We start from the raw sequence: 144,179 nt of genomic DNA on the forward strand, positions 1-144,179 counted from the left end.
GTCTTTTTGTGATGTTAACATTGATCATGGGTTCCGTGCTGTCAATATGATACATCCACTGTAAAATCCCCCAGGACATTTTCACCTACTCATTTCAGCAGCCATTAATGATCACTGCCAGATCCACTTTCAAATGCTCAGAATCACTGATTTTTTTTTCAAAGAACTGAGAGTATTCCATAATGGCATGTATGGTTTTTCATTTGAAATGAACTACTTGTTTCTTTCATTAATGTACTTTATTAAATAACATTTAACATGAAACTTGATAACTGACCTTTTTTTTTGCTCCCCTCCTTTTTAGTAATTTGAGATAATTTTGGAACCTTATCAAAGACATTTAAGGTGCTACCCTCTTTCACAAGAAAAGCCAAAACGTTGTTTTTGGAGCTGTTTCTATTGTGTGTGCGTATTTTTCCTCCATTGTCAAGTGTAATTTTAACCTCACACAAATGATCTGTTGATTTGAAATATCATGGGAAAACTTCGACCTAGAACATTTTCAAAGAGGTTACTGGAAACACAAGAAAGCTGAGGACACTTGGCAAGGTGGATATATTACATACTTTAAATCTCTATGCAAGTACATAGCTTTCTTCTTCCTCAGAATTTTCAATTTTCAATTTAGTTTCCCAATTTCCTGTAAACTAAATTTCAAGAACCCTAACAATATTCAAGGCCTGCCTTTATCTGGCCCCTTTGCCCCACTTCATCGGTTTTATACCCCACCATTTTTGTGCATTTCCCTTCTAGTCAAACTAGATAATTCACCATTCCCCATAGATCTCTTGTCCCCCCAGATGTAAAGTACTTGCCTTTGGATACACAGGAGCTTTACCTCTCTATTACTTAAGGTAAACACCTTCTTCTGTATAGATTCACATATATGCATGGTCTCTTATTAGACTTGCAGTGGACAGCTACTCTTTCTTGGCTAGCACCTTGTGCTCCTGCTTTTTAAAAGAAATGATCAGCTTAACTCCTTTTGGGGTAATCCCTCCCCCACATAGCCCTGTTAATCAGGGTGCCCTACACCAAACAGTAGATAGCTCCTCGTCCTGAGCCAGATGGATTTAAAGATACTTTCACCATAAAATTTTATTTACAAGCAAAGTCACTAAAAGATTAATAATGGTTAGAAATGATTATTTGGCAGCCAGATGAGTTTTTCAAGAATCAATAGCTAATATTCACGGAGTGCTTGTCAAAGAACCCTATGTGCTGTGTACAGAATCATATTTGCAAATGTGGCAGAACCATGTCTCTGTTTATTTTGTGGTATTTAGGGTATTTCTCATCTATTCTTCTTTCTCACTTACACTCAGGGGGTCATTTCTCTCCTCCTAGTTCATATTCACTCAGGAACCAAGATTCAAACATACCATAGACCTAGAGTGTCAGGTGAATTCTTATAGGCATATTTGGAGGGCTGTTTTCTCTGACCTCAAAAGAACAAATAAAACTGGACCTGGAAAAAGGAGAGACAGAGAGTAGAGTGGGAAGCCAAAATGGAGAAGGAAATGGTCAGAAGGAAGAAGGAAAAAAACCTTCAGAGATTCAGGGAACAGAGTGAAAGGTTTTCTGGTCTTTCACCTATGGATAACCTCTCACTCACTACTCCTGGACACTTGTGGGTTCTCCTGAAGAAAGGGATAAGGGAACTTGGATCCTTTATATGAAGATGGTGGTGTTAAAAAGGCAAACCAAACTCTTACTGTGAACACAATCAAACTGGAACTGAATAAAATCAATGGGAAATTTCCCTACAGATGAGGCAGTGGTAAAACCATGTTAATTTTATTTCTTCCTTTCCAGTTAGCTATACATTTCATATTTTTTTTATTTCAAACTGTAATGGCTTCAACTTTCAGTACACTGTGTAAGTAAAAATGTACTAATGATGTAATAACAGCCACCCTTGTTATGTTTCTAACTTTTAATATTTCCTCATTAAATACAATGTTGGCTATCAGTCTAAGATACCCATTTTCTTTTTTTTTTAAATTTTTTTATTATGTTACGTTAGTCACCATACATCATTAGTTTATGATGTAGTGATCCACGATTCATTGTTTTCGTATAACACACAGTGCTCTATGCAGTATGTGCCCTCCTTAATGCCCATCACCAGGCTAACCCATCCCCCCACCGCCCTCCCCTCTAGAACCCTCAGTTTGTTTCTCAGAGTCCATAGTCTCTCATGGTTCATCTCCCCCTCCGATTTCCCCCCCTTCATTTTTCCCTTCCTTCTCCTAATGTCCTCCAAGCTATTCCTTATGTTCCACAAATAAGTGAAACCATATGATAATTGACTTTCTCTGCTTGACTTATTTCACTTAGCATAATCTCCTCCAGTCCCATCCATGTTGATGTAAAAGTTGGGTATTCATCCTTTCTGATGGCTGAGTAATTGGACCACGTCTTCTTTATCCATTCATCCGTTGAAGAGCATCTCGGTTCTTTCCACAGTTTGGCTATTGTGGACATTGCTGCTATGAACATTGGGATACATATGGCCCTTCTTTTCACTACATCTGTGTCTTCGGGGTAAATACCCAGTAGTGCAATTGCCGGGTCATAGGGTAGCTCTATTTTTAATTTTTTGAGGCACCTCCATACTGTTTTCCAAAGTGGCTGTACCAACGTGTATTCCCACCAACAGTGTAGGAGGGTTCCCCTTTCTCCACAACCTCTCCAAGATTTGTTGTTTCTTGCCTTGTCAATTTTTGCCATTCTAACTGGTGTAAGGTGGTATCTCAATGTGGTTTTAATTTGAATTTCCCTGATGATTAATGATGATGAACATTTTTTCATGTGTCTGTTAGCCATTTGTATGTCTTCTTTGGAGAAGTGTCTGTTCATGTCTTCTGCCCATTTTTTGACTGGATTATTTGTTTTTTGGGTGTTGAGTTTGAGAAGTTCTTTATAGATCTTGGATACCAGCCCTTTCTCTGTAGTGTCATTTGCAAATGACATTCTGTGGGTTGCCTCTTTGTTTTGTTGACTGTTTCCTTTGCTGTACAGAAGCTTTTTATCTGGATGAAGTCCCAAAAGTTTATTTTTGCTTTTGTTTCACTAGCCTTTGGAGATGTATCTTGAAAGAAGTTGCTGTGGCCGATGTCTAAGAGGTTACTGCCGATGTTTTCCTCTAGGATTTTGATGGATTCCTGTCTCACACTGAGGGTGAGTTTCATTCTTCTGCATGTGGCTGTCCAATTTTCCCAGCACCATTTATTAAAGAGACTTTTTTCCATTGCATATTTTTTCCTGCTTTGTCAAAGATTATTTGACCATAGAGTTGAGGGTCCCTATCTGGGCTCTCTATTCTGTTACATTGGTCTATATATCTGTTTTTGTGCCAGTACCATGCTGTCTTGGTGATCACTGCTTCGTAATATAGCTTGAAATCGGGCAATGTGATGCCCCCAGCTTTGTTTTTCTTTTTCAACATTTCCTTGACAATTCAGGATCTTTTCTGATTCCATACAAATTTCAGGATTGTTTGTTCCAGCACTTTGAAAAATGTCATTGGAATTTTGATTGGGATGGCAGTGAAGGTATAGATTGCTTTGGGCAGCATAGACATTTTAATAATGTTTATTCTTCCAATCCATGAGCATGGAATGTTTTTCCATCTTTTTGTGTCTCCTTCAATTTCTTTCATGAGTGTTTTGTAGTACCTAGAGTATAGATACTTTACCTCTTTGGTTAGGTTTATTCCGAGGTATCTTATGGTTTTTGGTGCTATTGTAAATGGAATTGTTTTTCTAATTTCTGTTTCTACAGATGCATTGTTAGTATATAAGAAAGCAACTGATTTCTGTGCATTGATTTTGTATCCTGCCACATTACTGAATTGCTGTATGAGTTCTAGTAATTTGGGGGTGGAGTCTTTTCGGTTTTCACCATAAAGTATCATGTCATCTGCGAAAAGAGAGAGTTTGACTTCTTTGCCAATTTGAATACCTTTTATTTCTTTTTTTCTCTGATTGCTGTTGCTAGGACTTCTAGTACTATGTTAAACAATAGTGGCGAGAGTGGGCATCCTTGTGTTCCTGATCTTAAGGGAAAGGCTTTCAGCTTTTCCCCATTGAGGATGATATTTGCTGTGGGTTTTTCATAGATGGATTTTATGAACTTGAGGAATGTTCCCTCTATCTCTATACTCTGAAGAGTTTTAATAAGGAAAGGATGCTGTCTTTTGTCAAATGCTTTTTCTGCATCAATTTATAGGATCATATGGTCCTTCTCTCTCCTCTAATTAATGTGTTCTATCACATTGATTGATTTGCAAATGTTGAACCACACTTGCATCCCGTGGATAAATCCCACTTGGTCGTGGTGGATGATCCTTTTAATGTATTGTTGGATCCTATTAGCTAGGATTTTGTTGAGGATTTTGGAATCCATATTCATCAGGATTATCAGTCTGAAATTCTCCTTTTTGATGGGGTTTTTGCCTGGTTTGGGGATTAAGGTAATACTGGCCTCACAGAATGACTCTGGAAGCTTTCCTTCTATTTTTTGAAACAGCTTCAGGAGGATAGGTATTATTTCTTCTTTGAATGTTTGGTAGAATTCCCCAGGGAATCCATCTCCTTTTATAGATCCCCCCTTAATATTTCTTGCAGGGCCACCTTAGTGGTCACATATTCTTTCAGTTTCTGCCGGTCTTGGAAGCTCTGCATCTCTCCATCCATTCCAAATGACAGCCTTGCCGGATAAAGTATTCTTGGCTGCATGTTATCCTCATTTAGAACCCTGAATATGTCTTGCCAGGCCTTTCTGGCTTGCCAGGTCTCTGTGGATAGGTCTGATGTTATTCTGATGTTCCTCCCTCTGTACGTAAGGAATCTCTTCCCCCTAACTGCCCTTAGAATGGTTTCCTTGGTTCTAAGATTTGGGAGTTTTACTATGCTGGGGTGTTGGCCTGTTTTTCTTGATCTTGGGAGGGGTCCTCTCTGCCTCTAGGACACAAATGTTTGTTTCATTCCCCAGATTAGGGAAGTTCTCAGCTATGATTTGCTCAAACATATCTTCTAGTCCTCTCTCTCTCCCCACCCCCTCAGGGATTCCAATAATTCTGACATTGGAACATTTCATGGTGTCACTTATTTCTCTGATTCTATTTTCATGGATTCTGAGTTGTTTTTCCCTGGCCTCCTCTTTTCCCTTTTTATCTATTAATTGGTCTTCAAGGTCCCTAATTCGTTCTTCTGCCTCACTTACCCTAGCTGTTAGATTATCTAGATTAGATTGGACCTCATTGATAGCATTTTTAAGTTCTGCCAATTCAGTTTTCATTTCTGCCCTTAGAGACTCTATGTTGCCATTAATCGATTTCTCCATTCTAGCTATTGTCTTCACAATTGCTAGCCTGAATTCCATCTCCGACATCTTGGTTATATCTGTATCCATTTGTAAATCTGTGGCATAAGTCATAATCTCTGAGTCTTTCTATTTTGGGGGTTCCTCCTCCTAGTCATTCTGTTGAGGGATGGTTGAGGGAATGTACAGAGTCCAAATTATTGACCACAACCCAAGCAAGATGAACCTGTTTTCTAGGGACCTTAGGGTTGCTGGCCTCTTGTTTACCCACCCTGGGATGCGCACAGTGAAAACCGGTTTTTGGGGGCTTTTGTTCTCTGGCGGCATGCCCTGGTGGCTTTCCGCTTCTCTTCCGAGAGTCAGAGCAGAAGAGACTGTTTCCAACCCTCTGCCTCAGAGCAGAGAGATCGCAGTCTGTTCTTCAGTGAGCTCTCCAGGCCCACATTCTCTCTGTTTCTGTCTGTGCTGTTATGAACTGCAGTGTCCTGGGTTGTGCGCCCCTCAGCAGGGCTCCCAGTCCTCGCCTCCAGGTCGGGGCACATCTCTGCCCTTTGTGCTTCTAAAACTGCCAGCCACCCCCAGTTCGCACAGGAGACCCTGCCACTCCGGTTTCCGTCTCGGAGGCTGCCCTAAAGTCTTTTCCCCACCACTACCAGTCTGCAAGTCTGTGCCCTGTCCCCAGCGCAGGAGGCTATCGCTCACCAGTGGTGTAGGATTCCCACGGCCAGGCTCCCTCCCTCTTCCCTCGATGTCTGCCGATATGGGCAGATATTCCAATATCTGCCCTCGGAATCACAGCTCCCTGCGTCGTACCTTGAAACCAATGGAAACCAACCGCCTGCGATATTCTGTTTCTGGAGATCCAGATCTATCTTCTTACATCTCAGGCTGATTTCATGGGTGTTCAGAGTGGTCTGGTAGATATCCAGCTCAATTCTGGGGACTGGTCGGAATAGGGTCCCCTCCTCCGCCGCCATCTTTCCCCCCTCCTAAGATACCCATTTTCATGTTGAGGAATTATCTTGCTATTCCTACATTTTTAAGTGCTTTGCTTAGAAATGGATATATTGAGTATTCGAGTTTATTATTGGGATGAAAAAAGATTTTTTTTTTATTGGTCTCACTAGAGTGATGTTTTTAATCAAATTCAGTTCCTAAAATTTAATTAACCATGGTCATGCTGAACAACTTTAAAAAATACAGAGAATTTGGTTTGCAGGATTGACATTTTCAGATCCACATTTATAAATGATTTGGCTCCTCTCACCTCCCCATAATTTTTGTTAGGTTTAGTATGAAAATTAGCTAAGCTTCAGAAAAAAAATGGCAGCGTGAGGTAGTTGTTAACAACATGGCCATCTAAGTTCACTGTCAGTGAGTTCACTGAGTATCCTGGCTTCAACCACTTGCTGTGTGACCTTCAACAAGTCACCTGACCAACAAGGATTAGGGTGACAGAACAGAATGTAATTATTCTAAACCTTCTTAAGGTTAAAATGGCACAATTACCTAATGTTGAGAAGGGATGGAAAAGAAAAGGCAAGTTTGCTACTTCTTTATATTTTTGTAGCTTGGGTCAAAATATGTACTTTAAAGTTGATAAATATATTCATCTGTCTATTCTTAGATTTATTAATATAAAGATAAGCCCTAAGCTCATATTTAGCAGTTGAGGAAAGGATACTGAAAGAAAGAAGAAATGGATTAATTTAATCATTATTCCAAACAGACTGTCTAAAGCAGGGGTTGACACATAAGAATCAGTGGCTAAATCAGGCACACCTCCCGTTTTGGCAGATAAAGTTTAATGAAATACAGCCATTTGTTTACATATTATCTATGGCTGCTTTTATGCTACAACACTGAAGTCAAGTAACTGCCAGAGCTAAGCTGGAAAGCCTAGAATATTTACTGTCTCGCCTGTTGCAGAAAATGTTTGCTGACACCTGCTCTAAAGCAATAGAGTATCAAGTATAGTATATACAATTACAAGGATAAATATAGCTTCTATTAAAAAATACAAATATTTCATATTGTAAAAAAATTACTGACACACAAAAATTGCCTAAAAAGAATGACAATGTAACTGACAGCCGTCTTTTCAATAGAAACTAAGTCAGAGAACAATGATGTATTTTCACAGTAATGGAAGAAAATAATTAGCCAAGATTAGTTACCCTAGTAGACTGTCATTTGAGAATGAGATTAAAATAAAGACGTTATTTTGACAGGTAAAAACTAAGAAAGCATACCACCTAAAAGATCTTCAAGAATACAATGTTAATAAATATGTACTTAAGAAAATAGGCGGGGTGCCTGGGTGGCTCAGTCGTGAAGCGTCTGCCTTCGGCTCAGGTCATGATCCCAGGGTTCTGGGATCGAGCCCCGCATCGGGCTCCCTGCTCCGCGGGAGGCCTGCTTCTCCCTCTCCCACTCCCCCTGCTTGTGTTCCCTCTCTCGCTGTGTCTCTCTCTGTCAAATAAATAAATAAAATCTTTAAAAAAAAAAAAAGAAAAGAAAATAGGCAAATAATAGGAAAAATGAGGTCAGAGACAAAGAAAAATTGATGAACAAAGAAGTTGGTAAGCATGTGAGGAGGTCTACATAAACACTGTAAAAAACAATAATGATATTGTCTAATTTGGAGATAAAATTAAAAGGTAGAACTAAAATATTTGATGCAAATGCATGCAAGATAAAAAAGTGAACTAAGAGTCATGAAGCCTATGTGTTGTCAGGTAGGCTTACTCAATTTAGATTTAAATTTAGATTTAAACAATCACTTTAAAATTTAAAGGGTAATTGCCAAAAAAAATTCCCAAATAGCAGAGAAGGAAAGTGGGAAAAAAACATTTGAAATGCATCTGAAAAAAGGTAGAAAGAGGGAAAACCAATAGCATAGAAATCACAATGTATCAGAATCCATGGGATGTGGTTAAAAGAGAGTGCAAAGAAAACACTGTGTGTCTTACTTAGGCACACTGTTAACTATCTAATCTAGAAAAAAACGTGTAAAACACAGACATGCAAAATAAGACAAAAGACTTGCGAAACGTAATAAAAGAAACCTCATTTAAGATACAGTTGGAGGACAGAAGGGGGAGCTCTCATGCCCTACCACTTGTCGTCAACTGCAAACTCCAGTGGGAGACCTACCCTACCTTCCTCCACAGGAAGAAGCCTACTTTACTGCTCCATCAGGAGGAAGGAATGATTTCTCCTCAACCAGCAACTCAAGTCAGTGAGAAGCCATCACCACCCTGAATTCTCACTTCCTTCCAATGGACTTGGGTACAAGGCAGCCCCTCCCAATTTTCTCCTTTTCTCTATAAAGTAACATCCCCCTCCTTTGATCTCTGGACTTGCCTATGGCTTGCCATAGCTTGCGTATCCTGAATTGCCATTCTTCTGTTATTCCCAAATAAACCCATTTCACTGGGAAAATCACTGGCTGTTCTACTTTTAAAGGTTGATGGTGAACTACCCCAAACTTGCAGAAGTAATTTTAAAAGCCAAGAGATTATATTGTTTTGCTCTAAAATAAAATATATCATGAATGAAATAGTTACTTTCAAAATATATATATATTTTTAATATTTATTTATTATTTATTTATTTATAAATGTATTTAATTATATTTACAATTTATATATATAAATATAAATTGAGTTCAGGTGAAAATCTAAACAAATTAATACAGAAAAGATAGAGAAAGTTGTCAAAATGCACCAGGCTGAAATATTTTTTTCAGAGTTATTCTCCAGTAAGTCTTTGAAGGACAAGAGAGAAAAATCACATAGATCATTTTCATAAACGCTTAAAAGGTATTTGATAAAATTCAACATCCATTCTTGATTTACAAAAATACACCAAATGAGAGGAATAGATCTTAATACCATAAAACATATCTACCTACATCTACAAGTCAACTTCATACTTAAGACGAAGCACCAGAAGTATTACTATTAATGTCAGGAATAGACAGGAGGTCTGCTTTCAGTGCTGTGATATTATGTTATACTGGATGTAGTAGCCATTCTAATTAGGTAAAAGAAATGGAGTTACAAGGGACACCTGGGTGGCTCAGTTGCTTAAGTGTCTGCCTTCAGCTCAGGTCATGATCTCAGAGTCCTGGGATCAAGTCCTGCATGGGGCTCCTTGCTCAGCAGGGAGCCTGCTTCTCCCTCTCCCTCTGCCCCTCCCCCTGCTTGGGCACATGCACGCGCGCGCATGTGCGCGCCCTCTTTCTCTGTCAAATAAATAAATAAATAAATAAATAAATAAATAAATAAATAAAATCTTAAAAAAAAATAAAAACAATGAGAGTTTGATAACCTGTGTGGAGGAAACTGATGATATGCAGAAGTACACAGTCTTCACATATACGCACCATAACTAGTTAGAAGGTTCAAAGTACATCATTTATAACATGAATAAAATCAAATATTCTGTTTGGAAAAAAAATCAAAGTCAAAAGACAAATGATAAAATGAAAATTTTTGCAAATCATGATAGGCAAAGGGCTTATTGCTCTAACATATGAAGAGCCCCTACCAATCAGGAACAAAAATACTAAGAGCCCCAAATAAATATGACTGAAAAACAGGTCCCAGAAAAGAAAATTCAAACTGTGCTGATTGCTCTCATGTTAAATTAGTGACAGTGAACTTTGAATGGGCTCCTAACGCTGCCCAGGACTCATGCCAGTTTCTTACTTCAATTACTCTCATACTTTTTGTAGAAGATTAATTCATACCTTCTCCTCTATAATCAGACATTATCTTCTCTCCCATTCTTACTCTCCACTGCTAACTGCCCAAGTCCAAGCTGCCCTCTCTCTTACTTGGATTACTCTGATAGATTCCTAACTGGGAGCTGTAGCTATTCAATTATAGGAGTCATTAATAAGCTGAAGAAACTTGTATATGTCCATGATTATGTATTCAAACTGACATTTATTCAAATATTTATAGCATATGTATTCAAAAGGCAAATATTTACCTGGGCACCTATTATATACAAGTTTGGGACACAGCAGAGAAGGTAACAGAATCTTTGCACTCACAAAGCTTATATTCTACATGGAGAGGCTGATGGCTATATAAATACATACACATATATAAAATTATATATGTAATATATATAATATATAATATATAATAAATATATATAATTATATCTATCTATATATCTATATCTATATCTATTTATATATATATACATATGTATATATACATATACATATACATATGTGTATATATATATATACATATACATATACATATGTGTATATATATATATATATATACACCTCACATATATATATATATGTCAGGTGGTGAATGTCAAAGAAGAAAAATCAAGCAAGGAGGAAGGAATAACCGGTTGATGTTTTTGAAGGGAGGTCAGAGAAGCTCTCCCTGACAGGATGGCATGCAAATATCAATGTGGAGAACATTAATTCAAGCACTAAATAAAGTAAATTCTATGCGTTAATAGTGCAATTATAGTGCTTACAAAATCTTTAAAAATTTGTTAGGGCCTGGGGCGCCTGGGTGGCTCAGTCGTTAAGTGTCTGCCTTCAGCTCAGGTCATGATCCCAGGGTCCTGGAATTGAGCCCCACATCAGGCTCCCTGCTCAGTGGGAAGCCTGCTTCTCCCTCTCCCACTCCCTCTGCTTGTGTTCCCTCTCTAACTGTGTCTCTCTCTGTCAAATAAATAAAATCTTTAAAAATAAATAAAAATAAAAATTTGATAGGGCCTGAAAAACTTCTCCATTATCACAAGCAGTGCCAGTGATGATAAAAAAAAAAAAAAAATCAGAATTAGTCCACACCTATCTCAGACATAAAACAAATTGGTTGTTGTTGGTATATGTGAGGACTATGAACTTTTGTCCATAATAGGGAGAGTTAAGCCAAACACTGAATTTTTATACCATGCTTAGTTTAAAAATAAACACAAATAACCCTCCTTCCTTCACTTACCCTCTAAGTTTTGGCTGTCTTTATTAAAAAACATCCTTTTAATTTAATCCTGAAAACAACATGGAGAAGGACTTTCTTTCAAAACAAGTTTTCCCTTGAAGAGAAACACATGTTCAAAGTACAAACAACATTCCAGAGTCTGATTTAAGGCTACTTAATTTCTGCATGATGACGTCATATTTAGGCTACTGAACATGTTCGTGTACATATCATTTCTTCTACAATTCTAAAACTTAGGCCCATTCACGGAAGTGGACCTGTCATTCTATGCAATTCTGTGTGAGAAGCAAGGACTTCTCAGGTCAGAAAATAATTTCTCAGAGTAATCAAAATTAATACTCCAACATAATTTTTGAAAATAAAATTTACTAGCTAATTTTAAAATCTGTTTGTAAAGAAAAGACCTAAGAATAGCCAAGAAAATGTTGAGGGGAAAATAAAAAGACTTATGAGTAAACCAGGCTAGTGGGTATCTAAGGAAAACATAAAGCCATAATAAATTATTTATTTATTTATTTATTTATTTATTTATTTATTTATTTATGGTTAATTTAAATTCCAGTTAGTTAACATGCAGTATAATATTAGTTTCATGTGTAGAACTTAGTGATTCATCACTTACATACAATACCCAGTGCTCATCACAAGTGCCCTCCTTAACACCCATCACCTATTTCTCTCATTCCCCCCCTCACCACCTCCCCTCTGGTACCCATCGGTTTGTTATCTATAGTTAAGAGTCCCAGGGTCCTGGGATCGAGCCCTGCATTGGGCTCCTTGCTCAGCAGGGAGCCTGCTTCTCCCTCTCCCTCTGCCTGCCCCTCCCCCTGCTTGTGCTCTCTCCCTCTCTCTCTCTGGCAAATGAATAAATAAAATCTTTAAAAAAAAAAGTCTGTTTCTTGATTTGTGTATCTTTCTCTTTTTTCCCCACGATCATTTATTTTGTTTCTTAAATTCCACTTATGAGTGAAATCATATGCTATTTGTCTTTTTCTGACTGACTTACTGTGCTTAGCGTAATACTCTCTGCCTCCATCCATGTCATTACAAATGGCAGGATTTCATTCTTTTTTATGGCCAGTAATATTCTACCATGTATATACCACATCTTCTTTACCCATTCAATAGCTTGAATAATTCAGAGTATGATACTGGATCGGAGAAATAGAGGAAAAGAGAACCTAGGAACATTCCTGGGATTGTATAGTGACATTTCAAATCAGTAGACAAAGGATGACCCAACTACTCAAAAGTAGCATTAGGACAATATATACTGGAAAAAGAGAATAGTTAGATCACCACCACATATCATACATGTATTAAAATAACCTTAGCTCAGTAACTGATAACCAACCTAAATCTCAATGACTTAACCAAATACTTACTTGTTGCTCATGTAAAGCTCAACAGGTGGTGGGATCGGATTGAGGGGACCTGCTCCATGCAATCATGCAAGGACCCTGGCTGGCGGAAACTTTGTCTTCAAAAGCTATCTTGCAAGGGAGGCCAGGATGTCAACATCCTGCTGGAAAACAAGGGAAGAAATGTGGAAGATTGCCTGCAACATTTTGTGGGGAGGTGATCATCATGTAATCATTTTACCTACATTCCATTGGTCAGCGTTTGCCTAACTGCAAGAAGCTGGGAAATGTACGTTAGCCAGGTACCTGAGGGAAAGAAGAAATAGATGAAGTGAGCACTCCGCTAGTGTCTAATACAGTATGTCTTTCTGGTTACCAAGTATCCTACCGCAACCAGAGCACACTTCCTCGCTCCCCAAGTGAGACAACCCCAAATTCCATCCAGTTACTGCAACCAGCTTCAAGTCCAAGATCTCTGGATGATGACATGGTTCATACATGGATATAGCTCCTTGATATTCAGTGATATTTGCACAAACAACACAAGTTATAGAAATCTCCCTACTGCCACCTGGCCCAACATACATATGGTCAAGCAAGGATAAATTTGTACTAAAAACTGCATCTGGGAAAGGGTACACCAGAGGCATGCAGAAGCCACTGGTCTATTGTAGTTACGATAAACTTCTGGCAGGAATTATGAGGTCCTTTTAAACTGGCAGTAAGAATATATCCTTGATTTCAACTTTGCTATCTGGGAGGAACTACTTATTCAAAGTTCTTCATAGCTCTGGATCTACTCTTTAGCAGGTTTTTTGTCCAATAGCACATTTGAAATAAATGATGGGGACTGACCCTCCTCAGAGACCTTTAAAGTGTGCAACCCATTTCCTCCCTGAGCAAGTTTGGGAGCCCCCAAATACTTCTAATGACAGAGCATCGAAAGGCTGCTAAAGAAAAGACTTGCAATTTTTTTTTTGAATTATAAATAAGCAGACTATGTTTTTGAGAGTAAAGTATCTGTTCAGCTACATATGCCAGTAGCATCTCCCAAAGTTCCTTCCTAAATATAATTCTCAAGATTGACTTATTTTTTCCATCCTTTGCCCCCTGTCTTAAAGCAATAATATTTAGGAGGAAATACCACAATTTTATTCAGATCTGTGCTGGAGCCATAAGTCTTAATGGATCTTTGTGCATTAATCTCTTATCATTTGGGACTAGAAGCAATGGTTTTTATCCTTTTTACCTTTTTTTTTTTTTGTACTTGCAAGGTAACAAATTCTTGTCACATCACATCTCTTTTCTTCTATCACCTTGATAAATGCAGGTAGTAAAAGTCAACACTCACTACCAACATTACATTTTCTAGCCTCTCCTTAGAGCTATGGGGTCAAGGGCATGTGGTTCACATTCCAAGTAACTGCAAGTAATCTTTTAAAAAACTGTTTCATCACTGTTTTACACAAATCTCGTTTTCTAATACTGGGTATTAGTTTTCATCTTGATTGACTGCTGGACCAATGAATGCCATGTACTTTGGATTTATTTTTACAGCAGCATCCACTTTTCACCACCAATTTCTGAATCAGAATAACAGTACCTATCAAAAAATAATCCCTAATTTTCATTGTTTAACACAACAGGTATTTGTTTTGATAACTTAAATCCAATTGGCTTAAGTGGAGGAGTAAGTAGATGACTATGATTCTCATTTACTTAGGTTCCCAGGCTGATGGCTGTTGCTACATCGTAAAAGGGGGGGGGGGTGTCTTCTAATGTCTTGCTGGGAATTGACATCCAGCAGAGGGATTCAAGAAGAGTGGAGGGTAGAAGAGGATTTTATGGGCTAGGCCTGGAAGTGGTTGACACAATTTTGACCCACATTCCACTAAGCAATTCTTAAGTCACAGGACCCCAACCTAACTTCAAGAGATGCTGAGAAATACAGATTGATTGTGTACTAATTGATTTGATTAGGTATGCCAATCTGTCAGAATATATAGGGTTAAGTTCCAAACAGATTAAGAGCTAAATATAACATAAGCCTATAAAAAGTACTAGAGGAAAAAAGAGTAGAACTCTTTATGTATGTCAAGAACTTTGCAGGGTATGGAGGTTTCATGGGACTACACTGGGCACTCAGGAGATGGGGGACAGAGCAAAGAAAAAGCTTTCATTGATGGTACACACCTGAAAGGAGATGTTACTGCTTAGACACAAATACCCACGAGGACTCTTGTTCCCTACTGAAAAAAAGTCTATCACTGTAGGTCACCAAACACTGTCAAGAGGGCACAGGTAAAACCTTAGTGTGGCTTGGGGAAGAGTAAATGGAAAAAAACAAAACAAAACAAAAATTGGATCCCTGGGGAGGGTAAGGAAGCTATCCTGTGCCCAGACTGAGATAGATCTCCTGACTTGGGGCAGGGCAAGAAAGTCTTCCAAACAAGATTCATCAATTATGCAATGAAGAGTTTAGCTGCCACAAAGGCGAGTGGCAGAATCACAGGATCCACCCACAGTCCTTTCAGTATGAAAACCACAAAAGATTTTGAACATGAAGAACTCAAAGAATTCTTTCCATGAGTCCTTTTTTGAGGACTCTACTAGAGAATAAACCTCATCCAAACAAAAAATGACTGGGAAAGCTTTAACAATTTGGCTTTAATATATACTTCTTTGAAAATCAAAATGAAAACTAAGGTGCAGCAATGGTAGAATAATGTTAGATAGCATGCTCTATATTGTGTGTTCCATGTTTCAATGAAGTAAAAATAATGCAACTAAAAGTGGGAGGAGAATAAACTCAATGAAATGAGAGAAGTAGAATAAACTCATTAAATGGAATTTAGGTGAGGGGTGACTGTGTGGCTCAGTCGGTTGAGCATCCAACTCTTGGTTTCGGCTCAGGTCGTGATCTCATGGGTTGTGGGATGGAGCCCTGAGTTGGGCTCTGAGACCAGTGGGGAGTCTGCTTGAAGATTCTCTCCCTCTGCCCCTCCCCCAACTTGTGTGCACACACACTCTCTAATAAATAATCTTTTAAAAAATGTAAGTTAGGTGTAAGAGAATGTCATTAAAAATGGACAATATAGATTGCGAATAAAAAAATTAGGGACAATGGGCATTAAAAATGGTGTAACAACTAGAACAGAAATATTAACCTTCCTATGCACCAAATTTAATTTAAAAAAAAGACTGCATGGCAAATACAGTTTGAAGAGAAATAGTAAATATAATAAATACAATAATTACAGCATAAGATAATCTGATAGAACTGAAAGGAAACATATTCACCTTATCAATAAATGTGCAAGGGCTGACTCTGCCTATTAAATGGAAAGATTTTCAGCTTGGCTCATAAAGATCTAACCATATGCTCTATTCAAGAAACATACCTAAAACAGACTGATTCAGAAAGGTTAAAAAGAAAGGGATGGTCAAAGGTATTCCAGGCAAATGGGTACACTAAAAAAGCAGGGACAGCAATACTGATGTTAGATCAAGTAGAAAGGAAACAATAGTAGGGAAAGGTTTTCTGACTATAATTTCAAATTCATATACAAAAATGAAATAAAAGGAAAGAGAAAAAGAAACTGAAGCATCTGACTACATACAATAAGCGACAGAAAAACATGATAAAAAAGACAACTGACAAATTGGGGAAACAATATTTGTAATACACAAACAGATAAAGGGCTAGTATATGTAATATATAAATAAATCTTAAAAATTATGGGAAAAAGTCAAAAACAAAAACAAAAACAAAAACTACTCACTGGTGGAAAAATGGGCAAGACATGAAAAAATTCACAAAAATAGATATAAAAAAGGCACTTAATAATTTTTAATGAGTATTGTACTATACCCATAATAAGGAAAATGCATAGTAAAACTACCTCAAGGTAACATTTCTCACCTATCCAATGGACAGAATTAAAAATGTAGAACACCTTACTCTATTGGAGAGGTTGTGGTAAAACAGGACTCTCTCTCGTGTTGCTGGTGTTAAGCACAATCTTCATGGTGGAAAATTTGGCAGTAGTTAAAACTACAAATGCACTCACCTTCTGACTTAACGTTTCTACCCTAGGAACTTACCCCAAAGACCTAACTCCAATAATATGAAAACACATTTTCTTTGAAATATTTTTTGTAACTGCAAGATATGGAAAATAACTTGTATCCCCAGACACAGATGAGTGGCTGAATAAATTGACGGGTCTACCTAATGAGGTATTAGAAAGTTTTTTGTTGTTGTTGTTTCTTTGTTTTAAATAAGGAAAATCCTTATGGACATATGTGCAGTGATTCCAGGATATATTTTTAAATAATAAAAAAAAAAAGGTTTTTTTGTTTTTGTTTTTGAGAGAGAGAGAGACAGCCCGGTATGGGTGGGGTGCCAAGGGAGAGGGAGAAAGAATCTTAAGCAGGCTGTGGGCTGTGTGGAGCCTGATGCAGGGCTCCAATCCCATGACCCTGAGATCATGACCTGAGCTGAAATCAAGAGTCAGACACTTAACCAACTGAGCCACCCAGGAGCCTTGAAAAAAAGTAAAATTTATAAAATCACCTAGGAATGTTAATTTTTGCATTAAGAGCAGAAAATAAAGAAATAAAGATATATATATTATACATTTATTCACCTGTGCAAACAGAAACACAGAAAGCATATACCAGGGACTAATGAGATGGATTATCTACAGGGAGGGGTGGGAATGGGGTAAAAAGAAAAGAAACAATTGGGAGCAGGAAAGCAGGAGTTGCCACCTCTCAAAGTATATCATTTTGTGCAGCTCTGACTTATGGAACAATGTTCATGTTTCACACACATAAAGAAAAAACATAAATAAAATCACCAAGGATGGAGGAAAATTCCTCTAAGTAAAACACATCAGAAACGTGAATTGAAGTGCATTTCAGATGAAGTACTACATGGAAGGAAGGCAGTGAAAATGCACTAACCCAGGTCACTTTTTATTATTACTCTAAAAATTGAGATATAATTCACATACCATAACATTCACGCTTTTAAAGTACATAATTCAGTGGATTTTTGTATATTCACAAAGTTCTGCCACTAACACCACCATCCAATTCCAGAACACATTCATCAATCCAAAAAAGAAAGCCATCCATACCCATTAGTCACTCACTGTCGCTCCCTCCCCTAGACCTTAGCAATCACTAATTTACTAATTGGTCTCTATGGATTTACCTATTGTGGGTATTTCATATAAGTGGAACCATATTTTGTGTTTGGCTTCTTTCTTAACCTAATGCTTTCAAAGTTCATTCATGTCATAGTACATATCAGTACTTCATGCCTTTTTAGGGCTGAATAATATTCCATTGTATGTATATACCATTTTTGCTTATCCAGTCACCAACTGATGGATATTTGGCTTGTTTCTTCTTTTCGGCTATTATGCATATGCTACTATGAACATTCATGATCAAGTTTCTGTTGGAACGTTTTCAATTCTTTTAGGGTCTATAGCTACTAGTGAAAGTGCAGTTCATATGGGACTCTCACTATGCCTATGTTGGTACACTTGATGGTATCCCATGAGTCTTTGAGGATCTCTGTTCATTATCATTCATGTTTTTTTTTTTTCCTCCTGTTCCTAAAACTGGATAATCTCAATTGATCTACCTTTAGTTTCACCAAGTCTTTCTTCTACCTGCTGCAATCTGCTGTTGACCACTTATGTTTAATTTTTTCTATCAGTTATGGTACTTTTCAATTCCTAAATTTATTTTTGTCTCTTCTTTATAATTTCTATTTCATTATTGATATTCTCTATATGGTGAGGCACTGTTATCAGACTTTCTTTTAGTTTTTTAAACATTGTTTCCATTAGTTCTTTGCACATATTCTCAAAATAGCTTATTTAATGTCTTTGTTGAGTAAATCCAAAGTCTGGACCTCTTTGGGGACAATTTGTTTTTCTTCTTCCCTGTATATGGGGCATACTTTGTTTCTGCATATGTCTTAGGGTGTTTTATTTTAAACTGGTCATTTTAAGTAATATATTACAATGGTGAAAATCCAAAAATCAGATACTCTCCCCTCCCTAGGGCTTGTTATTGTTTTTTGTTGTTATTTAGTGGACTTTTTTGAACTTGTGAAGTCTATATTCTTTGTTGAGTGTGGCCATTAAAGTTTCTGCTTCATTAGTTTAGTGGTACACTACTAACTAGACAGATTTCCTTAAATGCTTGGAATACTACTGTGATTTTGCTGAGAGACTGTGTGTGTGTGTGTGTGTGTGTGTGTGTGTGTGTGTGTGCTGGGGCACACCTTCAACACAGCCAGGAAGTTGACAATTCCACCTGAGCCTTCATTTCCTGCCGCAGAACCTCAAGGTCAGCTAGAAGTGACAGTTTAGGGCCTTCTCAGCTCTTCCCTGAACATAGACACAGCGCTATGCAAGCACATGACTTGCTTAATTCCAAGAAATATGTCAGAACTCGTCAAAGTCCCTAGAGATACTGAATTCTCCAGATTTCCTTTTAAGCTTTTTCACAAATTTGTTTGCAACTGTTACTCATTGCCTCAAGCAACTGTGATGTTAAACAATTACCTCTGATTGTTTTTGAAAATATCAGGAAAAAGGCTTTCGCACTGAGCAAGTTCTCAGTCAAGTGGGGTCTTCCAGTGAACTACCATATTTGTCAAATAATGACAATTCTCAGTGAATATATCATTGAAGAAGCTCCAACCCTGTTCTGTTTCTCCTAGTGGCTGCCAGGCTGCTGGTTTTCACTGTGATTGTTGGCTGTTGGTTTTCAAAACTATCATGGATCTGAGGAGTGAAAGATGCAAATAGGGAAAGTTAAAATGTCACAAAGATTACTGTTCTATCAAGACTCATCCATTTTTCTTGAAAAATACTCCCTGGATTGTAATAAACCTGTGGTTAACTCCATAGTTTTAAAAAAGTTCATTCTGATAACACAGACAGTGTTCTCAGTGGTTTTTATGGGGAAAATAATTTCTGTACATCTTTACTCCATCATTTTTGCTGACATCATCCCAGGCAACTTTCAAACTTAGTTTTGAGAACATATGTCTTCAAGCAAAAGAAAAGAACTCTAAACTTATACTGAACTTCGGCTAGTAGACTTTTATTTTGCGGAGGCATCAGTTAGCAACTCTAAAACTGTATTCTAGGGTTTTGTGGATAATGGGAACCATCTTTCTTACTGTTAGATGGGAAAAGAACACAAGACACAGACTGAGTAGGCTCCCACTGGCCAAATTAAGGACAATTTGAACATGAAAATAAATAATGGATTTCTACTTCTGTAGTAACAGGAATCAGATTTGCCATTCTACATTAAAGAACTAGAACAATGGAAAAATAAAATATATGACTTAGGTTTTCAGACAATGCACAAAAAGCAGTACAGCATAGTAATACCTGAGAGTGAAAACAAACCAGTTGAGTGCTTTAGCTCATTGCATGAAGTTTCCAAACTATACTACACAGGGGGAAGGAATTCCAGATAACTCAGTGGCCTCCCTGAAGAGACAGAATTCAGGGTTTGCATAGGCTACTGTGACTAAAATTTGTGACGCAAAATACAAAAGAGGATGAGATGAACAAAAAGAAGTGCTCTGGAGATCTTTGGAAGGATCCCCTAAAACCTACGGCATAAGACTAATCTGTGCAATGTGTATGAGGAATCTACCAAGGCCAGGGAAAAAATTCACTAGAAAGGAGTTTGTGAAGCAACTTACACTTGGCCAGGTATAGTTTTTGTTCTCATCTCACCAGATGTAACAGAAAGATTTGCTAGTAGAAAAAGCATTAGGCAGAGTGCTTAGAATGGTAATGCCTCTGGAGCCAAATGAGCCCTAGGCCAGGCTTTCTCAATCTCAGCACTGTTGACACTTTGCACTTGGTAATTCTTTGTTGTATATAATGTAGAATGTTTAGTAGCATCCCTGGCCTATATCCATTAGATGTGACACAAAAATGTCTGTAGACATTGCCGAATGTTCCCTAAAGGTAAAACTGCCCCAAATGGAGAACCATTGCAGACAAGATCATTAAAATAGCTACTAATATTCCGTATGTTCAAGGAAGTAGAGGAAAAACCTGAACATGATAAGAAGACATATGTAATATTACAACAAAAACAACAGCAAAGAGAGACGGGGGAAAAGAGAAGAGGAGGAGGAAGAGGAGGGGAGGGGTAGAAGGATGAGAGCGAAGGATAAAGCAAATGCAATAAAGTGTTATCGATTGGAGAACCTGGGTGAAGGATACTGTGTGGTAAAGAACTTGGCTTTGCCCAAGAGAAGTGCCCTTGCCTTTGGTTTCTTGGAACCATCTATGTAATACCTGATAAAAGTATGTTTGTTTAGGGCAGCAGTTAGCTACACTAAAAAAGACAAACCATGTAACTGAGGATGGGGAATTTGGGGTCATGTGGTATCAGTCATCTGGAACAATCATTTGGGCAATCAACTGCTTATGTTTATATATTGCAGACACAACAAAAAATCTACACACCAAAGCTTCAGTGAGCTTCTGAGATTGGCAATACTCTATGCACATTGATGCCAGGATGGTAATGCGTCCTGAGGACAACAGAAGCTTTGTGTTAGAACCCTCACAGACATGGTCCTATGCATCTCTTCCTTTGACAGGTTTTAATTTGTACCCTTGCCCTGTAATAAACGATGACTTTCAGTAGGTTTCATGTGTGTATATAAATAGGTTTCAGTAAGTTCTGGGAGTTTTTCTAGCAAATTTTTGAACCTGAGGGTGTTTGGGGAACCCACCCCCAACCAACTCCATCTCCAAACCTGCAGCTGGTGTCAGAAGTGACAGTGGTCCTGTGGGGGCTCTTCCCTCTAACTCTGTAGCTGGACCCTAACTCCTTGTGGTAGGGTAAGAAGTCTTGGCCAGACTTGGTAGTCTGGAGGACACTGCTCTCAACCTCGCAGTTTGGCTAAATCTGGGGAGCCATGGAGACATTTTTCTTTCACTTCTCCTGTAATAATTTTTCATAATTAAAATTTCATTGAAATTAATTTTAATTTTGCATAATTGACATTATGTCAAAATAAAAATTTAAAAGACAAAAGTAGAAAAAACAAATTTTGCTTTCAACATAGCAAAAACAATTTTTTCTGTATAATCTCTTGAATTCCATTGCTTTAGTTATCTAAATTCTTAAGCTCTTGAAAATGATAGAAATGACTCTCCAGAGCTTATGAATTCCTGCAAACCAGGGGGCTTTCCCTGCCATTAACAGTAAGATGGAATTTAGTTATCTTTATTTAGTTAACCAAGAACCTTTAATTTCTTCCAGAGAAGTGGAAAGTGAAACATTTGAAAGGATTTTTAAAATCCCGTTTTCCTTTGAAATTAACAGTACTCCATAAAGAGTAGTTCCTTCGAGTCATCTCATCACTGCACTCAGTTATCTGGAAATGCTTCTTCAATTACACCTCCTTCAGAGTTTATCCTTTTGAATTCTAATCCACAATTCCACAAAAAAATGTTTCTATAAAAGTGCACGGTCAAGTAACTACATGTTATACATTCTTGATTTAAACAAGTATTTCTATGCAGTGAGATATATAACAAATTATTGGTTGTGGTGCTACATTTAAACATGTATGTTGCCTAAAAAACTGAGGTATAATTCAGAAATGAAAAACTGCCCTTGAATCTATTTTAAAACAGACAAAAAGTAGATCACAAATAATTACAAAATAATAAAAATTAATATTTATTTGTTAATTTATTATCTCTATACCCATATAAAAGTTACTATCTTAGTTTTGCTAAGAATAACTTTTAGCAAAGGTGATCTCTTTTAAATAACTATAATTTCCTAATATTTTCCATTATTATTTTAATGTATCTCTCAAAATTTATTTTCAAAGCAAGACACAGAGTTAAACCTGGTGATAAGCACAAATGAGGAAGTCTGAGACCGCTATTTCAAAATTTTTTCGCAGAGGGAACAGCGTGGGTATATTATTAAAAATCAATTTAAGTATGTACTTGATTTGTGGTAGGCTTATATAAACATAACTTTAATAATGGGCTGGTTCACAAAAAGAGGTACTATACTAATCAGTCATCAAATGTAATTTTTTTTCCCTGAAACACAGCAATTTTAGATTGCTGCTCTTTTCGCCTCTTGCTTGCTTCCCACGAAGGATGAAGAGGCAGCTGTGATTGCTGTTTTGTACTTTGAAGTCCTCTTTGTGCACTCTTATTAAACAGATTCTTGAGCTGAGGCTCATTTTGCTGAAAACCTGGGAGGAGAAAGCAAAAATAGTGAGAAATAACCACATACTTACATAGCATATAAGAGAAAGAGATTTCATTTTCTCACATCAGTATTTAAGGAAGGAATTTAGTTTTACTTAAACAAAATACATTACAGTTTAAAATCTAAGTCCAACAGGGAACAGTGTGAAATTGAAATACACACATCAACAGGCAATTCTGGGACACATGCTTTCTAATCTTTTATTTTTTTTCCTAATCTTTTAAACAGATGCAAATTGTTTGTCTCCTAACATACGTTGTGCTGTCTTATTTACATTGGCAGTGAGAAAGGAAAGAATGCAGACAACATGGAAGGCCAAAAAAATCCCAAAAGAGTATCTTATATTTTCAAAGGAATATCATTGGTTTAAGATAACTGTATATGGAGTCGATGTAGCCAGAAAACTCACATGTATTTATTAAGATATTGGATTCGACAACGTTGATGGGAGAGATGTATTTTTAAAGGGCTACTAATTGATTCTACTCCCTTCTATTACTGAACATAAAATTATTATAAAATAAATTACTGAATTTACTCAAATATAAGACAAGGTTCTTTTCCAATCATAAAATTATCCACCAGATAAGAGGGTGGCAAATTGTTTCTAGACCTTACGGCCTCTTATGTTATAAGATACTTTAAACTATGTTATTTTGAACAATAAAGTAGTGTTTGGGAGAGACACACCAGCCAGAAAACACATGAATCAATGCATGTTTATGGAATCGGGGGAAAAACAAAGGGAGACAAAAATTTAACATAGATTTTTTTTTTTTGAAGTAGTCCTAGAGATGTGCACCTTCTCCACTATGAGTTAGACATCATTCACTGTCAAAAGCCTTTTAAAGATCTTCTTAAAAACCAAATGTCATAATGTTACACAAACAAATACACACAGTTTGGGATAACATTTCCGAAATACTACTGTACAAAGAATGCAACACATCCTGAATCTTGTACAAATCACACGTGGTCTAAAAACCCAATATAATATTCAGGATGGCTCTAGTAATGAAGAACCAAGAATTTAAATGTTAAATGAAACTGTTACATAAAAAATTGATTTAAATAAGGCAGTATTTAAAATAATATATACTTTATATAATTATGGAAAGTAAATTGATATCTTTAAACAAACTGATATACTAAATACTATAAATATATAAGCTAAGCAAAAAACAAAAACCCTTTCATCACTTGGGTCTCCTCACAGGAAAAACGTGGGAGTGCCTCAAGTTTACAGTTCTCCTGCTTATGAATATAAGGTCAGTGAGGCAGACTGCCATGTGTCTGCCAGACCTAGTGGTCTTTTCCTGCTAGGTGCACAAGCTGGATGCATTGCCCACCCTGACTACAGTTAAATGAGGCATGTAACTGAGTTACAGCCAATGGCGTAAGAACAAAAGGCCTGACCATAAACATCTCACGCTCGATCCTTTCATCCTCTCTCTCTGCCCGCAGGGAGCACAGCGAACTCCCGGAGGCACAAGAAGGAAGAAGAGTACAAGCAGCGCAGAGACAGTGATGAATGAGCAATGAATCAGCATGACGTGGTAGTTACTTGTGACAGCAGGCAGTCTACTACGAATACCAGAGTGGTACTCGGAAGGAGGATACAGCCATACATGCTGTTGTTTTACAGCATACAAACCTGGCAGTGGCTTTGCAGTTTAGTGGTAGGTAGTAAGGAAATGGACACCTTAGTTTGCAAAGTACGCATGCTTCTTATGCTAAGGAAGCGGGTAAAACTGTGGCCAGTGGAGAACTTGGGAAGCAGGCTGTGGGCCTATGGAGTTTGCAGCACCAGGGTAAGTGGGTGGAAAGAATAAAAAAATTAGCGTGCTGATGGCTCTTTGGCAATGGACTACAAACAGGGAAAGAACTCGCCAGCTCACAGGCAGAAACTAAAGGGAACAGAGTGTCCAGATATTTGAGAACTTAGGTTTAGAAAAGCCTCTGGACTTCAAATGGTAAGACGTAAGACTGAGAAAGATTTTAAGCAGGAAAGGTCTATGGAGATTCAGCCCCGGAGCAGAGTTACGAGTCAAGAATGTTCTTCTCAACCAAACCTGAGAATCTTAACACAGCAGACACTGAATGATGGTGGGGGTGGGAAAAAATACCCTCAAACATAAAGAAGGCAAGTTTGAGAACTAGCTCTAGGGGAAGATTGTTGGTATGGTGACTAGCTCATGGATGGACTAAATGGAAACCCAGAAGTCAGAAATCCACTACATTTCTGAGAGACCTGTGTTGTGGAAGAAATCCTATGTCTGGGCTGAAAAACTCTCTCTTGAATGTTAAAGACTCTGAACTGTCTTCAGGCCATGTGTTTTTACCAGTCACTTGGGGCAACTCCCAAGGAAATTATACTAAATGTCCATTTCAGATGTGGCCATGGAACACAGACCTCCCCAGAACACAGAAAACATGAAGAACAATGGATAAAGAAGTTCCTCTAGATAAACATGTTATGTGCCTCCCAATTTTCCCTTAACTGACTGGGAGTTTGTATTATGGTTACCTTGTCCCTGACCTGCCACTAAATATTTGGTATGAGCTGGGGACAGGTAGTCTGTCTTTCAGTGACCAGGCCATCAAATTTTGAGCAGTCACATCCATGAGACCGGATGGAAAGAAAGGACTGCATCACTGGTGGATGATGCTGGGCTTTGAGCTTGGATGCAGGGACTGGGTGGGACTCTGAGCTGGCTTCTTTGGGAAGGAGATAAAGTGTGCTCTGTGTGGGGGAGGGACAGTGAAATGAGCACCTGGTGAGAGAAAGGATAGTCACTGGCAGACAGTTACATGTTTAAGAAATTCTACTTCCTTTTCCCTCTTAACCACAGTTAGATTGCATTTCTTAGCTCCCCTGTGGCTAGAGGGTGTCATATAATTGAATTCTGGCTAATGAAATGTGAGCAGAACTGATTCCTGCCACTTTCAGACCTGGCTCATGAAAACTTCCTGCAAAACTGTCCATGTACTCTTCCCTTCTGGAGGAGTATCTGGAAACTGCAGGAGGAAGGAACCAAAAGATGAAAGGTGCCTGATTCCTGAATTACTATATGAAACACAGCCCCTCTGCCACCTCACAGTGGACTGTGATGTGCATGAAAAATATATTTTTATTATTTTAAGCCAGTGAGAGTTTGGAATTATGTACAGAAGTCAGCCTACCCAAATATATGTAACTTGATTTGTTATGAATTAATGTGAAAATACTTTGATTTTACTCTGAACCTAGAAAGTGACATACTAGTTACTGAATGTTTAATGGCATGATGCCGACTAAGATATAACTTAAAGTTATACTTAAAATTTAAAGAATGTACTAGTTTATTCAGTTCAAGATAAATCAACTAGACCCAGTATTTCCTGGTAAGTTTTGCTTATATCTTTCATACTGGTAGCAGATAGGTAAAAACAAACAAACAATTAAAATTTAAAAATTATACTGATAATTGGAAAGATCTTGTCCCCTTCCTGTGGGTACGTATTTCATTCAGGCTATTAAGTAACCAGAACTTTTCATTCTTCTACTCTGGCAGAGCATTAGTCAATTTCATGTCAAGGTCAGGCAGCCATTAATACATACCTGGGGTTCTGCTTTTTGGAGCCTGTTCTCTGTAATTTCTAAAAGAAGAAAAAGACCATTAGGACTTAAAAAAGATAACTGACCTTAAGAAGATAACGTAAAAAAAAACTAGGGATAAAACTCACTCAAAGGACTATTGTACTCCCTCATCCCACCAGCAATCAATAAAAAAATGACAAAACCCCTAGTTTTAGCTGTATCAAAGTCTGTGAGACTCCAGTGATACTGCAGAAACATGGGAGCTTCCCTCTTTGCCCCCCACAGGGACTTCTGGTCATAAAATATTCTACCTTGGTTACTTGTGTCTACTCCTGAGGACTATCCAGATACAGAATTTCAGAAGTCTTCTTAAAGGGGGAATGAGTCACATATTACACAAAATCATTTTGTGGGAGATGGAAAGCATAAGAGTGTATTATTCTCAAGTGAGGAAAGAAAATGGAGCCTTCTGGAGCAAGTTTGGGAGATATAAAAAATATTTTAATTAATTTCAAGGTCTCAAGTATGGTTTGTGTCTTTTCCATACTCCTACTTCTTTGCAAAATGTTTACTTCATGTGTTTCTATTCTATTAAAAATTATCCCTGACTTATACATAAACAGAAAACAGTTTCCTGAAGAAGGTAGCTATTACTGAAGAAATTAGCTAACCATGATATTTACCCTAAAATGTGAAGTTATTCCCTCTCAGATTAGAATTACAAATGAAATGAAACTTATTGATGTATAACAGAAGAGCTGTGAAAGGTGGTGGTTAACAGCAGGGACAGAGACAGCAATATTATCCGATATAAAGGAGTCTGGAGGAACTCGGAGTTAGAGCAAACAGCTGTATATACTGAAATAGCAATGCACAAGAAAATGACTGATGTTTACAATAATGGCCCTCAGTTATCAAGAAAAGAAAAGAAAAAAACACCACCATTCTTTTCAGAAAGTTCTGTTTAAAGAGTAAGATATGAGACATTTTCAAAAGGTTTTCACGAAAAGCAAACTCAAAGTCTGGAAACTTTGACAATCGAAGGGATAAACTGAAATTAGCTAGACAAATTATTTGGCTACAGGATTGATGTGGCACTGCTGTATGTGTATTTGCATATATCATCCGAGTATAAAGTTTGAAAGGGCCAAGTCTAAACACAGGATGTGCTGTATAAACTACATGTACATATGGGAGAGATTCTCTTCTGTCATTGCTAGGATGTGCAGATATTTCATATCTTCAAAAAAATTAAGAACTAATAATTACTTCAGGATAGAAAAAAATACTCTTACCTTCTAGAGCTTTTAGATCCAGATAAAGAATGGAAAAACACTGACTCAAACTTCCTTGATTCTGTACTTGGCTTGTTTATGTCACTTCTTATACTCTGATGGGTTTCAAGTAGATCTTCCTCAGGTAACACTTTTTGGGGGGGCATTTGTTCCTTAACTGAAGAATGGCAAGTACTTTCCTTCTTTCGTGTCCGTCTGATTTTCCCAATGAAGAAGTCATCACCACTGTCACTATCCTCAGACATGGAGGACTGTTTGTAAAACCTTTCCTCTGTGCTATCATCAAAATACTCCTTTTCTTCTTGTAATTCTTCTCCATCACTGTTACCATCAAGGGAGCTACTGGACTCTTTCCCTTTTTTGATTTTACTTAAGGTTTTCATTTTTGGGTCAGCAGGTGTCTTCTGGGGCTCAGAAGAAACTACACCAGCCCTTTCAGAAGGCTTTGATGGAGAATTTGGAATGTCTACAGCATTGGGTCCATGTTCCACCTTGGTTCTTTTTTCTTTTGAATTTACTGGTTTCTTTGCCAATATTTTGGCTTCTTTCTCTTTTTGTTCACTGATAATAGTTCCTTCATGCTGTAACTTACTGGCATCATCATTTGAACACAAAGTGTCCTTGGAATGATTTTCTTCTGAAGCATTCTCTGATGATTTAACTTCAACATTTTGTCTTGCATCTTTAAAGGCTTTGACAGCAGCTACAACAGAAAAGCACAGGATGTGTTTCATCATTAAAACAAATATATAAAACATCACCACTTCAGTACAGTATTTCTTAAATTATTTGGAAACACTTAAGAGAACAACCACAATTATGTTAAGTATATATCATGGGTCACAAAAGAACTTCACTGACTTTAAAAACCAAACTTGGAAGAAATGGTCAGAGGTATTCAATTTAAAACTCTTAAAATTAACCATCCTTTCAGGCCCTGGAGCTATGAAAAATAGCAAAAACATCACTGAATACAAATAAATAAAATAAAATGGCAACTTTAATTTCTTTTGCAATAATGTATTGCTATGATTGTGGTGCACTATAAACTGTGTTTTCAGACATAAAAATAAATATATTCTAATCTGTGACAGTAACATTTAATTCTTTAAGCACAGTTTATAATACACACATAAATGAAAATTATGTGACTAAGTGGCAACATCAAAAGTAATACTATGAATTACACCAATATTTAGCAAATCGATTGTATTCAATATTACTATGAATATATTATATATAAACATAAGTGTATTCATATATTAGAATTTAGGAAAAAATACAGATTTAATTAGACATCAGATAACTTCCAAATTTTCAGGTACCTTCCCACATTTAAAAATATTTGAAGGAGATATTTTTAAAAGGTCCTCAAAACAAACAAAAAAAAACCCCAAAGAAATAAATGAATAGCCATTTATTCAAAATCTTATACATAAGTGCATTTAAGTACATGGCTTAAAAGTCATTTAATACATACCTTTCAGCACATCTATTTTTTTCTTCAGAAGAGGATGCATCGCTAGTCTGGCAACTGCTCTTTCAGTTGCAGTAGAATCAGGCTGCAAATTGAAACAACAAACACGGGAATAGGAACAATATAGTACTATTAAGAAGTGAATAAAAGAAAATGTATCATAATTTTTAAAAATGAGAGTTAGGAAACAGGAATTTGTTAGTATTCTCTAGATAAGTCACCTGGATAATCTATAATAAAGAAAAATAAAACTCAAGATGACAAAATACAACTGCCCCTGAAACAAATAAAATTATTATGTAATCAACTAACAAATCCCTTTGGGGACTTAATATTTTTCCAGAACTCTGGTAGGCATCCTGTGTGTTATTTAAAAAATGCAATATAGCTTCTGCTTTCAAAGAGGTTAAAAGATCTAGATCTAGATCTTTTTAAAGACTAAATTAATATGAATCAAATAACATGTTAGTGCTAAGCTGGGTGATACAATTTATAACTACTGTAATGTTTGAAATTCCAGTTAATAGAGATGTAAAAACTATCTGATGCTAGATATTTGTATTTTGAAAGTCTAGTATCTCTACTGTATTTTCAGAACCTTCTACCACTGCTTGTCTAAGAGCCAACATTTCATAAATATTTGATGATGACTGAGTTGGAACTGATTGTATATTTAATATACTTACGAATTTAGAAAATTCATGATTTGGGATAATTTCCTTAAATATCTTCTATGCGCTGACAACATCCAAATTTCTAACTCCTACTCTAACTTGAGCTCAAGACTCATATATGAACCTCCTACTTGACGTATTAAAAGAGAATTCTTTTTTTCTTTTTTTTAAAGTAGGCTCCATCCCCGGTGTGGAGCCCAACATGGGGCTTAAACTCATGCCCCAGAGATTGAAACCTGAGCTGAGATCAAGAGTTGGATGCTTTACCTACTGAGCCACCCACCAGGCACCCAGAGAATTCTTTGATATCCTTCTCAAACTTACTTCTTCAGTCTTTCCTGTCTTATTATACATAATTCCACTTTTGTTGGTTACTCAGGACTAAAACTTTAAGAATTCTTCTATCACATTTCTCCTTCCTTCACAGCTCACAATTAGTCCTTTAGCAAATCTTGTGGTTCTAAATGCAAAATATATTCAGGACCATTCACTTCTCACCACTCCTACTCTTAGTACTTTTGACCAATTCACCAACATGTCTCACCTGCAGCACCAATGTAATACACTCAAACCTGGTCACTTGCTTCCCCACCCCTGAGTTTCCACAGAGCATCACAGTGAGTTTTTAAAAAGGTAGCCAGATCACGCTATGCCACTATCTGTTCTTTAAGCTTTACTGCCTTCTGATGCTTAGGCTATTCCTTTGTAAGCTCTGCTTTTCCTGGAATACTGTACTCCCAAATGTATGCATGACTGACCATCTCTTATTATTCAAATATCTTATTATTCACATATCAAATGTTATCTGAACAACACTTCCCATAACTCTTCATTTACTTATCACTTAACATTGCATGCCAGCGTAGATATTTTCCCATCTGTGAGGCAGGGGCTCTGTTTTCCTCATTGCTATAGACCTAGGGCTTGGAACAGTAACTGGAAAGAGTCTTCATTCAATAAACATCCCATAAGGCAAATGGATACATTTCATTGTGTATCAAAATAGAGCTGTGAGCTTCAAATGTCTTTATTTTAAATTTTCTTTCACTGTTAATAGCCCACTATAAAGTTTTTCTCCCCCCTAGTAGAACAAACATGAGGACATTAGTAAATGCAAGATGATGGCTCTCTGAAGTCTACTGTGTTTGGAGGACTTATCTAGGCAATGTTACCCCTCTCTAAATTATATCTGTGGTCTAATTACCTTGTGTATTGAATTGAAGAACATCTCCCTAAAATTTATGTCCAACTACAAACTCAGAATGTGACCTTATTTGGAATCAGGGTCTTTGCAGATATAATTAAAAGGTGAATATGCTGGATTAGGGTGGTCCTCAATCTAATATGACCGATGTCCTCATAAGGGAGACATCTGGATAGAGGCACAGAGAGAGGGAAGAAGGCTGAGGCAGAGATTGCAGTTATCCTGCCATAGGCCAAGGAAGGCCACAGGCCATGGTTCACACAAGCTGGAAGAAGCAAGGAAGGGTTCTTCCCTAGAAACTTCCGAGGATCTTAGCACTACTGTCACCTTGATTTCAGATTTCTAGCCTCCTGAAACATGACAGGATACAATTTTGTTGTTTTAAAACATCTAGTTTGTGGTACTTTGCTACAGCAGCCTTAGGGTAACTATAAACTTTGATTCTCTTAGGCTCTTAGATATTGCCTCTGTTCAGTCTTGTCCAAGAAATGTAGTCCAGGGGTGCCTGGGTGGCTCAGTCGTTAAGTGTCTGCCTTTGGCTCAGGTCATGATCCTAGGGTCCTGGGATGGAGCCCCGCATTGGGCTCCCTGCTCAGCGGGAAGCCTGCTTTTCCCTCTCCCACTCCTCCTGCCTGTGTTCCCTCTCTCGCTGTCAAATTAAAAAAAAAAAAAAAAAAAGAGATGTAGTCCATTTGGAGACTATTCATTAAGTACAGTGTTAAGATAACCCATTGTTTCTATACCTTGTTGGGTTTCCTGAAGTCCAATACAGGACTTGTTGCCCATTTTATCTCCCTTGGAGATATATGAGAGAATCTGGGAAGAAAACCTAGTGCTGGTATCCTGAGTCACTCAGCAACAAGATGGGCTGCTGAACGTATAGGTCAAATATGTATGATTTAGTTTTATAGGGTGTATATTAAAAGCTGTAACACAGAACCCCCTGATGAGGGACATGATTTTTCATGCTGAAAAGGCCAACATGATATATGAAAATTGAGAGTCACATCAGAATACTAGAGTCTACATGCTTCCAGAGAGAGAACAAAGTTACCAAAAAAAAAAAAATCAGGAATCAAAATTGGAGGTCAAAGACAGCTGCATAAAAATCTTGTAGGAAAATGATTCCTAAATTAGATAAGAATAAAAATACTTCCCAACATGCAAGGTTTAAAAAAGTTTACATCTCTTGAACCTTTCTCCTTAGAAGGTACTAGCTCCACTAAAATGAAGAAGGATACAAAGAATGAGTAACGTATGGGATAGAAGAAACGGAGATACAGGCAGAAGGCATTCTCAGGATAGTGACAAGGAGAATTAGAATACCTGGTGTATTAAACACCTTTTTTTTTTTTTAGATTTTATTTATTTGAGAGAGAGAGCACGGGCGCATGAGTTGGGGGAGGGGCAAAAGGAGAGGGAGAAGCAGACTGCTCCCTGAGCTCGGAGCTCAACATGGGGCTTGATCCCAGGACCCTGAGATCATGACCTGAGCTGAAGTCAGACGCCACCAACTGAGCCACCCACGCATCCCTGGTGTATTAAACATCTTGAGAGGAGACTTCAGTAACTGAAGAGCAGTTTGGTATTACACTAGAGAGAAGACAGGAAACTAACAAGGAAAAATAAACTATAGGAAATAGAAATATTGTGCAGAAAAGGAAAAATAATAATCACTCACTACATGACTTGTAGTCAAAATAACAGAATCACTAAATGTTCATCTAATCTAAATTTGACCCAAGTGCCTTAGGAGGATGGAAGTGATAAGGAAGGTACATATATGACAGAGGGGCTGGCAGAGGAAAGAGATATAAATTCTTATAAACCACCATAGGAAGTCAATAGTTAATACTTAAAATATACTAATATTGACATACTGATGTGTGGGGTAAATCCCCTGAAAACCAACTGAAGTTGAAAGTCAGGAAGCACTAACGGAGAACTGTCATTTTCACAAACAAGTCTTGTAGAAGTACTTGATTCTCAAAACTGGTCGTTGGCAAATTGGCTCATGGGCCAGTTCTCACCTGCTGCCTGTTTTTTAAAATAAAGTTTCAGGAAACACAGTGAAATTCATTCATTTACATACTATCTATAGTTCTACTATGTCACCCGGCAGAGTTGAGTAGTTGTGACAGAGAATGTATGGCCTGCAAAGCCTAAAATATTTATTATATACAGAATTACTTTACAGAAAAAGTGTGACACCTGCTCTAATAATATGCAAGTAGAATCCTTGGTGGGGATAAACTAAAAAATTAGGAAAAAATAAAAAATAAAGTTTTAGCAGGTTCATGATGTTCTAAAGTTAAATTTAAAACAAAAACAGGCGCACCTGGGTGGCTCAGTCGGTTGAGCGTCCGACTCTTGGTTTTGGCTCAGGTCATGATACTGGGGTCATGAGATCGAGCCCCGTGTTGGGTTTGGTGCTTCACGTGGAGTCTGCTTGAGATTCCCTCCCACTCTCCCTCTACCCCTACCCTTCCTCACACGTGCTCTCTAAATAAATAAATAGTCTTTTAAAAAAAATAAAACGAAAACACTATCAGGACAGACTTTTGTTGCCAAATCAAAGCAACAAGTTAATAGCCTTAAATGCACTGACTGTTTTTCTTGAATGGTGACATACTTTGAGATTCTGGCTTAGTAGAGAAAATGTGGTATTCAGTGAAAAAGCAGGATGTTTTAATTGCCAGGACTTACTTATCTCAGTACACTTAAATGTAAAAACAATGACAACAGAACCAATTAGTTCTGAGAATATACACACCCCAAGAGCCTACCCTCCCTCCACATTACAAGGGAAAAGAAGAACCTCCAGCAGCAGCTGTTACTCTGTAACTGCTTCTTTCACTGTATTTCCACCCTGTAGCTACTAATAACTCACTTTAGAGATAATCCCTAATATATGAACATCTGTATTTGTAAAACAGATAAATTAGAAAATAACTGTTCTAATCAGGAGTTAATTTCACATGTTTTAGATAAGAAGTTATGGGAATCCCAAATATTTTGGCTAAATGTGTTCATATAAAATTTTTCAAAAACATACCTACTATTGTTCCAAACCCCTGCTTTGACAACTTGCTAAAAGCTCTGATGAGCCGTGTATTCTTTTTTCCAGAGCTAATTACATCCCACCATCTTAGTTATAACAAGGTTTAGAAGACCATTGATAATACTTGCATGTTGAGTGCTGACTTTAAGTAAAAACTATTTATTTAAGAATCATTTTATCATCGAGTTTACTTAGCAATGCCCTGGAAGATATCCTGAGTAACTGTGACTCAGTGATCTGACTTCAATAAATTCTATTGTTTTTTAAAAAAGGCCCTAGAATAGGATTTATAATTCTAAAATTATGTATTACTCTAATAAATGAAGACATTATTATCCTTGGATGTTACATGTCTTCCCCTATAACTGTGCTTTTATATTGCAACCTTCATGGAAGACTTACTTGAAGAGAATATCAGGTTAACTGATTTTTAAAAAGGTCACTGCATTGCCTAACACCAAGGGTGCCATCACAATGGGAGTGTGCAGGATAGAGCTTATGCATCCATATGTAACAGAATCAATGCTGTTCAAAGAACATAAAAGGCTTGAGTCTATAAGGTATACAGATATATATAATTAAGTAGTTACTAATCAGGTGTGATTACTTAATAATTTAATATGAAGAATTATATATACCACGGCTTTACTTCTGTAATTACATGCAATTTGTATCTTTTTAAAAAACAGTAAATGCCATCAGTAAATAAAAATTTTATTATTCTGTTCAAAGTGTTTTGTTGATAAGAGCCCTTACTTCCCCCCAAAGGTTTTTTTTTTTTTTTTTTAAGATTTTTTATTTATTTATTTGAGGGAGAGAGAGCAGAGTGAGCAAGAACACGAATGCGGGAAAAGGCAGAGGGAGATGGAGAAGCAATACCATCAAAAACGATAAAATGCTTAGGACTAAATACAACAAAGAAAGTGAGAGATCTGTACACTGAAAACTGTAAGACTTTAATGACAGAAATAGAAGAGGACACAAAAAATTAGAAAGATATCTTATGATTATGGATTGGAAAACCTGACATTGTTAAAATATCCATAGTACCCAAAGCTATGTATAAGTTCAATGTAATCCCTATCAAAATTACAATGGCATTTTTCACAGAAATAAAAAAAAAATTTCCTCAAATTTGTTGGAACTACAAAAGACCCCAAATAGCCACAGCAATCTTGAGAAAGAACAAAGCTGGAGGCATTATGCTTCCTAATTTCAAACTACAGTACGAAGCTATAGTAATAAGAACAGTATGGCACTGTCATTAAAACAGACACACACAGCAATGGAATAGAATTGAGAGCCCAGGAATAAACAAATGCATATACAGTGAACTGCTATTTGACAAGGGGGCCAAGAATACTTGAAGGGGAAAAGATAGTCTTTTCAATAAATGGTATTAGAAAAACTGGATATTCATATGTCAGAGAATGAAACTAGACACATATCTTAACACGATTCATAAAAATTAACTTGAATTGGACTAAAAAGACTTAAATGTGAGACCTGAAACCATAAAACTCCTAGAACACGTAGGGAAAAAAAATTCCTTGACATTGGTCTCGTCAATGTTTTTTTGGATGTGACACCAACAGCACAAGCAATAAAAGTAAAAGTAAACAAGTGGGGCTACATCAAACTACAAATTTATTGCAAAACAGAAGAAACAATCAACAAAGTGAATAGGCAATCTACAGAATCAGAGAAAATATTTGCAAACCGTATCTCAGATAAGGGGCTAATATCCACAATATGGAAGGAACTCATACAACTCAATATCAAATAAATAAAACAAAATAAATATAAAATCTGATTAAAAATGGACGGAGGACTTGAGCAGATATTTTTCAAAAGAAGAAATGGCCAACAGGTATATGAAAAGAAGCGCAACATTACTAATCACTGGGGAAATGTAAATCAAAACCACAATGAGATACCACCTCACACTAACTTGTTAGAATGGCTACTCTCAAAAAAACCAAGAGCTAACAAGTATTGGTGAGTATATGGAGAAAAGGGAGCCCTGGAGCACTGCTGGTGAGAATGCAGACTAGTACAGACACTAGGGAAAAAAGATGAGGTTCCTCAACAAATTATAACTAGAGCTACCATATGATCCAGCAGTCCCACTTCCAGATATACACCCGAAGCAAACGACATCTCAGAGAGATATTGTGTTCACTGCAGTATTATTCATGATAGCCAAGACATGGAAACAACCAAGAGTCCATTGACAAATGAAGTGAATAAAGAAAACATATATATGTACACACACACACACACACACACACACACACAGGAATATTATTTAACCATGAGAAAGAAGAAAATCTTTCCATCTGCAACATGGATGAATCTGGTAGGCATTACAATGACTGAAAGAAACAGACAGAGAAAGACAAATACTGCATAGTATGACTTATATGTGGAATCTAAAAAAACCAAACTCACAGAGGCAAGAGCAGAATGTTGGTTGCCAGAGACTGGGGTGGTAGAGGAAATGGGAAGATTTCGGTCAAAGGGTACAAATGTTCATTTAAAAGAAGAGTAAGTTCTAGAGATCTAATATTCAGTATGGTGATTACAGACAACAATACTTTATTATATACTTGAAAGCATCTAAAAGAGTACATCTTAAATGCACTCACCACAAAAAACTGTAATTATATATGGTGATGGATGTGATAATTAACCTTATTATGGTTATTTTTCATAATATATATGTGTATCAAACCAGCAGGTTGTATAACTTAAACTTACACAATGTTTGTTATATGTCAATTATATCTCAGTAAAGCTAAAAACAAAAAATACAAAAATTTTTACCAAAATATTTAACATTAATATATCAGCATTGTTAGGCAAAAAGCAAAGAAATAGCTTCTCAAATTCTCATTCATTTAGCTGGCAATCTATTTAACAATAATGTGGTCTTATAGATATGTGACAAACCTACTTTGCAGCATAATGATATTTGCAAATACACACTTCAGCATGTCCTTATTGCTTCTAATTTTTATAAACTGGAAATTTTGTTAAAGTTGGCTACCTAACACCATCACCAAATATTTTAGAGCACAACTATTGTTGTTATACTGAAATATGAAAAATGTCAGAGTCATTTAAGAATACTTAAACATCAACAGATAATACAGCATAGAAATGCCATAAAACTCTTGCTTGAGTATGTGAGGGTGCACAAAACACTTAATTTTTTGGCAAAATGAAACTGAACACTGAGGATAAGCCCTGTTATTTTTACATCTGCTACAATAAGGCCTTTGAAGAGGGTCAAAAAGGCATTACCAGAATGTTTGACCTGCAAGCGTTTATTAGAGAAATGAAAAAAATAAAACAAAACAAAAAACAAAAAAGCAAGAGCGAGAGATAGTAAGTGAACTGCCTGAAGTCAGGCAGCTAACGGCAAAGCAACACTAGTTAGAATGCAGAAACTCCTAGAAATTTAAGCCTCTTCCCTTTGCTAATCAGCAATTTTTGCAAATAGAATGCATTGTACAGATCTTCTTAGGATACATCTAGTCTTTCAAACTTATGTTTGATGTTTAATTGCTAGTTGTTTTTAGTTAATTTATATCTGTTCTTGATGGTCAGTTACTAATCTGCAAATCTGAGTAACTTACGATTTGGGGAGTAGAAAAAATATTCTAAAGGGGAAAAACTGTTAATGGCATATACATAAGTTGCATGCTTTACAAATACTAAGGAATTCAGTTTTCATTCTTCAAAGATAAAAAAAAGGGTACACATGTATTTCTTAAAATGTCTGATTTAAAGAAAGTCTTAGTTAAAAATATCATGTTTTATAAATGACAGCAATCATTTTATTTTTTATTTATTTAGTTTTTTAAAAGAGTTTATTTATTTATTTGAGAGAGAGCACGAGCAGGGGGAGAGGCAGAGGCAGAGGGAGAAGCAGACTCCCCGCTGAGTAGGGAGCCCGATGCGGAGCTCGATCCCAGGACCCTGGGATCAAGACCTGAGCCGAAGGCAGATGCTTAACCGACTGCACCGCTCAGGCGCCGCTGACAGCAATCATTTTAATAAACTTTATTTCTCCTAAGTAAACAATGTCAAATTTAACATTTTCAACCTGTTTCTTAACAAAGCAATTTGAAATCATTCAATGCATTTTTTTACTTCAAATTTTAACAAGAGGTAAAGGGAATACAGATCAATGATTTTATCCAATAATTAGACTAACAGTCTTGACTTCATTTCCAGATTACCTAGCTAGCTGGGAACAAAAGCTAGAACTGACAGTCAGGTTTCTGAATCTAGTCTAGTATTCTCAAGCGGTTTTCTTCTAAATTGTTTGAGATAACCTTCTCTCATTTTGTGACTCATCTCCAAGCCCCCCTCTCAAATCTTTTTGGAGAGAAATTAAATATAAGCATAAAAAAGAGGCTTGTAAAGTAAATGGGCAGAGGTCTGAAGCTCCGGCTGTGCTTTGGGTTTCGGCAGCCGTCAGCTGTGTCTACGGTTTGCTTATGTCTCTGGGCAGAGGGTAAGAACTCAAAGAATAAGCAGAGCAGAACCTGTCATGAGACCTTTCAAATTCTTTATTCCTCCTTATTTCACTACTGTCCATCTTCCTTCCTTCCTTTATCCCTCTTTGTATTCACTGATATTTATACTTATATAAACATGTCTAAATAAATGGGAAGGCATGGTCTTACACATAAGGACACAAACACCATCATTTGAGGCTCACAATCTTGCTCTAATTTTAACGGTTAAGACAAATGAACAACTAATTCATCAAAGACAGGAATGTGATAAACTTCACAGGAAAGATGAAAAATGTTACGGAGGTTTATAGAAGAAATCTGAGTAGTCATATATCTGAAATTTACATAAACTGATTTTGAAGCTTAAAAGACTAAGTTAATTCTCTATGAACAGTTTTTACACCTGCATGAAAAAAGTTTTCATAATATTAGAGGGTATGAAGGAACCACAGCTTTCCTTATTTAACGTTGACACAATATTTGCCATGGAAAATTCTCAGGAAACTGTGGTTTTCGCACACCTCCAGTTTCTTCCATTGCAAATAAATTAAGTAAAAAGGGGGAAAACACCTCATCTTTTTATGGAAAAATTTTATTTTGGCATATGGGTATTTTTTATGAACACAAGCATTTGGTGTTCAATTCTGAAAAGAATTTTGAGAATGTACATGTGAATACAAACAACAGTCTAAAGATGAAAAAGCTCTCTTACATGCAATGTTCCTTCCTGTGAAAAGCTGCCCACAGCAAACTGACTCTGAGTGACCTGGTAGAGGCAGAATGCTGGTAGCAGCAGTCTCAATATTTAGACTTAATTTCAATTCTAGGTTTCACCTAAAGATATATTAATGTGTGCATTTATTAAAAACATGTAGGGAGGTAATAAGAAACAGTCCATTCAGCGGGATCAGAAGAATTGTGACAACCTAAGGCTTAGAGTCCACACTGAAGGCAAGGGGAGACGTTTCTGCATCTGTTGAGCTCTTATAATCCCTGAGACACAATGATTCTAAAATGGAGTCTTACAAATAGGGGACCCAGGGGCACCTGGGTGGCTCAGTCGTTAAGCGTCTGCCTTCAGCTCGGGTCATGATCCCAGGGTCCTGGGATCGAGCCCTGCATCGGGCTCTCTGCTCCACGGGAAGCCTGCTTCCTCTCCCACTCCCCCTGCTTGTGTTTCCTCTCTCGCTGTGTGTCTCTCTGTCAAGTAAATGAATAAAATCTTTGAAAAAAACAAAACAAACAAACAAAAAACATATAGGGGACCCATTCCAGCCTTTTCTTCTAAACTTCTGTTTTGTAGGCAGAGACCAGGGTTTAGACCTTGGACCTGCTATCTGCTAATGACTTACCATAGGTATATTTTTGACCTTTCTGGGCCTATTTGTCCCAGTTATTATCTTCCCTGAGAAAGCTAACATGTATAAAGCACCTAATGAGTCGGCAACTGTTAACAGAGGTTAACAAATACTAATTTGCTTCCCCTTATATGGTAGTTGTTTAATATACCTGTCTTTTACTCCCTACTAGATTATATATTCCCCTGGAAAATACTGAGTCTCCTATTCCCTTCATATCTTCCACACTGCCTAGCTGATTGCTTTGCATGCAACACATGTTTTGAATTGAGAAGTTCCTGAAATCCTGGCACCAGCTGCCTGGAAATGTCAAAATTTTCATTCTTCAACTCCCTAGCTTTAAACTTTCATCATATACATATTAACTGCCTACTTAACCTTTCTAGCCCTTTTCTGCATTTGAAAAATGAAGACACTACTATTACCACACACACAACACCACATGTGTGCACATATGTGCAGATGAATGCTTTCTACATGAGATCATTGTTGTAAGATCAACTGAGATAAGAATGTATATGGAAGAACTGTGCAAGCTGTAAGATATTACATAAATTATTTTGCTCTGCTCTGATCTGATTGTCAGATAGCCTCAAACATACAGAGCTCTATGTAATAGACTTCGTTCCTGTGAGGTTATCTTCCACTGAGCTCATTTCCTACAACACGCTGAAGAACAATCAATCCGTTCTACAGAACAACACTGCTGTCTGCCTCATTTTTTAGAGGTTTAATTTATTAACAGGTTTTCAAACAGAAGAGCCTGAATCCAATGGAAGAATACAAAATAGGTGAAATCAAATAGCTTGGGAGGAATCTGAAATGATTTCTTAAGCAGGGCAGTTTCCCTTTGCTTTAAATCCCTCCAGGGTTCCATCAAGAACTTGGATTAAACAACTGTTTCTCCTTTCTCCCTCTCTCCACTTTCCCTTCCTTCCTTGCTTTTGTTTAGAGGAAGGTATAAACAAAGCAGAAACGTAATCAGGTTTCACTTGACCCTTGACAGTGAGATCCTAGGCTTTTTTTTTTTTTTTAAAGATTTTTATTTATTTATTTATTTGAAAAAGAGAAAGAGAGACAGCGTGGGCCAGTGAGAGTGACAGCAGGAGCAGTGGGAGAGGCAGAGGGAGAAGCAGGCTCCCTGCTCAGCGGGGCTGGATCCCAGAACCCTGGGATCATGACCTGAGCCAAAGGCAGCTGCTTAACCGGATGAGCTACCTAGGCGCTCCAAGATCCTAAACTTTTTATCTGAATTCGTATTAAAAATCTCATGACCATGGGGGCACCTGGGTGGCTCAGTCAGTTAAGCGTCCAACTCAATTTCGGCTCAGATCATGATCCCAGGGTTGTGAGATCTAGCCCTTCAGGCTCTGTGCTTAGTGGGGAGTCTGCTTGTCTCTCTTCTCCCCTCGTCCCCCACTGCCTCTCGGGCCCCTGCTCATGCACACGTACTCTTTCTCTAAAATAAATAAATTTAAAAAAATTTCATGACTACAAATCTTGTCATATGCAAATGAATTTACTAATACAAAATAACAATGATAAGCTAATATAGATGTTTGTTGTCTCCCTTTTTTGGAGAAGTGACACTTCACACACTGGAAAGTTGAAGGAAGGGTTGTAAATGGAAGAGGATACCCTAAAAAACTGATTTTATAAATATTACACATACACTAATATTAATCTTCCAAAGTGAAAACAATCTGGCAGAGAAGATGCTTTTTACTTTCACCATAAATTAAACATTAATCAATACTTTTAGAATTTAGCAACCAGAAAGCTCAAAAAACTTATTCTGGAAAAATGATTATTTTTTTTAAACTTTCAAGAGAAAACAAAAAAAAAATTCTGTAACATTTTTATTCAGTTACCATTATTCTATTTAACATGCCATTATTTTGTCTGAGATACAGACCAAACCACAGTTTAAAACTGTATTTTCTCCTCTCTTTATGAAAAAAATCCTAAGAAATAAGAATATTTACTGTAAAATTATTCTAGTACAAAATAAAAAGACTGTTGTAAAATCTTGTTCATGGATTTAGTGTTGCTTTTCTCATCAGGACAATGGCACCAACAAGTTTTCCCTCCCCTCAAACAAATAAAAACCTTTCATATTCTGGCTTTCTTAAAATGCTTTAAAATCTAACGTCTCATATCACTTGTAGAAAAGTCAGCCCTAGTCTCAAAGAATCAAAGCATTCTTTCCTGAGGCCTGGAATAGGCAAACTGACGTCTACAGTTGGAGATTCTACATAAGGCTCTGGGTAATCAGTAAAACAGGTAGGCAGAGAATCAGTAAGGACACAAATCACCTGAACACCACCAACAACTAACGTGACCTACTTGACATTTTTAGGATACTGATCCCAAGAGAAAACATACTGTTTTCAAGTGCATATGAAATATTACCAAGATAAGCCATTCTGGACCATAACAGAAATAAAAATCATAAAAAGGCTGCTCATGGATCATAAAGGAAACAATAATGAAAACATACCTAGAAGACCCTTTAACTGTTCAGAAATTAAACAATATACTTCTAACTAAACCACAGGTCAAAGATGAAGTTTCAAGGGAAATTTAGAACATTGTGAACTCAAAGAAAATGAGAATACAACCCATCAAATTTAAGGGTGCAGCTAAAGGAATGCTTACATAAGGCAACTTTGTAACACTAAATGCTTGTTAGAAAATAAGAAAGTTCTAAAATCAGTAACTGAAGCTTCCACATTAAGAAACTAGAAAAAGAGCAAAGTGGACATAAAGGCAAGAAACAAGAAATAATATACATTAGAGCAAATGCCAATGAAAGTGAGAACAGAAAAGCAACACAGAAACATCCATTAATCCAAAATCTGCTCTCAGGTTGGAACTGTCTTATGTAGACATTAGCAAATTGGGCGGAAATGAAAAAGGGGAAATAGTAGGAGCAGGAGAACTGGGTAGAAGTCCCAACTGTGCCATATAACAGTGTATGTATAGCTCTACTCAGTTCACTTCATTCTTTCTGACCTAGTTTCCTCATTTGTAAAAAGGGGGTAAAAATAATCTTTCACGAGTACTAAATATGGAGATTAAATGGTCATAAAAATTACCAGGAAAAAATAAAAATATTGTTTGTCCTGTTTAGTAAGATTAACAAACTGTTACTAACACATAAATGGCACATTAAGTTCAACATACCTTTAAGGACCTTGAAGGTGTGCTATCACAAGCAAAGCAAAATTCATAAATTACCATAAAAATATTTTTTTGGTGGCAGTAACGGAGCTCAAGTGGGGAAAAATCATCAGGCTTGTTGATAAGTTTTTTCTTCAAGGACAAAGGTGACAAGAGAAAGTAAGTCAACCATATAAAAAGGAACTTTTCTTAAAAGAAAGACAATCCACTGCAGATATACCTTTTTGCAGATTTTTTCAAAGTTGATATCATCACCGAGAGCAGATTTAGTTACTATATCAGGTTTCAATTCCTGTAAAAAAAAAAAAAAAAGGAATTTTAGTTATGAATCTAATTTTATTTACTTATTTTATTTTTGTGGGGGAGGGGCAGAGAGAGATGCAGGAGAGAATCTTAAGCAGGTTTCATGCCCAGCACAGACCTAAGTGGGGCTCTATCTCACAACCCTGAGGATCATGACCTCAGCCGAAATCAAGAGTAGGATGCTTAACCAACTGAGCCACCAAGGCGCCCAGTTATGAATCTAATTTTAGTGCACCATTCGTTATTATGAGGTACATTTCTTCCCATGTTTGTCTTTTAAGAAATCTGGTATTAAATAAGTTCTTAATTTTTGGATGAGAATAACTCCTATCACAGTATGAACTTATAATACTATGAAAAACTACAGCAAAATGAATTTAAGAGCTAATCCTCTTAAGACAGTTATACTCAGATTCCATGGAGGCCAGAAAATTTAATGTGCCATTAAATTTCCAGCTTAATAACAGTTCTTTAATTGAAATAAGATTAATATAACTCAAAATATTAATTTAAGACTTCTAAATTTCAAAGAAATTATTACTTATTTTAATTACATTTCAGGGCATTAGCAATTACATCATTTCACAGAGAAATGTAAAGATTTATAGAGAAATACTTAATTTTAATTAATGATTAAAAAAACTAAGCTACAAAATACTTTTATATTATACAAGAAATTAATCCAAATTTACTTTAGAAAATTAAAAACCAGAAAAGCAGAGAAAAAATAAGTAAAATTACTAACAATGTATACACGGTTACAATTTTACCATACACCCTTCTATATGTTTGAGAGAACTGAGTTTGATACACATTTCACTACAGAATGAGGACTTTAGATCATACAAAAATGAAATTTCTCTTAACAGTTATCAAGTTATTCTACTGTGCATGAAAAAATACAATGAACATTTGTGTATTTTTTTCATAATACTATTTGGAAGAAAGCTAAATAAAATCAGATAGCTGGTTTTGAAACAACACTGAGTGATAGTGAGTTAGATAAAGGTATGATATGGCAAAAACTGTACAGGAATTATTCCATGAAAATTATTTAAATTATATGTATTTTTAAGATTTATTTATTTTAGGGAGAGAGAGAGAGAGAGTCTGAAGCAGACTCCACACAGAGCATGGAGCCCACCATGGGGCTCGATCTAACAACACTGAGATCACGACCTGAGCCAAAACCAAGAGTTGGAGGCTTATCCGAACATGTCACCAAGGTGCCCCTAAAATATATTTTAAACAAAAATAGGTCCAGTGCACCTGGGTGGCTCGGTTGGTTGAGCACCAACTCTTGGTTTCGGCTCAGTCCATGATCTGGGGACATGAGATTGAGCCCTGCCTGAGGCTCCCCACTCAGTGGGGAGTCTGCTCTCTTTCTCCCTTGTCCCTCCCCACGCTCACACACGTGCACCCACGCGCATGCTCTCTCTCTCTCCCTCTCAAATAAATAAAACCTAAACACACACACACACACACACAAACCAGGACCATAGCATTTTGTAAACTAGCTTTATCATTTAATGACAGAGCAAATATCTATCCATTTTCTTTTCATTCTCTTACATCACTGTCCTTATTTATTTAGCCAACCTTTTATTATCAGACATTAGTATGTTTTCTGATTTTTTAAATCTTTTTATAAATAAGAATGGTGTAATTATCCTTGTACATACTGATTTGTGTAACTCCTGAAAAATTACCACAGATTCTGTATTAAAGAACCATACTATGCTTTGGAAAATGAGCAGAATGGAAAAAAAAGAAATACTGATAATGGTCTAATGTCAGAAAGATCAAAAGCACAGTTTCTGAAAATACTCAATTTTATTTTGTATACATGGATGCAATTAGGAAAAAATGTGTATGTAAAACAAATCTATGTAAGGAGAATAAAAATAATAGATTCTTTCTTTTAAGTCTGTATGTGTGTGTGTGTGTATAATGTCTTTAGGAACTGATGAGCTACTTTGAAAGATGGCCTCCCTGTCAGTTTAAAGTCAGTAAAACTATTTAAATTATAATTTAAAAAATCCAAATTTTTTTGTCGGCTGGCTATAGGTATCTTTTTCTACTCTGTAAGTAAAAAAATCATTCTAAAGAGTAAATCAGTTAAATGTTATTGCAAATATGAATATAAGACGTGCAGAAGATAATGCTGCTTAAATCTCAACCAATCCACATACTCCCTCCAAAAGAATAAATTCAACAAGGACTACATGAACCATGCCTTCATCATTATTAGGAGGTAGAGGATACAATAAACTTCAAAATATCTCCAAGTTGAGAAACTAACACCAAATTCAACATAGTACTCACTGCATTACAAGCTTGCACATACAGAGAGCCAGGGAGTAGAAGATTAAGATACTGGGGAAGTTGATACTAGAAAAAAAAGACGTCCAGATTGGATCAAAAAGCAAAACCTAAGTCTACGCTAAATATATGAGATACACAAAAAAACACAATGATTCAAAAAGGCTAAAAACAAAGGAATTCACCAAGATATACGAGGCAAATAGGAACAATTAGGAAGCAGGAGTTGAGATCATGTATCAGATGAAGAATAATTCAAGTAAAGAAAAAAAATGAAATGAGACACAGCAGAAACTACAAGATACGGAAAAATAGAAACACACTACTAATGGAAGACTTTCATACAACCCTCAGTTCAAGAAAGTTGAGAATAGGGGGAAAAGCATTAGAAAATCTTAACATAATTAATAAGGTGTATCTGTCATGGATTTATTTTGAACATTATATTCTAGTAATACAAATTATACCTTCTTCTCAAGCACACATGAACGTTAAAAAATTTATCACATATGAAGTCAAAGTAGGTATTAGTAAGTTCCATCAAGTAAAATACTAAAAACAACATTCCCTGATCACAATGAAAAAGTAGGAATTAAAGAAAACCAATGGAAAAAAAGGCTATTCTACCAGGAATTTAAAACAACAACAACAACAACAACAAAAACCTCAAATAACTCTTGGGAAAGGAAAAATATAAACAGCAATTTCAGGGTTTCTGAAAATTAATAAGGCAACACTGCATTTCACAATCTATGGGACACATTTAAAGAGGTTTTTATTTTTAAAACAACTATATAAATAAAAATAAGGTAACAGAAATAAATGAACAAATGCTCAACTAAAAGGAACCTAAATTATCTTTATTCGATTCTTCACTTATCAAATGGAAAGGAAGACTCAATTAAATCATGTGATTTTTCCAAGGTCCTATTGTTAGTTGGTGGTAAGACTGACCTTAATTACTGCTTCCACTAGATCATAATCTATTTTATTGCCACTTTGATATAATCCAAAAGATCTCCACCATATTTAAAGCATTCATGTAAAAACTAACACAGAAGTTAAACTCTACCTCATGGTTCCAATGTCATGTGACCAATGAACACAGTCAGAATCTTCTAGTTATAAGAACCTTCTAGTTTTAAATGAGGCTGATTTATAGAAGTTTAAAGTATTTACTGTACCTTTCAACACACACAAAAAATAGATATGTTTTTGAATAAATGTGAGGCACTAAGCAACCCCAGTACCTAATTCTGGCAACTTACGTGGTCTTTCAGAAATACTGTTGGGAAAATGTTATGAAGGTTCAAAATAAACAGAATACGCTTAACAGGGAAACTGAAGTTGATCTGAATTGAATGAGGTTGAGAATATTTAAAGAAACATGAGTGCCACTAAAAACGGCTGGGCATTTCTTGGGTAAATTATAAGCAAGAGCCGCTGTCAGAATCTGTGAAGGATGTGGGATTTTACCCTACTTGAAAGTTAGTAAGCAAGCCTGACATGGTTTTGTGGATGCCAGCAGAAGACACAAAGCTCTTGGGCCAGAGATAAAGAACGGTTTATTACTCAGCAACAGCAAGAGCCAGAGTACCTGCTCTTTATCTCATTCGTTGTTTCTGAAAAAACTCAAAAGCCCCAGACACACCGTAGACAATGAACTTAAATTAAATCCACACAATCAAAACTAAAGGAGCCTTTAAGGAATATAATACCTCTGAAAAATGGCCACTAAGTAGAGAATATATTCTTAGACTGAAGAAGGGAAAAGCATCTGTTTACATTCGTACCTTTGGGAGTATGACCAGCAAACACAAATTAGGGTTATGATAACCTCTACTTTTACAACATAACTATTATTTGCACACTCTGTACTAGGTTGAACGGCTTCCCAAGTATGTCCATGTCCCAATTCCCAGAGCCTGTGAGTATGTTACCTTACAGGGCCAAAGAGATCTTGCAGATTTACTTAAATTAAGGATTTTAAGATGTGGGTACTATCCTGGATTATCCAGATGGGCCTAAAGTAACTAAAAGTTCTGAGAGCAGCAGAGAATAGGAGTGAGATAGAGATTGGGTTGGAGGTGGGGGAGGGAGAAAGGAAATGAGCAAGAGAAGGAGGCTGAAACCTGAAGATGCTATGCTGGTGGACTTGAAGATAGAAGAAGGGGCCATGAATGGAGAAATGCAAGTGGCTTCTAAAAGCTGAGGGTGACAGGAGACTGACTTCTCTAGAGTCTCCAGAAGGTATACAGCCCTGCTAACACCCTGATTTTAAGACTTCTGACTGCTAGAACTCTAAGATAATATATCCTTGTTTTAAGCCATTAAATTTATGATAGTTTGTTACAGAAGCACTAGGAAGCTAACATAGTTTCTATCTCCTACTAATCTTCGTATTATTCATTACACTGTATTATTTGGACAAGCACTCTGTGCCATAAATAATGCCCAGAATAAAATATTCACCTTAATTACCAAAGTAAAATTTAGATGGAGATGAATGACTTAAACATTCCTTACGACAACACTCATTCTTGAGTATTTTGGAGCCAAGCTGTTTATTGCCTTTGTTTTAAATATAAGCACATGACAGCATAGGGGATGCTATCTCCTATGTTAACCTAGAATTTCTGTTTAGTGCTATCACAAGTAGACAATGAGAAGCTAATAAATAAAATGTCATTTTAGACAATGCAAAAACGGCAATAAATAGTGTATTATGAAGTTATTCCTCCCTCCCTGTATGTTTATTCATAAGAGATCAGGTATTGCCTTTCAGAATAAGACTCCTGATATATTGTCACAAGTGGATAGACAGCACCTCAAATGTTAGTATTCCCTTCAGAAGGCAAGAGGAAATTTAACCTATGGCCTTTTTGAATCCTTCTAAGAGTCCACTGTGGAGTCTACTTGGGAAGTTCATGCTAAACTTTCAGAATTCACAAACTGTCCCTTACTGCTCTAAATTCTAGATTTATGTACATTCTGACTCAGCATATCTAATATACTTTCAAGGGATAAGTTTTAAACAACATTTTCATTTCTCTTGGATTGAGTGAAAAACTAAACATTGGGTTATAATTTGGCCACACAATTTTAGTCATATTTTAAGAATAAATTACCCTGCAAATGGATTATGAAAACCAGTTGCTACACCAAAATTCATTAAGGTCCACTAGATCAGTAATTTAAACTGTCAGGGATATTGGGAATTGACTTTTTTTTTTTTTTAAATCTGAAGTAATTCACAATTTTCAAAGAATACTTGGGATGATGGGTAGTTCATAGGATTTTCAGCTGTCAATACATCTTTTATCTTTGTTATAAGTGAATGGTTCCCCACAAGAGTTCCAAAAGCAGGTAAAATTGCAAGGTTTGTGGATAAAACCCCACAGAGCCTTAATTTAGGTAAAAAGGAAAGAACTCTGAAAGACAAATGGTATTTAGAGGCTTGAACCATAAAGAGTTGCAACAATTTCAGTTTTCTGCCTCACTATTCAGAAGTGGAGGTACACTCTAACCAACCAGCTTGTTGGGAACAGTTTTGCTTCAAGTGCATGGGAAGGAAGCAAACCTGAACACGGCCAGGCAGTAAGCTATCTAGTCAAACCGAAATGGCCTGAGGTACAATATAAGACAGTCACAGAATAATTTATGCTTATATTAACCTTTGCCTTCCATTTTCTTGATATAAAAATGGAATGAAAAGCCTACAGTGTAGGTTCTTCAAGGGTAAGAAAGGTGTTTTATTCAATACTTTTGCCTATTAGATCCCAGTACAAAACATTTATTGAACAGAATTGGACCAGAATAAAGCAATTTAAAATGCCTATTTCTTAGTGAGAAGAGAAAATCTAAAAGAGATCAGTAAAGTCTCTTATCAAAACAAAAGTCAAATCCAGGATTTGCCAAAAAATATTTAGTTGCAAATGTGGGCTTTTTCTTTATGAAGCAAAGCTGAAGAGAAATTCTGGAAAGAATGGCAAGGAGGACTCCTAGGGTGTTGCAAAGTGAAGCATTTACTGCTCAAAAGTATGGTACATTACTATACTTTTTTTTTTAGAATGAGAGAAAGTAAAATATTACTACGTAAGGACTCACTGAAACATACATATTATGTTGTGAATGGGTGGGAACCACATTAGCTAATAAGCTAGGCAGGTGGCAACTAAAAGATAAGACTGTTCCTTCTGAGAAAAGATTTTAAGCCAAATAGAAAACTAAGATCCATTTCTAGACCCAACAACAGACTTTTTACATAGCAGCTATTTATTTATTCCAAGGACATTTTACAAGTACTTAGTTTTGAAAGGTTATCTGGTCCCCTCATGCACATGGTTAAGAAAATATCCATTAAAAATGTGAGAGAAAAGATACCAGTTCAGGGCTTGTATGATAATTTTGCATTAAGCCATTTCTAGTGTATGGGGTTAATTCTAAATAAAATGACTAACCATACAGAAACACTTAGTTTTCTTTTATACAAAATTAATTCTTAAGCCTTTTTCCAGATAAAAGTATTTCTCTTAAATTTTAGAAAGGTTTCTATTTTAAATTGAATATAACCATGTCAAATATTCAACAATTTCAAAAGTAGAACAAAATGCATTATTCCATATGGTAATTTGCAAATTTTATATCAAAGGCATACATTATGGACGTGGGAAAAAAATACCTAGATACATTTTAATTTAGGAAAAGAAATTTTTTAACATTTTAAAATCCAATAAATATGAGCAAACACATTAAGTGACCCCCCCCCCAAAGAAAAGATAAGTAGCAAAAACACAAAGCCATTCTCAACTCAAAACCATGGACCAAGGATAAAGGACCAAGGATAAACAATAGGAAAATGAAGATACCAGAGTTAAATTACAGATGCAAATATGGAATACTGCACTAAACAACTTTAAAAATGAGTGCAAAAGAGACTCATACTAAATTAGACAAATAAAACCTGAGCAATTTTACTCAATTGTAGAGAAATCCTATAAAGGGTTTTCATTTAAAAAAAAAAAAGTTTAAATTTATCACCAATGCAAGGGAAATAAAAAAAATCAGTAATTTACTAATCAAATGCTGACTAAGCTTCTGAAACTGGGCTTAAGTAGCTTCTTTTCCTTTGACTTCCTTACAAGAACTCAAGTCTGAAAATCTTAATCTTGGGATTTTATTCACTTGGGAGTTTTATTCATCAGTGAGCAGGGCTCTGTGTTGACTTGCGTAAGACACAAATTCTTTCACTGTTAGACATTCAATTCAGCTTTATTTTCTAGCGTCAGTATAATTTATTTCTTTTATTTAAGCTTTCAAATCATTAGAATTATCCAATCCATCTCAAAGATGAAATAAAGCATTAAATTTTTTACAATTATGAGAGGAGTTAGTAATCCATTCATTAAAACATTAGAATTATAAGAGACTTAAACTATTATGTAATTCTATACCCATGCAGGAAACGGTTAATTCAGCAGGCCTGGGTTGCTCAAACTCTGCACATAACTGAAAAAGGTGTATCTTCAGGACTGGCCATTGGCCAGCTTCTGGAGATGAGTTCTGAGCTCTTGGAACACAAGGTACCAATTTGATCAGATAGTTGATGCTAACAATGTGACTTATGGTGGCTATGTCTATGCTCTGGGAGGCTTAATTCTGAGTCACTGATGAGGACAGTCATGCAGGTAATTCACGACTATGTGACTGGCTCCGGATAAAAACCCTGGGCACCAAAGGCTCAAGTCAGCTTTCCTGGTTGGCAACACTTTGCAAGCGTTGTCACATATGATTGCTGGGGGTATGTCCATGTGACTATATTGGAAGAGGAAGGAAGATACAAGTGTATACCTGGTGTCTTCTGGACTTTCTTCTCATTTGCTATTTCCTTTTGCTGATTTTAATCTGTATCCTTGAACAGTAATAAAATAATACTGTGAGCATAAAAGCTTTTTTTTTTTCAGTATTGTGAATCCTTCCAGTGAATCAATGAGCCTAAGAGGAAATGTTAACCCAAGAAAGTGTAAGAGATCCATTCAAGGTATTATAACAGGGGTGGGCCCGGAATCCCCACATGGTGCTTTTTGCCATATCCTGCTGTCAGTGGTGATAAATCAGACATGGTTTTCATTCTTTCCTCATCACATTCAACTAAAGTTGTTCAAGTTTCTTACATTAAAAGTAGTCATCCACTAATAACAAGACTTATCAGAATATTCCAGTTCCCTTATTCCACATGATGCTGGATGCTACTGCTTTGCTTATATTCAAAATAGCGAATTTAATTGGAATGAGATAATCCCAATTTTGATTATTGGGCTATCTCCTTTTCTTTCTTCTTTCCAGAGGCTTTTGAGACTTGTACCTTCTGACTCATAACTAGATAACCACTGTACTGTTGTCTCTGATTCAGTGGGCAAAGTATGTTTGCAGTCAAACTGTTCTATATCACGCTTTGGGGAGGGAGACTGAGTCAAGACAAAAAGTAACTTGGACGCAGTAACCATGCTGACATTTTTAATTCCAAGAGGCTCTCATTAAGGTTGGGCTTTTAATTTCATAAAATAGGAAACATATTTGTATTTTCCAAAATGAGACTAAAATTGGAGTACGTTTAAGTTATAAGGGGCAAGACCAGATACAAAGAATTAAAGGGTGACAAGAGAAGGCTGAATTCTTAGAGATTCTTTTTTTTTTTTTTTTTGGTCTATTTGGAAATCAGGCAAGAAAGGCATTTCTCTGAAATACAGAATCTGAAATAACTCGTGAGAGAGTTACTGACATCCAAATCTTCATGCGTTTCCACAGATGGAAATCTCATTATGGTTACCCTTCAGTGACAACAAAAAACTTTGTTCCTAAATATTGTTCTACTGTTTCCTAAATACAGTTCTACCAGATGGAACTTCAATAAGGTATACTCTGTTATCATATTGCCAAGGGATTTTTTTTTCCAAATAAAGTATCTCTGTCTTCCTCCTTTGCCTATCGCTGTGTTCCCTATTGCAATTAACGGCATCTCCAGCCTCTGCCATTCAGAGGAGACAGCTCAGAGGCGTCTCCCACTGTGGGCCTCTTCGTCATGCTTCTGCTATGTTCCTATCCCCGTTCTGCTTCCTCTCCTGTACTGTTTGTTGAATTTGGTTCCCTCCTTTGGACTACCATTACCCTCCCCGTAGGTTCAGGATTCCATTATGGATTTAATCCCCACAGTAAGGAGGTCAACTAGGAAATACTTCCAGTTTTAAGATGAAGAAACAGACTAAAAAACATAAAAGTAGACAAAAGTACAAAAAAGGTATCAACCCGACTTGTAAACCTTTTAGGAAATGACACAAGTAGCTTTATTCTTCTTTGTTTTTTTTAATTACATTCTTCTACATCTTAAAATTTATCAACATACTGAACTTATTTTGACATTCAAGTTCTTAAACCTGAAATGAAAAATGAACTAACAACAAAGTCTCAAGCATTATCGTTAGAGGATAAAATAAACTAAAAAATTCACTAGCAACTATGATAAAGATTTATCTTCAATCTGACTTGAAAAATTTAATGGTTCTTTACTATATAATCTCTTCAAAAACCTATTTATAAGAGATGTGCATATTAATATTTGAAACATGTTACTGAGTGCTTTCCATTGTGCAGAACAGCAGGCACTGTGTAAAAAGACAAATAATCAAATAAAAAATTATTGATAGTACATACCTACCAATAATTATTTTAAATGTAAATAGACTAAATGTGCCAATGAACAGATAGAGGATTAATGAATGGATAAAAAAAATAAGACCACCCTATAAGCTGCATAGGAGAGACTCACTTCAGACCTAAAGACACATACAGATGGAATGAAGGGAAAGAAAAGGATAATCCATGAAAACAGAAACGAAAAAAAAGCTGGGGTAGCAAAACTTATATCGGATAAAACAGGCTTTAAAACACAGACCGGAGGCTTCAGGGTTTTCTACATATAGTATCATGGCAACAACAAACAGTGACAGTTTTACCTCTTCCTTTTCAATTTGGATGCCTTTCTCTCCTTTTCTTGTCTGTCACAGCTAGGACTTCTAGTACCATGTTGAATAAAAGTGGTGAGAGTGGGTATCCTTGTCTGGTTCCAGACTACTGAAATAAAATTAATATCTCAACAGAGGGAGTCAAATAAATATTTTAGTTTTCCAGCACATATAAAAGTTATGTTTATACTGTACTGTGATCTACTAGGGGTGCAAGAGGATTATGTCTAAAAAACAATGTACATAGCTTAATTTAGAAAAGTCATTGCTAAAAAATGCTAACCATTATCTAAGCTTTCAGCAAGTTGTAGTCACTGAACACAGATCACCATAACAAATATAATAATGAAAAAATCTGAAATCTTATAAGAATTTCAACATGTGGCATAGAGACATGAAGTGAGAAAATGCTACTAGAAAATGGTGCCAATAGGCTTGCTCAACACAGGTTTACCACAAAACCTTCAATTTGTAAAAAATGCAGTATCTGTGAAATGCAATAAAGAGAAGCACAATAAAACAAGGTATGCCTATATAAAAAATCTGTTGCATTTCTACACACTAATAACAACTATCATCAGAAAAATTAAGAAAACAATTCCATTTGTAATTGCACCAGAAAGAAGAATATAACTAAGAATAAATTTAACCAAAGAAGTGAAAGACCTTCTCTGAAAACTATGACACTGATGGAAAAAAATGGAAGATGGCACAAAGAAAAGGGAAGTTATAGCATGATCATGGATTGGAAGAATACTGTTAAAATGTCTATACTATCCAAAGCAATCCAAGATTCAATGTAATCCCTATCCAAATACGGATAGCATGTTTCACAGAACTAGAAAAAATAATTCTAAAATGTGTATGGAACCACAAAAGACCCCAAATAGCCAAAGCAATCTTGAGTAAAAACAAAAAGCAGAAGGTATCACAATCCCAGATTTCAAACAATACTACAAAGCTATAGTAATCAAAATAGTATGGTCTTGGCACAAAAATCGATACGCAAATCAATGGAAAAAGAATAGAGCCCAGAAATAAACCCATGCTTGTATGGTCAATTAATCTACAACAAAGGAGGTAAGAACGTACAATGGGCAAGAGAATCTCTTCCATAAATGATATTGGGAAAACTGGACAGCTACATGCAAAAGAATGAAAGTGGACCACTTCCCTACACCATAACAAAACCAAAACTCAAAATGCATTTAAGCCCTAAATGTAAGACCTAAAACCCTAAGACTCTTAGAATAAAATATGTGGGCAGTAAGCTCTTTGACACTGGTCTTAGCAATATTTTTTTGGATCTGCCTACAGGCAAGAAAAACAAAAGCAAAAATAAAGAAATGGGACTATAGTAAACTAAAAAGCTTTTGCTCAGCAAGGGAAATCATTAATAAAACAAAATGGCAACCTACAAATGGGAGAAGATACTCACAAATGATATATCTGATATCCAAAATATATAAAGAACTCCTAAAACTCAGTATAAAAAAAAAATCCGATTAAAGAACAGGCAGAAGACCCGAACAGACATTTATTCCAAAGATGACATACAGATGGCCAATAGGTACATAAAAAGATGCTCAAAATCATTAACCGTCAGGGAAATGACAATCAAACCACCATGAGATATTACCCAATACTTGTCAGACTGGTTATTATCAAAATAACAAAAAATAAGGAGTGTTGATAAGGATGTGGAGAAAAGGGAAACCTCGTGCACTCTTGGTGAAATATAAACTGGTGCAGCCACTGTGAAAAATAGTATGAATGTTCCTCAAAAAATTAAAAATAGAACTACCATATGATCCAGCAATTCCACTTCTAGGTATTTACACTCAGAAAATGAAAACACTAATTTGAAAAGTCACATGCACCCTATGTTCATCACAGCATTATTTACAATAACCAAGACCAAACAACCTAGGTGTCCATTGACAGATGAACGGATAAAGGAGATGTGGTGTACACACACACACACACACACACACACGTGTGTGTGTGTGTGCCCATGCACAATATTACTCAGCCATAAAAAAGAATGAGAGACTGCCATGTGTGACAACATGGATGGACCTATAGGGTATTATGCTAAGTGAAGTAAGTCAGACAGAGAAAGACAAATACCATATTAACTTCACTTATATGTGGAATCTAAAAAAACAAGTAAATGAACAAACAAAACAGAAATAGAATCATAAAAGGGCGCCTGGGTGGCTCAGTTGGTTAAGCGACTGCCTTCGGCTCAGGTCATAATCCTGGAGTCCCTGGATCGAGTCCCGCATCGGGCTCCCTGCTCGGCAGGGAGCCTGCTTCTCCCTCTGACCCTCCCCCCCTCTCATGTGCTCGCTCTCTCTCATTCTCTCTCTCTCAAATAAATAAATAAAAATCTTTAAAAAAAAAAAAAAAAAGAAATAGAATCATAAATACAGAGAATAAGCTGCTAGTTGCCAGAGGGAAGGAGGGTAGTGGAAGGATGAGTAAAATCAGTGAGGGACACTAAGAGGTATAAATTTCCAGTTCATACAATAAAGAAGTCACAGGGAAGAAAAGTTTAACATAGGAAATATAGCCAAAAAACTCATCGTAATTTTGTATGATGAGAGATGGTAACTAGATTTACCATGGTGATTATGTCATAATGTGTACAAATGTTGAATCTCTCTGTTGTATACCTGAAACTAATATAATGCACATCAACTATACTTCAATTACAAAAATAAAAGAAACCAAAAAGAGTAGTTTTTTTTTTTTTTTTTTTTAATTTGACAGAGAGATAGCACAAGCAGGCAGAGTGGCAGGCAGAGGGAGAGGGAGAAGCAGGCTCTCTGCTGAGCAGGGAGCCGTGCGTGGGGCTCGATCCCAGGACCTCAGGATCATGACCTGAGCCGAAGGCAGCCGCTTAACCGACTGAGCCACCCAGGCGCCCCAAGAGTAGAGTTTAATTTTCAAAATAATCCTCCCAATAACACAAAGGAAGATACAATGCAAAAGACTGTTAAAAATTCATTAGCTAAGTACTTAAATATTTGAAGATGAAGTAAGCAGGGCAACTTCTGTTTAGTACTGTACTTCTCAATGGTGGGAACAATAAAAAGAAACAAATTAATGTGGGACTTTTCTGAAATTTCACATACCTCCCATCCATTATGATCTATGTCCACAGGCATGAATCTTCATGCATTTACCCCCTGATTCCCCCAACAAAACCACTGTTTTAGAGGTTTGTGAAAGCTATGACAATGATTCACTCTAGTTTTCTAAGAGTATACATGAAGTGGTGGTGACTGCTGCTTAATCAGATAGAGCTAGAGGATCATAAAAACAGGAATCCATATTTACATGCAGGAAATATAATGCTGCCTGTAGTCTGCAGACAGAAATAGGGATGAAAGAGAAAGCTGCTCAGTATGAGAGACGCCAAGTGACAAAAAGGCTTTTAATACCCATGAGGAATTAGACCAGGTGTGCGAGACAATAGGAAGTTAATTTAGGTTCTTGAGCAAGAGAGTGATACAATAAAGCAAGTAGTTTTACTACTAGGAAATTTTACTAGTGTCAGGTTTTTGCTGGCAGCCAGTTAGAGAATTACTAAATGTCTACAAATAGTACTGTCTCACTTCAGTACCAAGTTGACTTTCATGTTTAAAATTACATCTTCATATTCTAAAAACTAAGCTGTGTACATCTTTCTACTATAAATTATTTTCATCAAAGCATATCTTGATGAAAATAATTACTGATATGAAAATGATTACAATCTCAGAAGGCAAACACTGAAAACAACTTGCATAATTCAGTATTTCTAAGTTTGCATTTCACCTCACAGGAAATTTCAAGTAATTTAGCCAAATGAAGCTCCAAAACCATCGCGTCATTATATAGCCCTATCTCTCACAGTAGAAATACCTTTCAGAAAATAAGACAAAACTACTTGCTTAACCCAACTGATTAAACTGGATTACATTTTTTCATGCCAAAAAAAAAAAAAAAAATCTACACTAGTCCTGGCACATAAAATTATTCACTTCTATGATGTCTAAAGAGGTAGCAGAGATAAGGTCCAGCATTTACCTCAACCTGAAGATTCTGAGAGCCCTTTTGCATTCTAGTAAGTCAGAGGAGACAGATTTCTTCATTCTAGAGACTCTCTTCTAAAAAAGTGGCTGGCCTTGGGGAGAAAAGTTTACTGTATCTGACGTAGAATCTAAACATTTGTTTAAAAGAACATATTGTGGCCAATTTATAAGAAGTAAATGAAATGCTTAAAACCACTTAATTTTTATGTTTTTTCAGGATAACATGTTGAGAACAAAAATAATTAGTGGAGGTGACAGGTACAGAGGTATTACGTTTATTACTGAGTATATCAAATAAAAAGAGGACAAAATTACAGCTCGGTCTGAACATACTATATTTGCATTTTTATTCCTAAAATATTTCATCTACATATATTTGCTAGTTTTCCCTGCTCAACCACAACCAGAAACAAAACCTCAAACTTAATGGACAATTACCTAAGCCTATAGCACATTTTTCCCCTCACAATGAATCAACTTGGGAATTCATCAAAAAGCCTCAGGGAAATTACACTAGGTGACTGAGCCAGTTTTTTCCTATAATTTTGGAATTATGACTAAGATATAGAGAGGTGCTAACAGGAATATAGGAATGTGCTGAGAGTGGTCTTTAACTAAAAAAAATAAAGGAAAATCTTCCAAAGTCCCAAGGAAGTCAAAATGTTTGTTATTCCTTCGAAGTATTTTCTCTAGAATCTTCAAGTTTCTGTAATCTTTTTTAAGGGCATATGATAATAAAATCCATATTCGTTTCTTGATAATACCTCCATGTGTTAACAGTTTAAAAAGCCTATATCAATTAATATTAGAATCACATTACATTCAAATGTGTTTAAAATAGTAATACCAAATTTGGCAAGAAATGAAAAATTTTTGAAACCTAATCACTGCTACTAATTCATGGTCCCAAGACAACTGTTTTGGTATTTAGTTTCCAAATAATATTTCTAAATGCTAAAATCACACACAAAATCTATATATAATAAGGCACTCTATCTTTTAGAAAGGCCCAACTATTCTAATTACTTCAAATTATGAACAGATCCTATTTTTCTCCCAAGAAGCAATGATGATATATTATTTCATCATTGTTTTCGCTTTTCTATTAATAGTGATCATTAAAATTATAATGCAAAAGCACATTTCTTTATAATACCTATTCTTGATAAAATTATACATTTAATACTTAAAGGGGTTAAGGTTAGTAAAGAACATGGACCACTGATTCAGATAGATTTGCACTAAATTCTGGTTTTATTTATCAAGGGTGTGTGACTTTAAGCAAAGCAATTATCCCTGAAGCCCCCAGTTTCCACGTCAGTAAAGCGGAGCTAATGAGGAACCTTGGAGAGCTCCCACGCAGATTAGGACAAATACGTGCAGGCTGCAGCAAAGCGCCCGGCACAGAGGAGGCGCTCAACAACCACTAACTAAGATTATTATTACGTTGTTTATGAGCAGCAGTGTTCTTACATCCGAGGTTGAACTTCCTTGTGCTAGAAATAATATGTAAGTCTGGGATGTGAGGTGGCTGCATTGTATCCTGCTATCTAACTGGAATACAATTAAAGAATAATAAGGAAATACTCAATTTGGTAATAACATTAATATTTTTTATTAAACTGGTCACCCTTCCCAGGAAACCTTCCTTGATTACTAGCTAAAAGCAATCTCTTGCTCTTTAAATTTTCAAAGCACCTATCATAACTTACCCTGTTTTTAAAACTGTGTGTACCAGCTTCTTTCTCTGATAGTGTCAGATTTTTACAGAGCAGGAACAATGAATCTTATGGCACACGACACAGGTTTAATAAACGTGCATGAAAAAATTAAGTCAGTAATTGCTTCCTATCTAGTTATCTTGCCTCTAATCTCTTTTCCCTCTAAATCAATCTTCCACAGTCCTTCAGATTTATCTTGCCAGAAAACAAATATGATTACTCAAAAACCTTTGACCATCCACATTTCCTAAAAGGCTTCCAACTCTAATTTCATTTACCATTTTGGTCACTATCGTCAACTATCTGTGATTCCATTCATACCATATTCCATCCAGGACATGAATTCACCGAGGAAATACTTGCTCAATGTCTGCTTTTTGCCAATTAGTGCACTAGCACTGGGTAATATCCTATTCTCAAAAAAGGTGACATATAAAGAAATAATCACAGTTCAATGTGCTAAATACTATAGAAGAAAAAGAGAACTGAGCACTCCTTCCCATCACACCATGTACTTTCAGACCTGTATGCTTTGTTCTTGGTGTGCTCTTTACGGAGACTGCCTTTTCCAAAGCAGAATCGTATCTATTCTTAGAGCTGCAACTCAGTATCCCCCATTCACTAAGGTCTTCCCTAAGTCCTGTAAGTAATTAAATTAACTGATCCCTTTCTGGGTTTCTACCACTCTGTGGTTATAATACTGGTACAGTATGTATCCTAAACAGATTCATATGCTTCTTGCTTGTTTCCCACAGAACAGTATGTTCCCTGACAGGAGAAATCTATTCATCTATACATATAGCAGTAGGTTCTAAATTAAAATGTATTTAACTAACCTGAGCATATAATAAAGAATTTATAATAGCTGTTCTGGAAATGCTTAATATTTTTTTTTTCATTTGTACCTTTTGCTTTTCTTTTCTGGTTGAAAAGTTAATGGATTTTAAGAAGAAAAATGATCACTGATAAACCGGGATGCTATCTTAGATTGTGATGAACAGAAGAATAATTTTTATTGGTTAACTAAACCAAAACCCACAAGTTCTATTTTAATATACTGAGTCTTAACAGAAATCGGCAAGATTTGTTATCACAAAATATCAATTCTTTGAGTAGCCTAAACACTAATACTAGTTATTCCAACACACAGTAAAGAACAGAAACCATACACTGTTTCCATTACAATAGGAATCTAACAATGTAGGACATGTGTTCAAGTTAATGAGTGTAAACGTTTCAATGTAATTTGTCTCCATTTAACCAAAATTCAGGTGACACCCAATTAAATAAAAAACAAAATCCTATTTTGCAAGACCAGTTATTTACTGTTGTTATTGCTGCTTTTCCCTAGGGCCTGTTCTCTCCCATTGTGGATTTCCAACAAACTATGTTGTAATATTTGCCTCTTTTCTCAAACACCACATTATTTTGCACTGGAATTATGATAATGGTATTGGTTGTCCAAATTTTTAAAATTAGTAGTTGAAAAGGGCTTTGGGTACTTTCACAGTTAGTAGGAATGTTCTGCCAAGGTTTAAGGTCAAATTTCCAGAATTACAAAACTTAAAAAATTAAATAAAAACAATACAAAAAGAAATAAAAAATATTTTTTAAAAGGCCATGTGATACTCCTTTTTTACTTCCTACCCCTCAATCCTGTTTACACGCTCACTTCTCTTTGAACTAGGCTGATCTTGACTGAAGCAATTCCAAAGTCAGTTTTTTAAAATTAGGTGTGTGTAATGACTCAGTAAATGCTAATCACATTTTCATCACTTGTGCCAACAAGGACCTCTAACTTATCCTTTGTTTTCACACAGAAACAAGCAGGTTCAAAGCGAGGATGGGTACCACTTTTATCTGCCACAAATGCTCTACTTAAAAGATAAAAATATTTTAAGGCTACCAGAGACTTGATATAATATCCTCATATCAACACAGCTTAATAATGCAATACTGTTAAGGACTTCAGGAATATGACTTATTCAGAATGCTGGCTTAAAGCCGCAGAAACCACATGCCAGGAAGAAAACTGAAATTCCTATGTGATGATCTGTTTCTAAATGCTGTTTCTTGAGTGTGAGGAGGGCAGTATATACTGATCTTTTAAAATACCGCTAGGCCTTCCTGTTTATCACTTCAAATGTCACAAGTTGAGTACAGAAGGCTATTAAATCAGGGTATCCTACTCTGCTTTAGAAGCAATAAGAGTTCTGCCTTTAAAAAAACTAAACTAGAAGGCAAATGGTCTAGGAGCAATGGCGAAGGTGAGTGTGAAATGAAGAGCCTATTCATCTTCGGTTGCTGACATTTAACATTAAAAACAATGACTGGTTTTAGACTCTTCTCAGTCAGTAACGGGTCAGTATTCTACTTATCTATGGAGATGCAGAGCAACCTTGACATTCTAAATAAGTCCAGTGAAAGTTAAAAAAAAAAAAATTGCTTAAAATTCACTCAGTCAGCTAGCTAGGCAACATCCACTATGTACCTGACACATTATTAGGTGCTGGGGACAGAGAACTGAGTAAAACTGCCAATTTTCTTAAGAAGGTTTAAGTAGTAGGAATGGCATGAAAGGAGACCGCTATATGATAGCAGAAATCGATACAAGGTCGGGGCTACAGAGGAGGTGGGGAAACAAGTCTGGGGTCAGAGTGGTGCTATGAGTTTCTGAAAGCAAGTAAACCTAAGAAGTAGGTGTGAAAGTAAAGAGTGAGTCTTTGTTCAGGTGATAGACATATATAAAAAGCTTGATCAATAGCAAGGAGGCAGGAAATAGACTGATATGTCTGAGGTTCAGTATAGTTGGCACAGAAAGTACGGGGTCGACGGAAGAGAGAGGAGGAGGAGGAGGAGGAGGAGAGGAGCCAGAGTACAGATCATACAGGGCCTTGTGTGCCATGCCAGAGAGACTCCTGATCAGATCCATGTTAGAAAGAATAAGCCCCTAAACTGGAAGTGGCTACATAATTAGAAGAGAGAATTAATAGATCTGGCAGAGACCAAGATTTGGGAGTAGCAGGTAGCTAAGGAAGAAGGGAATGCAAAGGGATTCCTAGATTTCTGGCTTAGGAAACTAGATGAATAGTGTCAAAACCAAAATCAGGAAGAGAAGAAAAGAACATCTGAAAAAGAGTCGTGATGAGTTAACAAAATGTTAGGGCCAATACTCAGACACTGGTATCTTTCGGAATATCTGCCCATTCACTGTCTCTTCTCTATCGTACAATACGCCCAGCGCCCCAGGTGGTAGACCGCTGATAGACATTATCCCAGAACAGGCTGAGGACTTCAGCCAGCATAGGTTCTTCCCTTGAACAGAAGGTGTGAGGATTCTGGAGTCGAGGCTGCCACTGTAAGGTGGCCCTGGACACATCTACAGAGTGAAAGCTCTCTGGAGAGTTGGAGAGAAAGAGAGGGACAAGAGGGGATGGGGTGGAAACTGAGGAAAAGTAGAGACAAGCACAAATTGAAGGGAAAAGGGGCAAGAAGGAGACACATACATGAACCAGCTAAGTTTCTGAGAGCTCTCTAGATCCCGACTACAGTCCCCAGCAAGGTTAAACTGAGTTCTTGCCCTTAGGCTTCTTAAGAAACCCCACAGTCCTAAGAAAAGGCCTCTGTAGCTTAGCTCAGTGAGTCGTGTCAAATGTTCAGTTTCAGATGCACGTGCAAACACCTAAGTGGAGCTAAATATAAGAGCGCACATCTTACGGGAAAGATTTGCCTCAGACAGAGATTCTCGTGTCCAGAATAGTGATAGTAGTTAAACTTGCAAGTGGCCAGGCTAGAGAGTATAGTGTGAGAAGCTAAAGAAAGAAATGAAGGGGGGACCACCAGCATAGGGGTCAGAGTTCATCCTATTCAAGGATACTGAGGAACAGGCAGGGAGGAGCTAAACTCAGCAGCTGGAAGTGAGAAGGTTGAGATCACAGTGGCTATACTATTAGGAACAAAGAAGCTACTCTAATAAGGAAAAGAAGACAGTGAGAGGCAGTTAAAGGAGGATGACGGGTATTCAGGCACAAACTAAACAAGTTTATCAGCTGAGGAACATCCACACATTAAGGAAGAGTCTGAAGCTATCAGTGAAATTAAGGCATAAGCAATAAAAGGGGCAAAAGAAAGGGACATGGCAAATGAAGAGGGATTGGCCCTGAATAGAAGGGGAAAGGAACACCCCCCCCAAGACCAGTAAGAACAAACTATCAGTCTAGGGTTAGCTTCTGAAGAAACAAAGACTTATAATAAACCTTAGAGAGTTTCACCATATGTCACTTTTTAAATACCAAAATACAAGGAAGATCATATCAAAAACTATTACCATCATTAAATGTTAGATACTAAAAGGGTACATGTCTAGAAAGGCCTTACTCTACCAAAAATACAAAATAAGTAATTGGCAATTTAGTAAAGTATTTAAGGAGTGTAAGTAGTATTATAATATGTAAAAACGTGTCAACTGTTGCTCTGTAATTAAAAGATAAATTAAACACATTAGACACTTTGCCAAGTGTCTGTGTCAAAGGGCATGTGACCTTTTATGCCCACCAACAGTGAATAAGACTGCCTGTCCATGTAGTGACGTCCTCTCCAACAAGAGGTATTTTTCAGGTTCACCTTAGTCCAAGAGCCACTGATTTTTATATTGCTCAGTCTATCCCCTTACCTATTGTATGAGCTATTTATTTAATAAAGTGTCCACTACAATAGATATTACCAATAACTACAGTAGAGAAAAGCAAACAGGGAGAGAAAAGAGAAGAGAAAATGTGATGGGACAAGTAGAAATAAAGGAGAAAAATTCAATAGTTACGCAGATGGCACCACTCTCCTGGGTGCCTGGATGCCTCCCTCCACTCTTCTGGAGAAGGGCATTACTAGTCTCCCTCCTGGTAAAAATACCATGCTGAGTTTTTACTGGGGATCTTTAAAGATAACCTAAAGGTTTCAAGAAATTATTTATTACTTGATTTCTTGAATGCACTAGAGAAAAGGATCCATTCACTTTCTTTCTTTTTTAAATTTTATTATGTTATGTTAATCACCATACATTATACCATTAGTTTTTGATGTAGTGTTCCATGATTCATTGTTTGCGTGTAACACCCAGTGCTCCATGCAGTACATGCCCTCTTTAATACCCATACTGGGCTAACCCATCCTCCCACCCCCCTCCCCTCTAGAACCCTCAGTTTGTCTTTCAGAGTCCACAGTCTCTCCTGGTTCATCTCCCCCTCTGATTCCCCCCCTTCATTTTTCCCTCCTACTATCTTTTTTTTTTTTTTTTTAAACATATAATGTATTATTTGTTTCAGAGGTACAGGTCTGTGATTCAACAGTCTTACACAATTCACAACGCTCACCATACCCTCCCCAATGTCTATCACTTTCTTTATCAGGAAGAAACTCCAGGAAAAGTAGGTGAAGGAGTTTAATGTACTTGTTAATAATATGGTGTTAACTGGTCCTCCTGGTAAACAGACTAATGGTTTTTGTTAGGAGGAAAGTCCTTACTTGAAAAAGGCTTAGGAGGCTGTCCCTTGTAAGGATGCTTACAGTAAACAAACCTAAAAATCTGTGGACTTATGAGGCATGGACCTCTGGAGAAAATCACTTAAAGCTATCCAACACTGGAAATAGAGTGGAGAAGTTTCAAAATCTAAATGTTCTCTGCTATGAGGTAGTAACTACACTTCCTCAAGTAGAGACCTAATCATTTACTCTGGGCCAGAAAGTGCCTGTCTGAGGTAGAAAGGAAGGACATGGGGAATCACGCAGAGTCCCAGATCTCTCTCCTCGCTTCACATGCCTTTGACTGCATACCTAAGCTGGACTGTAGGTAAGATCTCTAACATGTGTCTGATTGATTCTTTAGATTGGCTTACAGGCAAAAGATGAAACTGTCAAAAATATTATCTAAGACTAACTTATTTAATACTATTACTTTAGTACGATAAGTGAACTAAATGTTAATTTGATACAGCTAATTAACACAGTAGCCTTCCAGGAAAAATAAGGCATCTTTTACTCTATGGCATTCATAGGAGAAAACAACCAAAAGTATATGAAATTACAGAGAAATTTCTCAACAAATTTTTAAAAGCAATTTTTTAAAAGCAAATACAACCAGAAATGTCACAAAATGTTAATATATGAAAATATAGGATGATAAACCTATAATCCAGTGGGTATATGCAGCCCAGAACTCTTCTAAACATGTCCTGTGAAATAAGAATTTGCGTAATTTATAGAGTTGGGGTGAAATTCAAATGACAGGATATAAATATCATCATAATCTACACCATTTTACCTATTTGTGCTCCACTAATGCCAACCACTTAGAAACAGGCTGTGAAGGGGCATGGGAGCAGGCAATCCTAACAGCTGAAGCAAGTTCAAAGGTTGGTTTGAGTAGGAGAGCTAAGCACATCAAAAGAAGTGAAGGAGGACACAAAATCAGAAAGTTTTAAAATAGAGAAGTAAGGGTAGCAGGCAGAGCAAGGTCTCACAGAATCCACACATTCTCAGTGTACAGGAATACCTAACATACCGAAAAGTAACAGCCTCAATGGGGAACAAGTAAGAAAAAATAGAGAGAGAGGTAACTGAATATATTTAGCTGTGAGGAATTAAAGAATCTGAAAACATGTTGTGCATCTTTAGGCCTTTGTCCCCTACAGGACGTATCATGTTTATTATTATATTCTCTCATCCAATCTCTAGGAGAGTAGAATCTAGATATATTTCAGGAAGTTCCTGTCTTACCGAAGCAACACAATTAAGTAGCTACTTCCATTCACTTCATAATCCATTGGGAAGCCCACCACCTAATAGCTATTTGACCTTGGGCAAGCTGCTTGACTTCTCTAAGACTCAGTTTCATATTCTGTAAGATTGGGACAAGAATGATACCAACTTCATAAGATAGTGAATATAAAACACACAATGTACTACCTGGCACACAGTAAATGCATAGTAAAAGCCAGTCATTATCTTTAGTATTTAAGAAGGAATTTCTTGAACATTTTGAGTGGCTTCAGTGTATGTCTTAATTTTACCATCTCCTCCTCTAGCTAACTAACAGGAATCTGTAAAAGTTGATTAGCTGCTTTAATTTCCAAAGAAAAAAGAACTGTTTCGGAAGACAGTACTTATACTAACATCAAAGTTAAAAGCATGAATACTATTAGAAAAGGCAGCAAAGACTTGGTATTCATACATTATAGTCTATAAAATTAGAACCTATGATTTTATAGTATCATAAAGATCAGGGCATTTTTTTTCTTGGCCAGAAAACACAAACTCCCATTTCTAAAAATATCTCAGGTTTTCTTCTTGAGGAAGTCAGCTTGCAACAAAATACCCTATTATCATAGAAAGCAAGTATAGGACAATATGTCATGAACAAGTCTATAAAAATGTAGTGGTATATGAGCCAAAGAAAAAAATCATCTGGAAAAACAAGTAAGTAGAGGTTTTTCTCCAAATTTATTTAAGACTGTAAGTTTTCTGTTTTGTAACTACTTCTTTGATACTCCCAGATGATGAACACTTCCTTAAGAAATCACAAATGACCTTTCAATTTTAAAAAATCCTCTTTGCATTTGCTTCTTTTAGAAAAGTAGCTTAATTTTGTAAAAGAATCATGAGTGTGAAAATTTCAAATGTAAGAAAAGCGTACCGTCTTTCTAGTACACTTTTTATTCTGGTTTTTACATTTCAATGTAATCCAGTTTTTAAATAGCATTATGAAAGTCAGAGTATCCAATCTAGACCACTACTACCAAGAACTGGAAGAACATATATACTATTAAATTTACAAATGCAAGGAATATATAGGCTATGAATTTTAGCTTTCTATGAGGCAACAATCCCATAGTAGTCTTAAATAATCGTGGTAAACTAGGAAAACAAACAAGGTCACAACACTGCAATCTTGTAAACCTATAAACTTTAATTATCATTCAGCCTGATTTCCTGTTGCTGATAAGGATTAATAACAACAGAAAACGGGCACCTGGGTGGCTCAGTCGTTAGGCGTCTGCCTTCGGCTCGGGTCATGATCCCAGGGTCCTGGGATCGAGTCCCACATCGGGCTCCCTGCTCGGCAGGGAGCCTGCTTCTCCCTCTCCCATTCCCCCTGCTTGTGTTCCTGCTCTCGCTATCTCTCTCTCTGTCAAATAAATAAATAAAATCTTACAAAAAAAAATAAAAATAAAAATAACAGAAAACAACTCTCACATACAGATCAAATAAGGACTTTTCTTTCTAATTAAATTAAATTTACTATTGAGAGCTACAGAAAGGAAGATTAACAAATATATTTTAATCTCAAACTCTTCATACACTGCATATAGGCTTATTGTATACAAAATATCCTTTCCAGGGTAAAATAAAATCAGCAGTTACCCAGTAGTTCAAAGCATCTGAATAATTTAGGACTGCAAAAATGACTATTCAGAAGAAATTACAGGGAAAAATTTAGGTAAGGAATGTAATTTAGTAAGGACCTTGGTTAAGAGAAAGTGAAAGAGAAAAAGGGATAAATCATAATTTCCTATCTCAGTGCTACACTCAAAACAAAAATCTCTATAAAGATTTTATTTCTCGGAGGAATTTCATGGAAAAAAAGGTATGAAAAAGCCTACATCATGTGTGATCTATACTGATACAAACAATAATAAGGATTCACATACAGAATATTTTGACTGAATGACTAGATAAAAGGGGGATTAAAACTTTGAGAAAGAAAAGATACAGTGAATGGATTCTGTGAATTCTGCAGACCTGTGAACATAAAACAAATAAATACCCCACAAAAAACATAACTCACACAAAGAATCATGTCCCACCTCATTTCTACTCAGATTAACTGTGATAACTTTGTCCTATAAAACACTTTATCATCCCTTCCAACGGAAAAAATGGTGAGAAGCTTTGATGATCTAACTCAATTAAAATATTGTTAGAGAATTCTCTGGCTCTTTTATCTATCTCAAAACTTGGAAGTTATACCAAAATGTAATAGTTAAACATACATGCAAAATGACCCTGCAATTAAGGTAATTGCTGGTACCAAATGTTGTTTTTAAGTTCTGCAATAAAACAGTCTCCCAGACATTTAATAGTATGTCATTTGGTAAATGAAAGTTTCCACAAAGTAAGAGCAGTGAGAAGACCTAAAAATTATGCTAGTGAAGAGTCTGGCTGAAAGAAACAAAAATACGGATCATTTTGGTCCAGCACTAATTTTATTTCAAGTTACTACAGAGCTGAATAAAACGCTGACAGCACCACACAAAAATTTACTGAGCTGGCAACAGGCAGAGTGTGACGTCAGCCGCCAGCATCACCGTCCGCGTCACCAAACAGCACGGATGCTTCAGTTCTCCAACTTCACGTAGACTTCATGTGTGAAGTTAGAGTAAAAATAAGAATCTCAGGCGTAAGGCATTATTAAACATAGATGAGTTTAGCTTGGCATAGCTTCTATGTAAATTATTCTAGGACTTTAACAAATTCAGTAAAAAACATGGAAAAAATGCAAGCTTAAACATATTACAATTTTCTAAATGTGCTACATTCTTCACTAAACAGACCCATAAAATTAAGTCTCAGTCAACTGGCAATAATATTCAAATAACTAACACCACACACACAGCAGGCTGAGAGGAGACACGGAAACACACACACACACACACACACACACACATACATATACACACACCCACACAAGGCCTTACCTTCATAGCATGAATTTCTTCAAGCAATCGTTGTGCCCGTCTCTGGTTTTTTAACAGTGCATCTTCAGCACCCCTGTAAAAAATACATGAAAATATACAGCCAGGAAAAGCATGTATTTTAGACTCCAATCATAATGAAAAGTCTCTTCATTTCTTTTAGAAAAGCATAAAGTGTAAATAAAAAACACTGTCATCATGCACTGCCCAGAACATCCCCACTGCCCAACACAGACACCAATTCCATCAATAAACCCAAGTTTTTGGCACATATGAGCATTATCTGGCATTATATTAATGACTATTACTACTGAGAGACAGCTGGCCGCCTAATTCCTTAATGGGAAGGCCGAATAATCAACTGCTTAATGGCACATTGCCTTTAATGTAACATAACCTTCATAAGCTACAATTAAAGGTCAGATATAATTTTATTAAATAAAATTTTGTTCTCTGGAATTAAAGGAATACATAAAGAGAAATACTGATTACATCAGAGAGAAAGGTTATTTATGATAGAACAAGAAATTAATCAGAACAAAATACATGTGAAGACTAAATATTTATACTGAAAGTGTAAACACTATAACATGCTTATTCAAATACTAGTGATAAGGACATTACAAAATATTATTAAAAAATAGATGGAACATGTTTTGATAAACACTTCCACAAGGTAATGAAGATTTCCAATTATTTAGCAATTCAAGGAATAAACTGATATAAAATCTTCATAATTGATTGAAGTTATTACTAGACTTATTAAACTACACCAACATCTTAAAATAACTTCCAATAACATAAAACACATAAATAACTCTGAAGGACTTTCATTCTGAAAAGGCCAGAAGGAGAGCCCTGAAAAAACAGCAGAATTCATTGTGTATCCTAAGAAAATGTGGCCCAAACCATGTAAGGACATACTGACATAGCACAGTGTATCCCACTCAGATCCTCTCTCCATATAAAACAAAGTGTTGTATGAGTAAGATACTTAATTATTCCTCCTGGTCCCACCCTCAAATTTTGTAAATATTGAATAAAAACAATTTCTGACATTTTATTAGTCATAGGACCATGACTTCAAGAGACTAACTTTTTTGACTTCAGTCTGCCAACACTCCGGACAAGTTTTCGGATAACCAACACTCGGATTCTCTTCACTTCTTTTCTCATCTTCACAACCTTTGAGGAATAAAATCGAAATTAGAAAGGTTCTCTCTTAATTCGAGAAGAAACATACTTTGAGTCTTAATATTACAGATTAAGTCTAGTCACTTTAACCAAATTTTCAACCATATTCACAGTTCGATGAAATCAAACTTCTTTCATAAACAGTGAAGGAGTAAATCAACATTTTAAAAATGTGTCTGAGGACTTAAGAGAACCAAGCTATGATATTTTAGAAAGTCATAGCATTCTCGGTGATTAGTATTTTAATAGTGCACTTGTATTTTGTGCTTGGAACATAATAAACGGTGAGTTCCCTGAGATCAGAGAGCATCATATTTATCTCTGCACCCTTGCGATTTAAAACAGAGCTTTACCCATAATGGCAGGAATTTAATTTACTGAATGAGTGTTTATATTACCAAAAGCAAATGTGTGAAAGTGATAATATTTTACTTATTTATACAGCAACCCCTGCATTCGTTTCTGGTGATAAATTTCAAGTGTAACTTTAAAAGAAATGTGAAAAACACAAGGGTGCATGCGTACATGCACGCACACTGACAGATGCTTTAAATCATCCCATTAGACAACAGTGCTGAACTCTAAGAACAAAAAAACCAGAAAGACTGGCCAAGAAATGGAAATATTCTAATGATGAAGAACCACATGTTATAAAAGTACTTAGTACAATGGGATGCTGCTATCATTTTGAGTTTATATTTTTGCCTGTCATATATATATTTTATCCTTCCTCCTATAATGTCCTTCTCCCCCTTCTCCACTTTAATAACTATATAAAATTCAGGTCAGATATCATCTTTCCTGAGAAGTCTTCCAATGACTTCTTCAAATGCAGATAACCCCTCCAACCTTCACGTTCCCACTATACTTTGTAGGCGGCATCTATCTCACTGTACTGTCCCTAACTGCTCACGTGACCATCTTTTTCTATACTCTGGGCACTCCTAGAGGACAGGGGCCTTGTGATCCCTAAGTAATTTTTTCTAGAGTGTTGCTGGACTACCTGGAACATAAAATCCCTCAAAATCTCCTTGCCAAAATAGCAGTATCAACATCATCCTGTTTCTTCGAGGTTCCTGCATTTGGCTATAACACTGTCTCTTACCCTCAGTATATTCCACCCCCCTATTCAGTGAAGATAGTGGCAATCAGCTTACAATTTATCTCTGTCCTAACTTATCCCAGCATTCTGGGTGACACAGTTGTCTATGTAATATAACCTATCCATTATAATATCCTCCCTTGTTGATTTCCTTTCTTCATGACCTCTTCAGTCTCAGCACCCATGTCCAAGGTCACACTGTAGTCCTTATAACCATTAACACACTGAGATCACAATGCCTATTTCCTTGTTCAACTCCACCTACCACCACCATCTTTGACTTCACTGAGACCAACAGTTCACTGACCCCTATACTTTCCCTCAAATGATTAGTCCTGTTCTTTTCAATTTTCCTCCTTTTATTCAGTTTATGTACATGATCAACACTTGTCAATACCTTAAACTTTCTTATCCTTCCTGTTAACTATCCCTCTAGTTAATCCTGGATGAAAACATCATCCTGAGTTCTTTTCCTTTATTTTTTTCAAAGATTCATTTATTTATTTTAGAGAGGGGGAAGGTGCAGAAGGAAACGGGGGGAGAGGATCCTCAAGCAGACTCCGCGCGCTGAGTGCAGAGTGAGACAAGGGACTCAATCCCAGGATCCTGAGATCATGACCTGAGCTGAAACCAAGAATTGGCCACCCAACAAACTGAGCCACCCAGGCACCCCTAATCCTGAGTTATCATAGTCCCCCCAAGAGCTGGGAAATACTTGCGACATTCTATCTATATTAAATTCATCATAACTAACATGAAATGGGCTCCTACACTCTTAGCAAGCCTATTATATTTTTTTCGTCAATTCCTTCTACAATGACTATTTTAAAACTTTGCCTGCTTTCTAAAACACCTGACCTTCTTCTTCCTCTTTTCCAATTTTATGGAGAAAATGAACATCAGAGGGGAACCATCATCTTTCTACCACCATGAATGCAAATTTACTTTCATCACCTACCGTCCTCTATTAACAAATTCTCCTACACAATATCTGACATTCATCTTCTAGATGTATTTTGGATCTCATCTTTTCTGCCTTCTTAGAACCCTTACTACAGATTACTCCTTTACTCTAGCATTGTCAATCTCTTACATGGTTGTTTCTATTGATTTTTAATTGTGCTTGATTCATTTTCACTAGAGATAAGACAGACAAAACATTCTCACTATGAAGATCACTAGGAGTACCCTCTCTCTACAACTGCCTCAGAGTGAAGCTTTCAGAGAGGCTCAAACTCCCTAGCTCCATTTCTGCATACCACATAATCCCAGTTGGATTTCCATTCCTATTAGTCCACTAAAAGCTGTTACAAAAGACACCCATGATTTCTAGAAGTCCCTCAAATCCAACAGGAATTTTTCAACTTCACTTTACTTGCAATCTCAGCAGCATTTGACACTGTTGACCACTTTCTCCTTCTAGGAACACTTATTCATTGCTTTCCGGGACATAATACTCTCCAGGGTTTCCTCTGTCCTCTCTAGTCACTCTACCTTGGTCTTCTTTGAAGACTCATCCACCCCTAAGCAGTCGTAAGTTCAAGGGGCAGTCCTAAGCCAACTCTTCTGTTCACAATATATGTTTTAGACCTAAGTGAGCTTACCTGTGTATATTGTAATTTCCCACCTATATAAGATGACTCAATAATTTCTGCCTTCAGCTAAAATCTCTTTTAGCTCCAGACCTAAATGTGCAATGTCTACTTGATTATTTCCTTTTGAGCATGCTTAAAATAATCTACAATGCATACTTGAACTCATGTTCTTCACCCCCAAATGGATTCCTTTTTTGTTGTTTTAAATTTCAGGGAAAAGAACAATCCTTTTGTTCAATTATAAACCTAGGGCTCATTTTAAGTAGCTTTCTTTTCTAAATCCCTCACAGTGAATCTGTTACCAAGTTGTGTTAATTTTATCCCCTAATTATATCCCATATTATACCACTTTTCCCCCCTATCTTGACCTCCTAGCTCTCTTGGGTGAGTTACTGGTAATTGGTTTGTCTACATCCATTCTTCCCCCTCTCCAGTTATCCACAACTGAGTCAGAATATTTCTTTTTTAAGATTTTTTTATTCGACATAGAGAGACACACACAGACTGCGCACACGCAGCAGAGGGAGAAGGAGAAACAGACTCCCTGCTGAGCAGGGAGCCGAAAACAGGACTCGATCCCAGTACCCCAGGTTCATAACCTGAGCCAAAAGCAGACGCTTAACCGACTGAATCACCCAGGCACCCTAGGATACATTTTACTCGTAATCTGATTACAATCTGATGTGTCTTCTCAGATTATAAATTCCGTGAAGGTCAAGTGTCTGGTTTTACTCAACATTACATCTTAACACCTAACATAGTGATGGTATAGTGTGAGTTTTGAATAAACATTTGTTAAATAAATGACCCGAAAAGTTGTAATACTCACTTGTTCATTCACTGTTTCAAATGCCTAATATATTAACAAAATGCAGGGTAATCAGGTTTCTTTCCCACTAGATATACCAACCACTTTGGAATTTATTTTGAAGTTAGGTTTAGAAAAAAAAAAAATTCACACTTGCATAACAAGCCATTTACACTAGATTTTAAGTGAAAAAATTGTTACATTTCTTCTTTTTTAAACTTTCATTTATCTGACAGAGAGAGAGAGCGTGCACAAGCAGGGGGAGCAGCAGAGGGAGAGGGAGAAGCAAGATCTCCGCTGAGCAGGGAGCCAGACATGGGGCTCAATCCCAGGACCCTGAGAGCCTGACCTGAGCCGAAGGCAGATGCTTAACTGACTGAGCCACCCAAGCACCCCAAAATTGTTATATTTCATATGCAGCAAAATGGGAGTTTATGACACATTTTTTGAACGTCATTTATAAAACAAAATAATAGTGAGTGATAAATTATGCATTAAAATATATTAACAACTGTTTCTAATTGCTGTACCCCACAGGTGCATAAAATGATTATATGCTATTCACTAACTGCTGTTAACCCAACTTAACTAATAAATTGCAGTGAGCAGAGTTGGTCCTCAGTTACATTCCAATCATGGGAAAGCTAAATTCTAATTTTAAAATTCCAATTTAAGAAGGACTATGTTTGTCATTACTGCATTAGGGAATTCTAAAAGAAAAGGGAATGCTTTATGTATGTAGCTTCATGCCAAAACCAAAAAATCCTTTTCTAGCTTATTGACTTTTCCAGTATTTGTGTGCAGGCAGGAGGAAAATTTGATTAAGTTTAATATATTAGAAAAATAAGTACATTCATTTTATGTAACAATGGAAATATTATTTTATTTTTCTCACAATTGCCTACCCCAAGCACTTAGCTTTCTTCAAGCACTTTATTTTTGCAAAACTGACAAACAGGTACCAAGAGCCTTTCAGTTAAGATTCAAAATTCATTTGCGCTTAGGAATTAGGAAGTTGGTTGACAGAAAACCCACAAGTCAACAAACAGGCCTAAAACATTCAATACTGTCAGAAGGCCAATGCACTACTTAAGGGCAATGTGCTTTGGTTTTCCAACCAAAAGCAAATAGAACTACCATTGTTAGAAATGTGAAAAGAGTAGGATACTGTCTGGGAGGGAAAGAGAAGTAGAGGAAAGAGAAAACACAGGCATAATAATGGAATGAAATGCACTGACAAAGAAGAAACGAAATGAAAAAAAGTGAAAGGGAAGAGCTTGAAGAAAGACACTGAAGGACAAATCTGTAGGTCATCATCAGTAAGACCGCCAAACCCACACTGAGGGCTTCCAAGCAGCAAAAGAATGCATTTTGAAGAAAAAGACACACACACACACACAGAGGGACACACAGAGACATGAAGACACAAACACACACAATACACGTGCTGAAAGTGAGGGGTCAATGAGAACCTACGCATGCAGATGCCCTCTGTTGACCTGGTAAAATCTCAACCCAGTAATGTAACCTGGATCACCTCTTGGGTAGACAGTACAAAAATATGATCATAACTAAGTTAAGTGGAAAGCTAATATACCTGCTTGGGAAAAGACCATGTGGGCATAGGGGGAAGAGTCAAACACAGGAAAGGGAGCCACAAAGTGCAAAAGCTGGCGATATCTAATTCAAGGAGATTCCAAAGAAGTGTTCCTCAGTTCAGAGATGAGAAATCCAGTTTGTACTGGAGTAACTCAATTATGGGGACAAATGTATCATAGACCAACAATGAACTGAACAACTAAAACCCCTTTCTATGGTTTTACATTCCAAGTAGCCAATGTAGATCAGTAGATAATAAAAGAATGTTTTACAATGTGAGCATTACTGTCTTACATTAGATATATTTAATAAACTAGCTTCCTCATTTTTATAGTCTCTTCTAAGCTATCGTTAATGTGAATTTGCTTTTGAAAGAATGAGCTATACTTTTGGGGTGACAAGGATGGCAAGCTTCTGATCTATAAAGCTGAGAGAAAACTATGGTCCAAAGACAGAAGTAAATACTACTTTGAACTGTCACTTAGTTAACTATCCAGTCCACTAGACAGCCTCTTTTGGTAATTCACTGACTTGGCCATGCATTTAAATTAACTTCTAACAGAAACCCACAGGTATTAGAAAACAATTATTCCAAGGCTAATATTGTTCTAAGAGAGCTTAGAGTGCTAAGAAAACTCTGAGTGTACCTATGATTCTTAGCGTACATTAAAACTTCTAGTTACTTATTACTCATCTATCAGATTGTAATACCAAAAAAAAAAAAAAAAAGAATACGACAACATTCTGTTCATGAGGCTGTGACAAAATAGGCACTCTTCATATGCTGCTGATAGGAATACAAACTGACATATTCTTTCTGGAGGAAACTCTAGCAACATCTAACAAAAATCCTACTTCTAGGAATCCATCAAGAAGATACACCTCCAGGGCGCCTGGGTGGCTCAGTTGGTTGGGCGACTGCCTTCGGCTCAGGTCATGATCCTGGAGTCCCTGGATCGAGTCCCGCATCGGGCTCCCTGCTCGGCAGGGAGTCTGCTTCTCCCTCTGACCCTCCCCCCTCTCATGTGCTCTCTCTCATTCTCTCTCTCAAATAAATAAATAAAATCTTTAAAAAAAAAAAAGAAGATACACCTCCAACAATAGGAAAAGGCTATGCACAAGACTGTTCACTGCAGAGTTCCTATAAAATTCTGCATAAGAGATAAAATAATGCATATAAATAAAGCACAAGCAATGTGGTGTTCTAAATCAATGCAGGAGATATGCATGTATTATCATGAGTAAACCCCAAAATTGTGTGGTGAAAAGGGACTTTTAAAGATTTTTTTAAAGATTTTATTTATTTATTTGAGAGAGAGAGAGAGAGAGAGCATGCACGCATGCAGGAGAGGGTGTACAGAGGGACAAGCAGACTCCCTACTGAGTGTGGAGGCCGGCTCTGGGTTCGATCCCAGGACCCTGAGATCATGACCTGAGCCAAAGGCAGAAGCTTCATGGACTGAGCCACCCAGGTGCCCTGAAAAGTAACTTTTATAATGGTACCTGTGGTATAACACGCATTAACACAGTAACACATGCAAATTTAAAAATATACAACATAATACTATGGGCATATATAAGATAATGAATGCTGGTATATGTTACTAAATTACAAAAAGATGTGGATGAGAAAATTACACTGGAAGAGTTAAGAATTACTTCTGAGACAGAGAAGAAGGTAGGTGGAATTAAGCATTACAATATGGCAAAATATTGACACTTGCTAAATATAAGAAGTAGATTATAGGGACATTTGTTATATCATTTTCCATATGAACTACTTCATAGTTGACAAAAATTAATTATGGTATTAATTATTGTGGTATTAATTACAGAGGGATTCTAATTTGGTCATTTGGATGACAACTTACTGTTGAATTATATTTTTTTACTTCTGATGAGCAGCAATTTAAAAATTCTAGAATGCTTGGTGATTATCTACAACTTAATCATTACTGAGCATATACTGCCACCTAGCAAAATTTCCCAGAATAGTTTAACAACCAAACAGAAAACGGTTCTCTTATTATGGATAGACCCTGATTTACTACTTCGGGAAAAAAATATTAAAAAGTACTACGCACTCAATTATGAAATAGGAGCTATATAACTTCAAAAGCACATACAAATACAGTTCTTGACATTCTTATCTTTTATAATATGTGGAGGCAAATCACTTTGTTCTCTGGTGCTTTAGAGTCTACCTTTACTATCTTATAGGAAGTAGAAAGCAATTGTCTAATGGGCTTCTTGGTAATTTGCTATCAGGAATAAAATAATGTCTCTTTCATATAAAGGCCCTTGGCCCTCCTACGGAATTAAAGTACATGATCAGATTGGTTCATTTCCTAGTTCTGAATTTGCATTTCACTGCTGCCTAAAGAAACATGACTGGAGCATATCCAGCTCTCGTTTCACAAATTCTTTATTCACTAGATGCTAGGGCCGCTGTTGTTTCCAATTTGTGAGTCCTTTCTCTAGTTCTAATGGAGAGGGAGGGGAAAAAAAGTGTACAGTTAGGAGATTTCCCTCCCTCATGTGAACATAAAGTAACTCATGTTGAGCTATCTATACTTTAATCTGCCCAACACTATTTACTCATTATTACCTGTAAACAAGGTACTATGCTTGAGGCTGGGGAAGTTGCTATAAGTCAGTTAAATATTCTCACTTCGAAGTCCATGTAAAGTACTGGTCAAAATAAAAAATGCAATAAATGATCATAAGGTGAAGTAAAAAGTAATTTTTTTTTGAAGAAAAGTAAAGGTAAAATTAAAAAGGTAAGATTTTACATACTGAATAAACGTTATTTTAAGAACTTAGAATCAGGTAGTCATCTATAAATGTCAGCTTTTCTCCTTGGAAAATTTTTGAAAAGAATAAAAATATTAAGGGTAGAAGACACTGAAAGTTAGCATAATATAATAGGTGCCTGTGCAGGCAGGCTTTTTATTTTCACAAAAGACATTTTGGGAAATTAAATATGCTATAAATTAGATGGCCACAGAATTATTTAAAAGAAAAGTCATAATTAAAAATCATGCACAGATAACAAGTACCAATATCCTAAAGATAATAACAGAGATTTAGAAATGTTTGAGAATCTGATGAAACCTATGAACTTTTTTCCCCCAAGAGGCACACACACAAACACCAATTTACACAAAATTTCAGGTAGTTATAGGATCCCTGAATTCCTAAATCCCAGTTAAGGAGAGCTAATTTAAGTTATTAAGTATCATAAAAATGATGGCTCAAGTTTCTCACTGAACACATCAGTACTGAGGATATGATGGTGAGCAAAAGCTTACAGACAGGTGGAGGAAGAAATCTCTCACATTCACACACACCTAACACTCAGCAACTCTTCCAAGTGCTAAAAAGTAAATGGTGTTACAGAAGTTTATAGAAGAGGTAAAATGAAAGTCAAACCCTGTTTCCCTGAGAAATAGCAAGTAAAATAGAAATATGAAATGGACTGAGAGGAAAAGGGGTTTTGGGTAGAAGGAAGAACTTGTGCACAGGATGTTTAAGAGTGCTATGCTACCTAGTGGAGGAAGGCCAGTGAGGCTGAAGTGGGGGCAAGCAGTGGTATACTATAAGGGGGAGAGGAGACTGGCCTTGTTTAGACTGGTCTTTACCAAAAGCAACAGGAAACCATCAAAAAGGCTGTAAGCAAGGGAGTCATGAAATTAGATTTCTCTTTTGAAGAGAGCACTCCAGCTGCACTACAGAGATCAGACGAGACGGAGAAGAGAGTCAGGACAGTAGCTGGAAGGCTCGAAGGGCAGTTCTGGTGAGAGATGTAACCTGTACTAGGATGGGATGATGATGAAAAAGCAATGGACACATTAGTGAATGTGAATGCTTTTGCAGATATATTTCTTCCTTGGAGAAGCTGTTAATTCATTTCTTTTATCAACGTTCTAAGAGGCAGTTTTTCTTAATTACTATTTTACAGTAATGGTATTAGCCACTTATCTGTTATATTTTCTATACATTGTCTTCTAATTGGCTGTCTTTTTTAAATTTGGGGATGTTTCGCAGTTTTTATGTAGACAAATCTATATCTGTTTTCCCCTTTGTAGATATTTTTCTCCCATTTGTTTTAAATTATAACACCTTTCATCATCTCCACTTCCGCTGTCCTTTCCCCCACCTTCACATGAGAACGTGTAAGATTTACTTTAACATGGGATGTATACACTTCCTAATTTGATAAACTCATCTAGTCGCCCAGCAAACATTATCATAGAGCACATACGTTGTAGGTAGTAGACAAATACATAAAAACAAAGAAAGAGGTACACAAGTGTTTCAAGAGTAGAAAGTGGTCGCACAAAGAACAGACACTTAGCCTAGGCTGAGGTGAATTAGTGAGCAATTCCTAATTTTAACTGTTTTAAAGAGGCCTGGGAATTAGTTAAGTGAAAAAAGAAAACACCTTAAGTGAAGAGTGCTAAATGACTCTAAGGGCAATTTCAAAACTGAATAGGAAGCTCACTAGTATTTCAAAGAATTCCCAAGGATATCCAATTAAACTATTTTATATGTCCTAGGCGAACTAATGAGAAAAAGCCCACCAAATATTTTCTGGAAGTAGCACAAGCTTAACGTATGTTTACGAATATATGTTAGACATCTTCAGAATTTCCCCCTTCACTATATTCTGTACTCCACTGTCAAGTGAAATTCGGACTTAATAACCTGGCAGTAAGGCAGTAATATAATTTAGTTTCATTTCCTACTTAATCCCAGAAGTTCTCATCTCTGGAGAGTTATCTAGCCCTTTACCACCCAAGCAGGTTCCTACTACCATCTCTTACTGCCTCATACCAGTCTCTCTGCCTGGAATGCCTTCTGCCCCTTCACTGAATCAAAAATGCAATTCCAGTGTAAGATCCTTAAAGAGAATTCATTTTGCCTTCTTTGGCAACCTTTCTGCACTACTTGTTTTTCTGGGCATGATTCTGTACCATGGGTGGGTGCTGCCTACCCTTTTCTATCTTAGTTGCTTGAAAGCAGAAAGTATGTCTACACACAGCTGTACAACACGAACAGTCTATCTTGCTCACGGCAAACACTTAAACAGCCACTGAATAAAGAAGATAAAGAACTTCCTTTTCAGTAGCTGTGAGGTCCTCATTTGATTCTTGCTTTAACAGCTTACTTTAAATCTTCAGATGTCTTATAACTTCCTTAAATAGAAACAGAAACTAGAAAGGGGATAGCGGCAGAAATGGTAGCCTAGTGACACTGACATTTTATGTCAGCAGTGGTAAGTGCAAACACCTGATTTCAGATCGAATTTAAGAAAGAAGAGAAATTAGGGACGGCAAGTATAAACAGCTCTCTTTAAAAATTTTGCGTAAACGGAAGGAGAAAAATGGGACAACAGCTGGAGTAAGAAACGTGGTACTGGGCGTACAGCCTTATAAACGACACGATCGCACTGAAGATCAGCAATCTTAGTAAAAGCTATAGCTCTCCGCCCCTCCCCTTCACTTCCAGCATCCAATAAAAGGCAGGTAATACGTAGAGAGTTTATTAGCTGTCCGGCACTGTGCGAACACTTCCCATACTCCAATTAACTTTAAATCTCACAACCACCTTGCGAAGGAGGTACTATCCTGAGCGTCGTTCTACAGACGAGGACACTGAATATTAAGATTACATGATCTTCCCAACATCCCACAGATAAAAATTCATGGGGCCCGAGGGCCAGAAACAGGTCTTTCGCTTCAGCCACCTAGGAACCGTGAGGCGGTTACTGTGGCCAGGCTCCCAGTTCCGGGAAACCCGCCTGGGCCCATCCAGAAGCTGCCCCAGCCACACGCCCTGCCCTCGCCCCCAGGAGACCACGGGCCCGTCAGAAAGACCCAGAGAAGGCATTCTGGGGGTCCTGAAGGGCAGCCCCACAGGTTCCCCCGGTCTCTGCGCCTACCTCGTTATTAAGGTTTAGTGTCCCCGGCTGAGCCATGGTAAGTCTGAGAAGATCCGCGGCGGCCGGCACGTGAACTGTGGGAACCAAATCACCACTCCGTCGCCACGCCCCTCTACGGCAGCCTTTGCGGCCCAAAACTCGTCCGCCGTCCGCTCGAGCCGACGTTTGAGCAATAGGGAGATTGACTGTCTGAGGAGAAGAACGGAAGTGAGTGAGAACAACTTCCGGAGTGGAGTGCTACGCGCCGGAACTGCGCGTTTCTATGGAAACCAGGCACGGGCAGGTGGCCCAGGGGGCGCTCCGAAAGCTGTTGCCAAGTTTAGAAGTTTTTCAAGATGCTGATTTTATTGTATTCGTTTGTAGACGTGGCCCGGCTTTGTAAGGACCATGTTTTTGTGTCCCATTGGGGGTGACAGCCCTTTTACGAAAGGAACAGTTGAGTGACCAATTTTTGCTTTGAATTTTTATCTGGCGTTTGTGAAGATTCCTGTGCTTATAACAAACAGTCCTTATTAGATACAGCTTTTTCTCCCTAGGCTCACGTTATAGCTGAAGCACGAACATATTTTTTTCTGTACACTGTAATAAGGTTTAAATTTAGGCAATGACCGTTTAAATTTAAAGGAAAATCAAAAGGAAAAAGTTGAACGTTTAAAGCCAAATGTTTAAAGCACATTTGCAACTGCCTATGGCTGAAGTATTAGCCTGTAGGCAGCGGAGGCATTAGGGAGTAAATCTGAATTAGATAATCTTTTAATTAATAGTTAACACCTGGTAGTATTGATCATTAAAATGGATCAAAGTCTGGGGCAAAAGCTCTGCATGAATTGTCTCCGAAATATTCACAGGTGGGCGCCTGGGTGGCTCAGTTGGTTGAGCGACTGCCTTCGGCTCAGGTCATGATCCTGGAGTCCCTGGATCAAGTCCCACATCGGGCTCCCTGGTCGGCAGGGAGTCTGCTTCTCCCTCTGACCCTCCCCCCTCTCATGTGCTGTCTCTCTCATTCTCTCTCTCTCAAATAAATAAATAAAATCTTAAAAAAAAAAAAAGAAATATTCACAGGAATGTAAGGACATAGGAACTATTCTTACTTTACAGATGTGGAAACTGACTTCTGAGGAGCCAGGTGTCACATCCATAGTTGCCCAGCTGGGGCCAACCACTGCCACAGGACTGCGGGGCTGGTTACACAAATCTGCAGAGCCCAGTGCAAAGTGAAAATGCAAGATCCCTCATTCAAAAAGTAGGAAAAAGTTTTTTTTCTTTTCTTCCATAGTGTCTTTTGCCCTGTCATGTGTTTTTATTTGGTATTTAATGTGTCATTCTCTCAAGCACAGGGATATGGGTGGATCTAGTGCAGACCCTCACAGGTGCTTGGGACTTGCACCCCAGGACTTAGTTAGGATGGATGCATGTTTTGGAACAAGATGGCAGCAGTTGCTGGGCAGAGACAAGAAAGTGGGAAGGCACTTAACCCAAGTGGAGCATGTGGGAGGCAGAACCAAAGATGACCTGAGACTGAACCCTTGAAATATGTTTCATTGTCTCCCTGGACTTCGCCTACAAAACTCAGATTCACAGATAAAATGAAGAATTTCAGTACTGATTGAAAGAACATTTAAACTAGGCCGACTTATGAGCCTCTGTAGGCCGTGCCCAGAGCCCATGCTCCTAAGTCATGATTCTGTACTCAAATTACGTTAACTCAGACTTGCATTTGGGTTGGTATTCTTTTAGTTTAATGTGTGATTTGGGCACAAATGCATTCGTAGTTGACTTCCTATTTGAATAATGTTGCACAAAAGTGGTTTTGCCACTAACAAGCCATACACTGAATTGTAATTGTATTCTCATTCATTTACTTCTTCTTAAAGCTGAGCTCCTATACTGTAATGGCTTCTTCAACTAAGGTAGGTAGTAGACACTCCATACATAAATACACAGGAAAGGGCACCTTAAAGATAAGTGTAGAGCTTTATGAAAACATGTCTTCTCACTGGGGAGAAAAGTGTTGTTGTGATTCCATGATACTTCCGAAAATGTGTTCTTAGTATGAAGTTTGTCTGTGGCTCTTAAAGGCTCTGTAGTGTTTTCTCTGGACCACCCCTCTTGTCCAACACCTCATTTGTCCAGCCAGCATCATCTTCTCACGTCAGTCTTTGTTTTCTACCTTTTCTTAGCCCAGGCTCTCTCCTTGGCCTTTCCCCCTGCCAGCTCTGCTTTCTCAATGGCTACTTTTCAAGAGTAGGTTAAGTTCCATCTATTCTTTTAAAGGATCCATTCCATAGCTCCCAACAGAAGTTAATTTTTCTCATCAGCAGATCATTTTTATATTATTTATAATAGTTTAATTATAAATTTTTTTCTGTAAAGACTGTTCTTTTATAATGTAAGCTCGTGGAAAACCTAGATGCTCATTTTAAAAGTGAGTAGTAATTTTCCATTGTCCCTGATACATCACTTCCAAGTCAATCCATCTCCCCATTTTAATGCTACAATCTGAAAAACTTCCTTGATTCTTTGCGAAGATGATTCTACTAACCTGCTCTTATTATGCTATTCACATTTCCTCTAGTAATAACATTGTTTTAGTGTAAATCAGAAACTACAGGTTTCTCTCAAAAGCAACACATCAAACCACCTTTACCTTTTTTTCCCTTAAGGGTTGACCTGGATCAGTTAAATGATGTCAGATATATGAAACAACAAGTTTATTATCATTAAAAGCAACTAGTGTGAGACCTCTTTCCTCCTTATTACAGTGTTCTATTAGTCAAAGTAAGGATCCAACAGCATGTTGGATGGGGATCCAGTTTTCCAGTTTCGGGTTTCTCAAGAGTTTGTCAAATCCCACTATATTTGGCTACTCTGGTTGCCATAACAAAATACCACATACTGGGTGGCTCAAACAACAGAAATTATTTTCTTACAGTTCTAAAGGGTAGAAGTCCAAGATCAGGGTGCCATCAGGTTTGCTTCTGGTGAAGGTTCTCGTCCTGGCTTGCAGACACAGCCTTTTTGTTGTGTCCTCAGATGGCCTTTACAGTGTACACATCTGGAGAGAGACTTCTCTGGTCTTTCTCTCTCTGGGGTCTATTGATTTTCATTTAAAAATACTGATTCTGTTGGATTCGGGCTCTACCTTTATGACTTCATTGCATCTTAATTACCTCCCTAAGACTTGATCTCCAAATACCATCACATTGGGGATTTTAGCTTCAATATATGGATTGGGGGGAGGACACACAATTCAGGACACTTTCTTTGAGAAAAGAAAATTACCTCAAAAATAATCTTTTCGGGTGCCTGGGTGGCTCAGTCGGTTAAGTGTCTGCCTTCAGCTCAGGTCATGATTCCAGAGTCCCAGGATCCAGTCCCACATCGGGCTCTCTGCTCAGCAGGGAGTCTGCTTCTCCCTCTGACCCTCACCACTCTCATGCTTTCTCTTTTGCTCTCTCAAATAAATAAATAAATAAAATCTTAAAAAAATAATCTTTTCTTTATCTAACATGCCTGATGACTGCCATTTCTATTGTTAGGTATTAGATATCAATTGATAGTAGGACACTGTGCTAAGTGAAATAACCAGACACAGAAGGACAAATACTACATTAAACACTTACATGAATCTAAGGCAGTCAAATTCAGAGAAGGAAGGAGTAGAATGGTGGTTGCCAGGGGCTGGATTGAGGGAAAAATGGGGAAGTATTAGTCAAAGGGTGCAGAGTTTCAGTTACATGGATGAATAAGTCCTAGAGATCTACTGCACAGCATAGTGCTTATAGTTAACAGTATTTATACTTAAAATTTGCTGAGAGGATAGATCTTATGTTGAGTGTTTTTATCCTCAAAAAAAAAAAAAAAACCTGTAAGCAATAAAGAGGGCAGGAAAAAAATTGAGAAGTGATGGATATACTAATGGCATAGATTGGGGTTATAGTTTCCTGGTATATACTTTCCTCCAAAGTTATTTGGTTGAGTAAATTAATTGTGTATAGCTTTTTGTATATTATAACCTCAGTGAAGTGTTTTTACTTATTTTTTATTTTTTTTAAAGATTTTATTTATTTATTTGACAGAGAGAGACACAGCAAGAGAGGGAACACAAGCAGGGGGAGTGGGAAAGGGAGAAGCAGGCTTCCCGCTGAGCAGGGAGCCCGACACGGGGCTTGATCCCAGGACCCTGGGATCATGACCTGAGCTGAAGGCAGGCGCTTAACGACTGAGCCACCCAGGCGCCCCTCAGTGAATTGTTTTTAAAAGGAAAATCATGGGCTGGTACTAACAAGGTGATTGTAGTGCTATACCTTTCTCTTATTTGAATGAGTGGGTGAAAGAGAAGTTTTGGGGAATCCTGTCATTTTTTAAGCATGTGGTGCCATTTGAAATCTTTAGTACTTGAACAGTTATTGGTAATTCCCTCACAAGAGATTGCAGCACAAGTGAGTGTTTCAATACCGAGGACCACTGCCTTAAGTTTTTGGTTTTCTGGCTCTGCACTTTCAGTTCTTTATCCCTGGATGGCAGTGTTCTCCAAATTTCACATTACAATTGAAATTTGGAATGTTAAAGAAAGCAATCTAAGTAAATGGCTTATGGTAGCATCTTTCAAATTAGAAAATAGTTGGATCTATCAGATTTTGTATTTCTTTAATGCCTAAGATTAACCCCTCAGGTTTTAATTTTTGATTTGGAGTGAATTACTAAACAGTAATCAATCATCTAGGTGGACTACTAAATGGATTTATTTAAGATTCAATTATATATATATGTATGTGTATGTATGTATATAGGTATGTAACATACTGAAGAATGTAACTAGTTACTGTATAAAAGACAGGTAATTGGCAAGTCACTAGGCTAATATGTTTACTAAATTAATCCTCTAACAGATTATTTTTTTGCCTAAATTTCATTTGAATTTTTGTGGAGTGTTTTGAATAGATTTGTTATTATATCTCTAGGAAATCTAAAGAAAAATTTCTATTCTAGGAGTTTTAGACATTAAAAATTTGAAAAAGCTAGTCATGTTATATAGCCAAGTTTTACAAAATCTAAAGAAATGGAGCTGACAGTTAGCAATGTAGTATTTTGGCTAAGAGGTTTGGCTCTGGAGTCAGACTATCTGATAAATTTTATTTCCACCTCTTAATAACTATGCACCCTTGGGCAAATTATGTAAGCTCTCTGTGACAAGTTTTCTTTATAAAAATGGGAATGATAATCAACCTCAGGATTGTTGTGATGATTAAACAAAAACACAGTGTAGGTTCTTAATGAATATTTACCCCTCAATAATTTAAACTGCTATTATTTTCCATTACCTCATTTGATCTTGACAGTAACTTTGTGAGATAGGCATAGTACATAAGAGGGAGTCATGTCTTAGGAATAACAAATAGGCCTGAGGTCGTAGAAGTAGTAAGAGGGCAATCCAAGTCTCCTGACATAAAATCACTGGTGGCAGTTTTCTAACAACTTTATGATATGAAAGTATAAATTGCATTAATAATTTATGATTACCATGCTGTTCTTTCCCATTCACCTAATTATTTATTGATTGTTCAGTAATTAACGAATGAATGCACTTTATAAACTATAAATCCCTTCATATATATGATTTGTTTCTTTTAATTATTTGCCATTTAACCCAAGATAAGCTCAAGATTATGCAACAAAGCCTATAATAATTTAAGTCCAGAAAATGTTATTAAGGCCCAGTATGTTCATTTTCAATATATGGCTTTGATTCATTTTAATCAACATTTTTGAGCATCTACTTTGCAAAGTATTGTATTAATTTCAGTAGGAGAAATGATTAAGACATTGTCCTATCCATGTTCACCATAGACTTACAGAGTAATGACTTTAATAATTCTAACACCAAGGCCAATTGTCTTAAGTGCCATAGAAAGAATATCATAGGGGAGAGAGAGAACAATTTGATAAGACTTCCTAGAGGAGATAGGTTTTGAGTTCTATTCTGGAAGAAGGCTGATACTTACATAAGCAGTAGACAATCGGGAGAAAATTCTCAGCAAAGGAAATTTGTCCTATAAAAGCAAGGTAATAACAGACATTGTATTTCATAAAGTAATATAAAGGATTTTTCACACATTCTTGAAGTTTTTAAAAACATCGTTAGACATAGAAGTTAAAAGCTTTTAAATTTCTTTTTTTTTTAAAGATTTTATTTATTTGACAGAGAGAGACACAGCGAGAGAGGGAACACAAGCAGGGGGAGTGGGAGAGGGAGAAGCAGGCTTTCCGCTGAGCAGGGAGCCCGATGCGGGGCTCAATCCCAGGACCCTGGGACCATGACGTGAGCCGAAGGCAGGCACTTAATGACTGAGCCACCCAGGCACCCCAAAACTTTTAAATTTCTTAAATATATTTCCCACTGACACACCCCAAAAATGATAGTTCTCTTAAGTTACTGAAATTTTTAAAAAGTGAAGCAAAATCTTTTAAAGCAAAAATCAAACATTATGAATAAAAAAAAAACCCAAGACTAGAAGAAATGGGTCTCAAAATATCTGAGGATTTATGCATTTAAAGGAAATTTTGCTGCAGTTATATTTAAATAATAAGATGGAAATTTGGGACAGAATAAAGTGAATAATGTAAAAGCCCATTCAGAGAAAATATATTTAATATGATCATGACCATCAGGGAGCAAGGGATTTGTAGCAAATGTTTTGGGTCACTTGTCCATTGAGGCCAAGAGAGATAAGGTGTATAGCCTGAAGAGTTACATTGAGCTGCTCATTTAGCTTCTCTTTGAAGGAATTCAGAGCTGTTTTATTGGTAAGGATTAGGGTTAGAGAAAGAAGCTCTGTTATTTTCCCCAACTCATAGTCAAGATCTTGAAAATGCTATCTCTGCTTCACTTTTTAGCTATTCCTCAAGGCACTGCTCTTTGAATCCCTGTTACCACTCCACTGAAACTGTGTTTGTCAAGGTCACCAGTGACCTCCCAGGTACTCAACTACACTTTAGAATGTTCAGGGTATAAGATATCACCCCTTTCTTTTGCCAGGATTGACTCACCTGAATGTGTTGGCTGAGCCAGTGACCCCCTTCCACTTTTGTCTCCTCACATTTCTCATTGTCTGAGCTAGAAGCCTTGCCAGATATATTTACTCTGTAGTGTTGCTTCATACCAGACTTTTTCATACCTGACCTTAGCTGTATGGACACTATAGATTCAACAGAAAATTATCCAGCCCAAATGCTGATGGTGCTGGGGTTGAGAACTGCTCTATGTTCATGTCTGTAACCACCGCCTTAGAGTACAGGAAGTACCAAGCAAGGGCCATGTTATGGGAGAGGTCACCTCTGGATGCAAGAAAAGAGGGAGGGAGCAGGGATTTTTCTGTAGAGAATTTAAAATTAGTTACAATCCTGACAAAAGTCAACCTGCTTCCATTATCACCATGCATTAGAAATTCTAATTCTAAAATTCTAAAATTCTAAAGAAAAAAAAAAAGGTGATAAAATTCTCTTCACCAAACGAATATTTTATCATCTTAAGTTCCAAGTAATTACTTCAGTTTTACTACTCAGTTTTAAAAATATAGATGTAAGCTCCAAAATTAGCATTAACTTTAATAAACATTTTACATGAAGGTAAGTTGGAGAACTGCTAGTTATATAATTGGCCTGTGATACATATAGACTCAGAGACACCTCTTCAATAATAAGTTTGTGATTGTTTGGAATCAACTGAGCTCACTTTTCAACACAGTTGATTTGCAGCTCTGTGAGAGTACATATTCCTGCATTTAACAGCTATTCAAAATGAATCATGATAGCTCATGTGATTTTTGTAGTTAGCTTTTATTTTCTAGTGTGAAGTTTTAGATGAGGTTTATCAGATAAAAAATTTGCAGACAGCTAGAATCATCCTTGAACATTGTAGAACGAAACGCTAAGTTTTAAAATAATTTCTCAGAGGGAGACACATAGGAAATGTGGGAAGATATTAACTATGCAACATCAACAATGAAAAAAATAAGAAAATGGACATTCACATAGAAAAAAAAAAAATCAAATTTCAAAGAAGAATGCCAAAAGAAACAACACAGAAGATGCCAGTATTACGTTGCCACTAAAAACAAAACAAAAAAAAACCCCAAAGAACCAAAATAGGTATAGGCGAATGCCTCAATGGTTTTCACTAAGAATGGATGCTTGTTCTAAAGCAGTGGATTAAATAATGCCCATTTGGTTATCATTCAGCCATTTTCTCTGATTTTTAAAAATATTTATTTATTTGAGAGAGAGAGAGAGAAAGAAAGCGGGGGTAGGGGCAGAGGGAGAAGGAGAGAGAATCCCAAGCAGACTCTAAACTGAGCACGGAGCCTGAAGTGGGGCTTGATCCAGGACACTGAGATCACAACCTGAGCTGAAACCAAGAGTCAGATGCTTAACTGACTATGCCACCCAGGTGCCCCCATTTTCTCTGTTTTTTTGCAGAAGAAAAAAAATGTGTAGTCATAACCACTATTAGAGAAATTTATGATGAATTTTAATGTGAAAATATTCTACTGGAAATACTTTTGACTGAGATACTGGCATACATCCTGGAGAAACAAAGACATGGATAGTATTACAATTTCTCGAAATTATTGTGAATGGGAATCACGGCCATATATTTTCTAAGGTTTAAGATTTTTTTCAGTAGTCATGTATATATTGCTTCATATGAAAGAAACATGATTAAAATTAATTAGAAGCATTCTTGAGCTGTAAGTGAAGAGAAATTGACAAATCTGACTATGTTATCTAGTAAACATGAATATATAAAGATCAATTTTTATGAAGTTTTTGACAAATATGCAGTTCAGGCTTGAAAATACAAATAGTAATGTTATCATTGAATACCCTGACAGACCAATATTCTAGTAATAAGTTTTCCCCTTTGTAATACATTAATATAATTAAAAAGTATTATGGTTTCAGATGATGAATGAGTGTAATTCTGACATGAATATTGATTGGTATTTTAATTTACATTAATGAGTAGATGAAAGTGAAAACCATGAAGACATATGCTGAAACTTCACTTGTTCAGAAATGACAAGAGCACTTCTTTGCTGAATTGGATATGGTTTTTGAATACTGGAAGAACATTGTGTTATCCACAATGAATGGTTGTAGACACAGCAAACTTTTAATCTGCATTTTTTTCTCCTTCATTGTCATAAAGTTAGAGTCAGTCAATAAAACAATCAAGCCCTGATTTGTGGTATTTGCTGTTATTCACAGAGTTACTCCCACTGTTACCTATTTCAAGCTACTAAGGAGATATCACTGAGTGGGGGGGGATCATAAAAGATGTGCAATAACACACTGTTTTATGGAATCTACCATAAAGATCAGTAAGTCATAATCTCAGAAGCATACATGATAGTGAGGTGTGATAAAAAAAATTAGGAAGGGCATGTATTTTTTTATTTTTGAGTATCTGTTACTTTTGTTTCTCATAAAACTTGTTTAATGATAACTTTATATTAATTAACTGTTAACAGTGGCTATGTTTTACAACAGATTATATTCTTGGATTTTTTTTCTCCTTTTGGTGTATTTTTACTTATTGAGAGAGCTCATCTACCCTTAATGTTTCAACTTTCTTTTTTCTTTTTTTAAATTCAATTAGCCAACACATAGTACATCATTAGTTTCAGATGCAGTGTTCAACAATTCATCAATTGTGTATAACACCCAGTGCTCATCACATCTCTTTCCCTCCTTAATGTCCATCACCCAGTTACCCCATCCCCCACTCACCTCCCCTTCAGCAAACCTCAGTTTTTTTTTCCATGAGTTAAGAGTCTCTCATGGTTTGTCTCCCTCTCTGATTTCTTCCCATTCAGTTTTCCGTCCCTTCCCTTATGGTCTTCTGCACTGTTTTCTATGTTCCACATATGAGTGAAACCATACGATAATTGTCTTTCTCTGATTGACTTATTTCACTTAGCATAATACCCTCCAGTTCCATCCACATGGATGTAAATGGTAAGTATTCATCCTTTCTGATGGCTGAGTAATATTCCATTGTATATATAAACCATGTCTTCTTTATCCATTCATCTGTCGAAGGACATCTCGGCTCTTTCCACAGTTTGGCTATTGTGGACATTGCTGCTATGAACATTGGGGTGCAAGTGCCCCTTCGTTTCACTACGTCTGTATCTTTGGGGTAAATACCTAGTAGTGCAATTGCTGGATTGTAGGGTAGCTCTATTTTTAACTTCTTGAGGAACTTCCATACTCTTCTCCAGAGTGGCTGTACCAGCTTGCATCCCCACCAACAGTGTAAGAGGGTTCCCCTTTCTCTGCATCCTTGCCAACATCTCTTGTTTCCTGTCTTGTTAATTTTAGCCATTTTGACTGGTATAAGGTGGTATCTCATTGTGGTTTTGATTTGTATTTCCCTGATGTTGAGCATCTTTTCATGTGATGTTGAGCATCTTTTCATGTGTCTATTGGCCATTTGTATGTCTTTGCAGAAACGTCTGTTTATGTCTTCTGCCCAATTCTTGACTGGATTCTTTGTTTTTTGAGTGTTGAGTTTGATAAGTTCTTTGTAGATCTTGGATAATAGTCCTTTATCTGATATGTCATTTGCAAATATCTTCTCCCGTTCCATAGGTTGCCTTTTAGTTTTGTTGACTGTTTCCTTTGCCGTGCGGAAGCTTTTTATCTTGATGAAGTCCCAATAGTTCATTTTTGCTTTTTCAAGTTTCTTTTGAAACATTTCCCAAATTATATTCTGTGTCAAACTTCACAGTGATCGGTCTGGCTAGAAAAATGGTTCTATAATGAAATACATTTAGAAATTTTGTATGATTCATAATGTAAAGTAACATTTATAATATAAAGTAAATCCTATAATAATTCTAAAGTAAAAGACCCTCACAATCATGTTTAAACCAGTTTTCTCCAACTGCACTGGAGCACAAGTCATATCATGTTACATTTATTAAATCTACTGGAAACTGTATATACTAGTTTGGGAAATATTGGCATAAAGTTGGTAACTCCCAGTATACATATATGTATATTGACTGCTTCCTTTTATCTGAACTCCAAAACTGAATTTCCAACTGTCTCTTCCACACCTAGAGTTTCTTCAAGATTGTGTTGTTCAGTATTAGGCCCATCACTGTGTCAATGATCTCAAGTCAAAGGCCAATGAAGTACACTTAATGGTTTAAAAAGTTGGGAATATTGCTGGTTGCAATGAGGGAGAATGTGCAACATAGTGAAATGCAGGATGTCTCACTAGGAGGATGTTAGAAGTAACTTATTGCACTTGGGTTTAGTTTTAGTAATTTTGGAGAGGATCTAAGGAAGCAAGGACAAAGCTATAGATTTGGGTACTTTCGGAAAGCAGGGAAAATCTATAATTGGGTGGCTCAGTAAATTTGAGCTATGTAGAGGAAGGCCAACTAGAGTGAGGATAAACTGTAATTGGTAAATAAGTAGGAGCTGAGGGAGGGAACTATTTAGTGTTTTGTGGTTTTCACAGTAGTTATCTTTTTGTCTTAGTCATGGTCTCAGGGTTGCCTTGTTTGATGTTGACATTTGTTGAGATCATTAGTGTCCAAGAGCAGATCATAGTTTAGCTGTGAGAATCAGATGTCTTGTAGTAACACTTAGGCCAACCTGTGTGCTTCAGACAAGGTCTTCTACATCAGGAGCTACTTTTTTCTTCCTTTGATCTTTTTACAATATCTCTCTTTGTTTTGCCTTATTTACTGGCATAGCCTTAGCCACCCAAACAAGAAACATTTGGTTAACTATAATCTCTTATCTCTCTTATCCCTGACATTTTAGTGGATTATTAGTCACCAATATGTTATAAGTATCCATGAAATGTCTTTCAAATTCATTCCTGCGCCTTTAGTCTCACTATTAGATTGAGGCCCTCATTACCTTTTACCTGAACTCTTGGAATTGTCAGCAAACCTAGCTTCCTGATTCTAGTTTTAGCCAAGCATGTCACCATCTCACTATTATCATAGTCTTCTTTCTAAAATGTAAATAGGATTATGTAGTTCCTCTACTTTACAACCTTTAACGGCTCACTTTATTTAGACATTTTGTTATGCAAAGTGTAAGCACTTAGCCTGCTATTTAAGATCCTTGACAATGTGGTACAGCTTAATGTTACCATCTCTTCGTACCAGTCCTCACAGTCATCATATATGATCTGTGCCCTCAAATTTATTCCATAAACATTTGTTGAAAGTCTTTATTGTGTGCTTTTACCAGACTTGTTATTTTCCTTAAATAACTTTTAAAATCATATGGCTATTAGTGTGCTGGTTTAATATCTGACTCCTCAGTGTCAGCAGGTACCAGGGGTAGTTTGGCTCCTTATTTTATTCTCCAGCATCTAGCAGAATAGCCAGGCTATTAACATAGACTAGTCTGTGATTTTTATGCCCCAGGGTTACATAGTAGTGCAGGGTGGGATTGAATACCTGGCTACATTCACAATATTCTGCATAGAAAAAGAGTCAGGCTTTCTTAATATCCAAGACTTTTATTAATAGTAGAAGATGAACAGAAAGTTGGATTGGTGTGAGCATAAAGGCAGATTGAGCAGTGGATTAAATGAATCCTCATAAAAATGCAGAATTGAGCAAATACAGAATGAACCTAAGTTAAACTGGCTTTTTGACTCAGTGTTAACATAGATCTGAAAATGAGAATTCTAAATTGATGTTCTGAGACCTTTCCAAGATTGAGCAAGCTAAAATTGAATGAATAACTTACGATGCTGCCAAGACAATATTTAACTAGGTTTAAGATACATATAAATAAATAAGAATGCTTCTATATCTAGTACAGTTGACCCTTGAATAACATGGGGTGGCAGTGGGGGCACCAACCCCCACACATTCAAACTCCGCATATTCAATTGACTCCCCAGAAACTTACCTACTAATAACTTGTTGACCGGAAGGCTTACTAATAACATAAACAGTCAATTAACACATATTCGTATGTTATGTGTATTTTGTACTGTATTCTTAGAATAAAGTAAACTAGAGAAAAGAAAATGTTCAGAAAATTATAGGGAAGAGGAAGTACTTTATTTATTGAAAAAAAATCTGTGTGTAAGTAGACCCTCACAGTTCAAACCCATGCTGTTCAAGAGTCAGTTGTCCTAGTATTAAAATGTATTAGCTCAGTGGCCCTGCATAAGTCACTTCATTTCCCTGGACCTCAGGATCATCACCTGTAAAACTAGGGTAGTGGATGGATCCTCTAGATAGACTGTCTTAATTCCATAAGATAAAACTTACAGCAGGTACCCTTGCAAACCACACGCTTTGGAAGTCCACCTAACATTTCTTGCATGAAGTGATGGATGGGTTTCCACTTACCCTTATTTTGTTCTAATTAATCTAAAAGAAGTATCTGTCAAGGGTAACACCTTAATGTTCCCTACTTTTCATTTCTGTTTCTTTTATTTAAAAGAACAAATCTGGGGCGCCTGGAGCCAGACACAGGACTCAATCCCAGGACCCTGGGATCATGACCTGAGCCAAAGGCAGACACTTAACGGACTGAGCCACCCAGGTGTCCTGCCTTTATTAGTTAAAAATGAATTGGTTTGTTAGCATAATCAAAAAAATGACTAAGGAGTTTTCTGGAGTTTTTTGTTTGTTTTAATACTTTTTTAGAAAATAAGCACCGACTTTGGAAAAAAATATCTACCTCACTGGGTTCTTAATCCTACTCTGTTGACCAGTTGGTCAGAGAATTAGTAAGGGTAATTCATGTTACATAAGAAGGTACATATAAGCTACTCAGCTACTCTCTTCCTCTCTTTTCCTAGATGTATTTCAGACAAATTGAAATATTACTGCTCCTTAATAGTTTTCTTTTTTGCTAGGAGAAAAAGCAACAGGAATGAGAATCATAAGGAAAAAATAGGGTAGGCAAAGGGATATGGATTATCTTAAGGTGGAGATTCATAAATCAATCAGGTTGCTGGGGGAGGGTGCAGTTAGGCTACATTGTGATCAGACATACTGCTTTCCCAGAGTAAACTAGTATAGAAAGAGTCAAGAGAGGGAGAACCAGTTGTATTTTAAGATAGTGCAGAAGTTAAAAACAGGAAAACCAAGTTCTGTTACTAAGTTCCAGAAGTGATTATTGGGCTGAAAACTGGAGGCAAAGGAAAGAATGTTAGGGACTCTGTAGGCTGTAGGATGAAAGAGATCAAGATCAATGGTAAAGTCAAAGGGTCTATAAGATAATTGCTTTAAAAGAGTTGGAGAATCCAAAGGTCATTTTCATTGAGCCATTTACACAAGACTTGAGAGGAAAGATGTGGAAGGAAGAAATTCTTAAAATTGCCGAAGTACTTGGTCCTTAATTTATTCTGCAGTGACCTAATTTGTTTCAGATTTTGGGGAGGTGGTTGAGTATGTATGTTGGATTATATGTTGATTTTTTAAAAAGATTTTATTTATTTATTTGACAGAGAGAGTGAAAGAGCACAAGCAGGGGGAGCAGCAGAGGGAGAGGAAAAAGCAGGCCCCCTTCCGAGCAGGGAGCCTGATGCGGGACTCAATCCCAGGACCCTGGGATCATGACCTGAGCCGAAGGCAGATGCTTAACCATCTGAGCCACCCAGGCGCCAAGATTATATCTTGATTTGAATGCTATGTATATCTTTATCAGAATAGAACTCAGTTTTAAATGGAGTTGCTCCAGTTTTTGCTATTAGGATGATAAAAAGACCTAATTCTAATAGTGCTTAAATTAAGCAATCATGAATAACAACCTCTTGTCAGGAATCCTAGATAGATGGATAACAATTGCTTGTCAGCATCATCAGCCTGCCCTGTTAAAAACTACCTTCTTTATTTTCAATGTATAGATTCAGCAGCACTAATGCAGGGCTACAACCAGACTATAAATGTTAAAATTCTTACGGTTGCCTCAGTTTTGTTATATTGGCTATAGCTAAAAGAGGATTATATCTTACTTAGCATATGTCCAGTCATTAATATAAGAAATACTAGCAATCAAACAAATGTTTAAAGCTATAGTTTTAGATATGAATTTTACCTTATAAAGATTTTTGCAAGATGGTTCCACAGCAAGGAAATGACCTTTTAGTTTTGAGATAAATGTGTTTTTTTTTTTTTTTTCAGTTTTCAGGAAGTGAACTTTAAATTTTCATGTTATCACATTTAACATGAGAAAACCTCATAATAATATTTTTAAATGTAGAAATCAATTGCAATGTATGGTTGTTTGTTTGTTTGTTTGTTTATTTATTTATTTATTTAAGAAAGAGAGGGAGTGCACAGGAGTGGAGGTAGGGGAAGGGACAGAGGACAGGGAGAGAAACAATCTTAAGCAGGCTCCACACCCAGCAGGGAGCCTACAGGGGCTCAGTCTCATGATCCTGAGATTATAACCTGAGTTGAAATCAAGAGATGGATTCTTAACCCACTGAGCCACCCATAAGAAAAGTGATTTCTACATGGATCCGCTGATCAGAGATATTTTACGCTCTAAGTGTATTGGAATGTGATATAAAAAAATGCATGTATGAAATGATTCTGAACTTTAATTGAAGAAATGCAGTTTCCTATGGTCATGTATATTTTAATATATTTACTAGGGTTTAAGTCCATTTTTCATTGGCTTTGCATTGAGGTTTGCAGAATAGCACCAATCTGGCTATTTGGCCATAGCCAAAATATTGGGTCATCACTGCTCGTGGAATAAGGGAACCATGTGAATTTCTAGGTTGACGCAAGCAAAGATACTGGAATAACATTAAGTTTGTTTCATTCAACTCTACAGCTATTCTAAGTGAAGACATTGCTTCCCATTTTGTTGCCTCCATAACATATCAGGGCCCAATAGTAATAGGCTCATAATTAAAATGTTATGACTCATAAAAGTATTACTAAATCAAAAATATTGAGATCATATATCAGAATTACAGAATTACATTTTCTACCTATTTGCATATTTTAACTTTTTGAATATTAATTTTTTCAAGTGAGAATGTCTTATAATAAATATGTTAATCCTGTAAATCTCCCTTGATTTCTATGCTTCTTTCCTACTAATTTTCATTCTTTGATTGTAATGCTTGAACTAGCAATGGACACACAGGGAACGATCAGATTTTAGTTCAATATTTAAAATGGCTAAAAGTTATTTAGCAATCCTTATTTATTCTCTTTTTATTTTATCTAATTAGACTTATTCTCTGATTCTGTAACCCAAATGTGACTATACATATTCACATTTGTATTCGAGTTCATACTACAAAAGCAATTTATTATACTTTTCCTAATCGAAGCTTCTTAGCTTCCTCTAAATCCTCCCAGCTTCCATTACTTCCTGTATAGTGACTGGCTCCATGATTATCCCAGATACCTGAGTCTGTCACAGATATTTCTCATTATCTTGCTTTTTGCATCAATTGCTGTAGGCTTTTTTTTTTTTCCCCTAAAGCTTGGTCCTTTTTTCTAAAGACATCCCTATCCATGCTTCTCCATTCCTCATGCCACATTTCTAGCTCAGGCATTAATCATTTGTCACCTGCTCTTGGAATAATCCTCTTAGCTGGACTTTCTACTTCTAGAGTGACATTATCCAATTCAGGCCATATTGAGTCCAGAATAATCTTTGTGACAAAGTTATGTATTCTTCAGTGGTTCCCCAATGCTTACAGGATAACTATTAAACCCTTCCCATGGCCTGTAACACCCTGCCTCTGTCTACAGCTTCCGCTGTTAGGACTCTCACCTTTGCCCTTTATACACCTCAGATGTTCAACTGGTTGTACTCCCTGAAAAACATTCTTTTGTTACGTACCTCTGAATATCTACTCAGGCTATTCCCACTGCTTGGAAATCCCTTCCTTGCCTGTCTACATGATAAATATCTACTCTTTCTGCATGCTTTGACAAGATACCCACAAGTCTTTCTCCCGTTACATCATTCAAAGCTTAATCATCCCATTTGGTCTTCTGAGACCCATAACATTTTTTATTACTGCGTATTTTATTCCCCACTAGAAGATCTGGACTCTCATCCTCCTATAGCTTGTGTTTAACCTTATCTGACTCATTTTTTACTGATATTCCCAATTTCATTTTCTAAATTCTGCTAGTGCACTCTCTGGAACTTGTGATTTGTCTTTATCAAATGTCCTTCAGACTCTTCATTAAACATTTTCTTTACCTTAGTACTCTAACCAAGATTTGGTTCTACCCTTACTGTACTATTTTTTATGTAGCTTTCTCAAGTAGTGACTAATTTTTCTCCTGTGGTCCTTGTGCCCCTGAGCCTGAAATTGGAATAAATGCCCTTCTTATTTCTCTCTGTTGTATCCAGAACATTATCTCTCTCTCTTCTTCCTAAAAGCCTCTAGCCTCGAAGCTTCTGCCATCAGACTCTGTCACTCATTATTGGCCAGTTTCTCATTCCTTGAAGATTTATATACTGGGTAACTGGAACTTTTTCTGGTATAGCAAATTTAAAATTTTGATGATTTCAGTACCTATATAGACTTAGGTAGATGAATCTTCCAGCTCCCTGCCTTGGTTTCTCAATTCCTTGATTTTCATTTATTTATCCCATTTCTCACCTAAAACAGCCAACTCTCTCACGTTCTTACTACAAACTAGCCATAACTAACAACTTCCCTCTTTCCTCCATAATTTCGGTTGTAAGCATCCTGCTTTCTTTTCCTTTACAACATTTTATTATAAAAATTTCAAATATATAAAAAGGTTAAAATAGTTTTATAGTAAATACCTGTATATCTACTACTTAGATTATATCATGAACTTTTTACTATATTTGCTATACAGCATCTATTTATCTGTATATTCATCCCTCTATCCATTATTAATTTATCTTATTTTAGGTGCATTTTAATGTAAATGACAGACATCAGTAAACTTCCTCTTTAATACCTCATTATGAACACCATTAACTACAGTTTAATGTTTGTTACAATAATGGTAATTCTTTTTGACACACACAAATAATTGTTTGCATCCTGCTTTGCCACTGGACAGTGATCTCCTTGAGGGCACGCACAAGATCCACTTATATCTGTATCCTTGGTGGCTGGTACAGGAGCATTTTGTAGGTGGCAAATAAGAGCTAGTTGAGTTGAATGAATGAAGGTTTTGCCTCTCAGTAGTACTAATCTAGTCATTAAGATAATAGAATAAATCCCACTGGATCTCTCCAATCCAGAATTAAGTTACCTTAACAAATCAAGCAGGGAACATTGCCAGGATGTCAGGACACAGACTGAGTTTATAGACAAGTCAGGCTCTCCTTGAAATGCTTTTCTTACATTTCATTATGTTCTAAAGAAATGACAAAATTGAAATTTGGTGCATGAGCAAAAAGCATAATACTTAATTGCTTTCTTCAGAAAGGCATGCTTATCACTGCAGTCACATTTATTTTCTATTATGGCTAAGTAGAGGCTAATATTTTTATTATTAGTTTAGTATGCCTAGAATAATTATGATTATAGTCTCATAATATAGAATTATTTCCAGAGTGTGTTTTACCTTTAAGCTTGTTTAAGCAAACTAAATGGTATATAGCAGAAAGACACCATTAAGGAATAAAATGTTCATGTTGAATCTTGTTAGGTTACATGGATCAGTCACTTAATAAACTGGACACAACCTGACTTGGCTTTTAGACTTCTGTGTTGATTTTCCATGGTTGCCTCTAGTAGAAGTTATACTGATGTCATCATATTAATAAGAACATAAGGATTGTGTAATATACCATCCTCCCAGCAATGTAATTGGATAATTTATCCCTCCTGCTATGAGAATCAGTCAGCCTATTTACTGAACAGATGCAAAGGAAGAGAAATGTGTGAGATGCTCTGACAGAATGACACCATCCACAATGCTAAACAAGAAGCATGTGTCGTAAATGTGAACCTTACATAATAGAATAACACCTTTTAAGACACAAGTGTGATCATAAAACCATCTGCTTCATAATCAGTTTGCAGAGTACATCTGGTATTGCTATACTGGCTCATCAAATTGTTCCTAAATGCATTTTAAAAGCATAAAAGGAATACAGATAGTCTATAGGTTGAGAGATTAAATGTCCAGATGGCTTCCTTCAGTACTTTTCTAATTACATCATTGTATTTCTTAATTAAGCTGTCTTAGTAAGCATGTAACTATTACCATTAAAAACACGTATTGATTAAATGAGTGTTTGAAGGACTCAGGTAAGTGTGGTTTCAATTTAGTTGTGTAAGTTGAGTCTAATTTTATTTCTATTTAATTACTCCTTTCTATTAAAATAAAAGAAAATACAGAATCACAAGAGCTCTTATTTCAATGGTAATACCATACATGATGATACTGTTAGAGGAAATAGCAAAGCTTAAAATGCTTTTTAAATATAGAACACACAGTTGGTTCTGACTGAACAGATTTAAAAAGACAGTTAAAAACTGAGTCTAAACTCAGAAGAAGCCCTTAACTTTTATTGTCATTGACTTCAGGTAATTTGTTATCACATCTTCTGTAACAGTTACATTTGAGTTGGAAATAATTATTTTCTGGTTGATCAATATTTCACAGGCAAGTTCTTCTTTATGTTGGAGAAAAACCGCATAGAATTTATGCATTTTAGAAGGTTATTGTTATTTTAAAAACCATGTGGACTACTCTTTTCATCATAACCTTTAACTGTTTCCTTAGTTAGGATTTTAGGATTCACATTTGCATTTGTGTCTCTCTCCTGTCAATGTTTTTTGTTTTTTTTTAGGTTTTATTTTTTGGGGCGCCTGGGTGGCTCAGTTGGTTAAGTGTCCGACTCTTGATTTCGGCTCAGGTCATGATCTCAGGATGATGAGATGGAGCCCGGCATTGGGCTTGAGCTCAGCAGGGAGTCTGCTTGAGAGTCTCTCTCTCTCTCCTTCTGCCCCTCTCCCTTGCGCACATGTGTGTGCATGCATGCTCATGCACCCTCTCTGACTAAAATAAGTACATAAGTCTTTAAAAAAAACATATTTTAAGTCATCTCTACACCCAGTGTGGGGCTCGAACTCACAACCCTGAGATCAAGAGCCACATGCTCCACTGACTGAGCCAGCCAGACACCCTTCTCTTCTGTCAGTACTGTTATTTTCAGTACAATCCTCTTCCTTCTGCTGTCCTGGGGGAATAGGTTGGAGTGTTTCCAATAGAATGTTTTAAGAACTCTTAAAATCAACAGGGCGCCTGGGTGGCTCAGTTGGTTAAGCGACTGCCTTCGGCTCAGGTCATGATCCTGGAGTCCCGGGATCGAGTCCCGCATCGGGCTCCCTGCTCGGCAGGGAGTCTGCTTCTCCCTCTGACGCTCCTCCCTCTCATGTACTCGCTCTCTCTCATTCTCTCTGTCTCAAATAAATAAATAAAAAAAAAATCTTAAAAAAAAAAAAAAAAAAAGAACTCTTAAAATCAACATATTTAATTTCTTATCCAGTGTTGATGACAATGTGGGGGAAAAGCCAGTGCCCTTGATAGGTGTATAATACTCTAATACTCCAGTAATTTTTACAGAAATTTAGTGATATGCCTTAAAATGTGAATTGTTTATACCCCCGATTTAGCAATCTTATTTTGAAAACTATGCATACACTTCACAAATGTATATGGATATGTTTACATATCAATTGAGAATATTCATTGTACCCTCATTTGCAAATTGTGAAAACTTGGAAGCAAGAAAATTGTTGCCTAGTAAGGGACAAGTTAAACAAATTGTGTCCCATCTATGCCCTTCTTTTTGTCAAAAGGAATCCCAAACTATTAAATGTTATAAATGCCTAAAAAAAGAAACACAAAACAAATATAAAAACATTGTTCAAGTGTGTCTGTATGCTTTAAAAAAATCTAATTTGTTTTTTTACTTTGGGCTTGGATCATGGGAGACTTCTTTCTATGTTACATAGTTCTGTTAAATATTTTATAGGCAGCATACATTAGTCTTGTAAACTAACAAATAGTAAAGATAATGAACCATTTCAGTGGTTGCTATGGATACTTGGAATGATTTTAATTCCTTCAACTCCCTTATCCCCTACATGCAGTAATTGTTAACCCTTGCATTTCATACTACTTTTTGAAAATTTTCCCATATTTTGCTATTTTAAAATCCAACCCTTCCATAGCTGTTACCTTTTCATTGTCAATGCAATAGTCTACATAATGCACTATTTTTTCAGGATTATTATTCTTACTCTGTTTCCATTCTACATTTCTTTTTGAAAATTTATTTGGGATTCAGAATAATTTGTTTCCTGTGTAGAATCAGCAGACGTGATTTTGGTGGTCTTATTTTTAGGTACTTCTGCAACATAGTTATTCTTGCACATGCTAGGCTTTTCTTCCCCCTTGTCCTAGAATTATCTGCTATGAAAACTGAGGAGTTAATATGTCATACAATTAATTGCCAGTAGATTGATGTAATAGACTATCTCTGAGAAGACAGTTTTTTTTTTCTTTTTTTTTTTTTAAAGCGAATAGATCCTGAAAAGCTTGGAAATAAAAAAAAAAAAATGGTGCTGGATTTAAGTAGTATATGTACTTACCAAATTATTATCTCTTAGTAAATTTTAATTGAATTCACCTTCACTTTCCACAGACAGTAGTGACCTTTATACATCGGTGGCTTTACAAATGAGCATTCTATAGTTCTTTAAGGAAAAATATGGAGCAAATGCAATTAGAATTAGAGCTTTTAAAAGTCAGAATGGATTTTGGTGATAGAAGAATCCTGACTTTCACTTTCAGTTTTAGGTAATGTCTGAACTAATAGGTAAAGTGGTAAGTACAAAGTATAATTTCAGAAACTTTGAAGATAAACACTTGAAGTAGGAATAATTATAAAACCATCCCAAATCAGGTGATAGAGAAGAAAATGAGGAAAGAAAAATTGGCAGTATTAAAATTTCCTAATTGTTCATAGTGAGCAGCAGTGGTAGTCAAAGACAACTTTCTAAAGAAATATGGAACCAAATATGTTTTATAAAGTTGTACTTGTATTGGTAAGTGTATATCTAAAAGCAGATGATTAATCTTATAAATTATTAAAACCAAAAACCTAGTAACTTCCTATAGATTCCAAATTATTATGACAAAAACTTAAAATTGCTTGATTTCAAAGATAAAGCATTCCCAGAATTACTAAAGGATTACTCTAGCAAAATAAAAATGAATGAGCTAATAGTGAAATTCAAAAATTAATGGGGAGAAAATGAATTAGGAAACAGTGCCAACTCTAATCTTTAAAATGCTTAAAAACAATTTGAAATGAAAATTCCGAACTATATCAACATGGGAAATTGAAGGACAGAAGCAAGTAGAGAGAAGGAATAAGATAGATACAGCATATTACTGTTCTGTTGAAGTGGAGACCATATTGATGAATTCTAGATATTATTAGAAAAAAAAAAGTGTAAGGGGTAGCAATTTCCTAATGACTGGAAGAAAGAAGTAGAGTGCATATGTAAAACCAATAGAGGAAAAAAAAACAGACACAAGCCAAAAAAGAAAACCAAAAACCACCCACAAAAGAAGAAAAAACAAAAAGCATAGTAAAAATAAAAATACAAAATGATACAGTAAGAGATACAACAAACAGATCAGTAACCACAGTGAATGTGAATATGTTAAATGTACCTTTTAAAAAAAAATTGGGGCTGAAATTAATTTAAAAACCTGTAAATCTAGGTAAATCCAGATAATAGATGTTATATTTATGTTCATTACAGCGCTGAATAAGCAGAGGAACATGGGGGAGTGTTTCCACATAATAAGAACAATTCATCATGAAGAGCAAAAACATGTAATAGCACCTTTATGCACCTAACAAATTTGCTTGAAATTTATTAGACAATTTGAAAAATATAAAATCTACAAACATAGCAGGAAATTTTAATATCCATCACTCAGAAAAGACAGCTTAAAAGATTAAAAATAAATTAAGGTTATTGAAAATTATGGCCTCAATACCAGGGTTGATCTAATAGACTTGAACAAATTTCCTACTCCCAAAATATAGAATATACATTATTTTCAAACAAATAAAAATATTTTTCAAATTTTTTTATGTTTAATCTTGGAGTAAATCTCAACAAATGGCAAAAATTGTTTTCCTGCAGAGTACATTTCCTGATCCCAATATAATGTAATTAGATATCAATACTCAGGAAAGTACACAACTAGAAAATAAAAACACAACTCTAAATGATGTTTGTGTTCAAATGGAAATGCAGATGGCTATTATAAGATGTTCATAATTGAACAAGTATATGGGTACCACATATCCAAATTTGTGGGTATGGGTAAAGCAGTACACTCAAAAAATTTAGGACTTAAATATGTGGTAAAACTAATGAAATATTGAAAGCAAATGAAATGAACTTTAAGAGACTAAAAATAAAATATACCTCCATCTAATTCAGAAGAAATTAATTACTGAAATAGAAAAGAAGGCAGAAATATTAAAAATAAAATATAAATAAACAAAAATCCCAGAAGATTTTATCAGTGAATTTAATATTCTTTTGAAAGTGATAAGAACCTTTGGTAAATGTCATCAATAAGAAAGCACAAATGACTTCAGTTTGTTATTACTTGTAGTGCTACCAGATAGTAGTACAAAGTTGATGGCAGACTTTATGGAAAAAAAATTAGAACGTCTAGAGGAAATGACAATTTTCTTTTTCTTTTTCCTTTTTTTTTTTGAGAGAGAGAGAGCGCACAGGAGGGGAGGAGGGAAGAAGAGAGAGAGAGAATCTCAAGCAGGCTGCACGCCCAGCACAGAGCCCGACATGGGGCTCTGTCTCACAACCCTGAGGTCATGATCTGAGCTGAAGTCGAGTCAGACACTTAACCGATTGAGCCCCTCAGGTGCCCCCGACATGACAATTTTCTACGGCCATATAGAGAACCTAAGTTAACCAAGAAAAAATTAAAATGAGTAGACAAATGAGTTGTTAGATTGTATTGGCAAATTCATCAAATCTGAAAAAATATGAGGCCAACATGCAAAACGTAACTGATTTCTTTACAATTCTCAACAATAACCATTTAGAAAATGTTGAGTTGAAAAAGGAAATTGAAGTATTAGTTCAACAGTGTGATATTTATGTGACTGCTCTCTTCAATTAAAAGATCATTCTTTTTTTTATACTGCTACATATGTATGTAGGTAAATATAATACACAAGAAGTTATGTGGATGATTTCATGTCAATCTAACTGTAGTGTTTTTTCTGGCATAGGAAAGAGGACTAGGATGGTGGGTGGTGATCAAACTTTAAACATTATAGATAAGACTGTAAGTCTCATCGGTAAGATAAAAGCAGAGGTTTATCTGTAATTAAAAAAAAGTTACAAGATTTATCTCTTTTACTTTAACACTTAAATATTAAGTTAAAATGTAAAGATACAAAAAGCAAAAGAGTTAGTAAAAGTTAATAATACCCTGTTGTGAGGATATTTTACTGGGAGAATGTAATGAAATGCTGAGTCCTGTATTGCATTTTGCCTGTGGCAGTGTGGGGCTGCTCATATTATGAATCAAGATTGTCCTAGGTAAACTGAGATGTATGCTCACCATAATTATGTGAACATGCAGTTCCAAATGCCAGCATGTCATTCTAGTGGCAGGTCAGTAGGTATCAGTGATATTTTCCGGTCTAAATAAGTAGTTTTAAACTGCAGAACAATAGAAAAGTTTTGGAGAAAGAGTCATAGTATAGGGACAATGTGCTCTTCATTTTTATGACCATCCCCTTCTAGTACTTTTGCTCTTAAAAGTTGAAGTTTCAAGTTGAGAACTCTCAGCAAGTAATTGGAAGGGTGTACTTTTATTATGTGCTCACCCCCTCTGATGTTAGAAACTTGGTTTACTTTTATACAGTCTGTTTGAATCATATGCAGAAGAAGGTGATCTTTATGAATGAATCAAGGATCTTTTTCTGTGACCTCATGCCCAAACTCACCATTTCAGTTTTAAATTGTTCATTGAAAAAAATATTTGAGTTTCTACTGTGTTTAAGTCACTCACTCTTTTAGAGGTTTTGATGGAAGATATTGTCAGTACATTTAACTAAAATTCTTTAAGAATAGTGATTTAAAGAGGCTTTATTAAGAAGGTGATTTCTCAGCTGGTTAAGTTCATAGTTTCCCAAGAATATACTGTTTCTCATAATTCTAAATTCAAGTTCCTGGTTGGGACTTCATGGTAGTACAAATAGCCTAAAATAGAGTAAAGGAAAGAGAGAAAAGACTCAACATCTTTGTTAAAATCAACTTTTGATGCCTTTATCATCAAGCTAAAAGAGCTTGAATTCTAGTCTAGAGATTTTGTAGTCACATCAGTAACATATTCTATTGTTGTCAAAGTAATAAGCAATTGGAGTCCATAAGGGAATGGTAAAGAGCAGAAGGAGAGTAAAAGGATCTCATTAAGGTACTAAAATGTCCAGTAGCAATATTTCTTTGACATTTCATATGTATCCTTAGGAACTCATCAAATATCCTGTGAAGCTATCTGGCTCAAGGACATCTCTCCACTTTTTCAGAAAACAAAGGACAGTGATAAATTGCATGGGAAGACGATAATTTGACAGTCTTTTTCTGCTAAAGGTTAGTTGTGAAAGATTAACTACATGCTTTATTTATTCACTATGTATATCTTTCTCTCTTTTAGAAATGAAAGAATGTTAACTTGATATAGGATTAAGGAGTAGACAAATTAGAAAGGATTATTTCAGAATAAGCAGGTTATGTTAAATAGGTTTAATCACAGCAATAACAACCTTGTATTGCTAGTATTTTTATCTCCCAGGAAGATAATTGCTGCTGGGGTATTGGACACCACAAATGTGTCATATGCATACTTTTGGAATACTATGTAGAGGACAGAGGAATGAATTTAGATTGTATGTAGAGAGTAAAAAACAGAAAATTTGTCAAGCACCATCATTTTAAGTTCTAAGTTATGGTCACCTATGACCCTTTTACATTTCATGGATAAATCTGTATGAAGCTAATACCTGGATGTTTGGTTGAAGGGAATAAAAGATACAAGTAATATAACAATGGATACAAAACCGAAGAGGCCTTGTAAGGACCAGTAATCATGATAGTCCTGAACAGTATATTATAAACAACTGGATTTATTCAGTAAGAAACAAAAAAGAAACAAGAAAGTGAGAAGAAAAGTAGGGAGGGAGGGTGGAAGGGTGCAAGGGAAGGGGGGGAAAGGGAGGGGAGAGGAGGGGAAGAAAGGGCAGAGAAAAAAGGAAGGAAAGGAAGGAAGGAAGGAGCAGACTGAAAGACCATGTGAGAAGGAGGAATAAATATTTATCAGTAAGATATCATAGTGGTAAGAATGGACAGTTGATCCAAACCCTACTTTCATAAATTGAAGGCAGATAGAGAATTATTGTCTCCAGTCTGTCCTACGTGCCCCTCCTGTGGTGGAGATGGAGAGGGCTTTGTGATGGCTACTGCTGTGTGTACGTGTTGTGTGCCTCTAACAGTTAACCTTAGTGACCTGCCAATTCCTTTGCTGTGCTGAAGCTGTATACATTTTAGTCTTGATGGACATACATTTGGTTAATCTTACAAGCTGACTAGAGTGCCTGAGGCTCATCTCCCTAATTTGCCCCCCAGCTATTGTCTGTGGCAATTTTTATGACAAAGCCTTTTAAAGTATAGTTTGTTATTTTTGAATTACTTCCGTGAAATAATTTTCAGGCAGCACTCACCATTACCAGGAGCTGTAATTGTCCTATGAATTTCACTACATATCATCCTATAATTTTTCTGAATCTTTTTTGAAGTATCACTTATATAAATTATATAAATTTTATGTGTGAAATCATGTATGTCTTATTTGTTTCTGAATTACCATACTGTTGACCTTTGCTATCGAAACACTTGTGTCTAGAATACTCTAATATTGTCTATATTTAATTTGTATTTATAATTTGGCATTTTTTTCTAAAAATAGTAACTCATAGTGGAGGCTTATGTCCAAAATAGAAACAAAAGACATATATTTTATTTAAAGAACTTTGTTTTTAAGAATTAACTCTATTTAATTTCCCCTAAGTAATAAATAAAGCCATACATTCGCACAATTTGTGAGAGTGAGCAAAATTCAAAATTTTACCTAATCTGACTTATACAAATTCTCCGGTGTTCTCTTTTGTACCTGTTAAATGGAACCTGCTTTTCCTCACATTCTTATTGTAATGCAGTCAGGAATGGAATCTGCTTTACTCTTAGTTTTGCTTTATTTTACATGGTTCCTAATATTTCTAGCTCAAATAAATTTCTAGAAAGGCTTTTAAGAAGCTCTTACAAATCTTATTTTTTTTATGTTATGTTAATCACCATACATTTCATCATTAGTTTTTGATGTAGTGTTCCATGATTCATTGTTTGCATATAACACCCAGTGCTCCATGCAGTACGTGCCCTCTTTAATACCCATCACCAGGCTAACCCATCCCCCCACCCCCCTCCCCTCTAGAACCCTCAGTTTGTTTCTCAGAGTCCATAGTCTCTCATGGTTCGTCTCCTCCTCCGATTTCCCCCACTTCATTTTTCCCTTCCTGCTATCTTCTTCTTTTTTTTTTTTTTTTTAACATATAATGTATTATTTGTTTCAGAGGTACAAGTCTGTGATTCAACAGTCTTACACAATTCACAGCACTCACCATAGCACGTACCCTACCCAATGTCTATCACCCAGTCACCCCATCCCTCCCAGCCCCCACCCCTCCAGCAACCCTCAGTTTGTTTCCTGAGATTAAGAATATCTCATATCAGTGAGATCATATAATACATCTTTCTCTGACTGACTTATTTCGCTCAGCATAATATACTCTAGTTCCATCCATGTCGTTGCAAATGGCAAGATTTCATTCCTTTTGATGGCTGCATAATATTCCATTGTATATATATATACCACCTCTTCTTTATCCATTCATCTGTCGATGGACATCTTGGCTCTTTCCATAGTTTGGCTATTGTGGACATTGCTGCTATAAAACATCGGGGTGCACGTACCCCTTCGGATCCCCACATTTGTATCTTTGGTGTAAATACCCAGTAGTGCAATTGCTGGGTCATATGGTAGCTCTATTTTCAACTTTTTGAGGAACCTCCATACTGTTTTCCAGAGTGGCTGCACCAGCTTGCATTCCCACCAACAGTGTAGGAGGGTTCCCCTTTCTCCGCATCCTCGCCAACATCTGTCGTTTCCTGACTTGTTAATTTTAGCCATTCTGACTGGTGTTAGGTGGTATCTCATTGAGGTTTTTTTTTTTTTTTTTTTTTTTAAGATTTTATTTATTTGACAGAGAGAGCACAAGCAGAGGGAGAGAGAGGGAGAAGCAGGCTCCCTGCTGAGCAAGGAGCCCGATGTGGGACTCGATCCCAGGACCCTGGGATCATGACCTGGGCCGAAGGCAGCCGCTTAACCAACTGAGCCACCCAGGCGTCCCTCATTGAGGTTTTGATTTGGATTTCCCTGATGCCGAGCGATGTTGAGCACTTTTTCATGTGTCTGTTGACCATTTGGATGTCTTCTTTGGAAAAATGTCTGTTCATGTCTTCTGCCCATTTCTTGATTGGATCATTTGTTCTTTGGGGGTTGAGTTTGATAAGTTCTTTATAGATGTTGGATACTAGCCCTTTATCTGATATGTCATTTGCAAATATCTTATCCCATTCTGTTGGTTGTCTTTTGGTTTTGTTGAGTGTTTCTTTTGCTGTGCAAAAGCTTTTTATCTTGATAAAGTCCCAATACTTCATTTTTGCCCTTGCTTCCTTTGCCTTTGGTGATGTGTCTAGGAAGAAGTTGCTGTGGCTGAGGTCGAAGAGGTTGCTGCCTGTGTTCTCCATTAGGATTTTGAGGGACTCCTGTCTCACGTTTAGGTCTTTCAACCATTTTGAGTCTATTTTTGTGTGTGGTGTAAGGAAATGGTCCAGTTTCATTCTTCTGCATGTGGCCATTTTCCCCATACCATTTGTTGAAGAGACTATCTTTTTTCCTTGGACATTCTTTCCTGCTTTGTCGAAGATTAGTGGACCACAGAGTTGAGGGTCCATTTCTGGGCTCTCTATTCTGTTCCACTGATCTATGTGTCTGTTTTTGTGCCAGTACCATACTGTCTTGATGATTACAGCTTTGTAATAGAGCTTGAAGTCCAGAATTGTGATGCCGCCAGCTTTGCTTTCCTTTTTCAACATTCCTCTGGCTATTCGGGGTCTTTTCTGATTCCATACAGATTTTAGGATTATTTGTTCCGTTTCTTTGAAAAAAGTTGATGGTATTTTGATAGGGATTGCATTAAATGTGTAGATTGCTTTAGGTAGCATTGACATCTTCACAATATTTGTTCTTCCAATCCATGAGCATGGAACGTTTTTCCATTTCTTTGTGTCTTCCTCAATTTCTTTCATGAGTATTTTATAGTTTTCTGAGTACAGATCCTTTGCCTCTTTGGTTAGATTTATTCCTAGGTATCTTATGGTTTTGGGTGCAATTGTAAATGGGATCGACTCCTTAATTTCTCTTTCTTCTGTCTTGTTGTTGGTGTATAGGAATGCCACTGATTTCTGTGCATTGATTTTATATCCTGCCACTTTACTGAATTCCTGTATGAGTTCTAGCAGTTTTGGGGTGGGGTCTTTTGGGTTTTCCACAAAAAGTATCATATCATCTGCAAAGAGTGAGAGTTTGACTTCTTCTTTGCTGATTTGGATGCCTTTGATTTCTTTTTGTTGTCTGATTGCTGTGGCTAGGACTTCTAATACTGTGTTGAATAGCAGTGGTGATAGTGGACATCCTTGCCATGTTCCTGACCTTAGGGGAAAAGCTCTCAGTTTTTCCCCATTGAATATGATATTTGCTGTGGGTTTTTCATAGATGGCTTTTATGATATTGAGGTATGTACCCTCTATCCCTATATGCTGAAGAGTTTTGATCAAGAAAGGATGCTGTACTTTGTCAAATGCTTTTTCTGCATCTATTGAGAGGATCATATGGTTCTTGTTCTTTCTTTTGTTAATGTATTGTATCACATTGATTGATTTGCGGATGTTGAACCAACCTTGCAGCCGAGGGATAAATCCCAGTTGGTCGTGGTGAATAATCCTTTTAATGTGATGTTGGAGCCTATTGGCTAGTATTTTGGTGAGAATTTTTGCATCCATATTCATCAAGATTATTGGTCTATAATTCTCCTTTTTGATGGGGTCTTTGTCTGGTTTGGGGATCAAGGTAATGGTGGCCTCATAAAACGAGTTTGGAAGTTTTCCATCCATTTCTATTTTTTGGAACAGTTTCAGAAGAATAGGTATTAATTCTTCTTTAAATGTTTGGTAGAATTCTCCTGGGAAGCCATCTGGCCCTGGGCTTTTGTTTGTTGGGAGATTTTTGATGACTGCTTCAATTTCCTTAGTGGTTATAGGTCTGTTCAGGTGTTCTATTTCTTCCTGGTTCAGTTTTGGTAGTTGATACATCTCTAGGAATGCGTCCATTTCTTCCAGATTATCTAATTTGCTGGCATATAGTTGCTCATAGTATGTTCTTATAATTATTTGTATTTCTTTGGTATTGGTTGTGATCTCTCCTCTTTCATTCATGATTTTATTTATTTGGGTCTTTTCTATTTTCTTTTTGATAAGTCTGGCCAGAGGTTTATCAATCTTGTTAATTCTTTCAAAGAACCAGCTCCTAGTTTCGTTGATCTGTTCTACTGTTCTTTTGTTTCTATTTCATTGATTTCTGCTCTGATCTTTATTATTTCTCTTCTCCTGCTGGGTTTAGGCTTTATTTGCTGTTCTTTCTCCAGCTCCTTTAGGTGTAGGGTTAGGTTGTGTATTTGAGACCTTTCTTGTTTCTTGAGAAAGGCTTGTATTGCTACATACTTTCCTCTTAGGACTGCCTTTGCTGTATCCCAAAGATTTTGAACAGTTGTATTTTCATTTTCATTGGTTTCTATGAATTTTTTTAATTCTTCTTTAATTTCCTGGTTGACCCATTCATTCTTTAGTAGGATGCTCTTTAGCCTCCATGTATTTGAGTTCTTTCTGAGTTTCCTCTTGTGATTGAGTTCTAGTTTTAAAGCACTGTGGTCTGAAAATATGCAGGGAATGATCCCAATCTTTTGGTACTGGTTGAGACCTGATTTGTGACCTAGGATGTGATCTATTCTGGAGAATGTTCCATGGACACTAGAGAAGAATGTGTATTCTGTTGCTTTGGGATGGAGTGTTCTGAATATATCTGTGAAGTCCATTTGGTCCAGTGTGTCATTTAAAGTCCTTATTTCCTTGTTGATCTTTTGCTTGGATGATCTGTCCATTTCAGTGAGGGGGATGTTAAAGTCCCCCACTATTATTGTATTGTTGTCGATGTGTTTCTTTGCTTTTGTTATTAATTGGCTTATATAATCGGCTGCTCCCATGTTAGGGGCATAGATATTTACAATTGTTAGATCTTCTTGTTGGATAGACCCATTAAGTATGCTGTAGTGTCCTTCCTCATCTCTTATTATAGTCTTTGGTTTAAAATCTAATTTGTCTGATATAAGGAATACCACCCCAGCTTTCTTTTGATGTCCATTAGCATGGTAAATGGTTTTCCACCCCCTCACTTTCAATCTGGAGGTGTATTTGTGTCTAAAATGAGTCTCTTGCAGACAGCATATAGATGGGTCTTGTTTTTTTATCCAATCTGATAGCCTGTGTCTTTTGATGGGGACATTTAGCCCATTTACATTCAGGGTAACTACTGAAAGATATCAATTTAGTGCCATTGTATTGCCTGTAAGGTGATTGTTACTGTGTATTGTCTCTGTTCCTTTCTGGTCTATGTTACTTTTAGGCTCTTTCTTTGCTTAGAGGACCCCTTTCAATATTTCTTGTAGGGCTGGTTTGGTGTTTGCAAATTCTTTTAGTTTTTGTTTGTCCTGGAAGCTTTTTATCTCTCCTTCTATTTTCAGTGACAGCCTAGCTGGATGTAGTATTCTTGGCTGCATATTTTTCTTGTTTAGTGCTCTGAACATATCACGCCAGTCCTTTCTAGCCTGCCAGGTCTCTGTGGATAGGTCTGTTGCCAATCTAATGTTTCTACCATTGTAGGTTACAGATCTCTTCTCCCGAGCAGCTTTCAGGATTTTCTCTTTGTCTCTGAGACTTGTAAGTTTTACTATTAGATGTCGGGGTGTCGACCTATTTTTATTGATTTTCAGGGTGTTTCTCTATACCTCCTGGATTTTGATGCCTGTTTCCTCCCCCAAATTAGGGAGGTTCTCTCCTATAATTTGCTCCGATATACCTTCTGCCCTCCACTCTCTTTCTTCTTCTGGGATCCCAATTATTCTAATGTTGTTTCATTTTATGGTATCACTTATCTCTCGAATTGTCCCCTCGTGATCCAGTAGTTGTTTATCTCTCTTTTTCTCAGCTTCTTTATTCTCCATCATTTGGTCTTCTATATCACTAATTCTGTCTTCTGCCTCATTTATCCTAGCAGTTAGAGCCTCCATTTTTGATTGCACCTCATTAATAGCCTTTTTGATTTTGTCTTGGTTATATTTTAGTTCTTTTATTTCTCCAGAAAGGGATTCTCTAGTATCTTCTATTATTTTTTCAAGCTAAGCTAGTATCTTTAAAATCATCATTCTGAACTCTAGTTCCGACATCTTACTAATGTCTGTATTGATTAGGTCCCCGGCAGTCGGTACTGCCTCTTGTTCTTTTTGTTGAGGTGATTTTTTCCGTCTTGTCATTTTGACCAGAGGAGAATAGATGAATGAGAGAACAAAATGCTAACAGGGTTACAACGACCCCAGAAAAATATACACTAAACAAATCAGAAGAGACCTGAAACCAGGGGAAAAGAAAGGGAAAGAAAGAAAAAAGAAAAGAAAAAGATCAACAAAACAAAACAAAACAAAACAGAAAAAGAATAAAATATGATCAAATATGATAAGGCTGGTGCATAGATCAGTGCCACACACTAGATTTTGGGTGTATTTTGGTCTGTTAGAAGAAAGTGTCTCCGAAAATTTTAAAGAAAGAAGAACTTATATATGTATAAAAATAAGGGTTAATACGATGAAGGGATGGAATATGACTGTAAAGAGAAAATTATTAAAGATTTTATAAAAGGACTTGATAAGATAAGAAGTTTGTTGTAAAAAGAAAGAAGAGGAATTAAAAAAAAAGGGAGAGAATGAGATCAGGCAGAAGACTAGAACAAAGCCATACACTGGAGATTTAGGGTATATTTTGGTCTGTTAGAAGAAACTGTATCCGAAAATTTTAAAGAGAGAACAACTTATATATATATACATATATATATATACCAAAATAAGGGTAACTACTATGACGGGATAGAATATGACTCTAAAAATGAAAAATAAAAAAGATTTTTTAAAAAAGGGATTGATAAGATGTTGGTTGAAAAAGGGAAAAGAAAAATTAAAAAAAAAGAAAAAAAGAAAATTAAAAAAATTAACTTTGGAAGACTCTTTAGTCTTGGAAAAAGTCATGAATTCTATGTACTTTATTCCCCTAGTGCTGGAGTTCTCCCATTCTCATTGATCAGTAAACTTGGTCTTGGCTGGCTGTTCTTGGTGATCTTCTGGGTGAGGGGCCTGTTGCCGTGGTTCTCAAATGTCTTCTCGGAGGCAGAATTGCCCCGCCCTTGCCGGATCCAGCTAAGTAATCTGCTCAGGTTTATTCTCGTAGCTTTTGTTCCCTGCAAGCTTTCTGTACAGCTTTGGAGGATGAGAGTGAAAATGGTGGCCTCCCAATCTCTGACCCGGCGGAGCGGAGAACTTGGGGGCCCCTCTCCTCAGTGCGCCCCCAGAGAAAAGCAGTCAATCACTCCCATCTCCCTGGCCAGACTGCACTCCGTGCTCACCCAGCCTGTGACCGAGCATTTCTATCTCTGGCACACGATCCCGTGTGGAGTCTCCAAACCCAGCAGATTCCTGTGGTGCACTCCCACGCTGCTCCTCCCGGGGGAGGAAGGGGAGTCTCCCCGGATCTGCCTATTGTTGGGTCCTTGCTGGAAGAGCAGTGGCCCGACTGTGCCGTGGATCACGGTTTATGGCAACCCCGAGCTGAGAGCCCACTCCTCTGCTCCGTCTCTGCAGCCGGCTCCCCCGCTCCGATACCTGGGAGCTCTGCCACACTCAGGCAGCCCCGGTCTTTCTGTGACCCCGAGGGTCCTCAGACCACACTGTCCCGCAAGGTTTCCACCCCCCGCTTAGCCACTGGAGTGACGTACCTCAGCGGAGCCGACTTCTAAAAGTTCTGATTTTGTGCTCCGCTGCTCTATCACTTGCCAGTAGTGGCTGACAGAGGCCCCGTCCCCCGCTGTCTATCTTCCCGAATATCGACTGGGATTCACTCCTTCGCACATCCTACCTTCCAGAAAGTGGTCGCTTTTCTGTTCAGAGAGTTGTTGCTCTTCTTTTCTTCGATCTCCTGTTGAGTTCGTAGGTGTTCAGAATGGTTTGATCCCTATCTAGCTGAATTCCTGGGACCAGATGAAATTTAGGTCTCCTTCTCCTCCGCCATCTTGCTCTGCCCCCAGAAGCTCTTACAAATCTTTTCAGGCCCTTGGAGAGTAAAGCACATATCTGAGTGGGAGAAAAATCTATAAATATTATACATTATTTAAAATGCAGCACATTTTATTTCTTGGCTTGGTTTGTAAAAGTTAATGCTTGTAATGCCACATTGAATAAAACATTAGCTTTGAGATATGCCTGAAGATATTATCTACTAATATGGAACCAAATTATTCTCTTTTTTAACTTCAATAACAACTGTGGGTTAGTTATAATAATTTAGGTTGTCCTAATTTTGATGCTTCTTTTGAGACGATAGCCAACTTTAAGTTATTGCTAAATTATATTACTGTTTTTCAAACTTAAGTAATTCTTACAGAATTTTCATATGTTTTTCATTGTTCTTATACCATCTCACCAATATTTACTTCATATTTTCTGTTAAAATAACTTGTAAAGAAGTAAAACCCATATACTATTTTACCTAGTCCTTAAACTAGTATCATAATTTTGATGTATTGGTAACATGTTTCGGTGTGTATTTAATAGATACATTACATTAACATTAAAAATGTGTACTAACTGAACCCTATCAATTACTCAGTTGTAAGTGTCCCACATTTTGGGAGCAACTCCATTATATTATGCATTTTTATGTTATGAGAGACTGAGGTTCTTTGGTCATATCTCTAACTTCTGACTATAGCACCATATAGGTGTACAGTCTTGGTGTCTGGCAATTGTGGGGGTATAAAACCTGGTGAAAGGATCACCCATTTGGAATCATGAGTTTCAGTGTATGGAAGTCTTAGACAAATATAGATGAACTACTTTAAATTTCTGTTTTTAAAAAATGCTATTTTATTTTTATTTTTATTTATTTTTTAAAAGATTTTATTTACTTATTTGACAGAGAGAGAGAGAGCGAGAGAGGGAACACAAGCGGGGGGAGTGGGAGGGGGAGAAGCAGGCTTTCTGCCAAGTAGGAGCCCGATGCAGGGCTCGATCCCAGGACCCTGGGATCATTACCTGAGCCGAAGGCAGACGCTTAACGACTGAGCCACCCAGGCGCCCCTAAAAAATGCTATTTTAGATTAAAATATAAATTAAGAAACTATGATCTGGAGAAATGGGGAATGTTCCCACAAAATGAATATTATCTGTGAAGAAATCCTGAATGCAAAATCTTACCTGCTGCTTAATTATTTGTGGGCAGAAATAAGAATCAGAAAAAAAGGAGACAGAGCTTCTCATGATGAGAAAAATGGCCATCTAGGATTTTGATAAGTAAATAATAGACTCTCATGGGGTTTTCATGAAAGCCTTATTTTCATGGTGCTTCTTAATTTTCCATTTCTGTGGAGGTGGGAAGAGTTGGGTATGTGTAGATACTGTACAAATAACCAAGGTTGTATTATCGGATAGTTCTAAATAAGTAGCTGGATAGAACTTGAAAGTCCTCAGGAGGATCATTGAAAATGCTTTTGATGTAAAGCAGTCTAAAGAAAATCAGTAAATTAGAGAATTGAGGGAAGCCCATGGGCAATGTTGTGTATGATTTAAGAGATTTAGAGTGTATTGAACATCATGAAACTTAGAGATTACTCCGCTGAACCATGTAATGTTTGAAACTTGTTAAAGTTTTTGCTGAGATTTGACCTGAGGAGTAGGAGATTGTCTTTTCTGCTCTAGATAATCTATTAGTGTCTATAATTTAGAAATTAATGTTTAATAATTACTATGCACATAGGTTTTAATAAAGCATCTATTTCTATAGAATAAGCTGAGATTGAATAGAAAAACTTGCTCTGCTCTTTGGCATGGGGTGTTTATGAATTTGATGTAAATTGCTAATAGTAATACTCTGAAAAGATCAAGATTTAAGAGTAGTTTTGCTCAATAAAGCAATTGTCTTTCTGTGTTTTAGGAATTTCATTTTCCTGTTTATAGTCTACTTATGATAAAATAAGATGAATATTTTGTGAGCAACAGTAGTCATTAAAATGAGATTTTGAGTGGTATGATCATGTTCTTTATTTAAGCAGTCTAAATTTGCAGCTAAGAGTGTGAGTTCAGGAAGCTGATCTCGGAGGGGTTCAGGGTCTCCCACTAAGCAAATCAAGAAACCCTTTCTAAGCCTCAGTTTTCTCATCTGTAAAATGAAGATAGTAGGAGCACCTGTTGAATTTGGTTCTCGTAGGGCTTAAATGAGAAAATTTCCATAAAGTTCTTGGCATAGTGCTAGGTAGAGTAAGCACTCCACAAAAAGCTATTATTTTAAATGAAAATATAATGATAAATAGTGAAAATGAAGTAAACCAAAACCAATGGCATGATTTAAGAGTATATAAAATTTGTATAATTAAAGAGAGATTCCTGGTAAGATGATCATTACCATATTGAAAAAATTCGTTAGCAGAGGGTCTAAACCACTCAATTATCATGCAAACAGGCTCTCCTTGTGGGGAACCAAGAGGATAGCTGTCAGAGCTGTGAAAGCCAAATGGTGACAATGCAAATTTTGTGACTTCTCAACATCCTTTGTTGGTTGTTGAAAGAGGTAAAAATGAGCTTTTTATTTTTAAATTGATGGCTACAAGTTTCTTTAGATGACAACCCAGTGGCGTTTTGAGCTGCAGTGGTCAATTAAATTCTACTATAAAGTAATGATTGATGTGGTTTGAAGTGATGGGGTTTGGAGCCAGTGGCCACGAAAGAATTCTTGAGACGTCTTGGGTGCAAAAAGTGGTTTTATTAAAGCACGGGGACAGAACCTGTGGGCAGAACTAGCTGCACTGGAGTCACGAGGAGTGGCTGATTATATAGTTTCAAGCTGGGAGAGGGTTAGGGATAGCATAAGTCTCTAAAAAATTTTGGAGGCAACGTTTCAAGGACCTTGAGGCGGCCAGCTATTGTTAGGAAAAGGTCATTTATTATTACTGTAATAAAATCTTAGTCATGAGACCCTTTAGATGTATATTGGTGGCTCATCTGCTTGGGAGATGATTGCCAACATATATCTTGGGGGTTTACAGATCAAGGAAATTTCCAAAAAATTTTTTTTAAAGACTTATTTATTTATTTGTGAGGGGAGGGCAGAGGGAGAGGGAGAGAGAGAGAATCTCAAGCAGACTTCCTGCTGAGCAGAGCCAGATGGGGGCTCAATCTCACAACCCTGAGATCACCACCCTGAGCTGAAATCAAGTCAGACACTTAATGGACTTAGCCAACCAGGCACCCCCAAAGGAATTTGTATATGTTAAACTAGACTTACAGGAACTTGGGAGTCAGGATAATGTTAAGCTAAGATCACCTCTTGCTCTCAGCTAAGTATTAACATCGAGACAGCTGAGTTCCTAGAGGAATGTCACTCTGTCAATTTCAAGGACTTGTCGATGGACTGTAAGTAGTAAGGAAATTTAATTTTTTTCTTTTGCCTTTTTTTCCCACATCAGTGAGACTCATTGTATCCCTACTTGTTCATGCTTGACCTTTTCTTTTTGCATAATATGTACAGATTTGCTGCCTTTATTATTTTTTTTAAAGATTTTATTTTTTTATTTATTTGACAGAGAGAGAGATAGCGAGAGCAGGAACACAAGCAGGGGGAGGGGGAGAGGGAGAAGCAGGCTTCCCGCCGAGCAGGGAGCCCGATGTGGGACTTGATCCCAGGACCCTGGGATCATGACCTGAGCCGAAGGCAGACGCTTAATGACTGAGCCACCCAGTTGCCCCAGATTTGCTGACTTTATACCTCTCCTAAAATTGATGGTTGCCCCAAGTGTCCCAAATGTTAGAGTAAAATATTATTTAATCCCTAAATCAATTCATTTTTCTGATATATTTTAAGAAAGAAATATGAAAACAACTGCAAATATGGACAGTGTACACGGTGAAGGAATAGATGGTGATTGAAAACTTCTTTGCATCAACTGCCTTTCAGAGGTTTTTCAGATGTATCTATATTATTATTCAGTTCTTCCAAAGAAACTGCAAAGATTTTAAGAAATGAGCTTTTGATTGTGTGTGTTCTCCCTTTTTTTTCTCCTTATGCATTGCTCTTTTGGTAATTTATAAACAATCTACTGAACTTTTAGAACAGTGATCTTCATAATATTCACTGATCACTATGGAAGAAATTTAGACTCTCAAATTTTCATCTTTTCTTTTTCTCCATTTATAACAATTAAAAATAATTGTGAAAAATAAAGTAGCATCTTGTTGACGCATTCTGGTTTCCAGATATGTGTGTTTTTGATGTATTAGAAACAGTGCAACTTGGGCTTAGACCATGAAGGATTTGTAGTTGTAAAATACGAATGATAAAAACAAACATACATCAATGTGAATGGTATGCCTTGTTTGTTATGGTAAAATTTCAACCACTAACAAATATTTGAAACCTTCTTAGTGATTTCTTTTTAGGCTTAAAATAAGATGTACTTGATTTCACTACATTGATAGTAAAGAAGACTTGAAATTCTATTAAAATATGTTTTAAAATGAAAAGTTTAGGGGTGCCTGGGTGGCTCAGTCAGTGACTCACCTGACTCTTGATTTTGGCTCAAGTATGATCTCAGGGGCATGAGATCGAGCCCCACATTGTTCTGAAGGCTCAGCATGAAGTCTGCTTGTTATTCTCTCCCTCTTCCTCTCCCTCATGCTTATGCATGTGCATTCTCCCTCTCTCTCTCTAAAATAAATAAATAAATAAATAAATAAATAAATAAATAAATAAATCTTAAAAAAATAAAATAAATGAAAAGTTTAGTGACATTAACATCGGCATTTTTCTATTATGTAACATTAAACACCATTTTATCAATAAAACAATGAAAATTTATATATAATAATATATCTATCATGAGAAACAATGTGCCTCCTTATCTCCTTTTTAGCATATATATATATAATATGTATATATGTATGTATATATGTATATATCTCTCATGAGAAAAAATACCTCCTAAACTGCTTTTAAATTATATTCTTGTACATTATTCATTTATTATTCAAAACTCAGTTATGAAAACTGCTGTGACGATGATGTTCATTTTTTCCTTTAACCTCTGCTATCATTGAAAGAATGCATTTATAGTGAATTGACTACAAATAGCATAATTGTGTTTATATAAATGCCTGCATTGCAATTAAGCTGATCTAAGCGTCATAAAAACATTAGATCCTGCCTGTAGTCCTTTCTTAGCAGGAAAGGATGTAGTTAGATTTCTTTCCTTCACTTACATTTTATATTTTAATGAGACCAAACATTATTCCAGAGGTTTTTATATCTGTAGAATATTTACCAAATATGCCATTTGGTTATGAAAAACACCAGTATTAGAATAGAATCTATTTTATTCATCTATTGTTAATCCACTTGTTGAGCTTCTAATTCTCACAGGACTGTATTAAGTAATAAGAGTAGCATTAGGAAAAAGATACAACCTATACTCTCAAAGAGTTCTTAGTCCAAGAGAAGAGATGGATAGATCAACAAGAGCTGGAATGAAACAAAGTGATAAGCGTTATGGGAGAGACATGCTCAGGATGCTGTATGAGCACAGGCAGGGGACACTAGAGCAGTTTGGGAAACTTCTAGGAAGAGGTGTTGATTGAGTGTACTAATAAATAAAGAGGCAGCCAATCAACAGGAGGCAAGAACATTTCTAACATTTACAAAAGTATGAAGGTAAAAGAGAGCATGATATGCTTGAAGAAAAAGTTCCCTCTCAAAGTATAGATGTGGATAGATGGATAGGCATGGCAGCTGAGGTTCTGAGAGAATAAATAACTTGATCAAGGTCATAGAGCTAGTTAATGGCAGAGAAAGGATTATTATAAAGTTTTTAATTTTTAATTAAAAAAATTTTAATTCTAGTGTAGTTATCAAACAATGTTATATTAGTTTCAGGGGTACAATACATTGATTCAACAATTCCATTTATTACTCAGTGCTTATTGAGATAAGTATACTCTTAATCCCCTGTTTTACCCATCTTCCACCTGCCTCTCCTCTGGTAACCATCTGTTTGTTCTCTGTAATTAAGAGTCTATTTTTGGCTTTGTCTCTCTTTTTCTTCCCCTTTGTTCATTTGTTTTGTTTCTTAAATCCCACATATGTGTGAAGTCATATGGCATTTGTCTTTCTCTTACTGCCTTATTTCACTTAGCATTATACTCTCTAGATCCAACCATATTGTGGCAAATGGCAAGGTTTCATTCTTTTTTATGTCTAAATAACATTCCACTGTGGTGTGTGTGTGTGTGTGTATGTGTGTGTGTACCACATCTTTATGTGTTCATCTGTCTATGGACACTTGGGCTGCTTCTATAATTTGGCTATTGTAAATAATGCTGCAATAACCTTAAGGGTGCATATATCCCTTTGAATCAGTACTTTTACATTCTTTTGGTAAATACCCAGTAGTGCAGTTACTGGATCATATGGTAGTTCTATTTTAAATTTTTTCAGGAACCTCTATTCTGTCTTCCACAGTGGCTACTCCAGTTTGCATTCTCACCAGCAGTACAGAGAGTTCCTTTTTCTCCACATCCTCACCAGCACTTGTCGTTTTCTTGAGTTTTTAATTTTAGCCATCCTGACGGGTGTGAAGTGATTTGCATGTCCCTGATAATGTCTGATGGTGAGCATCTTTTCATGTGTCTGTTGACCATCTGTATGTCTTCTTCGGAGAAATGTCTGTTCATGTCTTCTGCCCATTTTTAATTAGATTATTTGTTTTGTTTTTTTGGGTTTTTTTTGGTATTGAGTTATGTAAATTCTTTATATATTTTGGATACTAAACCTTTCTTGCATATGTCATTTGCAAGTATCTTCTCCCATTCAGTAGGTTGTCTTTTAATTTTGGTGTGTTTTTTTATTGTTGTTTTGTTTTGTTTTGCTATGCAGAAACTTTTTATTTTGATGTGGGTCCAATTGTTTCTTTTGCTTTTGTTTCCCTTGCCTCAGGAGACATATGTAGAAAGATGTTACAGCTGATGTCTGGGAGATTACTGCCTGTGTTCTCTTCTGGGAGTTTTATGGTTTCAGGTCTAACATTTAGGTCCTTAATCCATTTCAAGTTTATTTTGGTGTATGTTATAAGAAAGTGGTCCAGTTTCATTCTTTTGCATGTAGCTGTCTGGTTTTCCTAACACCACTTGTTGAAGAGACTGTCTTTTTTGCCTTGCATATTCTTGCCTCATTTGTTGAAGATTAATTGACCATATAATTGTGTTTTGTTTTGTTTTGTTTTGACAAATATCTCAGGCAAGGAGTTTTATTTCAATTTATACTTGTGGATTTCAAATCCTACATCTCCAAGAAGTATAGTGAATTCCCTGAGTTCAGAAGTCCAGTATGCTTCCCACATCTTTGTTCAGTTTTGGAGACCACTTCCTTTAAACTCTTCTTACCAACATCCATTTTTAAGTGAGATATAATCTGTATAAGACGAAGCCTTAACTGCTGAGTGTCTAATGAAAATGACCCATTTGGATTGGAAAGGTGAAATAAGGATGGACTAGAAGTAAAGGTAAGTCTAACTGGTTTTTGAAGCCTGAGAAAGAACAAGCTAGGTCACAGAGGTTTTGCATATGTTTAAGTGATTTCTGTATAATGCACTTCAGCAGAAAGGACTTAGAATATATTAATAAAGTTGCTGATAATGGCAGTACTCCTGACAGAGTGTGTGCTACCAATTAAATTAAGTGTTCTGTGGTTCTCACTTTAGACTTCAACAGACCTAGTGTATTGTTAAGAGAATTGGGAAGAGAGGCACGTGTATTGTTAAGAGGATTGGGAAAAGGGGCGCCTGGGTGGCTCAGTCGTTAAGCATCTGCCTTCGGCTCAGGTCATGGTCCCAGGGTCCTGGGATCGAGCCTCGCATTGGGCTCCCTGATCTGCGGGAAGCCTGCTTCTCCCTCTCCCACTCCCCCTGCTTGTGTTCCCTCTCTTGCTGTGTCTCTCTCTGTCAAATAAATAAATAAAATCTTAAAAAAAAAGAGAAAGAATTGGGAAGAACTGGTGCTGCTGTATAACATACTTGATAGTCTTAGTGAGGAAATTTGGTAAGTAATACAGATAGTTTGGCAGAACATTAGGTGTGAACTAGAGTAGAGCATAAAAAGGGTCTTCATATTCAAGTCATATTAATTTATATCATGAATATTCTACAGTGGTATATCTAATTTTAATATAAATTAATATACTAAAGAAACCATTTTTGAGTTACACCTATATACCAGGCACTTTTAGGACTATGGAGATACAAAGATAAAAACCATTTTCTGACTTAAAGGAGCTTACTGTGGAGTGAGGGATGTTTTGTAGTAATTATTACCTTTCTTAAAGATCATTCTCCAATGACTGCAAAACTTACCTGTGCCTCTCTTTACAATAAATTGTATGAATTTTAAAAACTTTTTGTTTATTGACATATGAAATATGTTCAAACATATTTATTGACTACCTCCTATGCATGGCAAGTGTTTTATAAGATGTTAGAAATACTACATGAATGAGATTCAGTTCTTGCTTTCAAGAAATGTTTAGTCATATGAGATACATTATTGAGCCAAATGCATGCCAATTTTAAAATTTATTAATAAGTGAATCTAAAGCTAGTCAGAGAAAGGAGGAAAATATTATGCACAGTCTTGCTCTTCTCTTCTTTATCTTTTTTTACACTCTTGAGTGCTGTTTTGATTTTCTTTTTTGATGTTTGTGTGAATGTGGATTAGTTTGGTTTAGATTAGTGCCTCAATTAGGATTCTTGGTGGTGACCAATAGAAACTGAATTTGATGAACTTAAAAAAAAGAAAAGGAATTTATAGGAAGGATAATGCATTATTCATAATATAAGATGGTGAGTTCAACAACAAGCATTCAGGGAAGAAGAGAAACCCACTATAGTTACAGTGACCTCAGTAGTGAGGACTCATAGTCATGTGCCTTGTAAGTAACTCAGTTCTATCAGTTTTCTACCTTTATATATCTCCACCCCATAGTCACATTCCTGGGAGAGAGAATCTGATTGTTCTGATGTGAGTCATGTGCCCATATCTTCGATAAGGGACAAAGCAGCAGCATGATTTATACTTCTGCTAGAACCACGTGGAACAGAAGAGTGGTTTTCCAAGGGATGAATGGGTTGCTATAACTAAAGGCAGGATAAAAGATGATGGGCAGGTAAGAGCAGTGTTTCTCACAGTTGAGAAGTGCATGGCTCCTTTTAAAGGAAAACAAAAAATGATCACATCCCTCAATGTAGTTTAAACTTATTTTTCTTTATCTTTATTTTCAATAGTTTCAAGTGTTGAAGATTTTTTGTTTATTGATGAATATACTACTCCTTTATATAAGGTTGTTGAATGGGGAAGAGTTGAAAAATGGTGATTAATTTTTGTTTTTTAGTTTAAAACAACCTAAAAATTACATGTGATAGTGCAGTACACTGTGTTTACTCCTCCCTAATGGTGCTGTCAATTCATGGCTGGTGGTAGAGAGTGGGTCCTCATAATTTCCGTACAATCTTCCCCCCATAATCTCCAAAATAATCTCATCAGTCAATGCAAACAAAATGAAAAGAGAACATAAAATTTTATTTAAAAACATTGCTTTACTCTGACAGATGATGTTGTTTGCTAAAACTGAATCATTGCTCAAAATATAAATATGAAACCAGCTGCTACAAGGCAGGTTCTTTTAAGTTTGGCATGCCTTTATCACCATATGCTCAGGATTAACTCTAAAGTCCTTTCACTTGTCTTCATTGAAACAGTTTTATAATAGTTGTTTCGAGAGTGTTCAGTGATATCCATCTAACCTCTGTGTGGTGTGAAAATATTATTGATATATTTAGTTCACTCTGTGCTTTTGTCATTAGCCTCAACAAGTCAGTGAACTATTGGGTTTCAATATGACAGGAAAGACAGATGCAACAGGTACTGAGATGATGAAGCTACACTCAAGTAGAGGCAGATATCCAGAATGTGCTTATGTATAAAATTTTAGATTGTTGTTAAAATAAACACATGAAATTTAAAAAAAAATCCTCGATAGAACTCACATACCCTAATTGCGAAACACTGCTTTGTATATCCTATTGGCCTGGTTGTAGAGCCAGATGAAGGATGGCAAGAGCAGAAAGATAATCAGCATGGGTAAGACATGGGCTACATCTCTGTCAGCTTTTCTCTCTCCCTCACCTGGGCTCAGCAGTCATTAGTGAATGCAAACAGCCCTGATTAAGTTTCCTTCTTCTCTTACAGAGGTTTTTATTAGGGGGCTTAGAATGGGAGAAACCATGTATTTTACAAGATGATTTGTTATATGATATTTATTGACACAGATGGGGAATGCACCACTTCTCCAAATAAAATAATTAGACTTTCATTCATTTGTAAGAGAAGATAGTTATCTGCCCTAGATCCTGTTTCATACTTGGATGGTACTCAAACTACTGTTGCTAATAAAAATTATTTTAAATTTGAACTTGTATAAATTAGAATTTTGACCCAAAGTCATAGAGCACCCATTTCCTCATTAGTAAATATACTACCCCCTTTGCAAGACTGTTGATTGTGGAAGAATGAGAAATGGTTACATCTGAAGGAAATGAAATCAGTATCCTGAGGAAATATCTGCACAGCCGTGTTCATTGCAGCATTATTCATAGTAGTCAAGATAATTGATACAACCTAAATGAATGGATAAAGAATGTTACATGTACACACACACGCACACACACACACACACACACACACACTGGAATATTAGTAAGCCATAAAAAGGAGGGAAATTCTTCCATCATTTGTGACAACATGGATGAACCTGGGAGGCATTATGCTAAGTTAAATAAGCTAGACAGAGAAAGATAAATACTACATGGTATCACCTATATGTGTAATCTAAAAAACAAAAACAAAAAACCCCTGCTGATTTCATAGAAACAGAGAATAGAATGGTGGTTTCCAGGAGCTGTAGGGACAGTGAAATGGGAGGATGTAGGTCAAAGGGTACAAACTTCCAGTTACAAGAACAGGTTCCAAAGATCTAATGTACAGCATGGTAGCTGGTTAATAACACAGTATTGTATACTTGAAAGTTGCTGAGAAAAGATCTTAAGCATTCTCACCGAAAAAAAAAGAGGTATGTGAGGTGATGGATGTGTTAATTATCTTGATCTTGGTAATCATTCCACAATGCATCTGTATATCAAATCATCACACTGTCCACTTTAATATATACATTTGTCAATTATTCCTCAATTAAATTGGGGAAGAGAAAGAAAAGTGATTGCCTAATTTTTCTTTCTGAGGCAACATGAAAAATTGTCTGTTAACTACAGTAATACTAGGTTTCTCTTTATCTGGCCAGTGGTGCCATCAGTTGTTGGTGGGGGAATACATTGCCCATAATCTACATTAGCTTCCATCCAGGCCACTCCAAAGGGACATAGAGTTTAAATAAAAATAGCACACTTAGTATGAAATTGCACCTTAAAAACAAGTTCTCTAGCTATATAACATAGCTATAACTATATTGCTGTATTTCTATATAGAAATTCTGGAGCTGCTGTGGAAATGCTAGAGCTGCTGACACATTGTTGACTCTCAAGAAAACCTGGTTGAATGGATTTGACATGTGGAGACCCACAGTTGTAGCAAATATTTCATGTTGCTAAAACAATTGGCCTTTTAGCAGGCTGGTAAATTTCCATGCGAAGAAGTCTAGTACACATATATGGGAAAAAGAGAGTTCAATAGATTTAAAAGGAATTTGTACTCTACAAATGTGAAATAAACTCTGTTTGTAGTATAAACATGATAAACATAAAAATGAATCTATTTAAAGTGATTAGAGGTTCAAGGTTTAAGACCTTCTTTTTAATGAAATGGCAGAAAATGTAAACTTCATTTATTTTCATTTAGACAAGATTTTATACTGATCTGAAGTCAGAGCTAATAATCCCAGTCCTCCAAAGGTCAGTTTTCACATGTAGGTTTTATATTTATACAAAAGCATTCATTTAATGATTTTTCCAATCACTAGATTAAACATTTACCAAACACTAACTGCACAGATTTGTGCAAGGTGGTTTCAGGGAGAAAGGTGAATAAAGCATGAAGGCTGCAGATAAGATGCATACACACATCATCATGACACATTACTGCACTGCACAGTCTGTTGGAGAGCAATTCTAGTATAAGGAACAGAAAAATTGCATATGGGGGTAAGAAGGGGGGGGTGATTGCTACATCCCCAGGTGCTGGCAATAGAATTAAAAACAGATACCACTCTTTGCCTTCATGGCACTTGCTGTCTTGTAACAGAAACAATTGCACAAGTAATTATGCAAAGATTTAATTAATCATGCATGCTGTAAGAACAACAAAGGAGAAACAGATGTCAGGAGTACATGAAACTGAGGTCCTAACCTGTTCTGGGTTTTCAACCGAAACTTTCCTGAGGAGATAGAATTTGAACAGAGACCTGAAGGAGGCTAGGTGAAATTGGCAAGGAAATTGCTTCTGACATCGTTGAGGAGGCTGATCATAGAAAAGGAAGCATCTTGGGCAGTGGATAGAGTGGACTTGGCAAGAGAAGTAGGGGTTCGCAGGACAGATCCAAGAGAGCCATCTGAATGTTTGGCTCACGGGATGGCTTGAAGGGGAGCAATGGGGAAAAGTATGGGAGAGGTTGGGGTCAGATCAGAGTATGGACTTAAATGTCTCTTAAATACTTACTGAGGTATTGGCCTTTTTTGGGAGGCTTTCAGGAAATGTTCAAGCCATTTGAGAGGGTATATGACCAAAAGCAGGACATGGGAAGATTACTCTCTCAGGAACCTGAACAGGGCATTTGTGCAGGGAGGAATCAAAGCTGGAGAAGGTGTAATGGAAGCTGTTACTGGACTTGAGAGCAGTCTGAAGGATGGTAACTCCAGTGGGAAGATGGAAGGAGGGCTAGGCTTAGGTAGAAGGGTGATTAGCAAAAGTGACTTCAAGGCTTTGAATTTGGGTGGTTCTTTGGTGCTAGTGTCAGAATTAGAGGACATACCAGAAAAGAGCAAATTTTTACTTGGACATGAATGTGATTTATGACTTCAGCTAGTAAATGCTTATTTTTAAAGGAAATAGTAACATCTAATAGGTAGATGGGATAGATAAATTTGTGTGACACATTTTCTTTAATACAAATACAGAAAAAAAAACTTGTTTTTTCTGTAAATGTGCTTATTTGAATGTAATATGAATTTTCTTAGTCTAGAAATCACATTCATTTTTTAACTTTTTTCCTTTTTCTCCCCTTGTTTCTCAATACTGTTAACACTGTATGGTTTGATGAGGTAGGGAAGAAACACATAGAAAGGCTGTTTATGTTGTAATTCCTGCCACTTAGCCAGCATTCTAATGGCTGTCTTCTGGGGAGAGGCTTGGCAGCTGGTTCTGTAGTGTGAGTCACAGCCAGGCTGGAGCCAGGTAAGTTGACTATCCCTTCAATGAGGCATTTTCATGCACATTTGCAGTGGCTTCTTTATTCTCTTTCCAGAAGCTTGATTTGTAACCCCAATCAATTTCTGAGTGTTTATCTAATTGATTTAAAAAGAAGAAAAGATCAACTAATCCCATTCCTGCCTAGAATAACCAGCTAGGTTGAAATAATTCCAGTTCTTTAAAAAAATTTTTTTTGCATTTATACAACTTACAAAGAATGTCTCGCTGGTCCCACAATTGCTTTTTATTTGTTCATTCTTAGCGGTCTTATTCTGCTTACTCTGCAGTATGGACAGAGTCAACATCTTCACTCAATCTGCGTTCACATTTTATCTTTAATAGTAGAAGTTGCTTAGTGAATTGCCTCTTAGCTATTGGATGGGAGAATGCTTTGCCGGACAGTTCTAGAGGCCTTGTCCTAAAGCTGGTCCTAAAAATAGATCTGATTCTGATCTTTTGGGGATGGGAAGAATGTTTAAAGGGGAGGAAATTTGGATATTTTCTCATTTCCAGCATACCTTTGTGCCCCCTAGAAGAATAAATGACCCTAGTTTTACCTTGGAGCAGCTTCTAGAGCTCACTTGGGGTGGATGTGTGGGGCCAAATAATCAAAGATGCTCTCTTGGGTACTTAGGAGTGCATCTTCATTTTTTTTATTTTTCAAATTTAACTATAATTGTTACACAATGTTATACTAGTTTCAGGTGTACAACATAGTGATTTGACAAATTTATACGTTATGCTGTGCTTACCACAAGTATGGTTACCAACTGTCCCATTACAATGCTGCTATAATATCTTTGACGATGTTCCCTGTGCTGTGCCTTTTATTCCCATGACCTATCTGTTGCATAACTGAAAGGCTCCATCTCCCACTCCCCTTTACTCATTTTGCCCACCTGCTGGCACCATCAGTTTGTTCTGTGTGTTTGTTAGTCTGATTTTGCCTTTTGTTTGTTTAATCATTCTTTCTAAGATTCCACACATGAGTGAAGTCATATGGTATTTGTCTTTCTCAGTCTGGCTTATTCCACTTCGCATAATACCCTCTAGGTGCATCCATGTTGTTTCCTATGGCAGGATCTCATCCTTTTTATGACTGTGTAATACCCCACACCTTCCTTATCCATTTGTGCATTGATACATACTCAGATGAATTCTCCCAGACATCTAAAGAAGACTTAATGCCTATGTCCTCAAACTATTCCAAGAAACAGAAGAGGAAGGAAAGCTTCCAAATAAATTCTATGAGACTAACATTACCCTGAAACCAAAACTAGAAAAAGACACCACAAAGAAAGAAAGCTATAGGCCAATATCCCTGATGAACACTGATGCAAAAATTCTCAAGAAAATATTAACAAACCACATTCAACAATACATTAGAAGGATCATTCACCATGATCAAGTGAGATTTATTTCAGAGATGCAAGGATGGTTCAATATTTACAAATCAAACATCACATCAATAAAATGAAGGATGGAAATCATTTCATCTTAACAGATGCAAAAAAAGCATTCAGCAAAAATCAACATCCATTGACGATAAAAATTCTCATCAAAGTGTGGTTAGAGAGAATATACCTCAACATAATAGGGCCATATATGACAGATCCACAGCTAACATCATACTCAACGGTGAAAAACCCAGCTTTTCCTCTAAGATCAGGAACAAGACAAGGAATGCATCTTTTGAATTTTTCACAGAAAAAATACAACTGTTGTAATTAATTGAAGTTTTTGGGTCAGTTTTATACTCATAATAAACCTGCTTTTAAATTGAGATTTCCATTCTTTCATCTGTTGACAGCAGTGGAAAGACTTAAACCAGCTGAATAAGATAAAGCATGCATTTTTATCTTTCCATTTTGAAGATGACACAGATGAAATCATGTATAATTTGAAAAGAATAGGAAAAGGTTAAAAAGAAAAATTGTTTAATCCTTACTGTGCATGAACTTGAACCTATATCTCTCCTCTTCCCTCTGTAGCATTTATTTACTTTCTCTGTAAACTCAGTGTAATGATCATACACCAACAGTGATTGAAGACACACCTTTATGAAAATTTACTTTAAAGGCAACATTTGAAAGACATAGAGTTTTCCTTCCATAAAAATGCTTCAAACACTATGGATGATAAAATTTTAAAAGGACAGGCTCAAAATATGAAATCTTAAGAAGAATTAAGAAGAATTTCCACAGACGAAATCTCCTGAAAGATCCTTTGGCAAAAAGCATATTAGCATTAAGTGATTTTCAGAGATCTAGAGTTGAATTGGGACTTGGGTAAAAATAAAATGATGTGTTCAGTTATGTAGGGATAATGAAGGTAAGTATAAACTCCATATATTTCCAAGCACTGGATTTTGGCTTATTTTTCTCTGTGCATTCTGGTAAAGGAATGGATTTTATTTTATTATTGAATATTCCATAAGAAAATGGATTTCTCTAAAATGTAGGCAGATCTTGATGAAAGAATATGCTCAATTTGGTTTACTATATAGTGATGATGTAAAGCTCTGCAGCGTTGTCAGTATTTCATTTTATCAAAATACACTTTCTCTCTGATGGCTTATAATCTTAAGCACTTTAAAAATATGTAATCCAGGGTGAAAGACTGAAAATTGCTAGATTTAAACTTTTGTTTGCATTGTATATATCCTGAGGGAAACTGCACAGAGAAGGGTGTTTGTAGCGTGTCCTATAATGTCATGATTGTGCTATCATGGCCAGAGTATTTCATAAATACTTCCTTGTATGATCAGAAAGATCAAAATAGAAAATCTCCTTGAAAACTGGTTTAAAATTTCCTTATCTCATTTTAAAAATGGTATACTCTAGTAAAATTCAGATAAAAAGATACAGAAAGGTTTTTATTTTTACACATTTCATTCCTTTCCCTGGTGCATCTTAGCCCTGAGATCGTTTTTCTCCTCTGCAATCAGAAAATGGCCTGGCAAGTGTTCTTTATGAAGACAGATTTCACTAGGTCTTGCCAGGAAATAGATTAAAAATAATGTTATTTTTTGAAAGAGTATGTGGTCACAACTAAATAACAATTAAGGTTATAGAATAAAATATCCACAGGTATATAAAGTGCTAATAAATGTAAGAAATCATTCATTACTTTGAAAGTTTACTGACTTTTCATAATCTCTCTCAAAAAGTAAGCCTTAGTCTGAAGAGATGTGGTCTTCCCGCTGTGTGCACATAATTAGCAGTAATGGGAATTAGACAAGCACATGTAGTGCAAGCTCATCCTTGCTTTATTTGTCAAGTAGGGATATAAAATGAAATGTGCTGTTAATGCTTCAGTGCATTATGGACATATGGCAGGCTTTTAGCAAAGCGGCATCCTGGGAGGATATTTGCTTATTTTTCCTACATGGCATTGAGACTCACAGCACCCTCTCCTAATGTCTAAGAGAGGGTACTAAGAAAAACAAGTGGGTGAATTTATGACCTAACAGAGGATCCCCATTCATCATAAATTAAGTCTATTAATGAACCTTCATACTTAAAGGTTATTTAATGCATTTTCAATCCATGATGTTCTTACACTCAGTTGTAAATTTTTGTAGAAAAGACTAATCTCAAAAATAAAAACTCCTGTGTCAGAAAGATTGGGAATTGTTAGATGGAGAAGAACATGTGACTAAAATTTTTTGAGAATCTTCCATGAGTTCAACAGTGTTGTAATTTTATATTGTTTAATCTTTACCATACACTTTTGAGGTAGGAATTATTCCCAGTTCATAAATGAGGAAGCAAGGTGGTTTTATACCTTGCCAGTAATCACAAAACTAGTGAATGGCAAAGTTTTGACTGAACTCCAAATCTGTGGGACTCACTCTCAGTATTGCTCACAGCTCTTCATTCACCGTTTCCTTCTGCATTCCCTGGCCTGGAGGGATGAAGTTAGAAGTCTATTAACTCTACACCATGATTCTCCCATCTTGTTACAAAATACTCTTCATGTGAAAAATCACACCCCCTGATTATATAGTTGTTAATAGACTTCCACATTAATCCAAAATCCAATGAGAATTTTGGATCTGAATATTCTATTATTCTGAGTGATTTCAGTGTCTGTGTGCATAATGCATACAACTTCTACACTTCAGGTATTTCCATGTTCCTCAACATCAGTATCTCTTACATTCTCTACACTTCAACAAACTAATACCCTTGGACATTATTATCATCCAGAACTTCTCTATCTCTGAAATGTTAAATGTTAATAGAACCATGGCAGAGATGCTAGTTATCTTTCTCAGCATCATTTCTCCCTTCACCTTAAGGATAGAACCCATGATTTGTGGTAAGCATGACTATCTAGAAAAAAATACTTTACTTTCCAGCTTCATTTACAGTGAGTCTTAGCCAGATGACTAAGTTCTGGTCAATAAGATGTATGCAAAACTTTGAGTAAACCAGTCCTTAAAGGGCGTTGGGGAAGGGAATTACCCTGTCTCCTCCTTCTAGTTGGCTTGACAGCAAATTGATTCCTGGAACTCCAGCTGCCTTTTTGGACCACGAGAATTAAAGTATAAGTTTAAAATAACTGAAGGACAAGATAAAAGGAGACTGGTTCCCTGATTCTGTGGAGTGCTCTACCAGACCTGGACTATTTGTTTCTAGATATCTTTTAAATGAGAGAAAGGAAAACTTCTATTTTGTTTCAGCTAGTATTATTTCCTGAAATTCCACCAAACCCAAACCTGGTGTGTTTACTCTCAGATTTGTTATCGAGGTATTCATTATTTCACATTTTAACAGCTCTCTTCTTATGTTCATTCCTTTGCTAGCCAGCCCAGCAGCCAAGGTTAGACACATGAACAACTCTTCCACCAGTACTGTAGCTACTAGTTATAAGAAAAGTCAAAGACTACCATCCCAGCCTTAATCTATCAATCAGATTGCATGGATTTTCTAGAGTATACCATATATTTGCACATATTTTTCCTTGGTCTAGAATGTCAGGTTGCCCTTGACTCTGTGGAAAATCCTGGTCTCTTAAATATCATATCTTTGATTATATCTTTCTTGAATAATAACATGCTAACTCAGAGTCATTTTCAGGAAGATTCCATAATTGAACCTATTGCAGGACACTCAGTTGTTTACATTATAAGGTTTAGTGATTTTCAAAATTTATTTTTTCCTGGGTTTTTTATTTTCAAACAGTCTGACATTCCTAAGGTATTTGTTGAATAGACTGGGAATTTAACTCATGCTAATGGACAAGAAGTATATATATCTTCCAGGATTCTTGGAAGGAGGATTGCAGTGGTAGGATGATGTTAAGGGATCTTTCAAATACAATGTTCAATATTTTCATTTTAATCTGACATTTTGTTCCTTAATCTCTAAGGAATTGAAACATTTCTAGTAGCCTACTGAGATATGACTGCCAACTTCAAAAGTGCATATGTCCACCCTTTATTTCAATTTTATTATTTATAATGTCAGGTTATTCCTATTTAGTTGGAAGGAAAAATAGTTCATTTGTTTTTATTTGTTACTTTTGTGTAACATTAGAATATACAGCATAGTATTCATGAAGACAAGATTCTCATTAAAAGTATTTATCTTCAAATATTTATGAAACTTCTGGTTTAAACAACAGTGGAACAAGATTGGAGCAGTCTTTGCAAACTATGTTCAAATCTCTACAGCTTTGCTGTATGATTCTATATCAGAATATGTAGTGCATTAACAAATGGTGTAAATAAGGAAATTCTGCCTGGGTTTTCAAGTTGTTTACAGAACCTTAGAAAATTTGGCAATGATTAAATTTCTGAATGTTCAACCAAATGTAGTAGGCAGTAGATTCATTTTATAATATTTTCTATTTCAGTTGTTTCTCTTGTTTTTCCTCTCTCGGGGATTATTAATAGCTGGTTATGCCTACTACAGACTACAGAAGATTTTTTAGATAAGATGTGATATCATTAGTTTTTACTAAAAATTAGTGAATACAGAGTATTTTAATACCTAGAAATATTAGCATTGAAAAAATATGCTTTGGATCACAGTTTTACAGGTGAGAAATATGAAGACAAAAGGAGGTTATTGAGTTGCTTGAGGTCACATTTATTGCTAGTCAAAGGTGGCTATGAAATCCAGATCTTTTTGATTCCTTATACTACCTCATGCTAATCAAAATCCTATAAAAGAAAATTAAATGGCTCTGTGGATGAGTATTGAGGAGGATGACCACGAAGGAATAGATAATATTGGGAAGCACTGAGACTTAGACAAAACCAATGAAGATATGAAAAAAAAATCTTGGGGCACCTGGGTGGCTCAGTCAGTTAAGCATCTGCCTTTGGCTCAGGTCATGATCCCAGGGTGCTGGGATTGAGCCCCACATCGGGCTCCCTGCTTAGCAGGGAGTCTGCTTCTCCCCCTCCTTCCCGCTTGTGCTCTCTCTCACTATGTCTGTCTCTCTCAAATAAATAAATAAAATATTTTAAAAAAAGAAAAAATATTTTACTAATATGTGTAAGTTGCCATTTTTTGCTTTAGAAATAATTTCACATAAACTAGTTTTTAATCTCATTTATTCTTTTTAAATAAACTTTTATCTTAGAATAGTTTTTGATTTACAGAAAAATTGCAAAGATAGTACCGAGAATTTCCATAGTCCCAACATGCAGTTTCCCCTATTATTATCATATTACATTAGTATGGAACATTTGTAACAATTAATGAACCAATATTGATATATTATCAATAATTAAAAGTCCATACTTTATTCAGGTTTTCTTAATTTTTATCTAACATCTTTCTGCTGATTCAGGATAACACATTACATTGTCATATATTCTTAAGCTCTTTTTGACTGACAATTTCTTAGACTTTTTTTGGTTTTGATGACCTTGACAGTTTTGAGGTGTACTGGTCAGGCATTTTATTGAGGGTCCATGATTGGTATTTCTTTGATGTTTTTCTCATTAACCTGGGCTTGTGGATTTTTGATGGAAAATCACAAAGGTAAAGTGCAGTTCTCATCAGATCTTATTAAGGGTACATACTATCAACATAATTTATCACTATTGATGTTAACCTTGATCATCTAACTGAGGTAGTGTTTCTCAGGTGTCTTCAATGTGAAGTTCGTCTCCCACCTCCACTCCTTCTCATGCTGAACTTTTTTAAATTTAAATTTATTTAGCCAACTTATAGTACATCATTAGTTTCAGATGTAGTGTTCAGTAATTTATCAGTTGCATATAACACCCAGTGCTCATCACATCACGTGCCCTCCTTAATGCCCATCTGCCAATTACCCCATCCCCCTACTCACCTGCCCTCCAGCAACCCTCAGTTTGTTTCCTGTAGTTAAAGAGTCTCTCATGGTTTTTCTTCCTCTCTGATGACTTCCCACTCAGTTTTCCCTCTGTTCCCCTATGCATACTGAACTTTTTGGAAGCAAATCATAATGTACAGCTCACACTGAAGGATTGGGGAAATATATTCTATCTCCTTGAGGGCAGAGTATCTACACAAATTATTTGGAATTTTTTGTATAGATGTTTGTTTATTCTGTCCTACTTATTTTTAAAAATAATGTATTTATATCAATATGAATCCAAGAATATTTATTTTTGCATTTGATTATAATACGATACTACTTTGTTTATTTTATTGTTTGAATACTTTAACTTTGGCCATTGGGAGCTCTTTTACTTGGTTCTGATATCCCTTTGACATATCCCTGTCATATGGGTTTTCTTGAGTACTTCCTTACACAGCTATATTGTATACCCCCACAACATGTGAAGTGACTTTAAAGTGATTAAACTAATTTCCACATGGTCAATACTTATGAATGTAATTACTTCATAGCCATAATACTATGAAGTAATTGTGTTCATTCATATTGGCTGCAAAGTTAATTCAAGTAGGAGCTGAATTAATTAGATCCAAGTCTAAATGAGATTCAAAAAACATTTTATTTTAAAGATTTTTTTCATTCATTTGACACAGAGAGAGAGACAGCTAGAGAGGGAACACAAGCAGGGGGAGTGGGAGAGGGAGAAACAGGCTCCTGGCCGAGCAAGGAGCTCTATGCGGGGCTCGATCCCAGGACCCTGGGATCACTACCCAAGCCGAAGGCAGACACCCAATGACTGAGCCACCCAGGTGCCCCGAGATTCAAAAAATTTTGAAAATAATTTCAAAAGCATTATAATCTTTATAAAATAATTTTCTTAAATTTTATGTATATAACATATTCAGTAAAGTATACAAATCATGAGCATATAGTTCAAAGGATATTTACAAGTGAACATATCTATTTACCCCTCAGATCAGGCAAAAGAAAGTGAACACCCCAGAAGGTCTTGTCCTCATTCCTGTACCTCTTAAAGGTAAAAACTGCCTTGACTTATAGCACATTGATTAGTTTTTCCTGATTTATATTTGTTTTTCTGATTTCATTTTTTTTTAAAAGATTTTATTTATTCATTTGAGACAGAGAGATACAGAGAGAGAGAGAGCATGAGCAGGGGAGAGACAGAGGGAGAGGGAGAAGCAGGCTCCCCGCCGAGCCAGGAGCCAGACATGGGGCTCGTGGATCATGACCTGAGCCAAAGGCAGATGCTTAACCATCTGAGCCACCCAGGTGCCCCCCTGATTTCATTCATATAAATGAAATGGCGTAGTGTGATTATTTTAAGTGTAGCTTCTTTTGCTTAACATTGTGAGATTCCTTTGTTATTGCATGTAGGAATGGTTTATTTTCATTGCTGTAAGGTATTCCCTTAAATAACCAATTATTTATTCATTTAAATTTTGATTATATTTTCTATTATTTCCAGGTGTTTGTTCTTACTAACAGCATTGTCATATGTACAGCCTGTGTGGCTCTTGGTACACACACATACACATGCACACACACACACAAACACAAATCTTTGGGTGTATACCTAAGAGTGGAATTGCTGAGTCATGGGATGTGTATATTTTCTGTTTTTGTCTATATCACCAAAGAATTTTCTGAAGTGATTGTCACCGACACTTGATATTTATGTACTTGGATATGTAATGATAAATCACTGTGGTTATAATTTCCATTTGCCTGAGGAGTAATGAGGCTGAGCATCTTTTCTTGGATATCATATTTTGTGAAGTGTCTGTTCATGTCTTTGCCCATTAAAAATGAGTTGTCCTTTTCCAATTGATTATTATAATTTTTTTTCATAGCTTGTACATGAATCTGTCATTTTTGGGTTCTAGGGAAGCAGGCAGGAGGTTTATTTAGGAGTAACACCTTGTAAAGGCATAGCATTAACTATCGACCTCACCAAGAATATAGCCTGGGCTGTTACTTCCTTGGTCAGTGTCATCCTGAAAGTAAAGTGACCTTGGCTCAAAAGCTGGAGGTGTTAATACCTGGAAGCTGTCAGCTAACCACACTCTTAGTAATTGGATGAGCCCTTTCTTGAAGAGGATACACATCTTTGCATATGTTACAGAATCCTTCTGCAGTTATATATATTGTAAATATCTTCTCAGTGGCTTGTATTTTCACACTTTTAATGGGATTTGATGAACATAGATTTTCTAAAAAGATTCTCCTTACTATATTAATTGTCTTTCTCCTCTTAATCTTATTAATTTTTTGACATACATGGGTATTAAATTAGGATGATCATGTAATTTTTTTCTCTTTAGAATGTTAATGTTATGAAATACATGGATTTTTGAATGTTAAAATATTAAACTTGCATTCCTGAAATAAATGCAACATTGTCAGGATTTTTTTTCTATTTTTAATCCTGCTATGTTCAGTTTTTCCTGTAAATTTATTTCCTTAATGTGCTCTTCAGTGATGCTATCAAAAGTATCCTCTCGTAAACCTAAGTGGTCTCATATTCTGTTCTGAAAGTGATTGTATGAGATAGGCCTAATTTCTTCTTAAATGTCTCTTAGAATTAGTAATGTCTTTTGTGCTTGAAATTTTCTTTGTGGAAAGTGTTCAATTATCTGATACAGGACTATTCAGATTTTCTATTTTTTCTTTTCTTTTTTCTTTTTTTAGTTTTCTTTTTCCTTTTTAAAAATTTTTATTGTTATGTTAATCACCATACATTACATCATTAGTTTTTGATGTAGTGTTCCATGATTCATTGTTTGTGTATAACACCCAGTGCTCCATGCAGAACGTGCCCTCTTTAATACCCATCACCAGGCTAACCCATCCTCTCACCCCCCTCCCCTCTAGAAACCTCAGTTTGTTTTTCGGAGTCCATCATCTCTCATGGTTTGTCTCCCCCTCTGATTTCTCCCCCTTCATTCTTCCCCTCCTGCTATCTTCTTCTTCTTTTTTTTTTTTTTTTTTAACATATATTGTATTATTTGTTTCAGAGAAACAGGTCTGTGATTCAACAGTCTTGCACAATTCACAGCGCTCACCATAGCACATACCCTCCCCAATGTCTATCACCCAGCCACCCCATTCCTCCCATCCCCCCACCACTCCAGCAACCCTCGGTTTGTTTCCTGAGATTAAGAATTCCTCATATCAGTGAGGTCATATGATACATGTCTTTCTCTGACTGACTTATTTCGCTCAGCATAACACCCTCCAGTTCCATCCACATTGTTGCAAATGGCAAGATCTCATTCCTTTTGATGGCTGCATAATATTCCATTATATATATATATATATATATATATCACATCTTTATCCATTCATCTGTCAATGGGCATCTTGGCTCTTTCCACAGTTTAGCTATTGTGGACATTGCTGCTATAAACATCGGGGTGCACGTACCCCTTTGGTTCCCTACCTTTGTGTCTTTGGGGTAAATACCCAGTAGTGCAATTGCTGGATTGTATGGTAGCTCTATTTTCAACTTTTTGAAGAACCTCCATGCTGTTTTCCAGAGTGGCTGCACCAGCTTGCATTCCCACCAACAGTGCAGGAGGGTTCCCCTTTCTCCGCATCCCCGCCAACATCTGTCATTTCCTGACTTGTTAATTTTAGCCATTCTGACTAGTGTGAGGTGATATCTCATTGAGGTTTGATCTGGATTTCCCTGATGCCGAGCGAGGTTGATTTTCTATTTTTTCTTAAGCCAATATTTGTAAGTTTTGTTTCTATGAATGCATTCATTTCATTTAAATAATCATATTTTTTGACATAAAATTCTTTGTTTTGATCCTCTAATTATCTAATAATGGCCCTTTGAAATTTTCAGATTTGGTGAATGTTCTTTCCTAGTTTCCAAAGCATGTTTTCACATTTTACATTTTCTAGGTCAGACTTTAGTTGAAGGGAAGTCAGATGCTCAACTACTTCACAGAGCCCAGCTGCTCCTCTTATACTATAAAAGCCCATATCAAAAATTTTGGAAGTTGTGATTTATGGTTTTTAAAAATTTAAATGGAATTCAGTCTGTCAATCAGTCCAACAAATTGTGCGTATGTGTGTGTTTGTGCCTGCACACGTAAGAAGAAAGAGGAAAAAGAGAGTATGAAGGCTCTGACAGACTAATCCATTGGAGAGTGAACATTGGATAGATTATGGTGCTTTCCGCAAAAGGTTTTCATAATTATAATATACTTCAACAACTCTTAACCTGAACAGTTGTGTGAACAATATAAATAGATTGATACTGTTAAGAATCATGCAGGTGTTGGTTCCAGCCTTTTATGTAAGTGCTTCTCAGAGTATACCTTCCAAACTACCAGCAACTCAAAGACTTATTAAAGCAAATTCTTGGCTCCATTCCCACATCTGTTGAACCTGAATTTCTCAGGGTAAAACCCAGAAAACTATCCTTGTAACCAGCTCTCTAGAGGTGTCTTAGCCTCTGAAGCTTGAGAACTACTTCTCCTATCTTTAGAAATAGATGAGTATTTCAGCACCAGTGCAGATATCTGTACAGCTAAGATTGTAAGAGTGAGACCTTTTCAGACATATCATTGCTCTAATTTAAAATTGAAATTGCTTATCTAAACCCAAAATGGTTGATTCAGATGACTGAAGCCTCTTTTTGTATCTTTCTTTATTCAGATAAAGGAGGAGATGAGTTAGCTAGGTGTGCTAAACTCAGCTGTAATGAACCAAACCTGGATGTGATATATGTCCAGATGTTCGAAAGGAAGCAATTATCATTTATCATTTCCCAGTCTCTACTGAAACATTGCCCGTTTGGAATGGGGGAATATGATCACACATAAACATTTGGCATATCCCCTTTTTAATAACTAACTAGGGCTTCCTTTTATATATTGGTGCTCAGTGAGTTGTTTACCAGTGTTTCAATATTTTAAACTCAATAATGTACCTGATAATAGGAGAGCACAACCATTCTTTCTGATTGTTTTTGATATTAAAAAAAACCCCAGTTGTATAAGTAGGTATTAGGATTTCTGATGGTAGTTTCTGATGATGAAGAACCCACACCCATTAACTGGGTGCTGTATGATATTAATAAGCTTCTCTTTCTTCCTATGTCACCACATATCTGGGTTCCCTCTCAACTGTCCTATGTCCTATGTCCTGTACATTCTTCTGGACAAAACACTGTAATAAATCCATTCTATCTGTGTGTACTGGTAATTTGCTTAGTCTATAAACCACCTGGCTTTAACTATCTTTGAAGCATTGAATGGTATGAAGATGAGAGAGAAAGTCTTTACTCCTGGATTGAGCAGAGTTTATACATGAGGATAAGTTAGCTAGGCAGTATGGTTAGATGAATATGAATGCCTTGACCTGCAGTTTACAGCATGCTCTAAAGTAATTTTTTTTTTTTTTTTTTTTTTTACATTTGGTCTAGTAATCCTTTCATTTGGTCTCTGAGTTGGGAAAAAACCTAGAAGTAATTTAACAAAAATAATTTAATTCAACCATTCATGGAAAAAACTTTTAAGCGCTAGATTTAAAACCCACTCAGGGAAAAAAAGCTTTTAAGCACTAGATTGTGGCCATTCATATTACAAATGGATACTGAATATCCTTACTCATATAACTGCAATGGAGAACTGTAGAAAGTCTTTGCCTTCAAGAGGTTGTATGAGAAATTTATGCCTTAATCACTTTTGATTTCATAAAGTAATAAAGTTATATTTGGAAGTTTTAGATATCTCATTGAGATTATTGACTAAAAATATGTTATTGATATCATGACAAAATCAGATGATCCACTTTAAAAATATAGGAAATGACAAAGAATACTTGACACATTTTCATTAAAATATTTGAATTTTATTAAAAACATATTCTTGTAGGGGTCCCTGGGTTGCTCAGTTGGTTAAGTGTCTGCCTTCGGCTCAGGTCATGATCCTGGGGTCCTGGGATCGAGCCCCACGTTGGGTTCCCCACTGAGCGGGGAGCCTGCTTCTCCCTCTGCTCTTCCCCCCCTGCTCGTACGCACTCTCTGTCTCTCTCTCTCTGTCTCTCTTTCACATGCTCCCTGCTCTCTCTCTGTCAAATAAATAAATAAAATCTTTTAAAAAACATATTCTTGTAGGCAGTTTCTTTTTATTATTTTTCATGTGCATTGACTTTTATATTAAAATAGCATCTAAGAGAAGAAATCATATTTTTTCCTGTTAAAATGTTTATGAATTTATGATAAATGGCTGCATTTAATATATGATCTGTTTTAACTACTGTTTTAATTATTGAGGTTCAAAACCACAATAAAAAATAGACTTATGTTGGAAACTGCTTAGATATACTAAAACATGTAAGTGAGCATTATAAACCACTCTCATTGTAGAAATCTTTGAAACACTGCCCAAGATATGTTTAAATTTTCTCAAAGAAAACAGTTTAGCCTATAATTGAAATTATTTTGGTTTTGTTTAGTAGTTGCCCATTAGAAGAATGAGCTTGATATTATTTAAATAAATAGATTAGATATTTAATGATGAAATAAATGATTGGATATTTAATAAATCAATGAAATAATTTAACCTAGAAAAGGATGAAAATTATTTTCCTTGTTATTTTCATCTTCCCATAAACTCATTATATACCCTGCATCTTTTCAAAATATATGAAAGGAAATAATCTCTTAGAATATCATGAAAATTTAATCAGATCCCTTGCAGGAACATTTAGAGACAATCGCTTTATGCTGTAATCACTTCCTTCAGTCCTGATCCTTGAGGTGTGTATGAGGTAATATTATTAATGTTCTTTGTCTATTGGGAGGTATGTGTAATTATTCTGTGCCTCATCGGTCTATGACTATATGTTCAA

At 36.4% G+C, this 144,179-nt stretch overlaps 1 protein-coding gene across 1 annotated transcript; it reads right to left on the reverse strand.

The window, feature by feature from the left end:
* Positions 1-21,763: 21,763 nt before the first annotated feature.
* On the reverse strand, positions 21,764-81,954 carry SRFBP1 (serum response factor binding protein 1). The gene is made up of 8 exons (XM_032425196.1): positions 81,783-81,954; positions 70,637-70,725; positions 69,544-69,616; positions 43,566-43,637; positions 29,340-29,421; positions 27,860-28,562; positions 26,586-26,623; positions 21,764-22,967 (listed from the first exon to the last, which is right to left on the reverse strand). The coding sequence occupies exons 1-8, from the start codon at positions 81,816-81,818 to the stop codon at positions 22,783-22,785; spliced, it is 1,278 nt and encodes a 425-aa protein (XP_032281087.1). The 5' UTR covers positions 81,819-81,954; the 3' UTR covers positions 21,764-22,782.
* Positions 81,955-144,179: the final 62,225 nt, after the last annotated feature.

The sequence above is a fragment of the Phoca vitulina genome, unplaced genomic scaffold (assembly GCF_004348235.1).
Source record: "Phoca vitulina isolate PV1807 unplaced genomic scaffold, GSC_HSeal_1.0 scaffold32, whole genome shotgun sequence".
Taxonomy (NCBI): Eukaryota; Metazoa; Chordata; class Mammalia; order Carnivora; family Phocidae; genus Phoca; species Phoca vitulina.

What these genes read in the sequence shown, in the direction of transcription:
- SRFBP1 (XM_032425196.1), bottom strand. Translation starts at nt 81,818, where the DNA reads ATGGCTCAGCCGGGGACACTAAACCTTAATAACGAG. An exon ending in GGATCTAAAAGCTCTAGAAG is followed by an intron (nt 26,624 to 27,859) that starts GTAAGAGTATTT and finishes TTCTTCTTTTAG; the next exon opens with AAATTACAGAGAACAGGCTC. An exon ending in TCCAAAAAGCAGAACCCCAG is followed by an intron (nt 22,968 to 26,585) that starts GTATGTATTAAT and finishes TTCTCCTCCCAG; the next exon opens with GTTTTCAGCAAAATGAGCCT.